The sequence below is a fragment of the Miscanthus floridulus genome, chromosome 3 (assembly GCF_019320115.1).
Source record: "Miscanthus floridulus cultivar M001 chromosome 3, ASM1932011v1, whole genome shotgun sequence".
Classification (NCBI taxonomy): domain Eukaryota; kingdom Viridiplantae; phylum Streptophyta; class Magnoliopsida; order Poales; family Poaceae; genus Miscanthus; species Miscanthus floridulus.
The window spans coordinates 10,117,785-10,253,755 of NC_089582.1; the positions used below are offsets into that span (position 1 = coordinate 10,117,785).

Here is a 135,971-nt window from a genome sequence, read left to right on the forward strand (position 1 = left end):
GACAGGAGAGTGATGGGTTGGTCCTGCTTGTGCCTGGGGTACAAGCGGGGCATGTGTTTTCGGGGTACCTAGCTAGGGGCATTGATTCATGAATCGCCGGGAAATCTGGTATGGCTTGTCTGCGGTTTAGCATCATAGTAAGAACTGAAAGATGAAAGAGGGAAGATGGAAAAAGGGGAAATCTGATTGCTTACCACCTGCTTGAAAGTAGCACAGGTGCTTACATAGAATGGTTAGTTAATGAACCAATGTGGGTTTTAATAAAAATTGAATATAAGGACGCACGCTTAGTAATGCTTCCTACAAATGCAATAAACCCACAAGCCAGATAGCCTTGCATATCCTTGGAGTCTTTTCTTTCCTCCTGTCGGGTAAGTCTTGCTGAGTACAATTGAGTACTTAGGGTTTTATTCCCCCTATTGCAGGTGATAGGTGGATGCTAAAGCTGACTCTTGTGTGTGGATTCCTCCTAGTGGGCTCAGCGAGGATTTCTTTACGTTGCGATTGTAGTTGTTATTTATAACTCTCACCAAATGCTTTTATAAATGAAAGTTTCATAATCTGTGTCATAGTTTATATATCAATACTTCATCATGTCATTAATAGATGTTATATTACGCTGTTTAATTAAATGATTCATAACTCTGATAATATGATTACATTCTGCTATTATAGATAATAAATGTTATTCTCTGATGTTGTATTAAAAGCGATGTAAGAAATGATTAAGAATGATGTAAGCTTTATTCTCTCATTTGTGATCCTGATGGCAAAAATGTGGATTTTTGGGTTCTCCCCTGGGGTGTGCCCGATGGAACCGAGTAATTTAGTGTTCTCCCTCAAGTGCTTAGTGTCTAATGGAAGACAAGCACTCCTGTGAGGCATTAGATTAGACGGTTCTGCCATAATAGCCGGCTCAAGCTCACTCTCTTGGCCATTTGCATTAACATAGCAACCTTGTGAGCTTAGCTAAAGCCCTTCCACTCATCTCCATCATTGATTCATCATCTTTGTGAGATTGGGAGAGAATCCAAGTGCATTGCTTGAGTGTTTGCATCTAGAGGCACTTGGTGTTCGTGTTTCGCTGTGGAATTCGCTTATTACTCTTGGTGGTTGCCGCCACCTAGACGGCTTGGAGTAGCGAGGATCATCGAGCGGAGGGTGGTGATTGTCTCTGGCTCCGATCATGGTGATTGTGAGGGGTTCTTGACCTTTCCCCGGTGCAGAGCCAAAAGGTACTCTAGTGGATTGCTCGTGGCTTGTGTGATCCTCATCTTGTGTTGGTTGTGCGGCACCCTATCGAGGGTTTGGCGTGTGATGCCAATTAGCGCGTGAACCTCCAAGTGAGTGAATCGCCACAACGAGGAGTAGCTTGCCGGCAAGCAAGTGAACCTCGGTAAAAAGATCATTGTGTTCATCATTTGATTCTAAGGTGATTGGTCTTCATTGTTATTCATTCTTGTGATTAATTGGCTCCTTTCTTGACACGGCGGTATAACCTTCTTGCTCACTCTCTTTATATTACCGCAAACTAGTTGCCAAGCTCTTTAGTGTAGCTAGTTGTGAGAGCTTGTTAGTTTGGTTAGTGTGACTCTTGAGTTAGCCTTTGAGAGCACATTAACTTAGTGTAGTGACATAGCTATTGTGTGGATAGAAACTATATCAACTAAAATTGTGGTAGGTGGCTTGCATTTTTAGTCGGCTAGCGCAACACTTGCTTCACCTTATAATTGTCTAACCAATTTGCTAAGTGTTGTTGTAGAAATTTTTATTAGGCTATTCACCCTCCTCTCTAGCCATTAGAACCTTTCAAGTGGTATCAGAGCTGAGGTCACCGTGATTTGAGGCTTAACAACCTTCGGTGTAAAAATGGCTCAAATCAACAACACCAAGAAGCCACCCCAATTTGATGGCTCAAATTATCCCTATTGGAAAGCTAAGATGACAACTTATATCAAGTCAATCAATAGGAAGGTTTGGAAGGTGGTAGAGACAAAGATTGAGATTGAAGATGAAGAGGCTCCCACCACCGCCGAAGAAATACTACTTCAAAATAATGGCATTGCTCTTAGTGCCATCCATGATGCTTTGGATGAGAGAACATTTGAGCAAATCAAGAACATTGAGAGAGCTCATGAGGCATGGAAGAAGTTGGAGGAATCATTTGAGGGCACTCAAGCCATGAAGGGTGCAAAGGCATACATTCTTAAAGAGAAGTTTGCAAGCTTCAAGATGAAGGAGGATGAGAGTGTGCCAGACATGTTCCATTAGATGGAAGTGCTTATTAATGATCTCAAAGCACTTGGTGAGAAGATAGAGGACAAGGACTTCTCTAATAAGTTATTGAGATGTTTACCCACAAGATTTGGAATGTTGGTCACCTTGCTAGTGAGGACCGGTTTGGACACAATGACACCAAACCAAATCTTGGGAGATATTATGACCAATGATGCTTATAGAGATGATGATGAGACGGAAGAAAAGAGGGAGAAGAAGAATGAGAAGAGGGATGACAAGAAGAAGAGCGTGGCATTCAAGGCCACATCATCCAAGGGCAAAGCTAAGCAAGAAACAACAAGTGAAGATGATGATTCATGGGATGATGATGATGATGAGAAGATGGCTCTCTTTGTCAAGAGATTTGGAAAGTTCATGGTAAAGAAGGGCTACCGTGCTAGAAGAAAGAAGTCTTCATCCAAGAACAAAGAAGAGTCAAGAAGGTGCTTCAAGTGTGGAAGCAAAGATCACCTTGTTGCTCAATGTCCATACAATAGCAACAATGATGATGATAACAAGAAAAACAAGAAGAAGGACAAGAAGGAAAAGAAATAGAAGAAGGACAAGATGACCTTCAAGAAGAAGAAGGGTGGTTCATATGTGGTCACTTGGGATAGTGATGCTTCCTTAAGTGATGATGATGATAGTGATGATGACAAGACCACTAAGAAGAAGGCACTTGCTAGCATTGCAATCAATGAAAAGCCTTCTCTCTTTGACACTCCATCATGCTTCATGGCTAAGGCCACTAAGGTACAAACTTGTGATGATGGAAGTGAAAATGAACATGATAGTGAAAATGATAGTGATGATTATGAACCTACTAAAGATGAATTATTTGACATGCTAGAAGATGCTAAAGAACATTTTGATATTAAGAGAAGGGAATGCAAGAGCTTGAATAAGGAGGTAAAAGCCCTTAAGCAAGCCCTTGATGAGCTTAAAGCAACTCATGAGAGGCTAGAGGAAGCCCATGAGAAGCTTGGCAAGGCTCACAAGAAGCTTGAAAAAGCTCATTCCTCTTTGCTTAATGAGCAAAATATAAAGAAACATGTTGAAACTTGCAATGTAGGCTTAACTTGTGATATAATTGATGAATCATTATCTATGCCTATCATTGTTGCTCCCATTAACCCTTCTTGTAGTACTTCTACTTCCACCTCATCTAGTAGTGATGGTCTCACTTGTGATGCCTCACTAATGGTTGAGAATGAGAACCTCAAGAAGGAGGTCTATAAGCTCACTTACACCTTAGCTAAAGCCTATGGTGGTGAGGACCGCTTGCTTATGTGCTTGGGTAGCCAAAGAGCTTCTCTCTACAAAGAGGGATTGGGCTATACCCCCAAGAAAGGCAAGGCGGCCTTTGCTCCTCACAAGACTAGTTTTGTGAAGAACAATGATCGGTTTTGCACTGTTGCAAGCAAGTTGGTCATAAAGAGCATGAGTGTAAGAACAAGAGCAAAAATGTTAATGTATCCTCAATTAAGATTAATTCTTTCTATGTGCTCACTAAGGGTATAAATGGTGTGAAGGCTAAGTTCATTGGTAAACCATGGATGGGCTCAAAGAAGAAAGCCATTTGGGTACCAAAGAGCTTAGTAACTAACCTTCAAGGACCCAAGTGTTAGTGCAGGACCCACGGGATACCCCGCAAGGAAGGAAGAAGACCTAGTCTAACTAGGACTCTTCCCCTATAATCTTAGTAGCAGTGTTACTCCGTAATCCTACTAGGAATTCTCATTGTAAATCGACTAGGACTCTGACCTCTTGACTATATAAAGGAGGGCAGGGCTCCTTAGATAGAGAGTTCAAGAGAACAATTGTACGACGCAACACTTCATAATCAATCCAACGCAAAGGCTAACACTGACTGGACGTAGGGTTATTACTCGATCTACGATCGAGGGCCTAAACCAGGATAAATCGACTGTCTCCTGTGTTAACCGTCGAGTTCTGCATACGTCGAAACCCAAACAATACTGCCCCAGGTACCCCCGTGGTAGGCTATTGGTGGTCAAACATCGACAGCTGGCGCGCCAGGTAGGGGCTTTCGGCGACTTTGCATCCGAGAGCTTGATGGACGACAACATGATCTTCTCAAAGGGATCGACCTTCATCTTTGGTTCATGGATCTACAAGGCAGGCGGCGATGGCAAGCTCCAAGGCCGTCTCCTTGAAGATTCAGATCATCATCAGGACCATCCTATTTCGATGATAATGACAGATCAGCTTGCTGGAAGATTCGCACAGCTCAATCCGACTCAGTTCTCGCAAATTCATGTGTCCAATTCAAACTCAAGTTCCGCTTCTGAAACGAAGTCTTATCTAAGTTCTTTCGGAAAATCAAATTCTTTTTTGACAAAGCTCTGGGACATGACGTCAACCTATCAAGAATACTACTCAGAGTACACCCAGAATACTTCAAAGAAGTCGGGTCTTTTTCTGTTCGGACTTCACAACCTGGCAACATCCTATCAGACATGGCACGAAGGATCCACTTATCCCATGCTTAGAATGCCACTAAAGGGAGCCCAAGAAGGTCTCGTTTTAACCATAACATCTCAAGATTGCATCATTCACTGGCCAGATACCGTTCCTGAGGATGATGACGCCCAACTAGTCGATGACACAACAACAGCAATTCTACCCTACCAAGAAGGAGATTCCATCTATGACTTTGAGACCTCTACTAAAGTCATCAACAACCCTACCAATATGGAAATCAATGATAGTGATAGAACAACTCACGCTAGAGAAGTACTCATGATTCACCGTCCTCGATCACCATTGATCCCCCCAGAAGCACTTGACGTAAGGTCTTCAGATGAATTCGAGTCCAATATATCACCATTTATCCAGGGATACGATGGTGAGACTGAGAGCCAGAGGCAAGCAAGAGAAAGAAAGAACAAATTGAAACAAGGACGACAACGTCGTGCGAAATAGCGGAAAGATACTTGGATCAAATATAAATCAAACCTAGCCGAGTACAATAGAAGAAAATTAGAATGAGAAATTGAAGAAGGACGAGCAGCGAGTACTCCCTACGATAAGATCTGGGAAGCACTAGAAGAACTCAGGGTGACCTCACATCCCAATGAGAAACAAGAACAGCTTTGAGATTTCCTTCAATCAACAATCTTTAAAACGAACGATGGAAAGGCAACATCTCATGAACAGGAAGATCAAAATCAAAGAAAGTCTGCTTTTGAAAGACTAGGACTAAGTGGAAGCCACAACAGAGGAAGTCGAAGAAATCATAGTCAAAATAACCGAGTCGAGCAACCAAGAAAGGACAAAAGCAGAGGACCTACTCAGACAGCCACACAAAACTACTCTTACCAAGACGACAGCTGGCAAGAAGGGGGCGCAGAATCAGAATGTACAAAAGCCAGAACACACAATAGATTTCCCTATTTTACAAACAAACTCGCTTCGATTCGACTACCTCACAAGTTCAAACCGTCCAACCACTCCAAATACGATGGCAAGACCGAACCGAAGCAATGGCTTAGGATTTACTCACAATCGATTGAATTAGCCGGAGGAGATGATGATATCAAAACCTTGTTCTTCCCCATGGCCCTAGAAACCATGCCACTTCAATGGTTTGACAAATTAAATCCCGAATCAATCAGAAATTGGGAAGACTTACAAAGAGCTTTCTATGAAAATTTTGTGGGAATTATTACACATCCAATCACCCACGCAGAATTAAAAGGACTCAAGTAGAAAGGAGGTGAAAGTCTCAGAAATTACTATCGACGATTTGGCGAACTACGAGCTCAAGTACATGACATCACACAATGAGAAGTAATCGAAGCTTTCTCTCACGGAATCATGGCTAGGTGGCAATTCCAAGACTTCTGCAAAGAAAACCCAAGAAATGACGAAGAATTCAGAAGAACAGTAGAAAAGATGATTACTGCAGAAGAAAAAACGAAAGAAAGATTCCTGGAAAGGAACAACAGAGACAACCCAGACTAGCAAAATCCTCAAAACAACAGACATCAGGAGAGAAAGCGAGGTCCAGACAACACGGTAGCAATGGCTGACAAATCAAAGAAATTTACCAAGCCTAGAAGATATGATGACATTGAAAACATGCGTTGTCCTTTGCACCCCAACAGGAGGCACACCATTGGAAATTGCTACACCTTCAATGAAGGGTACACTAGAAAAGATAGCAAGGGAAACAATAAAGAAGACAATCAGAAAAAAGAAGGAGACAACCATGATGACAAGGGATTCCAAAAATCCAGAGGGACAGTAGCAGTAATCTTTGCTAGGATCCTAGACTCTAGAAGCAAACATCAAGAAAAGCTAGCGCTACGAACAATTATGGCCACAGAACCCGCTACACCAAGATATCTCAACTGGTCAGAGTACCCAATCCAATTCTAAAGAGAAGACCAGTGGACCAGCATAGGAAACATAGGCCATTACCCATTGGTTCTAGATCCAACCATTGCCGGCATGACTGTCATGAAAGTACTAATTGACGGAGGAGCAGGACTCAACATCATCTTTTCAGAAACTCTAAGGAAGATGGGACTACAACTCACCGGGATGATCACACCAACAAGCACACCTTTTTATGGCATAGTACCTGGCAAGGCAGCAATGCCACTTGGACAAATCACTCTACCGGTTACCTTTGGGACTCCCTCAAACTACCGCATAGAGTTCATCAAATATGAAGTCGCAGATTTCGATTCCTCATATCATGCAATTTTTGGGTGCTCAGCACTAGCAAAATTCATAGCAATACCGCATTATCCATACCTGTTGCTTAAGATGTCAGGGCCTAATGGAGTTCTTTCTCTTCGGAGCGATTTAAAGCGCGCATTTGACTGTGATGTACAGGCGATCCAAATTGCAGCAAAGGCATAGGCAAACGATGGAAGAAAAGAAATAGCCACTATCGCCGCAGAAACAAGCCAAGAAGAACTAGAGATACTGGCTAAGAGACCAAGCATCCTAGCACCACCAAAAGAAGCCAACGTGAAACAAATCAACCTAGGCACCGGTGATCCCACAAAAACAGCAACCATCAGTGCCCACCTATCGGCAAAATAGGAACTCGCACTCACCAACTTTCTTTGGGATAACAAGGATATCTTTGCTTGGAAGCCGTCCTACATGCTAGGGGTCCCAAGAGAGTTGGCTGAGCACAGAATTGATATCAATGAAGGCTCCAAGCCTATGAAGCAACAACTACGATGATTCTCTCCTGACAAGAAGGCAACGATTAAAAAGGAAATTACAAAACTAATGGCAGCTGGATTCATCGGGGAAATTCTACACCCGGATTGGCTAGCAAATCCAGTTCTGGTATAGAAAAAGAACATAGACGAGTGGCGCATGTGTGTTGACTACATAGATCTCAACAAACACTGCCCAAAAGATCCATTTGGGCTACCACGCATTGATCAGATAGTTAATTCAACAGCAGGATCTGCCCTATTATCTTTTCTTGATTGTTATTCTAGGTATCACCAGATCGCATTAAAAGAACAGGACCAGAGCAAGACATCTTTCATCACTCTATTTGGCGCCTACTGCTGCAGGACCATGTCGTTTGGACTTAAGAATGCTGGAGCCACTTACCAAAGAGCCATCCAAACATGCCTCGGTGATCAGATCGGTGAAAACATAGAAGCATACGTAGATGACGTGGTTGTAAAAACAAAGAACCCAGATACACTGATTGAAGACTTAAAACAAACCTTCGAGAACCTAAAAAGGTGGAGGTGGAAATTGAACCCAAACAAGTGCGTATTCGGAGTTCCCTCAGGACAACTACTCAGATTCTTGGTCAGTCATTGTGGAATTGAAGCAAGCACCAAACAAATTCGAGCAATAACAGAGATGGGCCCTCCTCGAAACATCAAAGAAGTACAAAAACTAACAGGCTGCATGGTGGCACTCAACCGTTTCATATCAAGACTCGACGAAAAAGGGTTGCCTTTCTTTAAACTACTAAAGAAGATAGATAAGTTCGAGTGGACGAAAGAAGCCAATGAAGCTTTCAAGAAACTTAAGGCATACCTCACCTCCTCACCAGTACTCACACCTCCAAAGAAAGACGAAGACATGATGCTATACATTGTAGCAACTACTACTATAATCAGCACAGCAGTAGTAGTAGAAAGAGAAGAAGAAGGGCACGTGTATAAAGTACAATACCCAGTATACAACATCAGCGAAGTTCTATCAGAATCAAAAATCCGGTATCCGCATGTGCAAAAACTACTCTATGCCCTACTGATCACTTCACGCAAGCTTCGTCACTATTTTGAAAGCCACAAGATTACCATGGTAACAGATTTCCCACTAGGAGACATCTTACACAACAAAGATGCAATAGGACGCATATCCAAATGGGCGGTTGAACTCGGTGCTCTCAACATCGATTTCACCTCGTGGAAAGTAATTAAATCTCAAGCCCTTGCTGATTTTGTTGCCGAATGGACAGAAATTCAACAACCCGTATCAAGCGCCATCCTTGATCATTGGAAGATGTACTTTGATGGATCACTTAAGCTAGGCGGAGCTAGGGCAGGCGTCCTCCTAATTTCTCCAGATGGAAGACAACTAAAGTATGTCCTCCAGATATTATGGCAAGCCACAAACAATGAAGCAGAATATGAAGCTCTCATACACGGGCTAAGAGTGGCTATTACCCTCGGAATCAAGCGACTACTCGTATACGGCGATTCAGCAGTAGTCATCAACCAAGTCAACAAAGATTGGGATTGCACCAAAGAAAACATGGGTGCTTACTGTGCTGAAATCCGAAAACTCTAAAAACACTTCCAAGGACTAGAAATTCTACATGTCCTGTGGGATTCCAACATTGCAGCAGATGTCCTTGCCAAGCTTGGATCCAACAGGGCAAAGGTACCACCCAGCGTATTCATAGAGGAGTTATTAGCTCCTTCTATCAAACAACCCAATGAGATAACCACAGAACTCACAGCCGAAGGCAACCAGATTCTGGTGATCAACACTTCATGGACACAGGTTTTTATTGATTACATCAAAGAGAATAAGTTGCTGGTGGAAAAACAGCAAGCCACACAAGTCGTCCGTAGAAGCAAGAATTACATCCTAGTAGGAGACAAGCTATATAGAAGAGACGCATCATCAGGAGTACTCCTAAAATGCGTCTCATTTGAAGAAGGCAAACAAATCTTAGACGAAATACACTCAAGCTGCTCTGGAAATCACGCCGCTTCAAGAACACTAGTCGGCAAAGTATTCCACACTGGTTTCTACTGGCCAACCGCTTTGAAAGATGCAGAAGAACTCATCAGAAGATGCAAAAGTTGTCATATGTTCGCAAGACAAGCTCATGTGCCAGCCCACAACCTCACATGCATTCCACCCGCTTAGCCTTTCTCCTGCTGGGGGCTAGATCAAGTGGGACCTCTCAAGAAAGCAAAGGGCGGTTTTGAGTACATCTTTGTAGCAATCGACAAGTTCACCAAGTGGATCGAATACAAACCACTCACAAAATACAGCGCAGCCAAAGCGGTCGAGTTCATCCAAGATATTATGCACCGCTTCAGCATGCCCAATCGAATCATCACAGATTTGGGTTCTCCCTTCATAGCTATAGAATTCAAAAGTTGGGCACAGGATTGTGGCTTCAGTATAGATTACGCATCAGTCACACATCCAGAAGCCAACGGACAGGTAGAAAGGGCTAATGGACTCATACTAGCCGGATTAAAACCAAGATTGTATGAAGAACTAGTAGACTATGGGTCAAAATGGATCGAAGAATTACCCAAAGTTATATGGGGGCTATGGACTCAAATAAGCAGAGCCACCGAATACTCACCTTTCTTCCTGGTATACGGATCAGAAGCCATACTACCCGTAGACCTGATCTAGACATCACCAAGGATAGAACAATATGACGAAGGAGAAGCAGAACACACCCGAAGATTAGAACTCGATAGCATAGAAGAAGTCAGAGTAAACGCTACCCTACAATCAGCGAAATACCTCCAAGGACTAAGGCGCCACTACAACAAGAATACACAGTCTCGATCATTACAATTCAGAGACCTAGCACTAAGAAGAATACAAAAAACCAACGGACGACACAAACTATTCAGTCCATGGGAAGGTCCTTTTATCATCGCAAAAGTCATAGGACCAGGCACATACAAGCTCATAACTGAAGATGGAAAAGAAGTCACAATACATGGCACATCAGTCAGCTACAAAGATTCTACGCATAAAAACAACTCAAGGGAGAATATGTACACAAGACACAAGAGGTCAACGTTCATGATCAACAAGATACCGTAATGTATCATTGTAACACATCAATATTCATGATCAATAAAGATGATTATCTCTCGACAAACATATGTCTCATGGCTCTATCCAAGTTGTTTTCGAGAGCAAAATAGTTGAAAAGACACTTGAGCCCACCGATGAGGGTAGCTAACAAGCTAACACCCAAAATAAAATGCAAAATGGCTGAAAAGACACCTGAGCATCCCGGCTAAGAGCAAAATAGTTGAAAAGACACTTGAGCCTGCCGATGAGGGTAGCTAACAAGCTAACACCTGAAATAAAATGCAAAATGGCTGAAAAGACGCCTAAGCATCTCGGCCGAGAGCAAAATAGTTGAAAAGACACTTGAGCCCGCCGATGAGGGTAGCTAACATGCTAACACCCGAAATAAAATACAAAATGGCTGAAAAGACACCTGAGCATCCCGGCTGAGAGCAAAATAGTTGAAAAGACACTGGAGCCCACCGATGAGGGTAGCTAACAAGGTAACACCCAAAATAAAATATAAAATGGCTGAAAAGACACCTGAGCATCCCGGTCAAGAGCAAAATAGTTGAAAAGACACTTGAGCCCACCGATGAGGGTAGTTAACAAGCTAACACCCGAAATAAATTGCAAAATGGCTGAAAATACGCCTGAGCATCCCGGTCGAGAGCAAAATAGCTGAAAAGATGCTTGAGCCCGCTGATGAGGGTAGCTAACAAGCTAGAACCCAAAATAAAATCAAAATGACTGAAACTATGCCTGGGCATAGACCAGAGCAATATCAAAAGCAAGACCCTCCAGCTACTTGCACCAAATAGCAAGAGGCTCAGGGGCTACATTGGAGATACCCAAGAACGCAAAGATCTACATATAACGAGTTATTTACAACTTGATGGATCAAGAAAGGTCATCAACACAAAGGTCTACATATAACGAGTTATTTACAACTCGACAGATCAAGAAAGGTCGTCAACACAAAGGTCTACATATAACGAGTTATTTACAGGGCACAAGAGAAGGCCAGACAAGCACTCGACAGATCAAGAAAGGTCGTCAACACAAAGATCTATATATAATGAGTTGTTTACTCAAAAAGAAAAGTACTCGACAAATCATCCAAGGAATAGGCAGGGCATTCAGGCAAAGAAGACATCAACAAAAAAGACCTTCATTAAAAAAAAGAAGTATAATGTCATATTACAAGGCATGGGCATAAAAGTCAAATACATCAAGCCTCATCATTAGAAGGGAGAACGATATTGAGATTATCTACTATCCTACTAGCTAAGTCTTCAACTTCAGGCTCCATCCTCTCAACAGCATCGATGTATTCTTGACTATCAGCTTCCTCTGCTATCTTGGACAAAGGAGCCGCTGGAGCAAGAACCCAGACTTGGGCCAGAACATTCTTGGTACACAGTTGAGCGCACCTCTTCACAAACTCTTGGAAACGAGTCGGAATTTGAGGAATCAACTGAGCCCAAGATTGCCCGTCATCCACTGGAGTTTGAAGAACGTTGGCTACTGAACAAAAGGATTTCCACAAAGCCTTCCAGTTTTCAGTAGCCGTCGCCAACCTGCCAGACAAGTCTTCAATGGTTTTCTAGGCCTGCACAAGATCTCTATCAGCTCCACGCCTAATCAACTTAGCAAGCGCAAGTTCCTCTTCAGCATGAGTAATTACCTCCTCAGCCTTGTTATGACTTGTACGAACAAGAGTCTTCATTTCTTCAATGCCCTCCAAGAGTTTCTGCTTTTCAACTCGGAGAGCTAGACAAAGTAACAGACAACAAGTCAATAGAAAAGAGAGTTTCAATACAAAAGAAACAAAAATAACCCTCAATACCATTGCAATCCTTCTTCATGGCCTCCAAGTCCTTCACGGCCTCTGAGTTCTTTCGAGCCTCCTAAAGAGCGGCATCCCTCTGCTTCTCGATTTCAACAACCCGAGCACGTAGAGACTTTTCTTCATCCTAATGCGTTTGATGCTCAGCCTCCATCTCGGCCCGGAGGAGATCAAGATCAGCTTTCAAGGTGCTCACTTCTAAAGACAACTTTTTCTCGTTTTTAGATGAGAAAAAGAAGCTGGTATGATCATGAGAGAAGGACTGAGCAAAAAGATACAAAGAAAAACAAAGAATAAGGACCAAAGAAAAGCAAACATCCAAAGAAAAGCAAACATCCAAAGAAGGAGTAATGAAAAAGCTTACCTGGAGCTTTTCTCCAAAAGAAGTCGCAAGGGATGACAAGTTTCCCCAGGCAGCAGTTAATTCCGATAGCCGATGAGTGGCATCAAACTGCAGCACCACATCATCAGCAAAAGGCTGACCACCGGAGGCAAGAGAAGGAGAAGGAGAGGCCGGCTGAGGTGAAGAAGGAATGACCAAAGCGACCTCCTGGGAAGCCAAGGCCAATCCCTCAGAAGGACCCAACGCAATGGCCATGGTTACCTCTAGGGCGGCCAAGTCTGCAGCGGCACCATTGCTAGAAAGCTTCATAGCCCCCCACAGCCACTTCACCAATAGTACGCTATGAGTCTTGAGGCTCAGTACTCAGTGGCAAGGTGAAGGGCTGAGAAGAAGTCGACGAAGAAGCAAGAGAAGACGAAGGGCTGAAAATTGATAAAAGAAATCGTCGATGAGAACCAGAAAAAAGGAGAACAGAAGCAAAAAGATGAAGCCAGAATCTACTCACCCAGCCACCTTCTTCTTCGCAAAACCAAAAGAAGACCTCGCAGGGGGGACTACGGCAGCAAAAACGTCCCCGCCGCTTGGCGATGGGAGCGGTATAGCCAATACCGGAGCCCCGGAAGAAGCCGGGGCTGGAGCCTTGGAAGAACTCAGCACCGGAGCTGTGAAAGAACTCGGTACCAAAGCCACCAAGGAACTTAGCACTAGAGCTTCAAAAAAAGCCGACGCATGAGCCTCAGAAGGACCCATACCCGATGTCCGGTTACTCCAAAAAAGATCAAGACTAAAAGTCAAGACAAGGAGAAGAAATTCAATGGCAGGGGAATATGAAAACAACTCACTGCCGCATGATAAGGGGCAATTCATCATTTCTTCTCCCTCGGTCTTGACCAAGGCCACCAAGGCACCTGCTGAAAAAAGAATAAAAGCACTCGGTTCAAGATAAAAGCAAGAAAACAAAGGGACAAAGAGTATAAATATGCTCACCTAAGAGCATGCTAGCTACAACTGGAGTACCTAGAGGAGTACTTGGCTTGTGAGACTTCTTGGAAGCAGCAGGCTAGATGAAGACCCATCCGTTCGCCCCCTCTTCAAGACACTACGAGGACCGCGGGGGACTACACGAGGAACATATTCTTCATACACATCAACAAATCTAGAAGAAACTCCAGGAAACGTTGGTGGAGATTGGGAACTTACTGGTTGCGGAAGCTCCAGCGAGTTTCTTCCTAGTGTTCACCACGATAGGGGAACAGCAAGAGAAAGGATCAGGTCAACAAAGTTGCACCCAAATTCCTATGAATAAGAATAAAACAACAAGACAAGGAAAATTAAACAAAGAAGGATACAACAAAAATACATAAAAGTACCCGAACGAGGAGAAAACAACTTATAGCTGGAGGCAGGTTATTGGCAGAGAACTTAGAGACAGTAAGTGGGACAATGCTTGCTCCTTTTAGCATCTTCTAGAGATGCTCGAGTACCCTCCTCATCGGTTAGCTCAAGAGCTAGGACCATGCATGAAGGATCCTCAGCCCTAGAGTATTCGAAGCCAAGGTGCTCTCGCTCCTTCAAAGGCTGAACTCGGCGACAAAGAAAACTCAAGACAATGCCGAAGCCGGTTAAACCCTACTGTTTTAGCATACTAATCCTATCAAGGAATGGCTGGATTGCCTGAACCTCAGCAGACGACACAGGATTCTTATCCCAGCGGTCATTAACCATGGGACCAGATCCAGAGTGGACAGCAAGAGAAGGGATCAGATTAGCGGCATAAAACCAGTCAGCACGCCAATCTCTTACAGAATCAACCAGGTCATAATCAAAGAACTTGCTCTTAAGACCCTGGCGAAATTGATCCCACAACCACCAAGAATGCTGGTTTCTTCACGGCGGGGTTGGGGTTTCAGGCGAAAGAAGTAACGAAACAGAGAAAGAGAAGGGGGAATTCCAAGGAAAGCTTCGCAAAGATGAACAAAGACAGAAAGGTGAAGGACTGCATTAGGAGCAAGATGGTTCAAGCAAATCCCAAAATAACTAAAAATTTGATGAAGAAAAGCAGAGGCAGGAAGGCAAAGTCCAGCACGAATGAAAGAGACAAAAAGGACAATCTCACCAGGACCTAGAGCAAGGACCCGATGCTCGCCTAGAACTCTCCATTCAGCAATGGCCTTACTCTAGATCAAGCTGTCGCTGACAAGCTCGTGGAGCTACTCTTCGGTGGTTGTCGAAGTCGGCCAAGACTTCTAGGCGGCCCTCATAGCAACAAAACTCCTGATTCTCAATCAACGAAGAGTGATGACTCCTCGTCCATGAAGGAAGATTGGGACTTGCTTGCGGTTTTCTTCTTACCCATGTACTAACGGAGGAAAAAAGCAACTAGGGGAAGAGAAAGCTTAGACAGCGGCGCTAAAGATGGCAGCGGCAATGGCGATGGCGGAATGACTGAGAGCTAGGGTTTGAAGGCAAGAGAAGGCAGTAAAGAAGAAGAAGATGAAGGGTCTTTAAATAGATTTTACAGCGTTAAAAATGGCCCATCAGGCCCGTTAAAGCACCATGTGAGAACGCACCGGTCCATTTACTGACACAGCTAAAATGACGGAGGCATAAATCCACGCAACGGTACAATTCAATGGGCAGATTTCAGACTCATCCATCCAGCACTACTGCGGAGTTATCAGATAACCACAAGAACAACCTGTCAACAAAGAAGAAAAGAAGGGCAACTCAGTTGTTATGGAAAGAACTCGGGAATATCATGGACAATCGGAACTACAGCAGAAAAGTAAATAACAACTCAGAAGACAAGATTCTTTCCATTACAAGCGACTTCAAAAATAGAAGATTACAAATCTTACAAGACCCAACATACTCTAGTACCATGAAATGCAAAGTAGCAAAGAAGAACACGGACACGGCTGGGCTCTAGAATGACTACGTGTCCCAAATTGCTACTCGGAAGGACAAACCGCCATCGGCTACACTGTTTTCTTCAAAGGACGGACGCAGTGCATCCAAGGCGGAAATCAGCAGCATGGTAGGACAACATAGAGCAGAGAAGGCCGGTAGGCATCTGTCTACCCAAGACGGATGTGATGCTGGATATGGTGTTGATCTGCACTGGACAGTCTCAAGACAGGCGACGATGGATCAACCCAGAACTACCAGATGAAGGAACGAAGTCCACATCATAAGACTTCCTCCAACTACCGCCACGTACATCCTGGTACATTACTACTACGGGATTAGCCTACCTCTAATCCCTATCACAAGACTTCCTCCAACTATGACAAGACACACAGGAACTACAAAACACGCCCGAGGGCTGCTCTACTTCACAAACTACCATGTTAATGATCACAAAGGTTTCAACAGAATGTTCAAGGGATGAAAGCAAGCACTTCGGGAGGGTATTTATAGATCAAAGGAGCGGTGCACATGGACTAGGAGTACCAACAAAATAAGCCTAACAAAGGACACAGTGAAAAGATAGGACTCAATAATGAAAGACTCAGGCGAGAGGGAACTGTACTCGAAGACGGGCATATTCGGAAGAATATACCGACACAGTACAACCCGGTGAACAAAAGACATTCACACTCAACCACCATCATATAACTACATCTGACAATAGCAGACTACCAGAGAATATGCCAAAACCCTACTTCCGAGTTCTTCCTAAACAAAACAACCCGGATATATGCTCGGGGGCTGCAAAAGGAGAGGTATACAGTTCTATCAAACAACTCAGATTCAAGACCCTCCAACTTTTTGTTCCAAATAGCAAAAGGCTCGGGGACTACACTCAGTGAGTGCACTTTTTTCTCCAAAAAAAAGCGCACACCACTCAGAATGCTTCTTCAAGATAGACGGCGTCAGGGCCACAAGACAAAAAGAACCCGAACACAGCTAAATCAGAGCCCCTTTTTCAACAAAGAAGTCGAGGAGCCTTTCGATGAAGAATCAGGAAGGTTACAAGAAAAGACCCTCAAGCTCCTTGTGCCAAACAGCAAGAGGCTCGGGGGCTACATCCATATGGGAGTACTTTTTTTCAAAAAGGTACACACCATGCAAAGATCTCACGAAGCGCTATACGGTTTCAATCAAGAAAGCACTCGGACGACGCTTGTTCCTGCTCAACAAAACTTGAAGGAACAAGATGAGGCTTCCAGAACTCAACCATGAAGTGCTCGGGGGCTTGTCAGTGCGGGAGCCATGGGATACCCCGAAAGGAAGGAAGAAGACCTAGTCTAACTAGGACTCTTCCCCTGTAATCTTAGTAGCAGTGTTACTCCGTAATCCTACTAGGAATTCTCATTATAAACTGACTAGGACTCTGACCTCCTGACTATATAAAGGAGGGTAGGGCTCCTTAGATAGAGAGTTCAAGAGAACAATTGTACGACGCAACACTTCATAATCAATCCAACGCAAAGGCTAACACTGACTGGACATAGGGTTATTACTCGATCTATGATCGAGGGCTTGAACTAGGATAAATCGATTGTCTCCTGCGTTAACCGTCGAGTTCTGCATACGCTGAAACCCGAACAATACTGCCCTGGGTACCCCCGTGGCAGGCTATTGGTGGTCAAACATCGACACCAAGCAAGTTTGGGTACCTAAAAAGAATTGATCTTATTTTGTAGGTCAATTACAAAGCTAGAGGAAGGCATTGGGTTCTTGATAGTGGGTGCACTCAACACATGACTGGTGATGCAAGAATGTTCAACTCAATCAACACCAATGGCAATGATGGTTATGATAGTATCACATTTGGTAATAATGGCAAAGGCAAGGTCAAAGGGCTTGCTAAGATTGCAATATCCAATGACATGAGCATATCCAATGTGTTGCTAGTAGAGAGCTTGAACTTTAATTTGCTATCCATGGCTCAATTGTGTGATCTTAGATTCAAATGCATATTTGGGGTAGATGATGTAGAGATCATAAGTGTAGATGACTCTAACCTGATCTTCAAAGGCTTTAGATATGAGAATCTATACTTGGTTGATTTTAATGCTAGTGAAGCTAGATTATCTACATGCTTGTTCACTAAGTCTAGCATGGGTTGGTTATGGCATAGAAGGCTTGGTCATGTTGGAATGAAACAATTGAATAGATTGGTTAAGCATGACTTGGTTAGAGGCTTGAAAGATGTTGTGTTTGAAAAAAGATAAGCTTTGTAGCTCTTGTCAAGCTGGAAAACAAGTTGGAAACACCCATCCCAAGAAAAGCATGATGAGCACTAGTAAAGCATTTGAGTTATTGCACATGTATTTGTTTGGGACAACACAATACACTAGCATCGGTGGTAACAAATATGGCTTTGTGATAGTGGATGATTACACTAGATACACATGGGTATTCTTTCTAGTACATAAAAGTGATGTGTTTGCAACATTCAAATCATTTGTCAAGAGCATTCACAATGAGTTTGAGACAACCATCAAGAGAGTTAGAAGTGACAATGGTAGTGAGTTCAAGAACACTAGAATTGATGAGTTGTGTGATGAATTTGGAATTAGACATCAATTCTTGGCCAAGTACACTCCACAATCAAATGGCCTTGATGAGAGAAAGAATAGAACACTCATTGGTATGGCAAGGTCTATGCTTAGTGAGTACAATGTGAGTCAATCTTTTTGGGCCAAAGCTATCAACACAGCTTGTTATTGTAGCAACCACCTCTATTGTCACCCATTGAAAGAGAAGACACCATATGAGCTCTTAAATCATAGAAAGCCCAACATTATATATGTTCAGGTCTTTGGTTGCAAATGCTATATCTTGAAGAAAGGCACTAGATTGGGCAAGTTTGATAAGAAATGTGATGAAGGATTCCTACTTGGTTATTCCACTACAAGCAAAGCATATAGAGTTTGGAATTTAGATAGTGGTACCCTTGAGAAAGTTCATGATGTTGAATTTGATGAAACCAAGGGTTCACAAGTAGAGAATGAGAACTTGGAAGATGTTAGAGGCATTCAACTTTCAAATGCCACGAAGAACATGGATGTTGGTGAATTGAGGCCTAGGCAAGTGAATGATGATGAAGATGATCAAGTGCAAGTGCTCTCTAACTCAAATGTACAAGATGATACAACTCAAGCTAGTACAAGTGGTTCTCATGATAATGAACAAGATCAAGTGGCTAGTACATCATCTCAACCCAATGATCAAGCAAGTGTAAGCAATCAAGTTCCAATCCTCCAACCAACCAATATTGCAAGGGATCATCCATTGGACACTATTATTGGTGATATTTCAAGAGGTGTGCAAACTAGATCAAGATTGGCTTCATTTTGTGAGCATTTCTCATTTGTGTCATCCATTGAACCAAAGAAGATAGATGAAACATTGAAGGATGTTGATTGGGTGAATGCTATGCATGAAGAATTGAATAACTTCACAAGAAATCAAGTATAGGAATTAGTAGAGAGACCAAAAGGACACAATATGATTGGAACCAAATGGGTCTTTAGAAACAAGCAAGATCAAGATGGGATAGTGGTAAGGAACAAAGCAAGATTGGTAGCACAAGGCTATACACAAGTTGAAGGTCTTGACTTTCGAGAAACATATGCCTCGGTTGCTAGATTGGAAGCAATAAGAATCTTGCTAGCCTATGCTTGTGCCCACAACATCAAGCTCTATCAAATGGATGTTAAGAGTGCATTTCTCAATGGTTACATCAATGAAGAAGTATATGTTGAGCAACCTCCCGGTTTTGAAGTTGACAAGAAGCCCGACCATGTGTACAAGTTGAAGAAGGCATTGTATGGCTTGAAGCAAGCACCTAGAGCATGGTATGAGAGATTGAGGGACTTCCTACTCTCTAAAGGGTTCATGATGGGCAAGGTTGACACCACTCTTTTCATCAAGAAGATTGGAAAAGATTTATTTGTGTTGCAAATCTATGTTGATGACATCATATTTGGATCAACAAATCAAGACTTTTGTGATGAGTTTGGAAAGATGATGGCTAATGAGTTTGAGATGTCTATGATTGGAGAGTTAAGTTACTTCCTTGGTCTTCAAATCAAGCAATTAAAGAATGATACTTTTGTGAGTCAAGGCAAGTATATCAAGGACATGATCAAGAAGTTTGGTATGAGTGATAGTAAAGTCATTAGTACACCAATGGGAACCAATGGCAACTTGGATAGTGATGCAAGTGGAAATATGGTGGGTCAAAAATTGTATCAGTCTATGATTGGAAGCCTACTCCATGTGAACGCATCAAGGCCGAATGTCATGTTTAGTGTATGCATGTGTGCAAGATTTCAAGTCTCACCAAGAGAAAGTCATTTGAAGGCTACTAAGAGAATATTGAGGTACTTGAAGCATACACAAAATGTTGGTTTGTGGTATCTCAAAGGAGCAAAGTTTGAGCTAGTTGGTTACTCCGACTCAGATTATGTGGGATGCAAGGTTGAAAGAAAGAGCACATCGGGCACATGTCAATTGTTGGGAAGATCACTTGTCTCATGGTCATCAAAGAAGCAAAATAGTGTTGCATTATCAACCGCCAAAGCCAAATACATATCCATCGGTAGTTGTTGTGCACAAATACTTTGGATGAAGGCCACTTTGAGTGACTTTGGAATCAAGTTCAAGAAAGTGCCATTGCTATGTGACAATGAGAGTGCAATCAAGTTGACCAACAATCTGGTTCAACATGCAAGAACAAAGCACATTGATGTCCGCCACCATTTCATAAGAGATCACCAACAAAAAGGGGACATTTGTATTGAGAGTGTAGGCACCGAAGATCAACTTGCCGATATATTCACCAAGCCATTGGATGAGAAAATGTTTTGCAAGTTAAGGAATGAGTTAAACATATTGGATTTCTCAAATATGTGTTGATGCACCCCCCCCCCACTCATATGACATGCCTCTCCTTCGAGCAATCCAAGGTAAAAGTTGATTGGCATGGCATACATCCTTGCTAAGGACTTGTTTAGTGCATCTAGACATCTTTTACATTTAATAGGCTCATTCATGAAAATCAAATGAATTTGATGATTATATGGTACCACTATTGCTTCTATGCTTATTTTGATCTAGTGGTAGCATATGACATGTTTGTGGGCTTGTAAACCTAGTGTTTAATCTAGAAAATGAGCTCTAAGTGTTTAACTCAACATGGTACAAGATAGCCCTTATTTGGAGGTGTGAAGAAGCTTATCCTTGGATCAAACCGAGTTAAATATCTTTGACAAATAATCTAGATTGGACCAAATTTGAAAATATGATCCTCACACCATTGATTGACATTGATAATCTCAACCTATCTATAGTTTAAGCCTTTGTGGTCATTGATGACAAAGGGTGAGAAATAGTGCACAAAGATAGTGAAAAGACAACACAAAGGGGAGAGAAATAAAGATACAAGTGATAGGGGGAGAACTTGACATAAGGGGAGAGATATCATAAAGGAAAGGGATCAATTAAAATTTTGAGCACACAAGTAGGGGGAGCAAGCTCATGAACCTATATGATGCATTTCATATGTTTGCTTGCATGGCACAAGTTTTAAAAATTCAATATTCATGCTTGTGTGGTGTATGCTAGTTTTAGGATTGAATGATGAAATGAAAATCTAGCATGCATAAGTTTATCTAGTGATTTCATTTCCAAGTGTTTCCAAGTGGTATCAAACTAACCATGGTGCTAAGGATGGTATAATGGTGCACTCCGATTGGTATCACGCTTTAAAGGTCCATCTTTTATACCTTAGCATCATTTGGTAGACATTGTCTCCTATATTTCCTATCTAAGCATATGTGCAAGCTATAATCCAAACTCTTAGTACATATATAGGGGGAGCAATTGCTACCATATGGAGTCCATGAAACTTGTCCATATCCTTTTATACATAGTAAATATGCTTAGACAAGCAACATGGATTCAATTAAATTTAATTCATATCTTTGTGAAAGGGTTGTCATCAATTACCAAAAAGGGGGAGATTGAAAGCTCTAGTTTGGTTTTGGTAAATTGATGAAACCCTAAGTGCTAACCTAGTTTATTAAGTGATCATGACATAGGTAGCACATTCCAAGTAGTGAAGCAAATGAAGACCATGACATGATGGTGATGCCATGGTGATGATCAAGTGCTTGGACTTGAAAAGAAGAAAGAGAAAAACAAAAGGCTTAAGGCAAAGGTATAAATGGTAGGAGCCATTTTGTTTTAGTGATCTAGACACTTAGCGAGTGTGATCACATTTAGGTTTGATAGCCGTACTATTAAGAGGAGTGAAACTCGTATCGAAATGCGGTTATCAAAGTGCCACTAGATGCTCTAACTCATTGCATATGCATTTAGGATCTAGTGGAGTGCTAACACCCTTGAAAATGTTTGTGAAAATATGCTAACACATGTGCACAAGGTGATACACTTGGTGGTTGGCACATTTGAGCAAGGGTTAGGAACTTCACCGGTGGAGTATCCGCCCATAGAGTGCGGACAGTCCGATGGTGCCACCGGTGCCCTAGATAGAAAAGATGGAGGTCACACTGACATGGTCATGCACAGAGGAGTCACCGAGTGACTGGACGCTGGGTGTGTCCGGTCGGGCATGACCAGACGCGTCCGGGCATGAAAAGTCATCTCTGGATGCTTATTGGAAACGACTGGACGCTGGGGTTCAGCGTCCGGTCACTTTGTGCCACAGCGTCCGGTCGACTGTTGACCATTGAGATCGGGTGAATAGTATTCAAAGAGAGGGGACACATGGTGTGTATCATGTGACCAGACGCTGAGGGCCAGTGTCCGGTCGATCCAACCGGAGTGTCCGGTCACCTTGAGTTGTGCCCAGTGAAGGGGTACAACGGCTCTATTTCATAGGGGCTTCTATTTACGCCCCATAGCCTGCTCAAGCTCACTCTCTTGGCCATTTGCATTGACATAGCAACCTTGTGAGCTTAGCCAAAGCCCTCCCACTCATCTCCATCATTGATTCATCATCTTTATGAGATTGGGAGAGAATCCAAGTGCATTGCTTGAGTGTTTGCATCTAGAGACACTTGGTGTTCATGTTTCGCTGTGGGATTCACTTGTTACTCTTGGTGGTTGCTGCCACCTAGATGGCTTGGAACAGTGAGGATCGTCGAGCGGAGGGTGGTGATTGTCTCCGGCTCCGATCGTGGTGATTGTGAAGGGTTCTTGACCTTTCCCTGATGGAGAGCCAAAAGGTACTCTAGTGGATTGCTTGTGGCTTGTGTGATCCTCATCTTGTGTTGGTTGTGCGGCACCCTATCGAGGGTTTGGCGTGTGATGTCAATTAGCACGTGAATCTCCAAGTGAGTGAATCGCCACAACAAGGAGTAGCTTGCTGGCAAGCAAGTGAACCTCGGTAAAAAGATCATTGTGTTCATCATTTGATTCCGAGGTGATTGGTCTTTATTGTTATTCATTCTTGTGATTGATTGGCTCCTTTCTCGACACAGCGGTATAACCTTCTTGCTCACTCTCTTTATATTACTGCAAACTAGTTGCCAAGCTCTTTAGTGTAGCTAGTTGTGAGAGCTTGTTAGTTTGGTTAGTGTGGCTCTTTAGTTAGCCTTTAAGAGCACATTAACTTAGTGTAGTGATATAGCTATTGTGTGGATAGAAACTATATCAACTAAAATTGTGGTAGGTGGCTTGCATTTTTAGTAGGCTAGCGCAACACTTGCTTCGCCTTATAATTGTCTAACTGTGGGGGGTATGAAACCGGATACCCACGGCAGGCCACATGGGCTATGCCTCCAGGGGTGGTCCAGCCCACGAAAAGGAGCCTTGCGGGGCACGATTCTGCTCGACGCCTCCCGCAAGGCATGGGAAGGATATCCAAAAGATGTCACGTAGTCTGATAGGATATGCACGATCCCGTGTTTCTTGTAATCTGTTATTACTTTCCGGTTATCTCTTGGATCTAACCGACTTGTAACCTTGCCCCCTGGACTATATGAGGCGGGCAGGGACCCCCTACAAAATCACGACAAATCATACGATAGCTAATACAAACCAATAGACCATAGGAGTAAGGTATTACGTCATACTAATGGCCTGAACCTATATAACTCATGTGTCTCTGTTGCCTTCTTGTTCTTGATTACACGCTCCTCTGCCGATCAATCTACCATCGCGGGATACCCCTCGGTGGACTACCGACGATATTCTATCGACAGTTGGCGCGCCAGGTAGGGGTGTGCGGCTATTTCCTTGTCGAACAAGATGGCTTTTTCTGTAGGCTCTTCGTTCCTCCCATAGCCTGGCTAGATCTTCACAGTCGGATCCATCACATGGGTCATCAATGCTGACGGAGTTGGAGAGCTTCTCGAGCCGGTGCAGATCCGTTCTACGCCGACCACCCTCACACCTATGACTGTAGATCCAATCTCAGAGTCACTTTCGGGGTCGACTTCATCAGCCACTTGCCGCTTGCTTCCTTGCTATCGGAGGAGGCACGTCAACAATGACGATCTAAGCGAGTCTATTGATCGGGTCGGCCTGAAACTCGCCGATTGTCTCTCCATTGCTGAGTTGGCTCTGGACACCCTTGTTCAGCACCGACCACCTTCCGATTCTGATCTATCGGTGTTCAGTGCTCAAGAAACCTCAGGGCTCGCCAACACCACCACTACATATCAGGGCGCCCTGAGGGGCACATTCATCGATCGGCTCACCGACCCACTTCCACCAACCGTCAACATGCTGCACACCAGCTGGGGTCCCGGAGCTTCCCTCCAAACTATCCTTGAGGAAAATCCAGACTCCAAGTCTCTAGGCTCCACTGAGCCCCTTGCTGAGACCTTCACCAAGCAACCTCCTCTCCTGCCTTTCCGGGGGGGCGCAATCTTCAACGTCAGTATCGATAGCCCCCCTTGGAATGGCAAAACAGATGAGGAACGCGTCGCCCATGAAAACAGGAACGCCAACCGTGCGCAACGGCATGATAACGAACGCGCCATTGCGATGGCCGAGGCCGCTCGTGATAACCAGTTCGATTCACAAGGAAGGCCCCTCCATCGCAACCTTAATGAAGAATTCCTCCATGTTGACAGCCATGACATTTTCTAGACTCTGAGCGCCAATCTAGCCATGGCCGCCAACGAACTTGCTCACCTCCCATAGATGCCCGAGCTCGCTAAGGTCGCCGCTATGCTTAAAGTGGCACACTATCAAGTTAATGAGATCCAAGAAGTTCAGAGACCTTCATGCTCCACAAGCGTGATCCGCCGATCAGCTGATCCTAGATCTAATCGCCACCCCAGTCAAAGCCGCTTTGCTAACCAGTCACTACCTCCCCAGGGGGGGGTTGGAGGCCACCATGCCGAGCATCATCGCCAGCACGACCAAGAGGTCGAATAGGACGCCTGAGTGCACCTCAGTAACCTTCGGGATGCACGATGATGTATCGATCAATGATGTTTCGGGCGCCATGAAGATGAAGTACGACGTCACTAGGAGTACGAGCAAGAGTATGGCAACTCAGACTCAGCTCTGGAGCCAATCGTCGCCGGCAATACTACCGATGTTGGCCCCGATAGCCCAGAAGGGCCCCCAGCGTTCACCAGGGCGCTCCAAACGCTTCAGTGGCCCCATGGTTTCAAAATCACTGGGGTCGAGCCCTATGAAGGGAGGATGAATCCAACTCAGTGGCTACAGGCTTATGCCACCGCCATCCGCGCCACCGGAGGAGACACCAACATCATGGCAAATTATCTCCCCATCATGCTCACGCTAGCCGCCATGAGCTGGTTCACAAGCCTTGCCCCAGACTCCATCAGATCTTGGGAAGATCTAAAGAGAGTTTTCACCGACAACTACACAGCCACATGTAGGTGGCCGGGTACCAAGCACGATCTCAACCGCATCACCCAAAAGCCATCCGAACTACTCCGTAGCTATATCAGACGCTTCTCTGAGATGAGGAATTCTATTCCCAACATCACGGAAGCCGAAGTCATCACTGCCTTCATCCGAGGACTTCATCACCGAGAACTCTGTTCTAAGTTCAACAGGAAGCCACCTACCGACATCGGCGAGATGATCACAACTGCCAACCAGTACGCCGACACCGAGGAAGTGGAGGTGCGTTTTAATGAAGATACGAGCACTAATCGCCCGCCTCACTACCACGACGATCACAACGATGACCGACAGCACAATGGTCGCTGCTACGATGACCGCAGTTTCCATCAGGACAGCGGACGAGATCGGCCAGATGGATACAAATCTGGTCAGAATCACCGCTGTCGACCAGATCACTTTGTTGCCAACGTCAATGAGCCGCGTGCAAAGCGTAACTACGATGAGTAGTATAAGAAGATCCTTGATGGACCGTGCCCCCTGCACAAGAATGCCAAACACAAGATGAAGGATTGCCTTGGTTTGGCTAAGGAGTTCTAGGAGAAAAAGTACAACGATGACAATGGTGGGAACGAAGGACACCAACCACCTAGGGATAATAATAATGCCTTCTAGGACCACGACAAGGTGGTCGCCACCATCTTCAGGGGTTTCGCCTCCAATGAGAGCAGAAGGGAACGGAAGCTCACCGCCCAACGAGTGGTCACCGTCGTTTTAGAAGAAACTACCACCAACCCCAGCTATCACCCGTGGTCTAAAGTCTCCATCACCTTCAGCAGGGCCGACCAGTGGGTGGACATACCCTACATAGGGCGTTTTCCCCTCGTCCTTAACGCGACTGTCCAGAAGGTGCTCTTCAGAAAAGTCCTCGTGGTCGGTGGGAGCGCTTTGAATCTACTCTTCGCTGGGGCCCTAAGGGAGCTCGGCCTCGGGCCAATAGATCTCGTGCCTTTAGACTCCTCCTTTTGGGGCGTGGTACCTGGCAAGGCATCTAGACCTCTTGGGGAGATTACCCTGCCACTACAGTTTAGCATGGCAACCAACTACCAAGTGGAGCATATCAACTTCTACGTCGCAGACTTCGACACCGCCTATCATGCCATACTGGGGCGACCTGCTCTGGCCAAGTTCATGGCCATTCCACACTATGCGTATTTGGTGTTAAAGATGCCTTCGCCCGCAGGGGTCCTGTCTTTGCAGGCCAACCTCTCCGTCGCGTACGCCTGCGAGACAGAAAGTCTCGCCCTCGCCGAAGCCACCGACCTCTCCATCCAGATGGCTAGCATGATCGCCGAAGCCAAGATGCCATCTACTGATGACATCGAGATCCCAGAACCTCCTCGTGCCTCCACCAAGTCCAAGGAAGTCAAGGAGATCGGCCTCGGCCTCAACGACCCTTCCAAGATGATGAAAATTGGGGCTCACCTTGACCCCAAATAGGAAAGTGTGCTCGTCTCCTTCCTACATGCCAACGCCGATGTGTTTGCTTGGAAACCTGCAGACATGCCGGGGGTACCACGGGAGAAGATCGAGCACTCCTTGAATGTCTCGCCGACCGCTAGACCGATCAAGCAAAAACTTCACCGATTCACACCGGACAAAAAGGAGGCTATTAGGGTAGAAATAAAACGGCTCTTAGCTGCCAGATTTATAAAAGAAGTGTATCATCTAGATTGGTTAGCTAATCCTGTTCTTGTTAAGAAAAAGAATAAAGAATGGAGAATGTGTGTTGATTATACTGATCTTAACAAACACTGCCCTAAAGACCCCTTCGGCCTACCTCGGATAGACGAGGTTGTAGACTCCACCGCTGGCTACGAATTGCTCTCCTTTCTTGACTGTTACTCCGACTACCATCAGATCTCCCTCAAGAAGGAAGACTAGGTCAAAACGTCTTTCATTACGCCTTTCGGTGCATACTGCTACACCACTATGTCCTTCAGACTAAAGAATGCTGGAGCGACCTACCAAAGGGCTATCTAGACGTGCCTCAACCAATAGATCAGCCGTAACGTCGAGGCCTACATCGACGACATGGTCATCAAGACTAAAACCGCCGACAACCTCATCGCCGACCTTGAAGAAACTTTCACAAACTTGAGCAAATACCGATGGAAGCTGAACCCTTCAAAGTGCATCTTTGGAGTTCCATCCGGTATCCTGCTAGGCTACATCGTCAGCGCTCGAGGCATTGAACCGAACCCTGATAAGGTCTTTGCCATCACCAACATGAAACGGCCGACGTGCGTCAAGGATATACAAAAGCTTACAGGCTGCATGGCTGCATTAAGCCGATTTATCTCGCGCCTCGGTGAAAAAGGGCTACCTTTCTTCAAGCTCCTCAAGGCCTCCAAGCTTTTTTCTTGGTCAGAGGAGGCAGACACAGCTTTTGAGCAGCTCAAGTTGTTTTTAACAAAACCTCCAATCATGACAACACCACGACCAAATGAAACTCTACTGGTTTACATCACCGCCACTTCTTGAGTTGTCAGTACGGCTATTATCGTCGAACGTGAGGAAACTGGACACGCCTACAAGGTACAACATCTGGTCTATTTCATCAGCGAGGTACTTAATGAGCCCAAAACTTGTTATCCTTAGGTGCAAAAGCTGTTATATGCAATTTTGATCACCTCACGCAAGCTCCGACATTACTTCGAATACTACAAGATCGTCGTAGTCACTGAGTTCCCTCTGGGGGATATTCTCCGCAATAAAGAGGCCAATGGTCGTATCATCAAGTGGGCCATTGAGCTCGGCACCTACTCCATTGACTTCAGAAGCAGACCAACCGTCAAGTCATAGGCGCTTGCCGATTTCATCGCTAAGTGGACGAAAATCCAAGAACCCATCGCCGCCACTTGCCTCGAGCACTGGGTGATGTACTTTGACGGCGCCCTTAATATCAATGGTGCCGGTGCGGGCATTCTGTTCATCACACCGACAAAGGATAAACTACGATATGTTCTTCGCATACATTTTCCAGTCTCCAACAACGCCGTAGAATACGAAGCATGTCTCCACGGCCTCCGTATAGCCGTCGAGCTCGGCGTCAAACGCCTCATGGTATATAGGGATTCCGCGCTGGTTATCAATCAGCTCAATAAAGATTGGTCCTATTCCAGTGAGAAAATGGACACATACTGCGCCGAAATTAGGAAGCTTGATGGGAAATTCTATGGCATCGAGTACCACCATGTGGTACGGGACCAAAACCAACTAGCCGACCAGCTATCAAAAATAGGATCTTCTCACACCGCGGTTCCACCAGGGGTTTTTGTTCAGGACCTCTTGACACCATCCATTAAAGAAGACAAAGAAGTTGTAGAAGTACCCCCTGCCTAGCAGTTGGTGCTCACGATACATTCGCAGGACGCCGATTGGAGAGAACAGTTCATCAAATACCTCTCCAACGGCAAAGTACCCGCCGACAAAACCAAAACTGAGCGACTAATTCACCAAAGTAAGCACTACGTGTTGGTAGACGGTAGCCTAATGAGGAAAAGTGCCAAGGAAGGGATACTGCAGAAGTGCATCATCCAAGACGACGGTGTGAAGCTACTCTCTGAAATTCACTCTGGTTCCTGTGGCAATCATGCGGCTTCAAGAACACTGGTCGGCAAAGCTTTTCGAGCAGGTTTTTATGAGCCCACGGTCATCTCCAATGCGGAAAATCTCGTTCGACGATGTGAGGGTTGTTAGTTTTTTGCCAAGCAAATACATGTACCGGCACAGGAACTACAGACCATCCCAGCTTCCTGGCCATTCTCATGCTGGGGACTAGATATGATCGGACCTTTCAAACCAGCGCCAGGAGGTTTCCGGTATGTGTACGTCGCCATTGATAAGTTCTCCAAGTGGATTGAGTACAAACCACTTGTTGCAGCTACTGCTAAGAAAGCAGTCAAGCTCTTCGAAGACATCGTACACAGATTTGGTCTTCCGAACAGCATCATCACCGACCTTAGGACAACTTTTACCGGCCAACATTTTTGGGACTTCTACAAAGACTGGTGCATCTTTGTTAAATACATTTCTGTTGCTCATCCTAGAGCTAACGGCCAGGTCGAATGGGCCAATGGTATGATCCTCGACGCCCTTAAGAAAAGGCTCTATCAGAAAGAAGAAAAACATTCGGGCAGATGGCTCAAAGAACTACCAGCTGTGGTCTGGGGACTGCGCACTTAAGCTAGTCGCAGTACCGGTGTATCTCCATATTTTATGGTCTATGGGTCAGAGGCCATACTCCCAATGGATATTGCATTCCGAGCACCCAGAGTAGAAAATTATGATGAAGAGCAAGCTGTAGCTGTTCAGACAGAAGACATTGATCAGGCTAAGGAAGAACATTTGATTACTTGCGTCCGCACTTCCAAGTACCTCGAAGGTCTGCGGAGGTATTACAACCGTAACGTCAAAGGTCGTTCGTTCGCGATCGGCGACCTCGTCTTACGTCGGAAACAAAAAACCGAAGGGCTCCACAAGTTGTCTTCACCCTAGGAGGGCCCTTACGTCGTAAAAGGTGTTACTCGACCAGGGTCTTATCGCTTATGTGACTTAGATGGACTCAATGTTCCCAACTCCTAGCACATAGAGCACCTTATACGTTTCTACCCCTGAAATAACATAGATATGTATTCTTTACTTTCATATTAATAAAGTTCTGGTCTCCATAATTTTCCACCATTTTTCCTCCATTATAAGCTTCTCTTACCGTTATCGGGCTATACGCCACTCCGTGATGACCTCCAATATGCTAGCCAAGTACGCCCAAAATGCCGAGCACGATTTCTCCAACTCGCCGAACACGTTAACTCCAAAAATTGCCGAACATGATTTTTCCAACTCGCCGAACACGTTAACTCCAAAACTCGCCGAACATGATTTCTCCAACTCGCCGAACACGTTAACTCCAAAAATCACTGAACATGATTTCTCCAACTCACCGAACACGTTAACTCCAAAAATCGCCGAACATGATTTCTCCAATTCACCGAACACATTAACTCCAAAAATCGCCGAACACGATTTCTCCAATTCGCCGAGTACAATTTCTCTATAAATCGCCTACTATGTTTTCTCTGGTTCACACAGGTTTTTCTACCAAAAACGACGACGATTTTGCGCTCCAAATTTCAAAACATAGCTCGCCAATCTTCGAGCAGCACATGTTTTTTCCTTCTGTTTTCTACGGAGAAGACCCAGTCTCCGACTACATCCTACACGTGCTTAGGGGCTCTGCGCTCTGCGTTACGGTTGGTCAGCTACGGTTCCCTGGCCATGCCTGTTCATCTTACATGTGTCAGGGTCTCTGCGCTCGATGTTATGGACTATAGGCTAGTCAAGGCCTAGATTTCAGACACGAACTAACTGCTCGGACGCCACTTGAACTATTTTTCTTGCCAAGTTACTCTAGTTGGCTGCTGAGCAACATGTTTTTTGCAATGATAACTCCAGAGGACACCGAGGCTCTAGCATCCCACCAAACGTGCTATGAGCTCCATGCTCTGTGTGTTGGACAGCAGGCTACGGTCTTATGATAACGCTTGTTTTTCCAACATACCCATGAGCTCCACGTTACGCGTCACGGATTACGGCCTAGCTAAGGCGTCAAGTTTAGTGAAAACTAAATGATCAAACACTGCTTATATTATGCATAACTGCATCAGGTAGTTAATACAACCATTCTTCATCGCCAGATAAATCAAGTGTTACAGGTGATAACATCTGGGCAGTTTCTTAAGCTTCGCCAACAGTTTCTGTTTTGCCAAACAGGTCTATATCACCGATAAGAATTTTTGCTACATCCTCAACATCATCCTCCAGCTGCTGGGTTTGCGCATCGCTAAGCCCATCGGCGAACCCACCACCTATCAACTGGATGTCGACAGACGGATAATGGGACCGAACCACTGCAAGGGCATGAGTAGTGGCGGTCAAAACGGCATCGCGGTTTAAGTTTTTGAAGTTCTCCCATGCTGCCTTGCATCTCTGAATGATGGTGTCTGGCCCTTGCCGCCTGCTGTCAGGATGGGGTGGCGGTTCAACGTCGACGCAGTCGAGTACTGGTTTTATTGTGGTGGTTATAGTGTTGAAGTTGTCCTTCTAGACTTTGGCTTCCTGCACCAGCACATCGAACTACGCCTTGGTTTTATGACGATAATCTACAAGAATTACAACGGTTCGTCACGACAACAAAGTATTACGACATTACTTCCGGTCAGGGGGTACCTACCTTTCAATTCTTCGGCCAGCTATATGCTCGCTCCGACTCTTTCGTTTTCTCTTATCGGATTTGCTCGACAGTTTAGCGAAGCTAGTTGAGTTCTGCATCTTGCTCTGCAAAATCAACTGTTTAAAAAAACGAACGGCCAACTACTGCAAAATACATTATGTGAAAAGGAATACCGGATTTTAGCTTGGATACATCCTCGAACTGCTGGCACTTCCGGTCGAGTTGCTTGGTTTTATTTTTTAGTTCTCCATTTTTCTTGCCCAACTGCTCAGACATATTTTTTAGTTCTTCGGATACATTCGCCAGTTGTTCGGACATCTTCTTCAGCTGCTTGGATGCAGCCATTAGTTGCTCGGACAGAACACCCTTCTGATGTTCAAGGTCTCGCGAGTTCGACTCCGCGAGGTCCCGCTCGCACTGGGCCCTCTGAATACTTTTCTCCAAAAGACTTAACGCCTCTCGGAGTATCTTGTTCTCCTCGGTGAGGGGCTCCATCCTCTTCATCAGATGATGCCGCTGCTCGGCTGTTTGAGCTATCCCCTATGAATGTACAATGCTAGAGATAAGCCATGGTTTCCAACAACATATATTAGTGTTTCAGGTGCGGTACTCACCTCGATTTGAGTCATAACACCAGCGACAGCGGATTTCAACCTCTTTATCTCCCTGGTGGTGTCTTCTTCCTCGACAACTACCACCTCTTCCCCACGTTTTCGGAGAATACGGATGGACTAGGGCTTGGGCGCGGCACGCTCAATCTCCACAACCTCGTCCTCCTCCGCCGCCAATTGAGAAACCACTGGGGGACTCCGTGGTCGAACAGCTGCTCCAACCACTCCTAGCTTCGCTGCGGATGGTGAAGGTTGCTCCTCGGCCGATGGTGGAGTTGCATCCATTGCCTCTGGCGCATCAACAACAGCTATAGTTTCCGCTTCAAAAGTATCAACTTTTTTAGTCGTAGCCTCGGTTGCGGTCGCCGACGCGCCTATCGTGTGCGCCAATGATTCACCATCGCCAGGAATGCTGGCAGCAGTGGCTGGCCTATCCTCTGTTCGATGAGCACTCAGGGACTCTTGGACGGGAGCAGTTGTCATTTTTTCTTCCAAGGTCACGGGCCTCGGCATTGCTCTGAGTAATGTCGGCTTGTCAGTAACCAAGAGAAATCAAGGAACAATATTATTACTCCAAGGCAAACATACTTATGGTTTGGTCTTCCGATTGATTTTCTTGAATCGGCGATGCCTGCCTGATCCCCTAGGCGTGGCTGCCTGGTCAGCTTGATGGGAGGACTCCTGCGCCTCTGCAGCGGGCTGCTGCTCTTCTCAATGCCCGGGGGCTCCACCTTCTATGCGTGGTTCTGTGGTTATCCCCTCTTGTTGCTTGGGGACTCCGATAGTTTGCGTCGCCGGGATTTCTGTTGTTGCCCGAACATAGCTTTCCCTTGCTTGCTGCTTGAGAGCTTCAGCATCCGCCGATGCCCCCTTCGTGCTCGGTGGAAGCACTGACTAGTCCTCGTCATCGTCCAACCACTCCAGCACAGCGGTTCTTCATGGTAGAACTGTTTGGTCTTCACCAAGAGAGATGCTGCCTGGTTTGTGTGCATGAGAGCTTGCAGTTTTCCTCCTCTTTGGGACCAGCTCATCAACTGCCGATCTTTTGCCGTGGATCTTCTCCGATGCTTGGGATGGACTATCCGACGAGGTGCTCTACTCCTCCTCTTCAGACTGTAGCGGCCGTCGAATGTCCACCCCTTTCGGCCAATCCGCTCTCGGAACATTTGAAAAGTATATTGACCTATCCTGCGAATGGATCTTTACATAAGTAAGTCAGTTCTTTGCTCGGAAATTGATGCCTAAAAAATGCAAGGTGAAAGGGTTACCTGAGGAGGGGGATTGGTATAGTTGAAAGCCTTCATTCCTTTTAGCCAACTGAATGAGACATTGGAAGTAAATAGGTCCATGGCATGGTCTATTACTTCTTTCTTCGTCAGACGGTCTGTGTTTTCCTGGGTACCATCGTTGTCACCTTTATAGTCAAATGTCGGGTGGGCCCTCTCTTTGTAGGGCTGAACGCGCCGCACTATGAAGCTAGCCGCCACCAGTTCACCCCTAAGCTCCATGCCCTTAATCAAGTCCAGCAACTCCATTACCTGCTCCATGTCAGCATTGTTGGGTCTCTTCGACCAGTTACTATGATTAACCGGGATGTGGTGGACGTCGCATTGAATCATTGGGTGACTTTGTTTGATATAGAACCATCTGGCATTCCAACCTTTAAGGGAGGTATTTAGCGGTACACTGATATATTTGCTGGCCATCCCATCCCTGAGTTGTAGGTACATGCCGCCGACCACCTTGGAACTGATGCCCCCCTTCTTCTTCAGACAAAACAGGTGCCTAAAGAGGTTGAAGTGCGGAAGAACACCGAGAAACGCCTTGCAGAAATGGATAAAGATAGACACATGTAGAATGGTGTTGGGATGCAGATTATAGAGGCTAATCGCCCAAAACTCCATAAGATCCCTCAAAAAGGGGTGGATAGGAAACCCTAATCCTCGCCAGAAATAATCTTCAAATACTACAGCCTCATCAGTATGTGGTGTTGGGAAGGGCTCACCACTAGCTGGCCGCCATCCAGCAGTGAGGCGGTCTAGGAGAACGCCCGCTGCCACCATCCTATCAAGATCCACCGTCGACGTCTTCGACGGCACCCACTCCTCATCGCGGCTGGCTCCGGTGGCCACTTTCTTTGGCTTTGTGGCTCCTTTTTTCGGCGCCATTTTCTTTGGATTGGAACTGGGTTGGAGGCGAGTGCTCGTGATGGTGCAGAATGTGGAGCGTAGGGTTTGCGAAGGAAGGCGGAAAGGCAAGCTGAGTGAGGTAGGAGGCGATGTATGTGGTGGCGCGGTTATAAAGCACTTCCTCCAGTTTTCATTGCGCCTAAGGGTTTTTGGGAAACCGTTCTCACCATTAGCGCTATTTCGACTCCACCAAAGTAGTTTAATGGGCCACAAGTTGGGCTATCACGCAACAGTAGCCCACATCGCTCATTTATCGCCACCAAATATTCACCAATTTCTCCGCAAATTAATGAGGCTCAGCACCCGATGCTGCACAGCCATTACTCCGATTTTTTCTCCACGGTTTGATTTATCCGATATCTATGCCCAACATAAGGGGATTGGCTACTTGCTCGGATGGATTACCTTTTTCTGAGCTTGGCACCACGTGACTACGTCACCTACTGTCAGGCTCGGGGACTAAGTGGGCACACTTCACCTTGCGGTGAATGTGTTTGTTTTTCATCTCGAGGCTACGCTCGGGGACTGGTAACCTGCTCGGCTGGTTCAATATTTTCTAAGCCTGGCACCACCTGACTACGTCACCTACTGTCAGACTCAGGGACTAAATGGGCACACTTCACCTCACGGCGAATGTGTTTGTTTTTTCCGAAAGACTCCGAGCCTCTAAAAGTTAAGCCAAGGTTTCTTTAACCTTGTGGTCGGACTCTAAGTGGGCACACTTCATTTTACCATGCGGGAATTTTCAATTCTGAAATTGAGCTCCTTACACCCTTATGACAAGCCATGCTCGGAACACACTGGTCGGCGATGGTGCACGCTGCTCGGCAACTGCTCACAACTGATCGGTGATTTGTTATGGTGGTCGGACCATGATCTAGACTGCTCGGTTTTTGTTCGCACCTGCTCGGGAAAGTTCAAGATGGCGTTGCTCAACGGGTACAAGGCACTCGGGGACTAGCTGTGGGGGGTATGACCCCAGATACCCATGGTAGGCCACATGGGCTATGCCTCCAGGGGCGGTCCAGCCCATGAAAAGGAGCCTTGCAGGGCACGATTCTGCTCGGCGCCTCCCGCAAGGCATGGGAAGGATATCCGGAAGATGTCACGTAGTCTGATAGGATATGCACGATCTCGTGTTTCTTGTAATCTGTTATTACTTTCCGGTTATCTCTCGGATCTAACCGACTTGTAACCTTGCCCCCCGGACTATATAAGGTGGGCAGGGACCCCCTACAAAATCATAGCAAATCATACGATAGCTAATACAAACCAACAGACCACAGGAGTAAGGTATTACGTCATACTGACAGCCTGAACCTGTATAACTCATGTGTCTCTGTTGCCTTCTTGTTCTTGATTACACACTCCTCTGCTGATCAATCTACCATCGCGGGATACCCCTCGGTGGACCGCCGACGATATTCTGTCGACACTAACTGGTTTGCTAAGTGTTGTTGTAGAAATTTTTATTAGGCTATTCACCCCATCTAGCCATTAGGACCTTTCAAACGCACGGACAGACTAGCTAGTAGAATATAAAATACAAAGTTTCCTTTTCTTTTCTTTGCTTTTGGTTTGGCATCTTGGAAGTACTAGAAGTAGTTTTGCTGTTTTAGTTTTTATTTTATTTTAAAGGAGAATGGACTTGTGTCCGAGAAATGTAACTCAAGCAGGAGAATGACCCTAATGATATTTTGGTGTGTGTTCATGGACTTGGGGCACTGGCACCGGTAGTAGATGTCATGTCTTTTTGCACCGTATCTGTTTGATGATATTTTCTTTATAGGTGGCACTTTTTCCTGATCTCTCTTTTTATCTCTCAGTGCTTCAGTGCTTGCTTGCGTGCATTTTTTTAAGAAAAGAGAGAGAAGAGGGAGGGAGAGAGACGAAACTATAGTGTATGGCTGTTTTTTATTTAGTATACTTTGAATTCCTTACACACACACACACACACACACACACACACACACACATATATATATATATATATATATATATATATATATATATATATATATATATATATATATATATATATATATATATATATATATATATCACATTTCCTATTGTACAGTCGCCTGAAATCTGGTCTCTCTCTCAGGTGACGTTCGTGCGCTCTGTTGGGTATGATCTTTCTTATCGGGTCCAGGCACTGGAGGCCGCATCCGCTACTACCCAATGGACCGAGAACCCAATTCGGACACTATTCGTATTCCTCAATCCCCGCTCACAGACAGGAAAGGTATCGTGCTTTCTAGAGCTCGTCGCGGTGGCGATTGTTCTGCCCCTCTCTGTGGTTCTCCCCATCGAGGCTCGTCGGCGTCCCCTCCTTGGCGATTCGGAGGCTCGCTGCTCCACCATAGCTTGAGGTTAGCAGGTACCTTCTTACGCTGCGCTCTCTCCCCTGATTCGAGCTCTGTTTTTTGGGTCATCTCTGTTTATGGTTCAGTAGATGTACGATTTGATTGCATCTTTGATGTATTTGTGGTTCGATTTCATGGAGGATGAGTCTGCTTGCTTTCGCCTCACCTGGACGGGCGTTGTCTCGCCGAGGATTTGGCTTGTGTCGTCGCTTCAGCGGCAGCCGACGAGGAACCGAGCGGAAGCAAGGTGGGGTGGGGATGATGTCAGGTGAGGTGGAGGAGGGGTGATTTGCGCTTATTTAGCCCCTTAATTTTGCGCTTGTTTGATTTTGTTGTGGGTTTTCGAAAGTCCCCCTGCTCGAGGGGTAGCAGGACAAGCGCCAGGGCAGCTGCAGCTTGCCTCCATGCTAGGATAACGCCTCTTTGGTCTCCATGCTTTGGTCTAGTTCGATTTGCGGCTGGGATCGAGGGGGAGCTAGGATTTGTGGTTTGATTTGTTTGATCTGTTTGACTTTGATATAGTATGTGAATTTATATGTTGCTTGTGTCCTGTATGGACGTTTTTTTGACTGAACTGATATCATCACTTCCCTAAAATTCCAAATGGTGGTGAGAATGACTGGGCAACCCCCTTCTCTGCCGTACTGCACCAACGCTTATAGTTGAGGGCGTTTGGCTACAGAGAATGGTGGGGAGACATTTACGCTGCTTGCTACTTAAGTGCTTAATCTAGCCAAGCCAAACTTTAGTGTAGTTTGTGTTGTTCTGCTTTGCCTATGCTGCTACATGATGTGGTGTCGATTTGCTTGATTGGTAAAACCTTCTAGCGTGAGGAGGTCATAGGGTTAGAGATTGGTGGTGTTTATGTTTGTTGTGTTGGGTTGAGTGAGCTAGCTATGGCCCGTGCTATGCGCCATGGTGTAGCAGCCTAAGCATTAGGGTGATTTGTTATTGTTATTTGTGTGCAATGGTTTTTATGGTCAGCAATGGTGCTTGCTTTTTTTTGCTTGGGTTAGCTCAGCTATTGAATTTAATTGCTCTTGATCTATAGAACTGGTTTTTGCTTGGTATGCTTGTTCAATGGTTTATTTGATCTATAGTTGAAGAGAGGACTATACCATAACATATTGAAAAATCGAAAAGGGCTATTCTCTACATAAATGTGCTGCTTACTGATCTATTATTGGTTTTATCCTTAACAAAATGTTCTGCAACATAGATTATCATCATATATGTGTGAGGACATTTTTTACATTTACCAATGCTTGTGTTTTTAGTTCCATTTTTTCAACAGTCAGATTTCTTGCTTTTGGTTGGTGGTCTAGCCATGATTTATCCTTGTGCAGGTCCTCTACTGAACCTATTTCCTGATCTATCTAAATAAATTATTGGTGTTTCATGTACATGCACAGTTTATTTCAAAATTATTCCTGATCGTTGGTTTTGTATTGCTAGGCTATCTTGTGGCTGTTGTAGTAGAATAGTAGGAGCTCACATCTTTTAACTGTGTGTTGCATATACTGTACAATAAATATGTGTGTAGTATGCATTTCTTGATTGCACATTTATAAGTAGTAAATTGCACACTTAAATTACTGCAATTATGGTGTTCAACATGTGTAATATCTAGTCTTTTAACTATGTGTTCCATTCTTTTTTGTTCATTTCAGATTCAGATACTAGTTCTGATTTACAGTGAGTTGTTTGATAACTTGATTAGTTTTAATTTTTTTGTATGGTACTGAGCTTCCATCAGAGTACGGTTTTCTGTTGAATATATGCTATTGCTATTGCTAATGCTATGATATGATTTCAGATTTAGATACTATGTATGCTATATATGCTATTGCTAATGCTATGATATGATTTCGATCCTCCATGCATGTGCAGATGTGCTCGCTGATACACATGCTTAAATAGGACTGCCATTTAGCAGTTTTTGTTTATTTGGTTCTATCAGATACGTTATACACATGATTAAAGAGAACTGAACATATCAAGAACTTTATTTTCTGAACTACTATATGTCTGCTTGCAATCAAAACATCGCCTGGATTTTTCTGAACCTTTTGTATGTCTGAACTACTATATGTCTGAACCTTTTTCTAAACTACTATATCAGGGTTGGCATGTTGTGGTGGTAAGGACTGAATTGATTTGTGTTTGTGTCTACATGTGTCTGTGTTCTTCATGTGATTGGTTCTTGCATGCAGTAGGCCTCTTCTAAGATAACATAGCTGACAAAATTGCAATGGACCACATGGTGTTTGAGGTTGCACAATTGGATGGAGCAATATTGATTTGTTACAATAACATTTTTTAGTAATTGCATGGAGCTCATCCAGTTTTTACCGTCTCCTAACTTTGGCAAGTACTGCATATATTGGGATCTGTTTTTATAAGTTTGAGCTCACATGCATGGTTTATTTTAGAAATTTGTTTAAGCTCCCACAACTTACTGCATGTTTTGGAGTTTTATGGGCTCCTGGTATTTCAGTCAGTCGTTGTGCACCCTCTTGACATAGGTGATACAAATGTGGCACCTAATCATGGAAGGATTACATGGCTATGTCTTATTAAGACACAATTTGTTTCATTCTTTGTGGAATATGGGCATTGGGCAAGGTTGTTGCAACTCTGTCGCCCATTTGCCCCTATTCCTGCCAGATTGGAATCAGATTGTACTAATCGGCTCAACGACTTTATTTTAGGAGTTGATAGATCAATCAGGGATTTTGACCACCGGTTTGTTTGGTTGACATTGATTTGTTTCTTTGTTAGATCTAATCATGTAGAATGTCAGTGGTCCTAAAACTGATTTTGTGTGCCTTTGTTAAGTAATTTTGATAATTGAATTATGTGTTGTACTATACTATTGTACTATCTGCATATTAATAAGAAACCATGAGAGTGCTATGTATTCCGCATTTTAGGACTGAATTTCCTTTGCACAATATATGAAAATTCTATAGGGTGAGCAATACTGTCCACAAGCAGCATGTCAAGCATCTAGGTGTTCTGGTCAAAATCATGCTCCTGTTCTAGTAATTTCCTTCTTTATATAGAAGTCCTTGTACTAGTAATTTTAGCTTCTTATGCACTTGACATGCTAGTCCCTGGCCCCTCATCTGTAGAGAGCTTTGCTAAATTTCAATTCGATTGGTTTTTTACTGCAGCTAGCAATGAGATCATTAACCATTTTTTTGTTATGTAGCCATGGATGATGATGAGTTTCTTTCTGATGGTGAGTCTACAAATGGTGAGAGTGAGGATGATCTTCCTAACAACTCAGAAGAGGAAACCTCTGATCCTTTCAATGATGGTGAGGTACTAAGTTCATTTTGACTTTGTTTTTGTGTGTGCACTTGTGTATTATAATAATTTGATATTTCATATATCTTGTTGCCTTTTTTAGGATCCAAATCCTAAAGATGATAATATTGATACTAGTGAAATGCTGAAAACTTTGAAGCATGTTCAAAAAGCTATTTGTGGAGTATGTTCTAAAACCTGTCTATTAATATCTGATATATCGTGTTGTGGCTGTTTTAGTTTTGTATTACTCCTGTAGTAGCAGTAGTTTAGGGTCCATGCTAGTTTATTGTTCCTGTATATACTGTAGATGATTATTATACTGTAGATGATTGAGTGATACTGGTGGCATTGGTCCTTGCCTATTTTTCTTTTCTGTTCTTGAATGCTTGATCTCATCATGCACTTTTGTTCTTGTATAGTGCTATTTGCATTTGAACTGTACCTGATATTTTTGTTTCTATTATGTATTCTCAGTTTGCTAAGTTTGTTGAGAAGAAAGGGAAAGCAAGGGGTTCAGGTGTCCAGACTGGAAAGGTAAATTCAGTAGCATTACAATTGAGCGGATGCATGATGAGCATGATATTTCAAGGAATAGGTGTTGTTCAAAAAACATAGCCAACTAATCAAGTTTTTTGCTAAATTTGTCACCATGTTTAGTGATTCTAGTATCCTAACCAGATTTTCTTTTTTGTTGCATTGTTTTACAGAGTATCAGAACAGTTAGAGGTAGAGGTAAACGGAAATTGAGTGACGCTGCAGGTACATCAGAGAGACCAGGAAGTAGGTTTAATAGCAAGTACTTTGGAGAAAAGATAATAGCAAAGTTGGATGAGCGCAAAAAGAAAATTATTAGGCATCATGGCTTTGGAATTTTACTGGAGTACGATGGTTGCTCAGCACCCAGAGGCTTTGTGCAATGGATAGCAGATCAAGTAGATGTGAGTTGTAGTGACATAGTAGTTGGAGGGAAAGTGATTCCATTGGATCCATTGTCAGTCCATCTCTTTTTAGGGCTTCCAAATGATGGTAAAGATATTAAGGAGAATTATACTGAGTCTACGAAGAGCAACTTCCTTTCAGCAATCAAAGATCCCTCTTTGCCCATGATCAAGACATTTGGGGACAAGTTGGTAGGAGGCACGTTATCTGATGATGATGTGCTTTGATACTTCATGGTTGTAGCCTTGTCTACATTTATTTGTGCTAATTCTAGTACTTATCCGAGCCCGCAGTATCTAGGTGCATTGATTGATGTATCTAAGGTGAAAGAATGGAATTGGTCAAAGTTCATCTATGATTGGATGTTTTCTTCCATTACAAACTACAGAAAGAAGCATCGGAGTACAATTGGTGGTTGCAGATACTTTCTAGCTGTAAGTGTGCCTATATTTGTATTTTTTTCCCTTTATTCAGTTGTCTATTTTTTGGTTATGCAGCATGTTTTAGTGATGCCTTTGAAATCATATGTAGGGTTATTATCTTGATTATATCAACTTTGGAGTACGTAATCAGCTGCCCCTAGATCTGCCAAGAATCCATTGTTGGAAGGGCTCGATGATCAAGACCTTTGCTTCATATGATCGTGTGTCTGGTGACATTTATGGAAAGCGATCGGTGAGTAGTGAACCTGAAAATTCATATTTGTAGTTGTGATGTTGTGTATCCATGAGCTTTATTGATGTATCATGTATCCTTGCTACATGAGTTTAGATCTTTCTGGAGTTGTATAAATGTTTCTTAGTCTTAGTGTCCTAAGGATCTTCTGATTCTTACTGTCAGCAAAATGTTGACCTTATGCTTTCTTAGAAAAAAATTCTCTTCTGATTCTGCTAACATAACTTTTCATCTATTTATTGTGGTTTTGCTTGTCCAATATACATTGGTGTTGTATTGTCTAGTATGAAAAAAATCTACCAAAAATCTTGAGTGTTGATCTTAGGTTGCTTACTTGATCAAAGGCATTTATTGCAATCACCAATAATATAAATTACAAGTTACTACCATTGCAATTTTAGTTATAAGCATGTGCAATATGCATGTTAAATCTGTGCAAGTGTCATTCTTGTATTAAGTTCATAGCTCAAGATTGTGATTTCTGTAGCGATGTTGTTGGTCTGACTGTGATTAATTTTAGAGGCTGCCTGTTTAGTTTTTAGAACCAGTGGCTATCTATTTAGTGAAATTTGGTAATACATTGAAGAAGCATGTTTTAGCCAATTATCTTGATGGATTAATAATGTTTTGTAGTCATAGAAGAACAAATCTTTCTGTAACTTTTTCCTTTTTTATATCTTTGTAGCAGTTGCAGGCAGTGTTTTATTTTGTCCTGTGCAGTATTTATTAAGTTTTAGAAGTAATTTATCTGCTGTGTGATATCTCAAAACTTTCTACATCTACTTGTCCTATCCAAATAAAAGCTCTCCTTTACTTCTCTTAGCCAAATAAATGATCTGAACACCCTACTGAAAGAAAGTTGTGTTGAAATAGAAAATATCTTCCTCTAAATTTTATTCTAAAAATCATACATGCATGATGAATCCTGGGCCATTGGATGGTAATCTAATAGCCCCTAGTTCTCTATGAAGTTTGTGTGGCTGCCCATGCCTTGTTAACATTCTGTTATTGGGTTTTTGTTGACTTCTAATGCACATCTAGAGTTGTATTAGTTGTAAGGGTTTTTTGAGATCACTGGTTGAGTTGATTTTATGTAGGTGAAATCCATCAATGACACATGCTATGTTGAAGAGTATCTACCGGAAGAGGCTTGTGCTCTTTTTAGGAGAACTTTGGATAGACGTTGTGATTTCATCAGGACAAATGTATGTGTCTTTGTGCAATCCTTTGATTTGATCATTTCATTACTCTTGTATAATGAAATTTACATGATTCATATGTTACTATTAACTTGGCATTACAAGACATGGATAACATGTGCAATATTTTTGAAAACCACCATACAAGACTAGGCTTTAGGAGCCCAGGCACACTTGTTGCTAAGATGTTTATGTACATGCATAGGACTCATGTAATTAATCATGGTGGTGATGCTTCTAATGAGGCTGAGGGTTTTGCTACTAGAGTGCCCCCTCCAAGACATGATGATGGTGATGATGGAGTTATTGATGGTATCCCTGCTGAATATGAAGCTCCTCTTCCTTCTCCAGCACATCATAATGGTGATGATGATGCTGTCCGTGCTGAATATGAAGCCCCACTACTTTCTCTAGGACATTTTGTTGTGCAAGATGATGTCTTTGATGCGGGAATGGCTGGTGATACAAGTAAAACAGCTGTGAAAGAAGTGGATGGTGCTACTATTGCTACAAATAATACCATTATTGAAGATGTGCATCCTACAGTTGCTGCTCCTACTGAAACAAATGAAGAAGAATGCTCTGTGACTGATAAAATTGAATCTAATGGATTATACGATGGATCTGGTGGTGAGAATTGTTGTGCTTCTCAGTCAACTAAAATTATTCCTTCTAAAGACTCATTAGCTGAAGGTACATGGAATGTTGTGTAACATTTATTTCTGCATTTAGTTGATTTGTTTGTATGTGTGTTCATAATCTTATGATTATTTTCAGGTTCAGCTATAAGTAAAAGGAAGAGGAAAAGATGTGCATCACAATATTCGAGCGCCAATAGTGTAGCATCTAGGACTCGACTCTCTCAACGTCTTGGCAAGTCCCCTCTGAGTCACATAAAAGATCATAATGCTGAGGTGAATGTTCCTATTTATCATTTTATTTATCTTCAGTTGTGTATTTTCTAAATTGTTGGGTCACTTTTGTCTTTTTAGGCAACTATGTCGGATCAAACTAGAAATGGATGTAACAAGGATAATACTATAGTTATTGAGGAAGACCAAGTGTTAACTACTAATGTTGCAACTAAACGTCAAAAGCTCCATCTAAAAGTGAGTTTTGCATTATTTGGTTCTTGTTTTTATATGCTTTTGTAGCTGTTCTGCTATTCCATGATCAGATAGGCATAGGTTCCAGCATATTTTTGCTGTTAGTAATATACACTACTAGGTATTGATGTAGTAAATGAAATACCCTACTAAATAGACTTGTTTCATTCTGTTCTCTATTATTTAGGAAGGCGAAGCAACTATTGCATATACTGCTTCCCCCTTGGTTCCTACTATTCATGAAGGCGAGACAACTTATGCGGCCGCTGCTATCTCCTTGGTTGGTACAGTTGAGAGGGCCCCAGGTTTGTCCCGCTGATGAAAAAAATGCTTTATGAAATCTAAGATATATGAATTGGGCTCATGTTTGAGCATGGTCTCTATGTAGGACAAATAGGAGAAGCACCGAGTCTAAGGAATGCTATTGGTTCTCTAAGTGGTCTTGGTCCTTGTGGAGTGGAGAATGCTCAAGCTGATTCTAGAGCTGACTTGGATGAAAATGTAGTTTCTGCTCAAGATCTTAATGGTTAGTCCCTATTTTTTATGTTGCATTCTCTTTATCAGTAAATTGCACCTTTGTAATTCTGCAATTGTAGTATTTGAATTGTGCAATATGACTTTTTTTATTTCATTTAAGTTTCAGCCTTCTTTATTGTCTTATATTTTTTTGCTGGAAAAGCACTTGTTAAGGAACCTTGTCTGAAGACGAAGACTCCATTCTTTCATAGCCCTAGTGTACCTTCGTTCATAATGTTTGAAGAACTAGATGACTTAGGAAATTATGTTGCAGATCCTAACTTGAGGTGTCCTGTTGGTACAACTTGTGATACATCTTGTCCTCTTGATAGAGCGTTGTCTATGGTACATGTCCTCTTCCATCTTGTTTATTCTTCCCATGCCAAGTCATTATATATTATATATTATATATATGAAATTTTATTTATTCTTTGTTGCTGCAGTTGAGTAGAGTTTCTACTTTAGGTCAGAAAGTTGGTGCTAATATGTCCCATGGAGGTGTCCCTAGAAATGTATGTTGTTTTGTTTCTGTAGATGCCAAGTAGTTTTTGATGTATAAGGAATGTTTTCCCACCTGATTTAGTTTCATTTTTTCATAGGTTGAAACCAAAAGCAACTTGAACTTGAAATCTAGGTCTGCATCTAAAGAATAGGTTTTTGTTGATAAGCCGATGTCTCCTAGAGGTGGTAATGTGAGCAATGAGGAGACCATTGGCACTAGAAATGCTGGGACTAAGATAAATGGGAATGTTGAAAATGTAATCCTCCCTATTGCATTATATTGATTTTGTATTGTGATGTAACTTTTGATCTCTCTGGTCTTATTTCTATATTTATTGTTGTTTTAGGACGTTATCCGTATGGAGTCTTTACCTTTAACTGAATATTCTGAGATCGAAGAAGATCTAAGTCAACCTGTTCCTCTTGCTACAGTCAGTCCTTATGGAGATCCTATAAAAATTGTAAATAGGCGTACCTAATCTTATCATTCTGGAAAGTTTGTGGTGGGAGATAACGTGATGGTGCCTGCTTCCTTTTGCTTTATCTTTTTTGGAGACATGGTAGTAGAAGGGGAAGTAGTTAGTACAATGCTACATGGTAGCAGTTGGGGCTGCTTTTGGATCATGTAATAGCTTGTATAAGTAGTTGTAGTAATGTTCATACTCTTGCGAACCAGTACTAGTGTTGTATATATATTTGGAGTAAATGCCCCCTTCTTTTTTCTTTGTAAGTGTATCGTATTGTGTTTGTGTGATTTTTTGTGATGCAGTTTTAGGATATATTGAAATTATTAGATCCTTGCTCTAACACTATTAGTTTTTCCATTTTTCGAACAATTTTATGTGTTCCTTGTTGTATGTTTTGTAGACACCTATTCAATCACGTCTTCCATCCCATCGTGAAAAGTCTGTGGTTGGTGGGCCTTGCTTGTCTGCAAAGTCTGTTGGCAGCAATGGATTTGTATTGAACTCTGAGTCATCCAGTGAAGCTATTTGGTAGTCTTCGAGTTCAAAGGTTGCTATTCATCATCCTAGACGGCTTGCGAAGCCCAGCATGTACAAGATCAGCCCTTTTATCATCCCTCAATCCAAGATTAGTGTGTCCAAACTTGAATCTGATGTGTATGAAGCTGTTTTGAAGATGAGAGAAAGCAGCGAACACTTGAAGTAAGTTTGAAATTTACACAATTTTCCCATTCTTAGCCTTCTGCAGCACCATGTGTTAATACTTGTACCAATTCACTGTGAATTGTTTTGTTTTTGTGTTTGCAGTCTAAAAGTGGTGGATTATGGGTTTGTTGTTGTCTTGTTGAGTGCACTTTCATCTTCTCTTCGGCCTGGCGGAAAGGTCAACCATTTTGTAGTGAACGCATTTTGCAAGCTGTTGTTCCTTAGAAAACACCCCAGGGATTCTAGAAAGCATTACTTCTTCTCTAAAGTTGGGGTTAGTAGTCGTTGATGTATTCTTTGTAAACTATATGTTTGCGCTATATGGAAATAATATCGGTCAATTTATTATTGTAGGATTATCTTATTGGAAATCATGGTTTTGATGATGAGAAGGAGAAGGAGCTATTTGAGACTGTTGTGAGATGCTTTAAGGGTGCTCATCGTGCTAGGCCTTTAACATCCAACGACTATGTGCGTAACATATCTTCTCTATTGTTTGAAAAAGAGTACTAGCATAAATGTTGTGTTCTAGTCCTACTATGTGATGTTACTAATAATCACAATGTTTGTTATTTTGTCAGCTCTATTTTCCAATACTCTTCCATGATCAGTGGTATGTTGTTGTACTATATTTTAGCCTGAGATGGTGTATAATCTTGGATTCATGCACAGTGTGCTTTGGAGTAGACTCAGTTTTCCACAAAGCTGTGAAAGATGAATTTGTAAGTATCAGTTTGTATTTATATATGCACCATTTGTCTATTTTTAGTATTGCAGTGGTAGTTTTTTCCCATTATTTTTAGTGCTACAGTAGTTTACTATATCCTTCATCGAAACAAATATTATTTTGCATGGTGTAGTCATTTTCTTTTTGCCTGATTTGTAGCTAGAAAACTTGGCCACCGTCTGAAAACAAGTTGTTAATATTGACTATGGCTTACATGCATTCCATGTCTTCTTTGGAACTGTACCCCAGCAATCTGATAAGTATGTGATTGAAATGTAGTCCTTTGATTTATATAGATCATGTGGATTTTGTTTGTGCTTATAGTCCCATTGTTTCCTGTTTTCCCTTTTTGTTTTTCTTTTTTTAGCATAATCAATGATAGTGGTGTGTATTCTATAAAGAATCTAGAGCATTTTGAAGTCCATCTGAATATGTTGGAGAAGTACACCGAAGATGATATTAGTCAACTTCGCATCAAACTTGTTAATGACATGGTTTTCAATTAATACAATAGTGCATATGATGGTACATGCAAAGTGAAGAAGGTAATATTAGTTCCAATGTCACTTTGTTTATTATAACTTCACGTTTTTGAATCTGATTATTTGTTTCTATTTTTTCTTTCTCAGGTCTCTGGCAATTTGAATCAGGGAGCATGATTTGAGGCTTGTCTCTAGATCTTGCATTTAGGTCAATATAGGGTGTAGGTTCTTGCTATGAGTGCATGCGACTTTGTAAAGAAGTAGCTAGTTTGGTGAGAGCATTTGATGCTAAAGTGGTTGTAAATTTTAATATACATTGAAGAGGCTAAAGTAAACAAGATGATAATATTCTGTTAGATTGCTGATGTTAACTCTTTTGTACCCATTATTCTAGCTTTATGGTTTTCTCTATAAGTGTTTTTTGTTGTGTACTACTAACCTTTTATAGGGAAGACAAGGAGAAGTTTGAGGGTTGTGCATGTTTCTCTTGTCTTCTTGTTTATAGATAGTTTAATTGGGTCTTGTGTTATATTATTATGAGTTTGATTTTGTTCTTATAGACCAAGATGTTGAAGTATGACTTTTGTGCATGGATACTAGAAGCACCATGAGGGTACGTGGTCAGTTAAAGTCCAACCAGCATCTTATTGAGATCCTTTGTCCTCAGTACCATGGCAACAGGTGAGTTTTGCATTTTTTAAATTTAGTCTGTGTAGCACTTGCTTTTTTACTCATTGATAGTTGTTGAATTGATCATATGATGACAATATGAGTTGCCTTGTTATATGTTTCTTGTGATTTCTTTGTTATTTGTGATTGTGCTTACCCTCACCAAGTTTTTATCCTTGTCCTTCCATAGAAAGAAATTGTCCTTTGTGATTTGTGCTAACACACCTTGTCTTATGTTTATTGTGTTTGTGATTTCTTTGTTATTTGTGATTGTGCTAACCCTCACCAAGTTTTTATCCTTGTCCTTCCATAGAAATAAATTGTCCTTTGTGATTTGTGCTAACACACCTTGTCTTATGTTTGTTGTGTTTTGTGTCAGCCCACACCAAGTTTTTATCCTTGTCCTTCCATAGAAAGAAATTGTCCTTTGTGCTCTGTCCTATGTGATCTATGTTTGTGTTAGATGAAGGTTTGTGGAGGTAGGCCAAGATGTGGGGGCTGTTCCATCTGTGTTTTTCAACAAATTCTATGCTTGGTCTGAATATACTAGAGTATTTGTTACTGCATAGTTCACAGGAGGTTCGATGGCCTCATCAACAATTGTTATGTGTTTTTCTTGATCTAGAATGATTTCATCATTTAGTTGTCTTTCCTGTTCTGTATATTCTATGCAACCATTTCTTGCATATTGATTATGTATGCAACCATGCTTTTATTTAATTTGGTTGTTTTCTTTAGGGGTTTAAGAATTTTTCCAAGTCTGCAAGAGAACTAGTATACCAAATGCAGAAGATTGATAGTCCATGAGGAAGTAAGTTTATCCATTTGCCTTTGTCATTACAGTTGGATCTGATTTTCCCTTTACTTTTAGTCTTATAAACTACAGTTCTACTTGTGTTCGTGGTACCTTGCTGTTATTATACTATAACCATGCTGCCATGCTTGCTAATATTTGTGTCAACTTTTTCCTATGTATTGTGATTTGACTACATTGTCTTGTTTGTTGGGTTTGTCTGTACAGGAAGATGGGAAGGCCACCTAGCTCCAATTCTGCCGATATCAGGAGTGGGAGGCCACCTGAGCAAGTTAGAGCAGAACATGCCATTGCTCAAGCAGAGGGTCGCCTTTCTTGATATTGCTAGGATTTGTGAACTCTTTGTGTGAGTGATTGAAATATTTATGTGTTGATAATTTTAGTTGTGAAGCGTGATGGTAATTTTCATAACAAGGATGACTCAAAAGTTGTTATTTTTTGTAGCTTGCAACAAAAAAGAAAAATGACAATCCAATTGAAACCATGGATGAAGCATATGGCAGGTATGTATGTCTGCACCAAGTTCTCTTAGCAGTAGCAGTAGCTGTAGGCCACTACATATGTAAACCAAACAACTTAAATATTCAGTTATGTAATTGCAGTTTGATGTAATGTAAATTGCAAGTGTAGGGCACTACAATTTTAGTTATGAGCACGTGCAATCCATGTTTTATCAAGTTGTGGCCCAGTAGTCTCTTCCAGTAGCCTCAGATAGATACATTTCATTATAGGTCTAAAGATATAATAGTACTGAATTTACAATTGCTCTATTACTAATAAATTACATAAATTATTTGGCCACTGTAATTGCAGCTATTAGCATTCCATCTCTTGTTTTTGGTTTTCTCAATTCTTGACTTTCCCCTTCTTTGGTTTGGTTGCTGCACTTGCACTACTACTATTTATTAGTGTTGTCAACATCTCCTGCATGATAATATCAACAACATTAGATGAATATACATATGAAGAAGTGACATCTGTTGTTGTAGTGCTAACATTTACTTTTTGCCTATGTTTCTCTGTGTTATCTGATTTCCTTTTCTTTGTTTTTTTAGGCATAGGAGGAAGATGCTTTTTTTGGCATGTCTTGATGTTATGCCCTCCTTCACGACAGTGTGTACAGGTAAAGTTGCTTTTTGCTTTGCTTATGATGTCCTCAACTATTCCTATTTGCCTAGTCACTTTCTTGGGCCTTCCTCTTTTCTGAGCATTATTAGGGTCTTGCAAAAGCATTGTATCACTTTCTTGAGCTGATTCTGTTTGAGGTAGTCTGACTGCATCATTAGCATCTTGCAAAACATTAGTACCACTTTGTTGAACAGATTGTGATTGTTGTAGTCTGACTTCATCTGCTGGTTCATTGAGTTTTCTTTGCATTCGCTCAGCTTCTTCTAGAACATAGTTGAATGTTTCCATTGTTCTTGATCCATCTGAAGCAATATTGCTCAACTTGTTTGACAATATGTTGTGCCTCAATGGCCTGCTCTTCTCAATCTCTATTTCTGGTATAGTATTCTGCCTTGTCAACTGTTTCCTCTCTTTAGCCCTCCGTCTTTCAATGAAATAACTATCATCTAGCTAAGATATATTTAGGTTTGTGAGCACCTTGATGATATGGCAGCATATTATACCATCTTTTTCAAATTTGCAACACAGACATCTGTAGTTTTTCTGTGCCAAGTCTACTGTCATAATGTATCTCCTTGTTCTGAACTCAAACTGCCTATGGTACTCTGATTTTAACACTGCATAAACTTGATCTTTCTAGAGTTCTTGAGCCTCATACTTTGTTGCCAATATGAGCTCCTTTTGAAACTTGAAGAATATCTTTCTGTTGTATAGCCTTGCAGCCTGCCTTTCGAACTCATATGCCGTACTCAACCAAGGCATTGATCCGGTTTCAAAGTCCTGTTCTGCTTGATTCTTTTCTGTTGTATCTAAAATTCTTTAGAACTCATTCATAAATCTCATAATACTATACCTTGGTGTGACATCCAGTTTGAATAATGCATTTGTGCCTTCACTTCTTGCTGTAGAGTTGATGAAAGGGAAGAAATGCTTCTTGAAGTAACATGGAACAAAATTTTCCCTATTAAACCACATGTCATCAAGGTATCTGAAGCCACCGACATCATATGTTTGTGGCAACTTCTTGTACAAGTACTCAAACTCTGTTTCGGTCAATGAGTTCCTAAGAATGTCAAAGAGATCGTCATGCAACTTCTTGTTCCTTTCCAATGAAGATATCCTGCCACCTTTCTCCTGAGCTTTCTTCACAATGTGGAAGAAGCAGTTCCGATAAATAGTGTTCGGTAGAACATTTCTGATAGCAGCCTTCATTGCTAGGTCCTGGTCAGTGATTATAGTTTTAGGGTGCTTTCCTCCCATACAAGTCAGCATTGTCTGAAACAACCACTCAAAAGTTTCTGTAGTTTCATCCATTATGAAAGCGCAGCCAAATAGGCAATTGTCCCCATGACCTGTAATACCAACAATTGGTGCAAACTTAAGGGAGTACTTGTTTGTGTTGTAGGTTGTATCAAAACTGATGTGATCTCCAAATTCCTCATAGTACCTTCTGCTTGTACCATTGGACCAGAAAATGTTTTTCACTTTATTGTTTTCATCTATGGAAAACTTGTAGAAGAACATTGGGTCCTCAGCCTGTTTCTTAGAGAACCAGTCATACACTTGTTGCATGTCATTATCCGATGTTGCCTTATTTATCTTTGTCTTCTTGTTGCTGATATGTTTCTTGTTGTATGGATTGACATCCCCTCTTATATAAGATAGGACTGCCATAATCTTCCTATCTGGTAGGTTCACTTTGTTGAATGTTGCAATAAGTTCCTTCTCCATTTCAGTCATCCTAATCTGTGAAAACAGTTTATTCTTCTGATCCTTGCTTGCAAATGCATGATTATGCTCAAGATTCAACCTGGTTATTGTCCATTCTCCATTCTGTAGTGTGACAACAAGTTCAGCGGGGCACTCGGTTGGTACAAGCGTACTTGTTTTCCTTTTATTTGGCATAGGATTAGGTGTTGGCGATGTACCAGAAATCTTCTTTTTGTTATTTCTTGCGCTTTGGACTCCTGAAACAGAAATCTTCCTTTTGTCATTTCTTATGCTTCGTACTCCTAAAACATCAGTGCTATCATCCTCCTTTCTCTTACCAGACAAGTTACACTTGTGTGTGACCCTTGTTACCTAGCCATAGTTGTGATCTTTCTTGTCTTGGCACTTGTATGTGTGCCATTTGACCAATGAAAACCCGACTATAAATGCGTAGTCATTGTAGAAACTGTACGCATCTTCTGTTGTTTTGAATTTCATGCCTAGCTGAGGAACATGCCTGCTAGCATGTTCATGAGACAAACGCTCAGCTGCCATAATACTTTGGCTTTCAATCTAAATTGCCCTGAGCTCTTCTTCATCTTGTTCTTCACTTGCTACTAGATGTTGTTTTGTCATGTTGCCCTCTATATCTTGCTCCCCTTCACTGCCTTGTTCATTTTGTCTTTCCTCATGTACCATGTTTTCTTCATTTGCAAACTCTGGTACTACTTCTGATTCTTCATTTCGCAGGCCGTCTACATCATTTTGTGGTGGCTCATAGATTCTATTGGTAGTGATGAACATCCGGTTCTATTTTCACTGGTAAGGAAAAAGGTGTACTGTTAGATATTTCATCTTGTATTGTAGCAAACAAAGTAATTTAGCTGTATATGTAGAGAACAAGTAAATACCTCTAGTGGAAATGGCTCATTGAGTATGTCCATGAAACTTCCTGTCATTTCAGATGACAAAAATTCTTCATAATTCTGATTTGAAGATTTAGCCTGAGCTATGACTTGGTTCATAAGGCTTGTATAGCTTGATCCGCCCTGTGATAGTACATAACTTGTTCCTCCTGGTGACATGATCTCCTGCAAATTTTGGGGTTCACCATTACAATAAAATCTTAGTTCTTTTGTTAGTACCCATTTTTTTAAAAAAATTGTGAAATGCGAGTTTTAGGAATCTCACTTCTTGTCTCTGCATTTCTTTTTCTTGTCCATAGCTGCTATAGTTCACTGGTGGTATTGAGCTCTGCTGTTACAGCATGAGGTCAGTCAAATGCCAAGGAGATAGAGAGGAAGACAAAGTAGTGGAATAACACATTGAAGCAAGACAAAGTAAGTCAAACTTGTAGTGTCTGCTGCATTATTATTATTATATTTTTTGCACAGGGTTTGATGAACTTATATATGTCACACTGACAATATGTGTTATAAGTTGAATTCCTTTTTACCTCATGAGTATTGTTGGCATTTTCAATGTTTGTATGAAACATGTAGTAGCTCTCAGGATTGAATTCCACTTCTCTTTCGGACGCACCCTGCATATGAAGAAGACTATCCTGTCCATAACAGTTGTAGTCCAGTAGTGCCGATGAACTATCCTGTTCATTACAAACAAACAAAAAGAAACTCAAATATCAGTAGTTGCAATTAGGAATAGTCTAAATTACAAGTTTGTAGCATTGCAATTGTAGTTTTCTTAATATGTAATAACTGCAATTTTTATTTACCTCATTAGTATAATTGGGGTTTACAATGTTTGAATCAAAATTGTAGTAACTTTGAATATTGGCTTCTAAATCTCTTGCTAAAGCACTCTGCATATATTAAGATAAATCGATTAGTGAAAGCAACACTGCCAAAGCACTCTGCATATAATAAGATAAATCAATTTTTCAAACCTGTTCACAATGTATGTTAGCTGTTATCTCTAATAATTGTGTAAGTTCCAGTCCGGTGTCATCACATCCAATACCTATTTCCCTTAAGAAGTCTTCATCTCCTATTTGATGTAGTCCTTCATTGTGAACCTGCATAAACATGCAATAAACTATTATTTTTAGGTGTAAGAAGATCTTTTGCATTGCAGTCAGCCAGTGGACAGTGACATTTGTGGTGGTCATCTAAACTTACAACCAAAACAAACAAGCAAAAAAGAAGGGTGTCTGCCTCTGGCAATTCTGTCATGTGCAAGGAATTCCACAAGCTGATCAATTTGTGATCAAGTTGCCTCTTAGTTCTTTACAAGTTTCCCCAAAATCCTATACAAGTTACCTCTAAATCCTATACTAGTTGCCTCTGAATTCTATACAAGTTCCCCCTAAATCCTATACAAGTTGTCTCTGAATTCTATACAAGTTGCCCCTAAATCCTTTACAAGTTGCCTCTGAATTCTATACAAGTTGCCCCTAAATCCTACACAAGTTGCCTAGGTTCATAGCACATTGTTCTTGTAGTCATCAACCACCATGTAGGCATGGATCCCACTAGATTTGCTCTATGGTCACTGTTATGATTTGTAATTGTTGGAGACAGATAACTGGAAATCTAAATCAGTTTGACAAGTGTACTTTACTTTGGATAACTATAGAGCTATAGCAATAGCAACAAAGAAGACAGAAGCAAGATGGTTACGGTTCAGGTGTTTCAGTGAACTGATGTAATGAGAAAAAGGAGATGAAGACAAGAAATAGAATAATCTTGCTGGTTAGTACCTTTTTCCTAGGCAGATCATATCCTTTGCCCTTGTTCATCTTCTTGTGTTTTACCTGTGCATTTATTCTCTAATTTTCGCTCTTCTCTCCACTCTAATTCTCCTTCTAGATCTAGATTGATCGGGGGTGTTTCTTTCTTGCTGGAGGGTGTAGTGGCAGAGCTGTAATTTCTGTGTACTATTTTATTGGGCCGAATAGCTGCTTTGTGGGTCGAATGAGTAGTTATTTGATATAGTGGGTATCGGATCTTGCACCCGTTAAGGTTTGGCGGGCCCGGTAGCTGCTTTGGTTGGGTTTGCGGGTTCATTTGTGCACCCATTTTGTTGCCTGCTACAGAAAAACAACAGAGAACAGATCTGACCCTTGGATGCAGATCCAAGGGCCCTAGACGTCGCCTGAGATGGTTCATATATTTCAGGCGACTAAAATATATATATATATATATATATATATATATATATATATATATATATATATATATATATATATATATATATATATATATATAAGGGCCCGTTTAGATCCTTGAACTGAATTCATTTCATTAAGTAATTAAGCTAATATGATTGTATATAGATTATATTTGTATATTACTATTGGTTATATGAGAGATACTTATGTGTTGTATTTCGACCATAGGAGAGCGAGATGAAGAGCGTGTTATAAGTTGCAAAGTAGAAACATAGAATGTGATCTATAGAATGAATTTTCGTTTCCCACCCTATGAATTTGCGATAGGCTTATATATGAACTTTGAAAAGTGGTGGAATGTTAAATTTCAAGCCAAATAGTCTAATTTATTAAGTAGATTTCATTTTTCAATTCCTCCAAATGAAGGATCCAAACGACCCCAAGGAAAAAGTCCGAAGAACTTCCTCAAATTTGGATTATATCTAGATAACCCCTAAACTAAATTTTGGTTTGATTTACTCCCCCTAACTATTTCAATTGGTCCATTTTACCCATTAACAATGTATGCTTTCCTTTTTGCATATAAGTTGACTTTAATTTTGAATTTTATAAGATGACAAAGGACATCATACTTTATTGTAAAAAAAATACATATTATCTTTTTCAGCATTATTTCGGTAAGTTAGGAACTGAATAACACATTGACAAAAATGTATGCAATGTAATGATGGAGAACTCAAAAATATATTCGTTCAAACACAAAATATGATGTCCTCTGTGGCTCTATTATATCATAAAATTTGAAATAAAAATTCACCTTGTATGTGGAGGGAAAAAAGATAAATCTAATTAAAGGGGGAAAATTAGGTCAACTAAAATAATTGGAGGAGGAAATTGAATCAAACATCAGACTAGATGGTTTATCAGTTCATAGGCCACCGTTGGAAGAGTATTTTGGGGTTTGTTAATTATTAATGTATGTGGCCACGGTGAGGGCATGTTTAGATGAGATTCTATAATCCATATTCTAAGTAAAAATGAATATCAGTTAAGAAAGTTTCGGATTGCCTAGTATTCCACCAATTCTTAATCCAAAGTTTCAGACATTTGTTAAAAGAGAAAGAGACTCCCTAGGGCAAAAGTACAATAAATACAAGATATAAGAAAGAAGGCAATGCTTTCTTTTTTTATTTTTGATATGTAAATTGAGTTGTTAATGAATCCGATTCATTCACAGACTCTATTTCATTTGTTGAATATATATGATATTTCTTTTCTTTGAAGCAAAAATTCTATAACAAGGCTTGAGACCTTGTGCAAGCGGTAGAGTCTTACCGCCTGTGACCGGAAGGTCCTGGGTTCGAGTCGCGGTCTCCTCGCATTACACAGACGAGGGTAAGGCTTGCCACTGACACCCTTTCCCAGACCCCACATAGAGAGGGAGCTCTCTACACTGGGTTCGTCCTTTAAGGTTTGAGACCTTGTGTTTGTATCTATTCCTCTTTTTTATACTAGTGGAATTTTATTGTATTGGTTTCTTTCTTAGATCTAAATGGAGTGGAATAGAGAAATAAAAAGGCCTTTCATATAAAAAAAATGGAAGAATAGTATGCCATATATCTCACTTGGACAAAACAAATTCGAAGCAATTTTCTCTTATCCTCGTTTGTTCCTTCCTTTAGATAAATACTCGAAAATCCCCTTACAATTGCAAAAAAAATTACAATTGGTACTCAAAATACTTCAATTGATATACGCAAGAAATAGGCCAATTCGGCAGCTTTTTATTCAATTTCTCGTGGAGTAAAAAACTTCTCATAAGTATGAGTCAAGGGAATGACCCCCTGGCCCTGGATTTCCATATAAAAGATACGACGAGGATAAAGACCCTCTTTAACTTGAATTCTAATTGATTGGATATCCCGCATAAGAAATTTAAGGAAGATGCGATGTTTTATTCCAGGGGATCCCAAACGAAAAATGCACACTATTTCCTCTTTTCTATCGAATTGGTCATAACCACTGCCTACATTTCATAAAATAGTGCACCACAAATAGGAGCTAACGAATAGGGCCGTGATTCTGTAGAAAGACATCATGACCCTCCGTGGAAAAAAAGAATTTATTGATATGGAAGCACATATATCATATTCTTACCAAGATAACTGGAAAGCCCCAACCGCTAAAAATCGTAATGAACCTAGAAAAAGATTACAAGCCCAAAAAATACCTCTTTTTTTAGAACCTTTTAGAAGTACTATCCATATGTGTTCTGATCGCCAATTCATATTAGATATACTAAATCTAGTAGTGGTCAATTGAAATTGAGAGAATAAGCTAAATGATTTTTACTTTACTTTTTTTTTATTTTGAAATAGTCTTTAGTAGCTAGTACTCCTGTGAAATAATTGGTTAGATACATTGACTTTCTATTAAAAAAATAGTGGATCCACTTAAAAAAACTCGCTATAGTCGGCTACGCATATGCATGCATTTATGCTGGTAGTTTATATCTGCATCCATAGACTTTTTCATTTGTGTGTAGAAAGAGCTACATACCCTATCATATTATACTACTTATACAACAAAATATATGTATTATGATCCTGATAATACATTGAGAAAATTTGTCCCCGTCGTTTCTAGATAATCTTATTTTTCTGCACATAAAGAAATAAGGAGGTCATTGCAATTGCTGGAAATACTAAGCTTACTAAAGGTAAAAAAAAAAGAGGGTAAGTTAAGATCTGTCGTAGAATATGTGTCTTAATTTAAATTTACTATTTCTATCTATTTGAAATATATTTTAAGATTCTTATGATATAATTAAGGATATCTATTATAAGGAATATTGACTATTGTATTTTTTTAGTTTACAAAATAAAGAATTTTTTATAGAATATTATTTTTTATAGAATACTATTCTTTTATATCTGGTATTTCTTAAATTTTGTGCACGTGAAAATTCTAAGGTGTTTGGATGGAATTCTAGGACTGAGATTTTTTCTATCCAGATTCTTAGAATCCGTCCAAAGGTTACCTGAGTAGCGGAGGAGAGAAGAAAACAAATGTGTTGCGTGTGTGCGTGGTTGGGGATTTTCGCAAGCAAACAGTGCAATATGATATAAAAAAAGTAAAATAAAAAATTGAGGAAGCAACGGAATGCGAGAAATCGAGGGGAGGGGAGGCAAACGGAGGCGTCGCTCTCCACCTGTGTGTGTGAGAGAGAGAGACGGGTAGAGGTGGGCGAGAGCCCGCGAGATCTCCTCCTCCTCCTCCTCCTCCTCCGTAGGCAAGGCAGTTGGTTGCTTGGCTGCAACAAACTACTCTAACGGAGTTCTCCACGGCCCTTGGATGGATTTTCCTCCCTATTCATCTCATCATCGTCTTGTTCCGCCTTTCCTGTTTCTGTTTTGTAGTCTCCCAATCGAATCACCTGCCCCCATGTCTATATATATTAATAACAAACCAAAAAAAAAAAATCCCCGCCGCGCCGCCATTAGCTAGCTCTTGTCTTCTTCATCCTCCTCGTTGCCGCAATCTGTTCCTCTTCCCCACCCACAGCCTGCTTGTTTTAGCAAAAGTAGGCAGAAAGAGGGGAGAGGAACGACGAGGGCGACGCGATTGACCAATCAAATCGATTGGTCTAAGCCTGCCTGGTGGCTGGTGGCTGGTGCCCAGGAGAGGAGAGGGACGGAGGCGGCCAGTGCTGCTCGTCGTGGTCAGCGGCGACGAACGAACGAACGAGCAAAAAGCCTTCCTTTCCTTTTGCTGATTTGCTCTCTGCCCTGCCCTGCTAGTGGCGTCCAGTCGCCACGGAATCAATCAATTTCAATCGGAAAGTTGGAATTTTGATTGAGTTTCGAGGTGCTCCATAAACTCAATTCGTCGTCCACACGACATTATTTGGATTGGAATCGGACCACCACCACAAAGCAAGCAAGCAGAGGAAGGCAGTCCAGTCCAGATTGGATTAGATTCCCTCTCTTATTAGCTTCGCTTCCTGACTAGACTCTCTCGAGAGAGAAAGAAAGGCAAGCAGCAGCAGCAGCCCAAGAAGAGAAGAGAAGCAAAGCAATGGATGTAAGTCGTCTTCCTTCCTCGTCTTTCCTTTCCTGCCCGCTTTGCTTTCCCTCCTTTCCCTATCAATTCTATTCTATCACACCACTTGCTGACCTTCTTCTTCTTTTTTTCTATTCTAATTTTATTCTCCTCCATCCACGCACTACTCACCTATATAGTATGCTCTGCAGTGCCGTTCGGCTGACCTTTTTCTCTAGCACCGATTCAGCCGGAACAGTGTTGCTGATTGCCCATGCCGCATGATTGCTTTGCTTGCGTGAACCATCGTCTTTAGTTTGCTCGCTCTGCCTGTTCCTGTTGTGCTAAACCTGCCATTCAGTCAATCTTTTTCAAGATTCTTTTTCTTGTCTTGTGTTCCACATGGCACGTAAGTAGATCACTACTACTGGTTACTACTGCATTATCAGGCACCGCACTAAATACACCCCCACTGTCACTCACTCACTCACTCTTCCGTTCCGTCCCACTCCATCTTGTATCTGTATGTATCACGAGGATAGGAGGAGCTGCAGCATTCAGCTACCAAATCGCATTAGATTTTCTAATTGATTGATACATGCAACCCTCCCTCCATCAGTATTGAATGCCCTCAGTATTCCCACCACTTTAGTTTGGCGATAACAAAAAACGTGTCCATCATTGTTTCTCGCTGGACGGCATCCATCCATCCATGATTCTTATGAAAATGAAAATGGAAATGGAAATGATGCGAGCTACTTTTGGTCTTGGGGGAAGCCACGGCATCACCATGCTGTGCTGCGGCGGCCTCCTCCTCGTTCCTGCCCTTTTTATAGGCCGGCTCCGCCTCCGCTTCCTCGTCCTTCACCTGCGACGCAGAGGACCTTCCCCTGCGCCTGCAATTTTACGACGACGACCACCACCAAGACCATCAGGCTCCTCCCGACACGGTGCCCCTCCTCCTGCCTATCAAGATCATGGACGCCGCCGACGAGAAGGGAGAGACGCCCCAAATCTCCGAGGATACCGCCCACCAGATTAGCGTTGGTATGTATTACGCCATTCCTCCTCCTCCTTTCTTTTCTCCTCTATCTACTGCGACTGTGTATCTCTGCATGCGCACTCCTGCTTCTTCTCACAAACAACTGAACAACAAACTCTCATGATGTATTTATGTATATAAACCTCCTTATTTAGAATCCTTCTTCAGCCATCCACCGCTTTGCTCTTCCATGGATGAAATTTCTTCTGCTACATAAATATATCTGTATATAATAATCAAATAATAGTATTAATCTTTTATTTATTATTCAATTTACAAAGTGGAGGAAACAACCATGTATGTAGTATGTACACGTGGCCAAAACCACAGTAATAATTACTAAATTTGTTTATGTCTGCATTTTATATTTTAATAATTAATAAAGCATACATTATGTATGGTTGAATCCTAAAACCATTCTGTCTGCCTGCTGTTTTCTTTCAGATCCTTGGTATCAAGTTGGCTTCATCCTCACAACCGGGGTCAACAGCGCATATGTTCTAGGATACTCTGGATCGATTATGGTCCCTTTAGGCTGGATCGGCGGCACATGTGGCCTCCTCCTAGCTGCTGCCATTTCCATGTATGCTAATGCTCTTCTTGCACGGCTTCATGAAGTCGGTGGCAAACGCCATATAAGATACAGAGATCTTGCTGGACACATATATGGTCAGTAACTATGTAGTCAGAATAAGCTAGTAGTACGATTCATTTTCTTTATTGATTTGATTTGACTAAACGAAAAATTTATGGGATTACATGGATCATTTCCTTTATTCTTTTGATTTGGTTTGACTACAGGACGGAAAATTTACGGACTTACATGGGCTCTGCAGTACATTAACCTTTTCATGATCAACACTGGCTTTATCATCTTAGCTGGACAAGCTCTCAAGGTATGATCCAGGGAAAAAAGGAAATCGCCTCAGATTGATACATACTGTTTCTTTTCTACATCAAACTCTCTTCTCCCCATGACTCCCTCTATCATATTTCTTGGCCCTACTGTTTATCGATCCTCCTGTATGTAAATTAGAGTTTTTTCTGAAATTCCGTTTCTTGCTTTTCCTTCCATTAGATCGATGAATTTGTCGATAGCATGCTGTACACAGGTTAGATTATAGTTGCATTTACTCTTGATGTAAATCTAAATTACGAAATATTTTCCTTGCAAACTTATTTTGTCACCTTCCATTTGCAGGCAACATATGTACTCTTTAGTGATGCTGGAGTTCTGAAACTCCCTTACTGCATTGCAATATCAGGATTCGTCTGTGCTCTTTTTGCGTTTGGAATCCCTTATTTATCTGCCCTCAGGATTTGGTTGGGATTCTCCACACTTTTTAGCCTCATCTATATTGTGATAGCATTTGTGCTGTCATTGAGAGATGGTATTATCCTTTGGCTCCGTCTTTATTGATACCATGACTTCATATGCATTTCTGTGTTTAATATAACATTTTTGTTTCGTCGCTGATGTTTCATACTAGGGATAACCTCGCCTGCGAGGGATTATAGTATTCCAAAATCATCACATTCAACTCATGTCTTCACTACAATAGGTGCCGTAGCAGACCTTGTGTTTGCTTACAACACAGGTATGCTGCCAGAAATTCAGGTGAGTCCAGAGATCATTTTCTGATATTAGTTAATTTAGTAGCAGCAAGGAAATCGCATTATTATATGGTAAATATATAATAATATTTCAGGCAACCATAAGGCCTCCTGTGGTCAAGAACATGGAGAAAGCTCTATGGTTCCAGTTCACCGTTGGCTCCTTGCCTCTCTATGCTGTAATCTTTATGGGTTACTGGGCTTATGGTTCCTCAACATCAGGTTATCTGCTAAACAGTGTCACAGGCCCAGTTTGGGTAAAAGCCGTTGCAAATCTGTCAGCATTTTTTCAGACCGTCATAGCGCTGCATGTAAGTCACCACCTTGGTTTTGTTCTTCTGGTCCAAACTGCAATATTTTTTTGTAGTAAACAAACTACCATATATAGTCCTATATACATGAATCTAGCAGTGTGCATGGCTGATTTACTTTTGATGTAGCCATTGATCTACTAAACTTGAGTTTGATGTATTCTCCAGATATTTGCTAGCCCAATGTATGAATTCTTGGACACAAAATATGGAAGTGGGCGTGGTGGTCCTTTTGAAATCCACAACGTAATGTTCAGAGTAGTAGTGAGAGGAGGCTACCTGACGGTGAACACGCTGGTGGCGGCGGTGCTCCCATTCCTTGGTGACTTCATGAGCCTGACGGGCGCCCTGAGCACCTTCCCACTGACGTTTGTGCTCGCAAATCACATGTACCTGATGGTGAAGGGGCCTAAGCTGTCTGCCATCCAGAAATCATGGCACTGGCTGAATGTTGTTGGGTTCACTGCATTGGCTGCTGCTGCGGCGGTCTCAGCAATAAGGCTCATCATGCTTGATTCCAGCACCTACCACTTTTTCGCTGATCTTTGAGCTTGAGGCCCCGATCAGTGAAATATTCAACTCTAGCTTGTTTCCTTTTTGTTTTTGGAAGGGAGGCAGATAGGGTGGTTAGCTACCAGCAGTAGTTGATTTGTGATGGAAACGGTTAATTCGAGCAATAAAATCAAGGTCAAATGTGCTTGCATTGCCTCTTCTCTTCTCTTCTCTTTGGTTACCTTGCCTGTTCAAATTCATCAGTATGATAGTATATGCTGAACCAGAGCTAGTATTTCAGAGAAATATTTATTGATGTACATATATGTTTGGGGTGCATTGCGCTTGCGCAGCACGGAGAAGTGGATAATTGTGCTGTGCTGCTTGCAGCCGAGGACCTGAGGTTTTATGAATCGACGAACAAAAACAACTGCAACTGCTAGTAGCCATGCAGGAGTATAAGGGTGCATATTGCATAGATGATATAAGAGCAGGGCAGAGCAGAGCACTAGCAGCAGGCCGAAGCGGGGATGGTGTCGATGCAGGACTTGTAGAGGATGCGGAGGTAGTCGAGCAGGGCGTCCTGGTTGGCGCCGTCCACCGGCTCCATCTCGAAGCTCCACACCACCAGCGTTGCGCCGCCATCGCCGCCGTAGTCGAAGAGGCTGATGGTGTTGCGAGAGCCGGCGAGGCCGACGTTGCTGTCCTCCATGAGGTAGGTGTAGGAGCGGGAGGCGTGGTCCATGGCCACCAGCCTCTCCCTGACCCACGACGACGACGCCTGCTGCTGCAGCTGCTGGGGGAACATGAGGCCGCCGCGCACTAGGCGCACGTAGCCCGGCACGCCCTCATCGCCGGCCACCGCGGTGCACGACTCCACCATGGGCATCCACTCGCGCAGCCGAGACGTGGCGGACACCAGCTCCCACACGCGGTCCACGGGCGCGCTCACCACCCCGCTCGCCGTGCCGCGCCACTTGCCAGTAGCCTGCCCATCCATGGCTCGAGAACTGTCAGCTCCTGCTCCTGTAAATGACTAGTCTGCTCCAGCACAAAGAACGAAGAATAGGAAGGGGAGAACAAGGACAGTCCTGTCCGGGACTCCCAAGGTGATGTGCTAGTCCAAGCTACACGGCTGCAAAACCAAAGCTCGCCGCGCAAGCGCTCTATTAAGCCCTATTTGATCTCCCAAGGATAATATATAAGATAGAAAAAAAATAAGAATGAGATTTTAGAATCCAACTATCTACCCAAATTTATTATTTAAAAACTTTTATTTTGTAAAAGTAATAATTACTATGATAATGAGATCTAAACACCTCTCGTTATTGAGAATTCAAATTCTGAATTCACTATAAGAATCCCAATTCTCACTATAAAAATAAGATCCAAACCGACCCATAACCAGGCGAGTTAAATGCATCAGAGGTCCATTAACATGTGAGGAGGTTTTGGTTAGGTCCATTAACTTCCAAAGTGGCTTTTTGGGTCCATAAACTTTGTATGACGTATCACTTAGGTCCATATCCCGCCACGCGGGCTTCTCATGCTGACGTGGCCTGCTGACATGTCCTTCTGAAGCAGCTCTTGACAATGCATTTTGTCAAACAGCTTGTGGGTGACGGCGACAGCGTCCCGGCGCGCCAAGCAGCGAGCTCGACAGCGCGTTGCCGCTCACGTCGAGGTGGGCCAACAAGCGCATTGCGCCCAGCCTCAGCAAGGGTCCGGCGCCGCGTCTAGCATGATCCTCGGCTCGCGCCTAGTGTCGTGGCCCTCAGCGGCGGCCGTCGTCAGCAGGCGGAGGGGCGGCGGCGTGTCCTCCTCCTCCCAGTCTCGGTCGTCCCGGCGGCACATGCGGCTGCCGAGGATCAGCTGCAGCGCCACCGAGGAGGTCAGCGGCGCCATGGCGTCCGTCACCATGGAGCAGATGCTGACGGTGTCGTCCACGGTGGAGGCGTCGTCGGCCATCGGCACTACTACAAAAGTTAACTGTAGGGGCGGCTCTAGAGCCTCTGTAGGGGCGGCTACGCCAGCCGCCCTTCCTAGGGTGTTCCAACAGAGGGTGCCTCTGTAGGGGCGGTTTCCTGACCGCCCCTGCAGTGCCCTCTGTAGGGGCGGCTGGTGTTTTCAGCCGCCCCTACAGTGCCCTCTATAGGGGTGGCCGGTAATATCAGCCGCCCCTGTAGTGGACTTCTGTAAGGGCAGCTGTATCACCAGCCGCCCCTGTTGTGTGTATTTGTAAGGGCGGTTCAATCAAGAACCGCCCCTACAGTGGATTTCCAGCAAAAAAAATAAATATTTCAAATTCAAATCCGACCACACACACACACACACACACATATATATATATATATATATATATATATATATATATATATATATATATATATATATATATATATATAATTCAAATTGTCAGGTATTTAGAAGTGATGATATGCCATAATAACAGAAGCATCATAATGTATTTGAGTATCTCAAGTTAAATCCATCTTTCAAACAGCAACTAGAAACTAAGCGCGGCAACGCCGCGCAGCTGCCAGTGTTAGGCTACCCCCTGATGTCAACGTGGAGTAGAAAGGACTGTATTCATATTAATGTATCTATTTACTTATCTAGTGGCGCAAAATATAAAAGAAGCATTGTTAATTGCAAGACTAATAAATTTTTAAGACATATCTTTTATTTTTGAAAAGGAGGAAGTGGGAACACCATTTATATATCACTCTCAGAGAAAAGAACTGCGTTTGATGAAGCTTTATATACAACCAAATGCATTTTATGCTTGAACGTAAAGTTAGTGGAAACCAAATGGACGATGAACCTTGTATGTGCACATCGTGCAATAAAAGTATGTTATACGTAAAGAGGCAGCATTGCAATACTTAGATTTATTGGTACTGGCAAATGTACAAAAGTATGTTGTATACGTAGAGAGGGAGCATTGCAACACTTATAATTATTGGTATTGTCAAATGCAAGCACAAAGGACATGCAAAATATGAATATTACATTTTAGCTGATGAGAAGGGTAGACTTATAATACCCTGCAATAAGCTTGATACATCATGGAACAAAAGGGGCTTCTAGTGCACAAAAGGAACTTACGTCGGTGATGATTATACAGGGGCAGTGCCGAATTTTCTGCCAAGTTATAAATACGTGTAAGGAAATAATAATAATAGATGAAATAGGGAGCACGCGGGAGAACATTAATGATGTAACATGTAGAACTCTTGTTTGTTTGCTAAAATATGAGAACATACCTTCTCTTCCAGAAGGTATAACTGTCCAACATCTCCTGCAGTTTGAGTGGTAATGAGCGGCCCAGGTCGTGGCATATCTATTGCAGACAAAGAATAGAGACTCGTGAATAAGATGACAAACATAGTTTGAGCAAGCATACATGAATGAATTTTACTGATCATAGAAAAAGCATCATACTGATTAAGGAAGCGGGTTTTTTGTCTTTTTTTGCGGCCGCTGAACTGCAGAGATTCACCAGCATGTATAGAAGCAGGGAAAACATTGACAGGAACAGCTGACAATCTGTGAGAGCCAATGGGTATGAAAACAAACTATTTCAGTTATAGAACAGTAGTATTTTTTTTTGTAGGTTACACATATAAAATACAAAAAAATACTAACAATATGAACGTACAGAACTTAAAATCTTTAATTGTTTTCATGCAATGCGCATATGAACTAATTTGAGATTTACCAGCATGTATAGAAGCAGGGAAAACATTGACAGGAACATTGGGCACGAAAACAAACCATTTGTTTTTCTAGGCTACACATAAGATGCAAAAAATACTAACAATAATTCCAACCATCAGGAACTATGAATGAAATGTGCATATTGTTGTTGACAGTAGTAGCAACATTATCAGGTGGCCGTAAAAAAGTTAGAGGAGTAGAGTTGCATACTTCCAATGTATTTTTTTTAAATTGCATACATGTATTTTGAGGTAGGAATGAACGTTGTCTGGGAAGAATTAGAAATTTGTGTCACCTGCACTCAGAGGAAGAATGCAATTTTAGCATCATCTAACTTGGCATAACTAAAATGAAGCCTTCCCTATGCTGGAAATAGACATTGAAGAAATCTGTCGGCTCTCATACTTGCTGTGGAAAGTGCATCCTGGAATGATCATATAAGTAGCTGTTAGTATGAAACTCATCTAGTGAGAAATACAATGTGGAGTAGGAATATGAAATCAGAACGACAGCAGTAGTTAACAACAGTTTGATACATTGACAGTGTCTTTGATTCATAGGAGGTTCATTTCATATAACCAATGAAGAGACTGTTAAGAGACTAATAAGTGCCACCTAATAAGACCTTTAAAATAAATCATAGGACAAAGCATGAACCTTTTTGGTATATTACTTTGAAACAAAGTGATGCAAGTAAAACCATGCATCGCTGGACCACTCGTTCAGGGTTTTTGAAATTGGCATCTGTAAATGCGAAACCGAAAGTAGATGAATCAACACTACCTATCTGGGTTTCTGAAATCAGCATTGATAAATGCAAAGCCGAAGTAGAGGACCGAACATTGTTTGGTTATTTATTGGTAACATTACCTACGCCAGAAAGCAAAAGCAATGGATGTTTATGTACATGCATGTCATGCATACTGAAGGAAGACATGGAGACAGTAATTAAACTTGATGAGCTACGCTGATATGGCAAAATTACCTCCGTGTGACTGATTTACATGAGTAGGTGTCCGCTCGCAAAATCAGCAAGCAGGGCCCATTGGGCATTTCATCGAGCACTTGAAGGGCAGGACCAGCAAGAGCAAAGGAAACAGCAGATGGGGGCCACACGGTGCTCGAAGATGAAGGGGATCGGAGGCCATTGAAGACACAGCAGCATCCCATGTATGCTGAGATTGAAACATCGTTCTATTTATTAATGGACTTTATTTTATTTATAAGAGTTGCTTTTCATACTTAATTTAACAGAACAACCTTTCGCTAGCATCGTCGTCGACAAATCCTAAATATCTTTACGCACTGAGTATTTTAACGTGGCCGTTTATTTGAGTCCGTAAAATTAAGTCGCATAGGATTCACTCATCATGTCAAGTATGCTTTAAATCAAAAATCCGAGAAACTCGTTTCGAAAATTTTACTTAGGCCTAAATCGTGGTGCTAAACGAGTTCGTAACACCAGGGGTGTTACAGTTACCTCTGTGTATACCTAACGCTAACCGGGTAAAAGAAGAAAGAAAAACCACCGCCACCGCACGGGGGGGGGGGGGGGGGATGGCCGCACCGCTGTTCTACACCAGCGCACGGCAAGAACAGAAAAGATCCGTGTTCGGATCAGAGAAAAGAAAGGGGAAAAGGATCTCAAGAACCCTAACCCGTGCAGTAAGCTCGGGGAAAGAAGCAAAGTGGGTTCGGTTTTGGCCGAACCCTAAGACCTAACCCTAATTTTAACCCCATCCCAAATCGGTTCAAAAGAACTCTAACCCTAACTCGCGACTAGGAAGGGGAAAAGAGGGATTTAGTACAAATCAAAGAAAAGAAAGGAAATCCAAAGAAGGGAACAAAGAAAAGGGGTCGGCACACGAACCCTAACCCCAATCGGTCAAACAAAGAGAAGCAGACAAGATCTAGATCCGATTGGGGAAGAAGAAGAGAAAAAGAAGGGTCAGAACCCTAACCCTAGTTTCCCATTCGGATGAACTCGAAAAGAAAAAGAAGAAGAACAATACAAATCCGAAGGGGGAAGGGGTGGATCTACCTCGCCGTGCGTCGGGATGTCCCTTCGCCGGCGCAGGAGAAGAAGAGCCGAGCCAGCCCTTCGCCGGCGCGGGAGAAGAAGACCGAGCCGGGCTCGGCAAAGGGGTCACCGCGGCCAAGCCGCTTGACGGCGACGCACTCACCCGCTGGGGAGCGCGCACGCCGGCGAGGGGGCCAGCGGCGGTGCCATGGACGCCTTCGCTCGCTCTCGCTCGCTCGGTTGTGCTCGGCTGAGAAGAGAGAGCAAGGTAGAGAGAGGAGAAAGCGGCGAAGAAGAGAGAGAGAAAGCAAACGGTGAAATGAGCTAGGGTTTCAGGCACCAGCGCGGCGTCGGTTTTTATACCGCCCGAAACAAACGCGCAGCCATCGGATGCAGAACGAACGATGCAGATCAACCGGGCCGCCTTTCGGCCCAGGCGGGCAAGGGCGTGAGGCCACTTTCCTGGCCTAGGCCCAGGTTGCGGCCTAGCGCGCGGGTGAGCGCGCGGGAAGGGCGCGTGCGGCTGTGGGCCGTGGGCCGTTTCAGGCCGAAACAGTAAAGAGCAAGAGCCCAGTTTCGTTTTTTTATTTTTTCTGGAAAATTGAATATGCAAATTGGCTCAAAAGAAAAATAGAAAAGTAATTTTTCCCTGTGGGTAAAATTCAAGAAATTGAGTAAGTACATTCTCCAGTGATTTTGAATAGACGTGATATTTAACTGGAGAAAAGGAAAGTTTTTACAGTAAATATTTATTTCCTGGAAATTGATTAATGGATTAAAGGAAATAGAAAAAGCCATTTTCCCCGTGGGTAAAATTCAAGGAAAAGAGTGTTTTTCCACAGCCAAAGAAATTGTTCATTCTCCAGTTAATTTATACCAACGTGATATTTAATTGGAGAAAAGAAAGTTTTTCCGCTGCTAAAGAAATTGTTCATTCTCCAGTTATTTTGAACCAATGTGGTATTTAATTGGAGAAAAGAGTTTTGATATGATTATGATGTTGTTATTTTCTGACCAACGTTGTTAATAACAATGTCGTAATTTTAATGATTTATGCATTGGTTCTACTTCTGCTCAACGGTGATGTAGAATTAGTGTATAAGAACATATGTTAATTTTAATAATTTATGCATTAATTCTACTTCTGTTCAACGGTGATGTAGAATTAGTGTGTACGAACAGTTGTAAAAGTTAAACATTTATGCATTAATTCTATTTCTGCCCAATGGTGATATAGAATTAGTGTATAAGAATAATTGTATGTTTTGATTTTGACCAACATTCAAATCAAGACATGCAAATGGTGTTATTTTTATGTTAAGAAAAGTTTTGACCTGGTTTTTCATCTTGTCTGGGGTGGACTAGGTAGTCACCTCATCATGTTCCACTGAGTTTGTGGCACCGGTGAGGGAGACAAAACAGAATGATGTCACTTGGGCAACTAAAGAGAGGGATTTTGAATCCCAAAAGATATCCTATAACTCCTTGGGCATAGGAAATGAATCACTACCAACAAGAAAAAGTTTAGCTATGATAAAGAACATGATTGAGCTTGCAATTGTGGGCTCAATCTCAGAGTATGACACGGTCACCGAGTATCTCGATAGAATAAAGAGTCAGTTCACTGGCTCTTCAAAGATATGTGCTATCCAGCTGATAAAGCAGCTGATGACAGATAGTCACTCTGATAATGATGGCATAAGAGAGCTCACAATGCGTCGTCGAAATCATGGCACTATCGTTCAGGCCATATTTCGAGGGGGAGAATAGAAAGACTAGTTAAGAATGACATTCTTCCTCCATTAGAGCTCTTAGATTAAGAACAATGCAGAGAATACATAAAAGGAAAGTATGTAAAGAAAGATGACAAACGAAGCATAGGAATTTTACAGATTATCCACACAGATATCTGTGGTCAACTTTCCTGTAAAGAGTGTGGATGGTTATGATCCATTCATAACATTCACAGATGATTACTCCTATTATGGCTATATTTATCCAATCAAAGAAAGAAAAGATGTATTGGATAAATTCAAGATATTAAAGATTAAGATAGTCAGGTATGACCGTGGGGGAGTACTACGGTCGACATACCCTAAAAGAATAGCATAGTAGCCCAGTATTCTACACCGGGCAAACCTCAGTAGAATAGAGTAGCTAAAAGAATCAATCGCACCCTGATGGATATGATGGACAGTATGATAAGTTACTCCACCTTATAGTTGAGCCTATGGATGGAGGCATTGAAAACAACCATTCATATTCTCTATAAAGTATCAAGAAAGTCGGTGCCTAAAACACCGTATGAGTTGTGGACAGAAAGAGTACCCTCACTAAACACTTGAGTGTGTGGGGGAGCCCTGCTGAGGCTAAAGTATTTAACCCAAACATTGGGAAACTAGATCCCAAAATAGTAAGTTGCCATTTCATTGGCTATAAAGAAAAGTCAAAATGTTTTTGTTTCTATTGTCCAGAGTGACATACAAAGTTTGTGGAAACGAGACACGCTGTTTTCCTAGAGGATGAAAAGATGAGGGGGAGCATGGTAGCTTAAGAAATTGTCCTTGAAGTGAAGCGGGTGTATGCGTCCACTCCAATAATTCATGAGCCATTTTTCTCACTACCTGCTATAGCTACACCAACAATGCTAGATACTGTGGTACCAGCACCTGTTGTTATCCCACCTATGGCAACAATGAATGACGATGAGGAACTTGTTCCTCAGGATCCTATAGAACCTATTGCCACACATGAGGGGGAGCAACAATAGCCTCAAACAAAAGTTGTGCCAAATGTGGAGGCCCCTAGAAGGTCTCAAAGAGTTAGAAAATCAACTATTTCTACTGATTATGAAGTGTATAACACTAAGGAATTTCAAATGGAGGATGATCCCACCTCATTTGAAGAAGCCATGAGAAGTGATCATTCATCAAAGTGGCTTGAGGCCATGGAAGATGAAATGAAATCGATGAATGTTAATAAAATTTGGGATTTGGAAATAATTCCTAAAAGAGTCAAAACAGTAGGCTATAAATGGGTCTACAAGACTAAACATGACTCTCAAGGGAATATAGAGACATATAAAGCGTGACTTGTGGCAAAAGGCTTTATGCAAAGAGAATGGATTGATTACAATGAGACATTTTCTCCAGTCTCATGTAAAGTTTCCTTCAGAATTATAATAGCATTAGTGGCACATTACGATTAAGAATTACATCATATGGATGTAAAGACGGCATTTCTCAATAGAGACTTGGAGGAAAATATTCACATGGCACAACCGAAAGGTTTTGTCATGGAAGGAAAAGAACGAATGGGATGCTGCCTAAAGAAATCAATTTATGAATTAAAGCAAGCTTCAAGACAGTGGTACTTGAAGTTTGATCAGTCAATAAAGAATTTTGGGTTTTTTAAAAGAGAATGTAGAGGACAATTGTGTCTATGCAAAGTTTAAGAATGGGAAGTTTATCTTCCTTGTCCTGTATATAGATGATATCTTACTTGCTAGTAGTAATGTCAGTCTACTACTGGAGACAAAGAAGTTTTGTCCTCAAAACTTGATATGAAAGATCTTGACGAAGCCTCGTTCATTCTAAGGATCGAGATTGACCGAGATAGAAGAAAAAGGGTATAAGGACTGTCACAAAAGACATACATGGAAAAGATCTTAAAGAAATTCAGTATGCACAAATGTAGTCCATCACCTGCTCCTATAGTCAAGGGCGACAGATATGAGGATTTTCAATGCCCCAAGAACCAATATGAGCTCAATCGATAAAGTGAAAGTGGTTCCATATGCTTTAGCTGTCGAAAGCTTGCAACATGCTCAAGTATGTACGTGCCCTGACTTGGCATTTGTTACCGGGTTTTACTTGACAGATTCCAGAGCAATTCTGGAATAGAAAACTGAAATTAGTAAAGAAAGTCTTGCATTATTTGCAAGAAATGAAAGGCCTCATGATGACATATAGAAGATCTGATTCACTCCACATGGTGGGATATTCAGATTCTGATTATACGAGAGTGAATACATATCCAGACGTGGATTTTCTATCATCTCGCAAAGGGGAGCTATTTCATGGAAAAGTTCTAAGCAAACTGTCACTACATCGTCCACAATGTATGACGGTTTGTAGCATGTTATGAGGCAACGGGCAGGTGAACTGACTAAAGAAGTTCATACCCGGTTTGAAAGTGGTTGACGACATCTATAGACCACTTAAGTTATACTGCGATTATAATCTGGTAGTATAGTATGCTCACAACATAAGTCAGGTGGTGCTGCCAAACACATTGACATAGAGTATTATGTTGTGAAAGATAAAGTCCGGGTTCAAGTCATAAATCTTGAGCATATAAGTACAGAAAAGATGCTCGTGGATCCGCTTACAAAAGGCTTACCACCCAACATGTTCAGAGGACATGGTGTTCAGAGAACATGTAGCTAGCATGGGTTTAAGGGAAAGCCTATAAAATTCCTGGACAAAAGAAGGCCCAAAGATAAGTATCTATTTCAGAACAGAGTAGTGAGTTGTAGCTGTTAAGTCTATCGGCAATGGACAGTGACGATGAGACATGCTCTATGAGCTAATCTGTAATGGAATGAACAAAAGTAAATGATATGAAAGTAAAAGATGGAATGAGATCAAGGGGGGGAATGTTAGTTGATCTCCACCAATAGGCCCAACGGCCTATTAGGCCCTTGCCTCTGCTCCCTGATCGGGGGAGCCCAACCCTAACTAGTTGGTAGGCCCCTATCGCACAACACATACAAATAGAGAAGGTGGGGATCGGGGCTCGTTTCACGAGGTTTACCGGAGCCGCCACACCCACCTAAAGATAACCCAAAACCGATCTAAAGGCTGTGCTGCCAGCGACAGGATGTGCCCCACCGACTCTGCATCGTCCCTGTAGGTCACCGTCGGCGCCACTGGACTACATCTCCACCGCGCTGGACGACTACAATGCCGCGGCACCAGCGTCTACGCTTACCGATGCGCTGCAACAGAGAAAGGCAAAGGAGTCTACCCGGATCTACGGGTTACACAGAGAGGTACACACAATCGATCCTAACACAGCGGAGTCCGCCATCACCAAGGAGATCCTGGAGAAGCAGATGAACTGCGCCATGACCGTGGAGCAGGCGCTGGCGGCGACGGCATGGTGAAGAAGAGCCCCGCGGCGACGCAACCGACGAGCTTGCCCAACACGCAGAGCGCCACGAACAGCTCCAGCGCGCACCACTTCTCCGACGCCTCGGACCACTTCCCTACGGTGTCGTTGCTGGTGTCGACGGCCAGGAGCAGCTGCGGCGGTGGCGTGCCGAGGCGGGCACGCACCACGTACTTGGGCATCTGCAGCAGTTGCCGCCCCGACGCGATGGGCGCGTACGCGCGGGTGCGGCCACACGCCGCCAGCGAGTCTAGGTACAGCAGCCGCGACACGTCACGCGACGCTTGGTCCGCCAGGAACCCCGCCCACGGCGCCGCTGTCCCGGGGCCCAGCGGCGAGCAGGGACCGAACGCGTGCGACACCTGCAGCATGTTCCCGGCGTCCAGCGGCGTCGCGGGGCACGACGAGCTCGAGCTCGAGTGCGACGCGGCCGCGCCGCCCGCGTGCACCAGCAGCAGAAGCATCGATAGCATCCTAGCACCGCGCAGGTCGAGGCCGCGATCGGACCTCCACGGCGTCCAGCGGCCGCAGCCGGAGCTCCATGGCGTCGAGCAGCTGCGCGGGGCGCGCCGGGGGCGCTGTCGCCGTCGCCCACGAGCTGTTTGACAAAATGCATTGCCAAGAACTGCTTCAGAAAAACATGTCAGCAGGCCACGTCAGCATGAGAAGCCCGCGTAGCGGGATATGGACTTAAGTGATACGGCATACAAAGTTTATGGACCAAAAAAGTCACTTTGAAAATTGATGAACCTAACCGAAACCTCCTCACAAGTTAATGAATCTTTGGTGCATTTAATTCTAACCAGGCATATGTGTCACGTTTTGACCTTTTACAAATTTTAATCTTTTATTACACATTTCTTCCATTATTAGGAACTTGTGGTTGAACATCTGTCAAACACCTCAAGTTTTTCTTAAATTTTAAGCTTTCTTTCAGAAGAGTTGCATATTCACTTGATCGTTTCTATTTTTTTAATTTAATTATTTGACTTCACTAAAGAGTTTCAGTGAAGCTATAACTTTGAACTTAGTTTGTATTTTTGTAATTCATACTCGCAACTTTACTTTACTTTCCCTAGCTGGTTGCTTGTAAAAAGTTGATCAGTGAGTAAGGAAGATTTCGGTTGACTGAAGAGAGAGAGAGAGAGAGAGAGAGAGAGAGAGAGAGAGAGAGAGAGAGAGAGAGAGAAACTGATTTTATAAAGCCGTTTGTTTACCCTGCATAAACAATCAAGATGGAAAATGGACGTCGCAATGCAAACTGAGGTCTCATTGTCACATATAAGCATCTCCAATGCTGAAGCAATAAAACCTGCGCTGACAGTTGTCTCATTGACAGCGGGTACATCACCTCCCACCAAGCCCTCCTATGGAATGCAAGACTTTTTTTGTGTGTTTTTCCAATTGAAAATGAATCGTTTTCTATGAAATTCATGTACGATTCTTGTAAAGTTTGTGTTCGAATGGAGGCCTAAAAATATTAACATAGCTTTCTGGAATAAATGCAGGAAATAGAGTATTCGTACAAGGATGGAGCCTAAAGTTTGCCACTTGGGATCAGCCGGACCTCGACAAATTTTGAGAATTTCAATGGAAAATCACTATATATATAGTCGTTAAGTATTCTTAATGCTGCCTTTTGAAATAAATACATGGAAATACAAACACCCATGAGGATGGAGCTAAGGATTGCCATTGAGATTAGTTGGACCTCAACAAATTTTGTGAATTTCAATGAAAAAGTCACTGTATATAGTCGTTAATTATTCTCGATGACCATCATACAAGACCTGATGGTCTCTTTATGGTCTGATGATTGCACCCCTGATGCAGGGGTGGAGCTTCGTTATTGCCACCCCTGTCAATGCAATTTTTGCACTAGTTAAACTGTAGAATTAGTAGTATTCATTATTGTTTATTTAATTCACAAATCTGTGAACGGCCCCCTCCCCCTCTATTTCTATGTCAAGCTCCGCCAATGTCCCAATGAGTTGAGGGCTGAATTCGAGTAGGAGTCAGCAAGTCTTGTTCATTTCATTTCCAAACTAAAGGGATTGGAAAGGATTGGAGGGGATTGTGGAGGATTTTGACTTGTAGGGAATTATATCCCTCTTAGGTCTTCTTTGGATGCACATATGTTGAAGTAGATTAGAGTGAAATTAAACTAAGTTCAGTTCCATTTCATTCTACTCCACTCCACACATATGATGATTGGAGTGGATACACATGCATCCAAACAAGACCTCGATCTCTTTTCAACTGCCTTGTTTAGGGATGAAACCGACGCGTGTTGCAAATTAGGTGCCCTCCTCAAGAGAAGCGTGAAGCTAGGGAGAGTAAAGGAATACTACTAATTTAATTCAAAAATACTATACAACACATATATATTTTAGCACTAGAAACACATGCATTTTTTTATCCCTCTTTCTTCGACCACCGAGGCACCAAACCCATTTCGAACTCGAACGGACCGGGCGGCCGCCCCGCACGCACGCACGCATGTAGCCTGCCAGCGCTGCGCGTCCATGCGCGCGCGCTACCTGTACAGAGAGGGGAGGGACACCGTGCAAGTGGAGCAGTTCGTTCGCTGGCCATGCCGTCACGGTTCAGAAGAAGGGCCATCGGATCGGTGGCGCGAATCGTCGCCTCTAGCGTCCGTCCGTCCGTCCTGCGTCGTATGCAATGCGTGCATGCTCTTGTGATTTGTGAGTCAGGCGACCCATTCTGTTATCAGTCATTTCATAGAAAAAAAATTGTTTTATGTGATCTATAATTTGTAGATCTGTGATCTTGTGATTTATGATTGTCTGAAGGTAAAAGGAGGCCGGAGGTAGAAGAAAACTAGAGGTAGAAGAAGGATGCAGGCTGTTGGATCTTAATCCTATGGTGTAAAAAAAATTCATGTATTGAAACTGTATAAAATACATGGTTGTATAGTAGACAGACTCAATTTAATTACATTACAACCGTGAAAAATACTTACTACTGTAGAGTAGTAGTACAAAACACATGGTGAACTTGAATGAAGTAAATAAAGAAAAACATATGCGAGAGTGGCAGGCTCATCATCTTCAGTAGCTTGCATCTATACACTGCTAAGTTCATAACTTGTGGTTGCCTGCTTGTACCTGTACCACTTTGCAATCCAGAGGTAGATGACGAAGTTGATGACGCTGAGCACGGAGAGCAGCCAGAAGTAGTCGAGGTGGCCCCGGTTGAGGTTGTCGGGGATCCAGCCGAGGCCGCCGTTCCTGGTGGTGACGGCGGTGACGACGGACACCAGCAGCGCGCTGAGGTAGCTGCCGAGCGCGGACGAGGTGAGCGAGAGCGCGGTGCCCATGCTCCTCATGGCGTCAGGCACCTGGTCGTAGAAGAACTCGATCTGGCCGATGAAGGTGAACACCTCGGCGGCTCCGATGATGAAGTACTGCGGCACCTGCCAGAAGATGGAGATGGGCAGGTAGCTGGTGGCGTCGTCGAGCATGCCGTGCGAGGCGGCGACGCGGAGCCTGGCCACCTCCAGCGCCCCCGCGGCGAGCATGGACAGGACGGAGACGGCGAGGCCGATGCCCATGCGCTGGAGCTGCGTGAAGCCGCGCGGGTGCCCCGTCCAGCGGCGCGCGGCGGGGACGACGAGGCGGTCGTAGGCGGGCGCCCAGGCGATGACGCTGAGGGTGTCGAAGATGGAGAGCGAGGCGGAGGGGATCTTGAAGGCGCCGGCGCCGGAGCCCATGCGCGGGTCCAGCGTGTTGCCCTGCAGCACGAACATGGTGCTCATCTGGCTGTACACCGCCGACATGACGATGCCGCTCTCCCACACCGGCAGCAGACGGATGACACTCTTGAGCTCCTCCACCTGCGTCACCGTGCACAGCCGCCACGGGTTGGGGTTCTTGCCGTCCTTGTCCTCCTCATCAGTGTCCACCACCGCCGCCCTGTCCAGCCACCGGAACTGCTCCGTGTGCTCCAGCTTCGTGCTGCCCTGGATGGCGGACGCGGATGACACCGCCGGCGCCTCGTGGAGCAGGGACGCGTCCGCCGGCACCGGCTGCTTTCCCTTCTTCCTCCAGGCGGCGACCACCACCTGCAGCATCCGCGTGAGCGGGCTGCCCCCCGGCTTCTGGTGCCTGTAGAGCTTGCTCCCCATCAGGAAGCTGGCAATGGCGATGGCCATGGCGGCGGCGGGGATGCCAAAGCCCCAGCCCCAGCCGACGTTCATCTGGACCCAGACGAGCACGGAGGAGGCAACGAGGGCGCCCACGTTGATGGACAGGTAGAACCAGTTGAAGAAGGAGCTCTTGCTCTGGCGCTCGCGCGGGTCGGCGTCGTCGAATTGGTCGGCGCCGAAGGATGAGACGCAGGGCTTGATGCCTCCCGTGCCCACCGCGATGAGGTAGAGCGCCACGAAGAAGGCGGCGCTCTGGCCCGCGGTCACGGCGCCTGCTCCGTCGGGCGGCGGCCTGAGGCCCGGGACGGCGGCGCTCATGGTGAGCAGCGTGAGGCCGACGATGTAGAGCGCCATGAAGGCGGCGATGGTGCGGTACCTTCCGAGGTAGGCGTCGGCGAGGAAGGCGCCGACGAGGGGCATGACGTAGCAGGTGCCGGACCAGTTGCTGACGTTGTTGGCGGCGGCGGCGTTCCCCTGGTGGAGGCGGTCGATCATGTAGTTGACGAGGTTGGAGCTCATGCCGTAGTAGGCCAGGCGCTCGCAGCACTCGTTGCCCAGGATGAAAGGGCACGCGCGCCACGTCCCCGTCTTGCTCCGCACCGCTGGCTTGCCGGAGCGGTCCGTCGTCCCGTCAAGCGTCGTCGTCGTCGTCTCATCTCCTTCACCGGCCATGGCCGCCATTGACGATGGATTCGTTCGTTCCACTTCCGCAACGGTCGGGAAAATGCGTTAACTATTCCTACTCCTGTATTTTTTTTTTTTGCCGGGAACGGAAACAGGAACAGGAAGGCCGGATGGAAAAACGAAACCGGTATTATGGGATATCGAGAACGGAATATTTCGAATGAAAACGTGTCGACTACGATCGAGAAGCGGTAACACAAAACGGCTAAACAACCGAAGTAGCAGGCTAAGGGGTGTTTGGTTTCTACATGCCCTTCTAAAATTTCTGTAACATCGAATGTCTAGACACATGCATGGAGTATTAAATATAGACTAATTACGAAACTAATTACATAACTTGTGACTAATTTGCGAGACAAATCTTTTAAGCCTAATTAGCCCATGATTTGACAACGTATTGCTACAGTAAACATGTGCTAATGATAGATTAATTAGGCTTAAAAACCGTCTCGTAAATTAATCTCTATCTATATAATTAGTTTTATAATTAATCTATATTTAATACTCTTTATTAGTATCAAACATTCGATGCACCCCTAAACAACCGAAGTAGCAGGCTGTCAAGATCACGAGTTGACTAGAAGCAACTTACCATGTACTTAGGCCCCGTTTAGATCCAAAAATTTTTGGATTTTGGTTCACTGTAGTATTTCGTTTGTATTTGGTAATTAGTATTTAATTATGGACTAATTAGGTTTAAAAGTTTCGTCTCGTGATTTCTCGACCAACTGTGTAATTAGTTTTTTTTTTCATCTACATTTAGTACTCCATGCATGTGCCGCAAGATTCGATGTGACGGGTACTACGCAAAATTTTTTGGATTCTAAACAGGCCCTTAATAGCGTGTGATAAATTCAGGATAAACGGAAACACGACGGCCATTCAGTTTTCAGCCTGACACAGAGTACTGCTAGCTGCTTTGTGTTTGGGACCAGTCACAACTCCATTCAAGCCCTTGTTTAGTTGGGCAGAGTTGGCGCCGCTGGATTTTCTGCTGCTTACTGTAGTGCACTGTAGTATTCGTTTGTATTTGATAATAATTGTCCAATCGTTGACTAATTAAGCTTAAAACGTTCGTCTCGTAAAGTACAACCAAACTGTACAATTAGTTTTTGATTTCATCAACATTTAATACTCCATATATGTACCGTAAGTTTGATGTAACGAAGAATCTTCTTTTTGCATAGTCCTAAAATTTGAATTTTGGTGGAACTAAACACCCCAATAATGATCACACCACCCAGTCAAGCAGCAGGTTGCACGCACGTACACGCTACACCAGACATGTCTCAATCTTATCTTTGCCAGCCGATCTTAACGTACGCTAGGGGCAGCCGGGCAGTAGCCAGGGCCAGGGGCGCTGGGCCGCTCGCAGTCGCCAGGGGCTCCGGGAGGGAGTAGCGGACGGGAGTGGGCTGGGCACGTGGCGCGGAGGAGCGGGAGGTTTTCGTGGGCTGCATCAATTAGTGGGCTCAATATGAGGTTTAAGTGTACAAAATACGGAAATTTTCTGTCCGAATACGGAACCGTGAGTACGGTTGGCAAAATTCCTTAATTGATGCCGTTCCTGTTCCTGCCTAAAATACGGTGTCGATTTTCCGTTTTCTATTTTTGCTAAAAAAACGGTATGCGATCAGTTTTCCTATTTTTCCTACAAAAACGATATGAGATCAATTAATACAATATACGGTGTCGATCGGTACGGAAATTCCGCGTCCCATTTTCATCCATACTTCCATCGTCCACGATCCACGCCCTACCTATAGTAGACTGCAGATCGATAGGCCGCCGATATATCGTACCGAATCGACTACGATCGCAGCTAACAAGGCAAGGCCCCCGCTCGCATCGCATCAATGCAAACCGGATTTCGTATATATATGAATACTGGGAGTGCATGGGCTTCGGTTATATGTTCGTATTCGTATGGTACCCGAGATCCAAGTCGTTCACGGCAAAGAGAAGAATGGCGAAAAAGACTCCGGAGATCCCTGCATCTGCATGCATGCAACCGGCAACCGGCCAGATTCATCCTTTTCTATAGACCAGACCGAGTAACAAATTAACCACCTTTCAATGCACGTGCCAACTGTTTCAAGCGCAAAGATTTTTTTTTAATTACTTACCATTTTTTTTTTTGCATTCAAAATTGCTATGATTACCCATCAAATTGCAGTCAAATTTATTATGACCGTCTCATTTTGTCTTTTCCTTCCCCTATTTGCATTAAAAATTGTCTAATATTAATGTACATTGGTTGTATTATAATTAAGCCATTAAAAATTTTTAAGAACTTTTTTCCATATAAAAGACAGGTTGCTTCTGTACCAACACTCGTGGTTGCACGAAAGGCAACACAACAGCCTCGCTTTGCTCCGCTGCAGCTCCGGCGTACGAGCTCTAAAACACGAAGTATATATATTTTACGAGGCTAAAGTTCATCATAAACATATAAACCAAACTAAGCATGAGGCTCGCAGCAAGTTTGCCAAAACAAAACACAGTACAAACTACTAATTACATTTGCCAACCAGATAGAGATAGGCCTGCTGGCTGGGCACAGAAACAAAAGGCTGCATAGAGCATCAAATCCCGAATCCTTAAAACCCTATTTACCATGGTGATGCAACTGCCAATCAAACTAAAACGACATCCCCATAGCGACATGCAGCACGCCTTCATGTACATCACGAACTATATTTTCTAGCAGTGCTGTACATATCACATTCATTGCTGGTACCATCATATTCGGCAAACTGCTCTTGTGAATCATCTCTGCTTGGAACTTCATCCTCAGCTTGTGCAGTCCCACTTCCAAACACAGCTGCAACACAAGACGTGCCAAATGCTTTGTCATTGGGGCCCACATCAACATGCTTGTTCACCTACCAATCAAATAAAGTAATAAGCCACAAGACTAAAAGGTTAAATCTAGTTGAACAACAGCAACAATTATCTTACATTATTGGCCCGGTATATAGGCATATCAGGAATGACCACAGGTAGCACGCTGGCCAGCTGAGGATTGCTTGCAGGAGGTGTCGAAGCTATGAGCCTCATCAGTGTTTCCCTTGCGCTTCTCTCAACTAACGATTCTGCTTCTGGCAGCAGAGGCTTCAAGCTCGGGAGCAGGGGAACTGCTGAAGTTATAGAAGGCCCACAACTCACTAGATATGACTGCCCCGCCGAACACACATCAATGACTGGGACATGCACAATGGGATCAGACATCAATGGCGTGAATGTTGGAACCTGTGAACCATGTAGGGGAATAAGTGGTGAAGTGGGGAGTGGAAGGTGAATTAATGGGTCACGCAGTATGGAGGGAAGATTAAGGGAAGGGAGATCAGTTGTATCCAGCTTTACAGAAACTGTTGAAGACGGTGGCTGTTCACTTGCTAGCAGCGAACTCAAAGGTGGTAGGGGCAGCGGATCTACAGATGTAGCTGGCAGATGCAAAGGGGTGACAGTGTATTGCAGTGATGATGGGCATGGTGGGCACCAGCAATAGTAAGGCTTAAACTGTTTCTCCAAAGAAACCTCAGGAGCTGGACAACTGCCAAGGGAGTAAATAGGCGGCAACAAGGGAAATGAAAGAGTCATGTCCAACGGAACTGAGCTAACATTGTTCTTTGAACAATCTGCATCGCACTTCTCACTGGTAGAATCAGGGTTGATTGTCAAAGGATTTGTATCAAGCGGAGCAGTTAACGGGGCCGACCATTCCGCACGGCGCTTCAGTTTGTCCCTCCCAACAACCCTTGCACATGAAGCCCTTGGTACCCCATCTTTAAAAGTGCCAGATCTCGGACTTAGGCTGGCTTGATAGACAGAGCTTGACTTAGTTGCACTAGTAGCCGAGGCACGGAACCTGGAAGTTTTGGAAACAGCTGATTGGAGCTGTAAATATTGATCAAGTGACCTTGAAGTACTCAGAAAGCCATTAAGTGATCCCAACGATTTAACATCACCAATACTTGATGCAAGGAGATAAGCATGTAAATGAGTGGCAAAAGCGTCAAGTCGTGAATTGGAGATGCCAGTGAGATCAGAGAGTGTTGGCCTCCCGTCCAAAAGGTTTTTCATCTATGCACACAAAAACAAGAATAAGAATCCTTATCAGTACGTGGATTGCTATAGATAACACCATTTTATGTTTTGTTTTTATTTCCATGTAGATAGCAATTTAGCATAACGCAGTTAAGATAAAGGCAATGTATATTTATACAAACCTTTGTAAGAAGTTCCATTCCATGTTCCTTGGACTTCTCAGCACACCAGTAGTAAAATACTTTAGATTCTGATATTCTGATTAGGAAAGAGCGTCCAGAATTATCAGCTGATATTTCTTCAACCACAACCTCTGAAAATTCAAAGCCGTTGCTCAAGAGAGCTAGTTGCTCTGAATAACCATCATCACAAACAAAGGTAAGCCGCATGCTAGATGATGGCAGAAGAACAAGGTTCAGCTTCCCTCTGCACATAGGAAATGCACATACATGAGATCCCTGAACATATTATCATCAGAAATAACATGACTACATTTTTTCACCAAAGGACCAAATGGCATAAGACAACACGGCTACTAGAGTAAGAAAAGAAAAAAAAAGCAATGAAATGAAAACCATATATCAAAATAGATAATTCAATAAAAAGAAAAATGAAGTTACTAAACAAGGGGTGCCAATGCTAACAAAATGCAAGCATTAGCATACAGCACACTACTAGCAAAGAAAAGGAAGCAGACTAATTTTGACATCCATGAAACTCACTGTCTCATATCAGGAAATTTAATAGAAAGAAACTAAGCCTCTTAGAGTTTTAGTCACTTAAAAAGGTACATGCATCAATGTGAGAAAACAGTAGCCTTGTTAAGAACCTAATAAGATGGTAAAACATTCCACTGAGACATAAGCTTATTAAATTTACAAAAAAAAGAGAGCACAGGCTAGTGTAAAAGCTTCATAGCTTGGCCCAACTACATAGGAAAATCATACATCTCTGTTCCTACAAAATACGTACGTGTAACTCACTTAAGCAACAATCCCTTTGAATTAATAAAAAGGGACTTAAGAACCTGGTTTGATTATTTGAACCACAGCAGCAGCACTGCCTTTCCATAGGAAGAAGTCAGAGTGTAAAAGTCTAGGAACCAAATGTTCAACAACTTGTTCAGCTTTTAATTTTTCAGGTGAACTCATAAGAACCAAAAATATCAAAATGATCTTTTCCTCAGACGATAAAATACCTTCCATACAAGGTCTTGTTTAGATTCCAAATTTTTTCACTCTCTCTCCATCACATCAAATCTTTGGACACATGCATGGAGTATTAAATGTAGATAAAAAAAATAACTAATTACACAGTTTGATTGTAAATTACGAGACGAATCTTTTGAGCCTAGTTAGACCATAATTGGACAATAATTGTCAAATACAAACGAAAGTGCTACAGTGTCAAATAATGATTCCTAACACTCATCTAAACAAGGCCCAAGTAAACAAGATCCATAAAAAAGAGTACACAAAAAATATCCAGAGTAGTTAGCACCAATGATCCCCATTAGGACAAAAAAAAAACGAAAGATGGAACAAAAGAAAAAGTGGTGTTCATAACCATTACATATTTAAGTAAAAACCATAAGGACTCCCACAAGAGAGAGTTAAAAAAAGCACAGTTATTAATCACAAAATTATTTAAGGATGAAGAACTTGGAAAGCCAAGTAATTGGTTACAGACCGAGCACAAGTGTGGGCATATATACATCTGTTCAAGGTAAACCAAGAAGTAGAATATTGCACAAATTAGTTATGCTAGGGCATGCCCAGCAACAGCAGAACATTCGGATGATAACTAAAGAATTTCGCAGATGATCATTACAATATAGCAAGCATAAGTAGGAGTCCTATTCATCAGTCTCACCAAATATTGCAATACGAGATTATTCATTATCAATGCAGATAACTGATATTGCAAGGCCATGAAAGAAACTACCTTCTCTTCCCTCATATATCAGAGATTATGACAAACGCCCAAATTACCTACAAGTGAGAAGATAAATTCATTTGGCAGGGTGAACAGTGCCATCACTAATAAGATGAATTATGTAACCCTAGAATCAACATGAACACTCGCTGATGCACATCATTCTAAATTAGGTGCAATGATTCAGCAAACATCTCTTCTAACAAGTAATTATGTGTCGTGAAGTAAAGATGGGCACACTTATATACTCGCATAGAAAGCACAGAGGATAAAAGAAACAACAATTTTAATTAATTAGAAACTAAAGAGTGCTGCATCACAGGGCAGCAACTGCATGATCGGCACTTCAACAGGTCTAAGTGGATTAGGATACTGGTATAAAAAGCATGAAAGGACATGAGACCAAATAATGAGCAGAGAAGAATGAAAATTGTCGTTGATGACTGTAGATGGCAGCCCCCCAACAATGTATTGAATCATGTCACTTGTATAATACAAACTCACTCCATATGCAGTTAATATAGAATTAGTCAGGTCAGTACTTACAGCCTGATATGCCTAAATGAATTATTGTATCATGAGCTCTAGTGGTATGGTTACTTCAGATGCACCAATACACTCCCATGGAATATACAAGAAAAAAGCAATTACATAGACTCTGCATTATTATCACATCATATAGATACAGTGGCATGCCTTTTTTCCTGGAAGCAGAGACATAGAGAAAGCTACAGGATCACTTCTTCATCATTCCAATAGCATCTATGTAAGGACATATTGGTCAATAACATGTTGTTTATACATGTAAAACTTACAAGATTTGAAGTACCAGATTCTATAATCAACACATTGCAGTGCCTTCACATGAAATGAGAAGCTAAGTTGAGCATAGAGGCGCAGTACACTATTTTTTTTAGAAGGACAAGTTAGCCCTGTCAACCAATGGTAAAATATGAGAGTTTAGGATCCTATGAGACCGCAACACAAGTTCCTGGTTGCAAGTATACAAAGTATATGAGGCTGATTCATGCTCAACTGGTGGGGAAAAAAAACATGCTTCCAAGGAAGCAATCTAATTATCACAAGCGTACTACTTAAATGTGGCGAGAAGAGGCTAAGTGCGTGTAATGAGCACATAGAGTTATAGAAACATCAGATCAACTGGCTAACCTGTACAATATTAACAGGTAAAGGCTAGCTGCAAGCGAGAAGAATATACAAGTTGAGAAGGAGGAAAGCTGGTAGATCATGTGAGATGCGAAATAATCACGAAAGAGACAGTGCAACAAGCGAAATGATAATGGTCAAGCCGGCGCTGCTATGCTATTCTTAATGAAGCATATCAGTGTCATATATGATGATGAAGCGAAGTAAAGGATTTGAGTGAGTACCAACCTAATGTGTGTTGGGCAGAGGAGGGGCCCTTCCCTCTGAACCTTGCCAACGCGCAGGGAGACGAGGGGTACGCAGAGGCAACGCGCGAGCATGCCCACCTCCGACACCTCGAAGTGCTGCAAGGGAGGGAGGAAGGGAGCGAGCAGAATGAATGAACAGATCCGTAAACCCTAGGCAACCGAGGAGGAGGAGGAGGAGGAGGCAAGGCACCTGCGCGAGGTGTGCGATGAATCGGTCGTCCGCTGCGGCGCAGGAGACGTTGAGCGTGAGCAGCGGCCTGAGGCGCTCGTCGGCGCGGCAAGCCCCCATGAGCTGCTGGCGCAGAGCAGGCGGCGGCGGCGGTGGAGGGATACCCTCGTCGCTTTGCGATCGAGAGGTCTCCGGGTCGTCGGCGTCGGGGAAGGCGCGGGTTTCGGGCTCCAGCACCTCCCTGTCCCTGGTGGGCGGCGGATCCATCGGGGAGGGGAGGGGAGGGGAGGGGAGGGGAAGCTAGGGTTGGCCGGGAGGACGACGGGGGGTTGATTGGATTGGATTCCCTTTTTGATGATGGGTGGTTGGCGAATGGCGAATGGCGAATGGCGAATGCACTACTAGTCGTCTCTTCTCGTCCAGTCAGCGCCTCCCTCCCTCTGTCTGTGTCAGGTCTCACGTCTCCGCGCAGGCGCAGCGCGAGCACGAGATGAGCCACCACCACATCAGCCGGTAGATATTTTGTCTTCAGAGATATATTATGAACTGGCCACTGGGCCTGCGTTGCGTTGCGTGGGCTTCCCCACGCATACTACAGTACTACTTAGACTGTAGTCCAGTTCAGCACATTGGCCCGACTCCATTCTCGAGGACAGCACCTTATACAATTTAAACATTTCTAAAAAAAAACTTGTACAATTTAAACTGATTTTTAAAAAAACTAGTAGGGATGCACGTGCGTGCCGCACGTGTCTATAAAAAAAATCTTTCATAAGAAAAATAACAATTAAATTCCTAAAACCAATTATTTTAACTACAAAATCCTATTTTCATACGAAAAAATTATTTTTCAAATGCACGGACCTTAACCATAAAGCCTGATTTTTCTAATGCATAGAAGCAACCTCAAACTCATGTGCATAGACCTTAACCATAAAGCCTTTTTTTTTTGTAATGCATAGAAGCAGTCTCGTCTTCATATCACCATTGTCCTAGTCACAAACTCATAAAAATTTACACAATCACTTGTAATGTCATATGGAAGAATATTATTTCTAATGCATAGAAGCATAATGAACTGATTTTTCTAATGTGTGCCGTCACAAACTCAAATCAATATTATTCTAGACCCAAAAAAATAAACAATTACCATCACCTCTATCCCAACTAAAAATCAAGAATATTGATCTAGACATACATATATATTCAGGTGATTTTACTAACTGATATGGCATCCATGGTGATCTCAGTTGACACGTCGTTTATCCAGAATTTGTAGCTATGGTGGTCCATTGTCTAAACTTTTTTTGGTCCATTGTCGAAAATTGTTTTAGTAGAAAAATCCTTTTAAGCTCTTTGAACTATCTATTTTTTCCTTAAACTTAAAGATCATGTATCCAATCCCTTCAATTCTCAAACCGTGAAAATTACCACCTGCTCTGGTTTGAAATGGCTCTTAAGGTGGGTTCATCCTTTTTTATTTTAAAAAAGATATGTTTTTTAGACCATGATAAATCTTGAGAAAAATCCTAAATATAGATCAAGGCATGATAAATGGAAATAAAATATTTAGAGTTCATGGAAATATCTCTAGAAGCTTCCAAAAATAGATTAAGTTTATAAAAATGAGAAAAATATCTAGAAAAAACCCGAAACATCAAAATTTTCCTTTAAACTTTCCTCGTAAAAAAAAGAGGAAATTTATTTTGCAATCACTCTTCGAGTACAAGTTTGAAACACTTTAATTGCAGCTCGTTTCACCTTCTTTGCTACTAGAAAGAGAAAGCAAGCTGACTGAATGAATACAAAAAACTATTTATTATTCAAGATATATTATTATCATTGTCGACTGCAGACCAATTTCCTACTAAAGGATCAATACTACTGCTATATTGTGTAGCAAGCCAAGAAGAAGCATTACATAGACACGGACGATTTACAATCTAACAATCCTAAACTGTTCATTATATTCTTCAGTGAATCGGAATGCTGAAGCTTGAGCTTCCTCCCCTAATCCTGAAACATATCCAATCATCTGCCATAGCGTCCTTCGCCCATTTTATACAAGGAAAGGGAAAAAAAAGGGACCATCAACCATAATAGCCTCCTCCTATGATTGCTTTGCTACGACATCGGCATTGGCAGCCCCAGGTGTTGTCGGCCTCAGCAGCCGCAACACCCACTGGAGAGGTCGCAGCAGCTGTGCCCTCTTCTTGCGCCAGAACCAGATCGCAGCAGTGTACTGCTCGTTCCGGATCTTCCTCGTCGCTGCTCGCCAGTCAAACTTCTCCGTCTCCTTCCTGGCAGCCCTCCCCATGGCCTCCCTCAGCTCCTCGCTCGACAGGAGCTGCTCGATCTTGCCAACACAGTTATCCACACCCTGGTGTGTACAGAAAGCTGGTCTTCCCTCCTGATCCTCAGGTATGATATCAGGTATTCCTCCGGCGCGAGCCCCCACTACCGGAACTCCCGATGACATGGCCTCCAGTACCACAAACCCCAGCGTCTCTGACTCGGAAGGCATCACAAACACATCCCCGCTGGCATAGGCCTGTGATAGATCTTCACCTTGCAGCGTGCCCGTGAACACCGCCAGCATACCTGAGAACATCTGCTCAAGCTCAGCCCTGCACAGAAAGACAGAATCACATTCCCCCCTTTTTCAAATCTTCACCCACTAATCTACAAGGAAACTAATTCACTTCTTGGTTCAATACTAAGGGCCAGGGATAACAATGCTAACCTGAATGGGCCATCTCCAATAAATGTGATCCTTGCTCCTGGAAGTCGGTCCATGACTCTGCAAAATAGCAAACCTACGATCCAGCATCAACCTTGTACATACCATAGTCCATAGCATTCAAAATACCAGGCACATAAAGGGCTCACCTCTTAAGAAAATCCAAGCTTTTTTCAACTCCTAAGCGCCCAACATAAAATATAAGTGGCTTTTCTGGTTCGCCATTTCTGCTCCAACGAAAACCAGAACACATTAGCACCACAGTTAGGCATGTGTATCTAAGAAAATATTTTCTCATCACCGTAACCACACTCAGACATTGAAATGGACAAATACAAAACTGTGCGAGGGGAAGAAGAATATACATATGTTAGCCTTGAACGCATTTCCATATTGCGAAAACGAGGATGGAAGCTTTCTGAGTCAACACCCTTGTTTCAAAGGCATATTTTATTGGCTGGAAACATGCACCATTTGAGAGACGGTACAATTAACAAGAACAAGAAACTACAGATAGATTAGTTAAGTAAACCTGCTGTAACACGGGTAAGCCTGGACGAAAAACTCGAAACTCGCTCGTTAATGGCTCGGCTCGAGCTCGACTCGTTTTATAATGACCCAGCTCGTTTTATAACGAGCTAGCTCGATTTATAATGAGCCAGCTCGAGCTGGCTCACGAGCTGCTCGTGAGCCATAACAAGCCAGTCAATTCACAAGCCAACAACTAAAATTAGCTCGGCCCATATGGCCATACATCCCTCGGTGGCCTTGGCCCAGGCCAATCCTGAAACCCTAAGCATATACACCACACGTCCACACCACCAGCACCAGCCACCAGGCAGTCGACACCAGGCCACGGTCTTTTCCCTTTCCCCTCACGTCGCCGCACGCACTGGATACATGAGCCGCCGCATGCCGCTGTTCCTCACCCCGCGCAGGCACGTCGCATGCAGCTCCTCTCCGGTCTCCCATCTCCGCACGCAGGACGCAGCTCGCCAGCTTGCGGGCATCTAGTTCGCCCCATCCCATTCCCATCTCGAGCTAGTCATGGAGGATGAGGAAGAGTCCCCAGGGATGCTTCCTCCGGTGGCACCCAGTCTTGAATCGAGGAGCAACCACAAGAAGATGCCGTCTTCAACAGGCAATCGCGGTGGCCACGACCGAGGTCGAGGATCCGTAGTCGCGACGTCCATTGCTCCATCACCATTGGCCTCCATATCAACAGACACGGACACGGTATGTATTTTTTTTTTGTTCATGCTTTGATATGTAGGATGCAGCCTAGAATTTGTGTGATTCGTGTGAATATGTACAGGAATACAGGATAATTGATTTTGATCTGTAGACTGTACGTAGTCCAGTTGTGTAGCATAATTGATTTTTGACTACCTGTTCTGTGTAGCACTTGGAACCTTTAGCGAAGGATGAAGACCATAGAGAGAACTTTGACATGAATGCTGATATATCAGTAAGTCTACAAACCTGATCAGTCCACCACTCAAGCTGCTGCTCATTTATTTTGCTTCGTTCTTGAGATGTCTAAACTGTATGAGTATGACTATCGTGGACTCATGGTCATGGTCATGGTCGTGGTGGGCTGCCTTTAAACTTTGACGAATTGTGGATCAATCGATGGATGGATTATATTCTCCTTTGTTAAATTTATAAGTACTTTATGTTTGTTGCTCACTTGCTTTTATAATCTCCCTGTAATGTGTTTGGATGATTTGGCTCGCGAGCCAAACGAGCTAGCTCGAGTTTTTTAGTGAACCGAGCCGAGCTGCTCTTCTAGCTCGTTTGTATAACGAGCCAAGTCGAGCCAGTATGTTAACGAGCCAAGCTATAACGAGCCGAGCTGGCTCGATATCCAGGCCTAAACACGGGCAGCTTGAAGATCCCTGCCCATAGCAACGGATGGTACCAGTGTGAGGTCCGCAGCTCGGTGCAAGAATTCTATATCAAGTGGGAAACATATCAGTCACTTAATCACGCAAAGGAAATGTATTCCTGCGATAGATGATTGAAACTTACTTATAATTAGCCACATGGGCTTGACAAGCCAGCTGAATGTATATCTAGGTATATAACTGCCATAATCATAAGGATCAGTTGTCCATGCAGCCCTGCAGGTAAAAAGTATGTGCTATAGGATATGATTCGAATAAGAGTCCTCTACAGAATGCTGACAAGTCCGAACAATGATTTTTAAGGACCCTCTGATTAGGTTGAGGTGGTTTTAAGCATTCAGCCAAGCTAAGAGAAGACAACTCTGTTTTGTTCCAGTTGCCATTCTCTTGGTGAAGTGAACATTCAAATTGTCTCGGTTATGAAATACAAGAAATACTCACAGGTCTTGTTTTTGTTTTCACTTTTGAAATTTGAGGTTCGACAATGAGTAAAGGCAATAAGACAATTTCTTTTGCCCATTTCTTGTGCAGAACAGCAGAAGTGCTACATGTATGCTGGTGAAAAGCAGTATGTGAATGTGAGAGCAGCAGTATGCCACTGGCAGTGGAGAGCGGTGAATAAATCTGATTCAGTTGTTTGACAATTGAGACACATACCTGCCAAGAAGAAAAGAAGCAGTTTTAGCAGAATATGAAGAGGGGAGGGGATACAGTAGTGAGTAAGTGTAGTGGAAATGACCATTATCCCAGGGGAAGAGGCATGAATAATGTCAGGCTTGAATCTAGCAACTTCTCCGATGATTCGAGGACTGAGGGCCAGCGACAGCGGAACCTTTTGATACCAGGGGCAAGGGAAGCTGGGATCAAATCAAAGAGGGTAGGGCATTGTTATTATTATTGGTGGTATTAGCATTCAGCATAGTGGCGGACCCAGCCCGAGAATGGACTTAGGGCGAACTGAGGCTACAAAAATTTGGCTAAAAAAAGCAACATATATATATATATATATATATATATATATATATATATATATATATATATATATATATATATATATATATATATATATATATATCTTCAATAAAAGTTGTAAAACAACAAACAAAAAATTGGAATCCACAACATGCTTCAGTTTGATAGTTATAGTACCATTTACAAAACCTGTCAATTTTAAAGACAAATCAATAGGAAATGACATTATTTAATCACAAAAGAATGAGTTCATCTCCTCACCAACCATGAACCATGAGCAAAAACTCTTAAATCGTTCAGCCACCTCAGGGACGACCTCGAGGTCGAGCAAAGGAGAGCCACAGAGGTGTCGGCCGATGGGCACAGCAGCTGAGCAGCGCACATCTACACAGGGGCCGCCGGGCACAGCCGCAGCCGCAGCCGCTGAGCCACCGGGTGCCGGCTGCACACGCGCGAGAGGCTAGCTAGGGGCATCGGGCCAGGTCACCAGTAGGCGGGAGGCGGGACCGAGAGGCCGGGGAAGCCAGCGACTCGCCGCCGAGGCGCCGAGCCTGGGAGCGCCGCCGCCTCGTCGTTCTGCGCTTGACCTTGCCGAATGTCGAGTGGGAGAGGCCAAGCCACCAGGGAGAGCGGCTGTAAGGCCGCTGGCCACGTGATGGGCCAATCCGCCCCAGCCCAAGAACTCAAGCTTGCGTCGACTGCTCTGCCTCTCCTCCGCTCAGGGCTCAGATCTCGTCTTCAACCTCCGCTTCGGGCAGTCGGGCGGCGATTGTCAGCACTCAAGTCTCCGAGGGTGGGGGACAGGGGCAGTAGGTAGGGCGGCCGCCCTATGGGTCGGTCCGCCTCTTCAGCAGCAGAGAACGATAGGGAGCAGATAGAAGGGGGGAAAGCTAGCAAGCTCACCTCCATGAGCCAATTAGCTTGGCCCCGTGGAATTCCTGAGGCACGCCCTCGTGCGTGGTGACCACAATCACCTCGTCGCCCATCTCCCGGAGGGACTTGATGAAGTTCTGGAAGCGGTTCTTGTAGCCGGAGACGTAGGCGAAGGGCGAGGGCTCGACGAAGAGGGCGATGCGGCGAGGCCTGGACTCCGGCGCCTTGTGTTGGGCTCATCTCCGTCTCTATCGTGGGCAGGCTCAGGCTCGAGGTCCGGGTTCCGGCGTCAAGACGGAGGAGGACGGCGATGAGGCGCACGGAATGGGGCGGAGAAGCAACCTTCTCATCTTCTCAGGGGATGCCGCGGGGAGATGCAGGCAGATGCGAACCGCGAGGTGGGTGTGGGGGGGGGGGGGGGGGGGGGGGGGGGGGGGGGGGAGGAGAGGAAGGAAAGGCCCTTGTAGGCAGCGAAGGAGGCGGTTTGGGCGCTAGGATGGCCGCCGCCATGCTGGCCGGCCCTGCCTCTCCCTCTCGTGTGCTCACTGCTAAGACTGACAGAGCGGCACAGCACAATTTGACTATCCGATACTGTATCGTACTATATCGGATGATATGATCCAGCAAAGCAATGAAAGAAAGAGAATGATTTCGTGCTGACTGAGCTAGGCTTGCTGCTATTCAGCACCAGAGACGAATGAATGAATGAATGAATGATGAGGAGAAGGGAGGACGAAGATGATGGTACAGACAGTAATCCTGGGTGTTTGCTCGCTGTCGTTGATATAGGATAGCACGCCCCAGGCATGTTCGGTTTGCTTGATGGATTAGCAGATAGATGCTCTCTCTCTCAGCTCTGCTGCTGCCTAGGATGCAACTCAAAACCTATAAATAGATTTAATTTTCTCATAAATCCACTTAATTTTGATCAGCTTATGTTTACGGATAAGTCACCTTGCATTCTACTACTGCCCTTGCACACCACATCACAGGTGAAGCCTCGTTTGGCACAGCTCAACTTCACCATTCAAGCTTCACGAGCAGCTTTCTCGGTGAAGATGAGCTGTTTTTGAAAAAAAAAACTGTTTGGCAATATAGTTTCACCAACAGCTTCATGCATGTCCAAGAGAGGAAAATGAGAAAAAGAGCCATGAAAAGCTATTTTTTTTAGCTTCACCTATCTCCAGTCCTCTATGAGAGCATAGAAAAAAAAGAGCTTCACCAATAAAGTTGTTTTTGAAAAAAAATGTTTGGCAAAAAAAATAGCTCATGAAGCTAGGCCAAACAAGGCCTAAGTAAACGATATTAAATACTTAACTCGTTTCAGAGTAATATAAGCGTATTTTTATCAGAAAAATCAAATAAAACATATTTTGATCGTTACTTATCTTACTATACATACTGTTTGTTGGTACAGAATTAATACTATCTTAGAGGTACTTTCAATATAAATCTTAATTCAAATAATTATTGCTTAATGTTTGTTAAATTTGAAATATATTTATCATTTCACGATGGCTAGTACAGTACCTAGCTATCGTAGACCACTATTTGAGCCTTTCTTTTGAGCGCAGGTTTTTCTTTTCTGGAGATTGACTTTTATATTCAAATCAAATTGGTTCATGTGAAACTCTGCGTTGAAATACATCCTCAAGCCAAATTGCACTTTTCGCAGTGCTGTGGATGTGTCTAGTGATCCAATGGCTGAAGATGTCACGAAAAAACAGTCAAAACTAACATGGGCTCAAGATATAGTAATTTTCTCGTAAAAAGGAACTTCTCAATAATCCATTTTTTCCTTCTTGATGTTGTTGACCAACGGCTGTTCAGTTTTGTGAAAATCTGAACGTTGCATCCATTACTGGCTGGCAGTATCTTTTGCAAACGCTAAAAGAACAAAGTTGGCTTGACAATATACTCTGAAAAGAGAGAGAGAGAGAGAGAAAGCAAATAACTGACGGAGATGCTTGCATACATGAGTAGGTTATTGAAGTTCAAATTTGTCCAGAACCAAGGGAGCAAATGCAAGAGTATGTGTGAAAGAAAAAGTTGTAATGGACACTGCCTGCATGCATCCATCAGTAGGTCATCTTATGTTGGATCTGGATGAGGGGTGGGTGATAAAAATTTCTAAACCTCGAGGTGTAGATTTAGCGAGTAATGTCTTAATTTAGATGGAGAAACTTAGTCAGTGTACCTCACCCTAGGTCATCGTTACCTAGAGTGAATCCTGTCCGAGTCCCATCGCGTCGGTGTAGGCGCGGTGCAGTCACTGCAGAGGCGATGATGAAGTCTGTAGGGCTTCCCATCGCTGGTAGCACCCTTCTCTTTAGATCGGATAGGGTTAGAACCTAGGTGGGGCGTCTGGCGGCTCAGAAGAACCTCATAGCTTGTGCCCGGCCCCCACCTCTCTTTTATGGTGCTATGCGCCGGGGGCCCACCAACCAAGGAGCGGTTGGGCGCCCCCGATCAAGGCGCGGATCCAAGGGTTGGTGGAGATTAAACTAACATTCTCCCCCTTGATCTCACCTTATTCCTTAAACTTAACTTACTTACTTTATCTCGTTCCCATTTCATCACAGATCAGTGCATAGAGCGTGCCTCATCGTCACGGTCTATTGCCATTAGATTAAACAACTACAACATACCTCTCTATTTTGAAACAGATACTCAACTAGGCCTTTAATATCCAGAAATCATAGGCTTTCTCATAAACCCATGTCGACTGTGTGTTCTCTGAACGCACTGAGTGGTTAGCCTTTGATAAGTGGATCCGTAAATACTTGCTCGGTACTTATGCGCTCAATGCTTTCAAAATGATTCTGGATTTTCTCTTTTACAACATATACCTTAGTGTCAATGTGTTTGGTAGCACACTTAACTTGTTGTCTTAGGAGTTAACTTACTTTAAATGGTTATTGTTGTTGTCTACCATTATTAAATCCAGGTACAAATTCCCTTAACCTCCTTTTGCCTGTTCCTTAAGCCTCATGTCAAGCTATACTATGGTATGCATCACTGATGGCACCACAACTGTTTCTTTGGAGCTTTTCCATAATAATACTCCAACTACGAGTGTTAGCAACTATTGTGAATTTCACTACACATCTCATCAAAACTTAACATTTGTACCCATAATTATTTGAGAGTACTTGCCCTTTCTTACTCAGCATGAGGCCTATGATACTTTACAAAATTGAAAGATATTTTTAACTCTATTCCAGTGATCTATATCTGGAATGGGCTTCTATCAAAATATCCTAGATACATAAACTACGTCAGGGTAAGATCTTACTTGTACTTGTACACTTATCAAGCTTCCAACAGCTGAAGCATATGAAACTATATTCTTTTGATCGATCTTATATTGGTTCTAGGAACACTTAAAGTTCTCAAATCTATTACCCTTGACTATAGGAGCAGGCGTAGGTTTACTCGCATGCATACTTTACTTCTTTAGAATCTTTTCTAAGTATGCCTTTGCGACAGTCATAATACCCTATTTTCTTCTATCTTGGTGAATTTTGATTCCTAGAACCAATGACGCTTCACCAAGATCATTCACATTGAAACTTGAGGACAAAATTTCTTCTTCTCCAATGACAGATTAACATCACTACTAGTGAGTAGAATGTTATCTGTTCATAGGATGTGGAAAAAGAATTTTCCATTCTTGAACTTCACATAAACGCTATTATCCTTCTCATTTTTCTTAAAACCCAAACTTTCTTATTGTTTCATCAACTTCAAATACTACTGTCTAGTGACTTACTTTTAACCCATAAATGGATTTTTACAGGCGGCATCCCTTATGTTCTTTTCTTTCATGACAAAACCTTTTGGGTTGTGCCATGTAAACGTTTTTCATACAAATTCCCGTTGAGGAATGTCATCTTTACATCCATCTGATATAACTGTAAATCGTAATGTGCCATGAATACCATTATGATTCTAAAAGATTCCTTGCATAAGACTAGAGAGAAAACTCTCATTATAATCTATTCATTTTTCTTTGCATAAAGCATATTGCTACAAGTCGTGCTTTCTATCTTTCTACATTCCATTTGGAGTCATATTTTGTCTTGTAGACCCATTATGAGTCTATTATTTTGACTCCATTAGAAATTACTTCTGAATCCCAAACATCATTGGTATTCATCGAATTCATTTCAACTTTTATAGCTTCTTGCCATTTAAACAAGTAAACATTTCTCATGGCTTCTTCAAATGAGGTGGGATCACCCTCCATTTGAATTTCTTTACTAACATAGACTTCATAGTCATTGAAAAAACTAGTTTACTAATTTTTTGAGACCTTCTAGGGCCTTAGCTACTGGCACTTTTCATATGGGGCTGTTGTTGCTCTTCATTGCCAAGAGGCAATTGATTCTACAGGCTCCTGTATCACAAGATCCTTGTTTACATTATTCATCTTCTTCAAAGAGCCAACAACAGGTGTTGTATTAGTCATACAACATCAACAGGTATTGAGTCTTCAAGTCTTAGGTCTCTATATACCTCTACATACCATACCCCTAGATCTTTCCATCTTTTCTAAAGATAGTGTATCTTCCAATTTCTTATTTGGGTTCAATCTGTTAAAAACTTTATAGAACGCTTTAAGCACCTCTTTAACATCTTTGAGGCTGACTACGCTATCTTCGTGTCGGAACTTTAAAAGATATAGGAATTTAGCTACTTCTCTGCTTAGGGGTATCATCGTTGTAACAGTTGTACTCCTCCGACGGTCACATTCATCTTAATTAATTTTTATCTCACTCTTAATGAAGAGTATCTTTCTTAATTGATCTTTATATTCCCCCCTCGAAATATGGTATGAACTTTACTACCATAATTTCGATAACTATTCAGAAAGCCTGTAAACGAGGAGACACTTATAACTTACTTCAATCACATGATTGTGTCATGTAAACAAAGTTATTTCTTGATCCGTTTAGGAGTACACTTTCCTTAATTCATTTTAAGAACTCAACGAGGTCTTTCATTAGCAGTTTTTTTGCAAGTCACGCTTGCATCTTTTTCTTATCATTTGGTTAGTATTGACCATGACAATGTATTTCTATTTTGCCATGGTCAATACTAGGATAGCATAAGAGCTACCAAACTTCTCTCGCTATACGAGATACAAAACATTTGAATCATCAGAAAACTTCTCTTGTCATGCATGATTGACTAGCATAAGTACTATGCTAAAACTTCTCCCTATGCGGGATACATCTATACAAAAACTTAGTCATGACGACTAAAACTTCACTTATGCTTTATTTTCTAATTAAATCTTTCCGTTAGTTCTAATTTAATCAGAAAATTAGTAAACTAACAAAAAACTGTCCTGAACTGGCTTGACTCAAGCCTTTTTATTCACATACCCCAGCATTATAGCCCGTTGGCATATAGCCGAGTGATCTTGTCAGTTAAAAATAAAATATACAATATGCTTCTGCATCAATTCTACATCACCGTTGGGCAGAAAATAGAATTGATGCATTAAAACTCATAAATTAACTTGAAATATATATAACTACTCTTCAAAATTAAATTCTCCCGTTGGTTCGAATTTAATTAGAAGATAATCAACTTCATAGCAGCGGAAACTTAATAGTGAAACACATCCTTTTAGTTCAGGAGCATTTCTTGGTCCTTATCTACTCTCTGAAAAATTCACCATATTGGTGTAAAATTTATCAGAGATTTAATCTTCATACTTAAATTCGTTATAATATTATCATCATCAATGTTGGTCAGAAAATGATAATACCATAATATTACATAAACAAAAAAACTGACTACTCCTCTAATTAAATTTTCCTGTTGGTTCCAATTTAATTAGAGTATCAACATAATCATAATTTTCTAAATATAGCTGCTCTTCAAATTAAATTCTCCCGTTGGTTCGAATTTAATTAGAAGATAATCAATATTAAACTTTGCAGCAGAAACATGAAAAATTCTTTATCTACTTCTCAGAAGCATTTTACTTTACTCATCTACTCTCTGAAAAAATTATCCTGTTGGTTCAAATTTTGACAGAGATTCAAAACTTGATAAAAATTCATCGAAATTTGCTTCTGAAATTGTCAAAACTGCTTCGGAAAATTAAATAAAAGCTTAAAACATTAGCAACTGTTCATTTGGCCTGGCCTCTGGAAAAACAGTACACGGCCTAGCTCTACAGCGTAGCAGCGCGCGGCCCAGTCCAGCAAAATCGGCCCACGCCGCCCTCCCCCGCGCCCAGGCCACAACCTAGGCCTAGGCAGGGAATTTGGCCTCCCGCGCGCGTCCGCCTGGGCATGAATCTAGCTCGGCTACTGTCCGCCGTCCATCTTGATCCGACGGCCACGCACACATTTCGCTTGAACAAAACCGACGACCTTAGCTGCTCCTGTGAAACCCTAACTCACATTTCCCCTTCCCCATCTTTCTCATCCCTCAGCGCCGCAGCCAAGCAAGCGAGAGAGAAGAGCAACAGCGGCTCGCATGGCGTCCGAAGAAGGTACGACGCCGCTGTGGGGCCCCTCGCCAGCGCGCATGCTCACCCATGGCTGAGCGCACTGTCGTCGAGCGGCCTTGGGGCGACGCCCTGAGCCCTGAGCCCACACATCGGAGACCACTCGGTGGCCCGGCGAGATCTCAGTGAACATCCCACGCGGTGGCGGTGGTGACAGCAGTGAGGTCTAGGTAGGTCCATCTCTTCATGTCGTCCTCTTGTCGGTTAGGGTTAGGGTTTTAGGGTTCGGGTTTGGCTGGACCCACTGTTGATTTGCCTTGCCTTTTGAGCCTACACGTCGATGTCTCATCGGCGAGCGGTGGCTCGACTACCCACGCGACGTTGGAACTTTCTTTTCGCGTAGCGGCGGTGCGATGGTGGTGGAGAAGCCCTAGTAGGTCCTCCCATTTCTGTCCTTGGTTTTCTAGAGTTAGGTTTCGTTTAGGGTTCGATCCTCTAGGGCGGGTGCGCATGCTGGCTAGAGGACTGGTGTCAGCGCCTAGGGCATCCACCACAGGTCCTGCTTCTTCTTCCTAGATGGATCCGGTGAGCTCCTTCCTTTCCTCTAGGGTTCTTCCCCTTCTTAGGGTTTCACTTTTCTACCAGCGACCGTTAGTCCTTAGATCCAGCGGCGGTCATCTCGGTCTTGTGGCTTGGCGCCGCCGACGGTAGTCGGTAGATCCGGCGGCCGTCGCTTTTTCACTCAAAATCAAAAATCCTCTCCTTCTAATTGCTTCTACTCCTAGACTTAGATCTACACCCTAACCTGGCTCTAGTACCATTGATTAAATTTTCTAAACCTCTAGGTGTAGATCTAGCGGGTAATGTCTTAATTTAGATGGAGAAGCTTTGGTCAGTGTACCTCGCCCTAGGTCATCGTTACCTAGAGTGAATCCTATCCGAGTCCAATCGTGTCGGTGTAGGCGCGGTGTAGTCACTGTAGCGGTGACGGTGAAGTCGGTGGGGCTTTCCATCGCTGGCAGCACCCTTCTCTTTAGATTGGATAGGGTTACACCTAGGTGGGGCATCTAGCACTACTACATAATCAATTTTTAGGGGCGGCTCGTAACCCCGGGCAGTACCCACTTGTCATCGACCCCATCATCGGCAACACCAGACTCACTAAGGTATTGATGGATGGAGACAGCGGCCTCAACATCCTCTACGCCAACACCCTAGAGCTCCTAAAGCTCGACCAGTCGCAGCTCCGGGGTGACACCGCGCCTTTCCACGGCATTGTGCCAGGGAAACGCACGCGGCCCCTCGGGCGCATCGACCTGTCCGTCTGCTTCGGTTTTCCCTCCAACTACCATAAGGAGGTCCTCACCTTCGAGGTGGTTGGGTTTAAGGGAACGTACCACGCCATCCTAGGGCGGTTGTGCTACGCCAAGTTCATGGCGGTCCCCAACTACACGTACCATAAGCTCAAGATGCCAGGCCCCAACGGCGTCATCACTGTCGAGTCCACGTACGAGCATGCATACGACTACGACGTTGAGTGCATTGAGTATGCCAAGGCTATCGTAGAGGTCGAGACCCTCATCGTCAACCTCGACCAACTCAGTAGCGAGGCGTCTGACTCCAAGCGTCGCACCGGGACTTTTGAGCCCACGGAGGCCGTCAAGTTCGTCCCGGTTGACCCCACCTGCCGTGACTACCAGGCGCTAAGGATCAGTGCCGCCCTCAACATCAAATAGGAAGCCGTGCTCATCGACTTTCTTCGCGCGAATGCCGATATGTTCGCGTGGAGTCCCTCGGACATGCCGGGCATACCGAGGGAGGTCGCTGAGCACGCCTTGGACATCTAGGCTAGCTCCAGTCCAGTGAAACAGTGCCTACGCCGATTCGACGAGCAAAAGCGCAGGGCCATCGGTGAGGAGGTGCAGAAGCTTTTGGCGGCTGGATTCATCAAAGAAGTGTCCCATCCGGAGTGGTTAGCTAATCCTGTATTAGTTAAGAAGAAAAATGGGAAGTGGAGAATGTGTGTAGACTACACCGGTCTAAACAAAGCATGTCTAAAAGTCCCTTTCCCATTACCTCGAATCGACCAAATCATTGACTCCATTACGGGATGTGAAACCCTATCCTTCCTTGATGCGTATTTCGGTTACCATCAGATCAAGATGAAATAGTCTGACCAGCTCATGACTTCTTTCATCACACCATTTGGCATGTACTGCTATGTGACTATGCCATTCAGCCTTAGAAATGTAGGGGCCACATACCAGCGGTGCATGACCCATGTCTTTAGCGAGCACATTGGGCGAACTGTCGAGGCCTACGTGGACAACATCGTGGTCAAGTCTAGGAAGGCCAGTGATCTCATCAGTGACTTGGAAATAGCCTTCAGATGCCTCAAGGAAAAGGGCATCAAGCTCAACCCTGAGAAGTGTGTCTTCGGGGTCCTCCGAGGCATGCTCTTGGGGTTCATAGTCTTGGAACGAGGCATCGAGGCCAACTCGAAGAAGGTCTCAGCCGTAACCAACATGGGACCAATCCGAGACCTCAAGGGAGTACAGAGGGTCATGGGATGCCTCGCGGCCCTTAGCCGCTTCATCTCGTGCCTTGGCGAAAAAGGCTTGCCTCTGTACCGCCTCTTGAGGAAATCAGAACGCTTTACTTGGACCCCTGAGGCCGAAGAAGCCCTTGCCAAACTCAAGGCATTGCTCACCAATCCTCCCGTCCTAGTACCACCGGCCAAGGGTGAGGCCCTCTTACTCTACGTCGCCGCAATGACCCAAGTGGTCAGCGTGGCTATGGTGGTCGAGAGGTAGGAAGAGGGGCACACTCTACCCATCCAACGACCTATTTACTTCATCAGCAAAGTGCTTTCCAAGACCAAAACACGCTACCCCACATCCAGAAACTGATCTACGCCGTGGTCTTGGCTCGACGCAAACTGTGTCACTACTTCGAGTCCCACCAGGTGACTATGGTATCGTCTTTCCCCCTAGGAGAGATAATCTATAACCGGGAGGCCTCGGGTAGGATAGCCAAGTGGGCCGTCGAACTCATGGGCGAGGCTCTGTCCTTTGCACCTCAGAAAGCAATTAAATCTTAGGTCTTGGCCGATTTTGTGGCAGAGTGGACTGACACCCAACTGCCACCTGCTCAAGTCCAGGCGGAATGCTAGACCATGTACTTTGATGGGTCCCTGATGAAGACCGGGGCAGGCGCAAGTCTGCTCTTCATCTCACCCCTCGGAGTACATATGTGCTACATGATTTGGCTCCACTTCACCGCCTCCAACAACGTAGCCGAGTACGAAGCCCTCGTCAACGGCTTGCAGATCGCCATTGAACTTGGAGTACGATGTCTCGATGTACGGGGCGATTCGCAGCTCGTTGTTGATCAAGTGATGAAGGAGTCAAACTACCATGACCTTAAAAATGGAGGTGTACTGCAAGCTAGTACGTCGCCTTGAAGACAAGTTCGACGGTCTTGAACTCAACCACATCGCACGTAAATTCAATGAGGCCATGGACGAACTAGCAAAGATGGCATCGGTGCAGGCCCCGGTCCCCCTGAATGTCTTCGCCAGAGACCTCCACAAACCTTCCATCGACTGCGCCTCGGCGGCGGAAGAGGGCCCAGTGGTCGAGCCCCCATAGGGCTCGAGCCCCCCTCTATCGCCGAGACTCCTTCGGCTGAGCCCGAGGTCATGGAAGTCAACACGGAGCCTCCTGAGGCCAACCAAGGCATGGACTAGCGAGTCCCGTTCCTTAACTGCCTCGTCTGAGGAGAGCTTCCCGCTGACAGGACTAAAGCCCGATGGCTTGCTCGGTGAGCCAAGACTTACGTTCTCAGTGACGGTGAATTGTATAGGTGAAGCCCATCTAGCATCCTCCAATGATGCATCACTACCGAGGCAGGTTGAGCCCTACTTTGGGACTTGCATGCGGGAGCCTACGGGCACCATGCAGCACCTCAGACGCTCGTCAGAAATGCTTTTCGCCAAGGGTTCTACTGGCCAATGGCTGTTGCTGATGCCACCAAGCTAGTACGCTCCTGCGAGGCATGCCAGTACTACATGTGGTAGACGCATCTCCTGGCCCAAGCTCTCCAAACCATCCCCATCACATGGCCATTTGCCATGTGGGGGCTTGACATGGTTGGGCCTCTACAGAAGGCCCTCGAGGGCTTCACCCATCTACTGGTAGCAATCGATAAGTTCTTTAAGTGGATCGAGGCTTGTCCGATCAATCAAATCAAGTCTGAGCAAGCGGTGTTGTTCTTCATCGATATCATCCACAGGTTCGGGGTTCCAAACACCATCATCACCGACAATAGGACGTAGTTCATCGGCCACAAGTTCCTAATGTTCTGTGATGACCACCACATCCGTGTGGCCTGGTTGGCCGTAGGACATCCTAGGACAAATGGCCAAGTAGAGCGTGCCAACAGCATGATCCTACAAGGCCTTAAGCCAAGAATATACAACCGGTTAAAGAAATTTGGCAAGAAATGGCTTGCCGAACTCCCATCGGTCATCTAGAGCCTGAGGAACACCCCTAGCCGAGCCACGGGGTTCACACCGTTCTTCTTGGTCTACGAAGCTGAGGCCATCCTCCCCACTGACTTGGAATATGGTTCCCCAAGGCTATAGGCCTACAACGAGCAAAGTAACTGCATCGCCCGCGAGGACGCCCTCGACCAACTAGAGGAAGCCCGAGACGTTGCGCTGCTACATTCGGCCAAGTACCAGCAAGCCCTATGACGCTATCAAGCCTGGCGCATTCGAAGCCGAGACCTAAAAGTGGGCGACCTAGTACTGAGGCTAAGGCAGAGCAACAAGGGCTGCCACAAGTTGACCCCGCCATGGGAAGGACCGTATATCATCGCCCAAGTGCTGAAGCCTAGGACCTATAAGCTAGCCAACGAGAAGGGCGAAACCCTCACCAATGCTTGGAACATAGAACAGCTACGTCACTTTTACCCTTAAATTTCCAAAGCATTGTATATATTGTTTCTCAAAATACAATTAAGAAATGTTCTTTAGTTGTTCTAATCTTTCGAGAAACCCCTAGGCCCATCAAGGGCCTTAGTGATACGATAACTCCATTAGGGAGACACGGCTCTGCCTCTGTAGAACCGAGCCTCCCTCGGGGGCTAGAAGGGGGGACTCCCCCTAAGTCCCACGCACCATTTTTAGTCATTTTTTGAAAAAAATTCTACGCCAAACTCTCTATCACGCTCTGACAAATCAATTATAAAAGACCTAAGGACCGAAAGTCTGTCTCAAGGCCAAAAGGCCGGCCGAGTCGCGAGATGGCCTATGCCTCTGGGCTACGGCACTCCCTCACCACCTTTTCGCCCTAGGGACACTTAGGCTCCGAGGAAGTTGTTTGCAAGTGATATGCTCAGAAACAAGACAGAGGGCAGAGGCTTGGAAATACAATAAAAAATGATTAAGAAGCGTAGACGCATAAGTACTTTAAAAAGGCCTCGACGACCACCAGTGTTATAATACGGTAATGTAATCCCTAATTTATTTACATGGCCTCTTGGGCCCAGGTCAGGGATCAGGGTCTCCAGCATTGATGGACGGTGGGGGAGGGACCACCTCCTCTTCAAACAGCTCGGCCAGCGTCGTGCTAGGGCCCTCAGCTGCCTCCATCAGCTTTGCGACATCCTCCTTGGCCTCCTCGTCATCCTTGGGCAAGATGTAGCCGTCACTGATGGCCTCGAGGTCGACGCCGGCGTAGTGCGAGGAGACAACGGCCAGGGCGTGCTTGACGGCCATGTGCAGCGCCTCCTGGAGTCGCTCGTGCACTTGGCCGCTCAACGCGACCAAGTGGCTCCTAAGGGAGTTGCCCAACTGGGCCCCCTCAACCTCCAAGGCCTCGCACATGGTATGGGCGCCACTCTGTAGCGCGTTGTGCTCCTCGATCTTGGCCTCGAGCACCGCCTGCACTGCGACAGAAGCCTCGGCTGCCCGGGTGACCTCCTTCTCCAACTCTGCACCAAAACAAACGGAATGGGGTTAAGCGCAAAGGAAAATGAGCCAAATAGGGGGCAGAGGCCTACGGGACTCACCCTCGGCTTTCTCCTCCCAGCGCTAGGCCTCAACCTGAGAGGCCTCGGCTTTCTCCTTCCAGCGCTGGGCCTTGACCCGAGAGGCCTCGGCTTTCTCTTTCTAGCCCTAGACCTCGACCCGAGAAGCCTCGGGCGCCCTGGAAGCTCTTTCTCTAGCTCTGCATCACACCAGGGAGTTAGGGGTCGAACACAAGAAAAACGAATAAAACAAGGGGAATAGGACTCACCCTCAACCTTTCCCTTCTAGACCACAGCCTCGGTCCGGGAGGCCTCGGCCACCTTGGGGGCCTCTGCTAGGGCGCCTTTCATCAGCAGGTGCACACCCTGCTCCGCCCCCAGCTGCCCAGCGAGGGCCTTAGCAGAGGCCGTCGCTTCTTTAGCCCGAGACCTAAAGGCGTCTCGATCACCGGCCACCCAGGTCAGCTCCTCCTCTAGCTCCTTGACCCGTGCCACCAAAGGGGTGACCTGCTCCTGAGATGTGGCCGCCTCAGCCTTTGTATTGGCACAGCGAAGGTGGAGGTCCTCCACCTCTATGCTCCACACCGACAGAAGCTCGTTGGCATTAGCGAGCAAGCCCTTCTATCACTGGAGCTAGTCCTAGACGTCCCTCTCTCGTCAGAGGAACAATGACTTCCCGAGGGACCAGGTCTCGAGCTCCTAGATAGGCAAAACAGGGGTCATTCATTGCGAAAAAACTTGGAAAAGATGACTCCATATGAGAAAAGAAGGCGTGAACCTGGGCGACCCTGGGCAAATCGTCAGCCACGATGGACAGCGCTGTCCGCAGCGACCGCTTCGCCAGCTGGCGGTATTGTTCGAAGGTGTCCCAGCGCCCCCCTCGGCCGCATCCTCGAGGGCGAATAGAGGCTCCCCCTCAGGGTCGTCCTGGCTCTACCACAAGACATGCGGGTGATCCCACTGAAAGGTCCTAATGGCTAGAGGGGGGGGGTGAATAGCCTAATAAAAATTTCTACAACAACACTTAACCAAATGGTTAGACAATTATGAGGCGAAGCAAGTGTTGCGCTAGCCTACTCAAAATGCAAGCCACCTACCACAATTCTAGTTTAGATAGTGTCAATTCACACAAGAGCAATGACACTACCCTATGTTAGTGTACTCTCAAAGGCTAACTAAAGAGCCACACCAACCAAGCATGCAAGCTCTCACAACTAGCTACACTAAAGAGCTTGTCAACTAGTTTGCGGTAAAGTAAAGAGAGTGATCAAGAGGGTTATACCGCCGTGTAGATGAATGAACCAATCAATCATGAAGATGAATAACAATGATGACCAATCACCTCGGAATCAATGATGAAGACAATGATTTTTTACCGAGGTTCACTTGCTTGCCGGCAGGCTAGTCCTCGTTGTGGCGATTCACTCACTTGGAGGTTCACGTGCTAATTGGCTTCACACGCCAAACCCTCAATAGGGTGCCGCACAACCAACACAAGATGAGGATCACACAAGCCACGAGCAATCCACTAGAGTACCTTTTGGCGCTCCGCCGGGGAAAGGTCAAGAACCCCTCACAATCACCACGATCAGAGCCGGAGACAATCACCACCTCCGCTCGACGATCCTCGCTGCTCCAAGCCGTCTAGGTGGCGGCAACCACCAAGAGTAACAAGCGAAATCCGCAGCGAAACACGATCACTAAGTGCCTCTAGATGCAATCACTCAAGCAATGCACTTGGATCACTCCCCATCTCACTATGATGATGAATCAATGACGTAGATGAGTGGGAGTCCTTTGGCTAGGCTCACAAGGTTGCTATGTCAATGAAAATGTGCAAGAAGACTACCCTTGAGCCGGCCATGGGGCTATAAATAGAGCCCCCATCAAATAGAGCCGTTATACCCCTTCACTGGGCAAAACGCGCTCTGACCGGACGCTCCGGTCAAACTGACCGGACGCTGGCCCTCAGCGTCCGGTCGCCCGATGGACGCCACGTGTCATCGCCTTCAAATGCTGTTCGTCAGATTCCAACGGCTACGAAGCTGACCGGACGCTCCGGTCAAAACTGACCGGACACTGAAGCCCCAGCGTCCGGTCGTTTCCAGTAAGCTCCCCGAGACATGTTTTTTCGACCGGACGTGTCCGGTCCACCTTGACCGGACGCAGCCAGCGTCCGGTGCTCAACCCTAGCCTAATGTGCCGTCTGACAGCTTGACCGGACGCAGCCTTTCAGCGTCCGGTCGCTGAGTGACCCAACGTCCGGTCAGTAGACCGACGCCAGCATCATTTCGATCAACTCTATTTCAACTCTAACTTCTTCACCCTTGCTCAAATGTGCCAATCACCAAGAATTTTGCATCCGGCGCAATAGAAAATAGACATTTCATTTTCCCGAAAGCGCCGAATAAAAAATAGACATTTCATTTTGCCAATCACCAATAAAAAATATGCTAACACATGTGCACAAGGTGGTTGTAGGGTTGAGAGGGACCCAAACCCATCTCAACCCTACAACCACCTTGTGCACATGTGTTAGCATATTTTCACAAATATTATCAAGGGTGTTAGCACACCACTAGATCCTAAATGCATGTGCAATAAGTTAGAGCATCTAGTGGCACTTTGATAACCGCATTCCGATATGAGTTTCACCCCTCTTAATAGTACGGCTATTAAACCTAAATGTGATTACACTCTCTAAGTGTCTTGATCACCAAAACAAAATAGCTCCTATGGTTAATACCTTTGCCTTGAGCTTTTTGTTTTTCTCTTTCTTCTCTTCAAGTGTAAGCCCTTGATCATCTCCATGCTATCACCATTGTCATGTTATGATCTTCATTTGCTTCTCTACTTGAAGTGTGCTACCTATCTCATGATCACTTGATGAACTAGGTTAGCACTTAGGGTTTCATCAATTCACCAAAACCAAACTAGAGCTTTCACCCACCCATGGGGCTCAGGTCATACCCGCACGAGGGCCGAGCTTCCCTCACCCGAGGTCAGAGCCGGCTGCTCCATAGTGCCGGCTGCCTCGGCATCGACCACCTCCTTCACCCAAGAAGTATCATCAGAGGAGATCAAATGGACCTCTTCTTCCCGGGCGCTCTCCTACAACAGCGGCAGGCCTTGGACTGGTGGCGGTATTGAGGCCTGCCCAGCCTCTGCCTCCACTTCCTGGGCCGCCAGCTTTGCCGCGCTCACGCCGGCTCCCGCCACCCCGGCCTCAGTGGTCTCGGGGGCTCTGGTCCCCACCACCTCGGCCTCGGTGGTCTCGGGGGCTCCGGTCCCTGCCACTTCGGCCTCAGTGGTCCTAGGCACCCCGGCCTCCATCGCCTCAGCCTCGGAAGTCTAGGGGGCCTCTGTCTCACCCTTAGTGGCCCTGACAACTAAGGGCGCCTCGGCCCCATCTGACTCGTGGGCCTTGGCCTCGTAGGGCGTAGGCGTTTCCTCCCCCGCATGCTCTGTGGCTGCCCCGGTAGCCTCCCCCTGGGCGACCAGCTCCTTTGGGTCAGCCCTCACCGATGCCACGCCACACTGTACGGCGGCCTGCGCCTCCACCACCTATTGAGTAGTGGAGCACATGCTCACCTTGAGCGACTTACGTGGCGCCAGGGCAGGCACCTCTGCCTAACGCTTCCGGCTAAAGGCAAAACACCCACTTGGTCAGCATATGACCATAAAGCGAGCGGGAGACGATACAAACTCTGCTGAAAAAACACTCACCTCGAGTGGGGATGCAACCGCTTTGGCACTGCGACCCTCCTCTACAATGGCAGTGGCGGCGGTGGTGGCATGGCCTCTGTATCTGCTAGTGCCGGCCAGCCCTCACCGGACTCCGGTGCCCCCTCGATCCTTTGCGGGGGCAGTTCCGTCGCCCCCGATGCCACCTGCTCCACCTCTGCCATCGAGCCCACTGGGCTGATGGCGCGTTTTCCCAATGCCCGTGCCTCGGGCATGTTGGCCTCAGCCTCGAGGCCGGCGGTCGCCAGCCCCAAGGCATCCTCTCCTCCTCCTAGAAGCACCAGGCTGCTCACCGATGTCCCGAGTGTTGTCTCCCTGACATGAGGGAGATGGTCCAGGGGACCCCGCCCCATCTCGCTCTCATCATCATCGCCCGAAGAGTCCTTCGATAGTGATGGTGATGGAGACGCCTCCACCGAGAGACCATCCTGCCTCTGCTGTCGGCGATGCTTCTCTAGTCCCTCACGCTCAAGGATCTTCCTTGTGCGCTTTGCCTCCTCGGCATCATTTTGCTTCTTCTATGCCTCGGCGTGCGCCCGGTTCGCCGCCCGCCGCGCTGTGTCCTCAGGAACAGGCGGTGGAGAGGCTCGCACATCTCTCATCCCCTGTAGGAATGGCGAACACAAATAAGGGACCAGAAAATAGTGTGGAATAAGGAGGCCTCGGGGGCCGCAGCAGCATGTGACTTACCAAAGAAAGGTACCCCTGCGATGGGCGCATCACGAACGGGGTCAGACCACCGATCTTCAGCCACCGCTCCACTGTCTCTCTCACCCAACGAAGAATCTCCTCATCAGAGAGGGCAGAGGCAGACATCTGGATGCCCTCAATCGGCTCATCTGGTCTCATCTCGAACAGGCGCCGCCGCTGAGCCATCAATGGCAGCACCCTCCGATGGTGGAAGGCCGCCACAACCACAACGGTCGTGAGGCCACGGCCGCGCAGCCTCTCTAGTCCCTCTAGGAGTGGCTGCAACTTGGGCTGATCCTCCTTCGGGACGCCATACCTCCACTTCTCTGGCTGGCTCTCCACGACCTGCCCGATGTGGGGGGGAAGTCCACCGTTGTCGTTGTAGAGGTAGAACCAGCTAGTGTACCAGCGGCGATTGGTTGACACGAGCTGGGCCGAGATGTAAAGGTGCTACCGGTCCTGGTGCACTTGGAGAGTGTAGCCATCGGCCCTCACCGCCTTCCTCGTGCTTATCGTGCCCGTCGGCTTGGTGGTATGCCCCACCCGGAAGAGGTGGAGCCACAGCTCCCAATGGGGGACAATCCCCAGGTACCCCTCGCAGACGGCGATGAAGATGGCCGCCTGCGCGATGGAGTTGTGGTTGAAGTTGTGGATCTCCATACTGTAGTAGTGCGGTAGCGCCCACATGAACTGGTCCGCCTGTAGGTTGAGACCATGCTCGTGGAAGGACATGAAGCTCATGACGTAGCCATCACGCGGCCTTGGCTCTGGCTCGCCCGATGGAGCAATCCACTCTGGCCTGTTGGGGTCGGTAACTGGATAGAGAAGGCCATCGTCGACAAGTGACTAGAGTGTCTCCATGGATATGTCGGACCGACCCCAAGCATCCACCTCAATGACAATAGTGCTGGCCATGAGTGTGGTGGAGAATGCAACTACGGCGGTAAGCCTCTCTGTCTCTGCCTCGCCCTTCTCCCTTCTTCTCCCCAGTGCTCTCTGTTCCTAGCAATGGCTCAAGGGCAGCAAAGGCGAATGCAGGCAAGGTAAGGAGGGGAGGGGCGAGGCTCGTCATGTATTTATGCAGGAAGGAGGCGAAACAGGCAGGCGATGAAATCGGGCAAGTTTCCCTCAGATCCGGCATAGTTAATCCAGATCTAATTTAACCACCCACGCACCCACCTTTTCCTTATTAATCGAGTGAACAGTGGTGTCCCATCCACTGATAGAGTGTCGCGTTCGACCGTAGCAGCGACCGGCGTCATTCCGTCTCGTCGAGAAAATCACCTCAAAAGGCGCGCCTACTGTTGTCAAGCCGATGGGGGGGGGGAATATCCCCCACCTGATTCCTTTCAGACGAAGGAACTGGGCATCGAGCCAATTACGGTCTAGGGGTTTGAAGGCTGGGCCCCGAGGGTTTCGACAGCTACCCTAGGGCAACAGAGTCAGGGATGACTATGGGTGATCCCATATGGGGCCGAGGCCCAAGCAAGCGAAATGCTTGGGATGCCCTAAGTTGTGTCTGAGATCGACAGGGAGGTCTTCAAATGGGATCCCACCATAGGGAGGCACCGAGCCACCAGGGCCCATTGAATGGCCCCGGCACCCACTAGAGAAGCCCTCTGGTACTCTTGGAGTGCGTCTCTAGACCGCTAGCCGACCCCTATCGAATGGGACATAGGCCTCCACTCAAACTTACCCGATAACAGCTCACCGGAAGTGTCACCGCTCGCGCCCATCGAGGGTAGCTTGGCATATTCCACCCCTCCTTCTAAAAGAAAAGGATGTGTGAGGGTCGCACAAAAAGCCAGGGGAACCCCTAACGGCACTCTCGCTCCGTGCAGAGGCTAAGGGTCTCTTCCTACAAACTTGCCGAGACCCAGTGACCTAGGCTCGCATGCGAGAGCTCGTCAAACAACCCCTCCTTCCAAACGAAAAGGATGCGCGAGGGTCGCACAAAAAGCCAGGGGAACCCCTGACGGCACTCTCGCTCTGTGCAGAGGTTTGGGGGCTCTTCTTGCAAACTTGCCAAGACCAGCGACCTAGGATCATACGCGAGGGCTCGGCAAACAACCCCTCTGTCCGAATGAAAAGGACGCACGAGGGTCACATGAAAAGCCAGGGGAACCCCTGATCGCTCTCTCGCTTCGTGCAGAGGCTTGGGGGCTCTTCCTACAACCAGGTCGAAGACAAGCAACCTAAACTCGTAGGAAAAAACGCGATAAAGGGCACCGAGCCTATTACGGTCCAAGAGTTCAAGGCTAGGCCCCTGAGGGTTTCGACAGCCACCCCAGGGTAGCAAAGTTAGGGACAACTATGGGCAAGCCCATATAGGGCCGAGGCCCAAGCAAGCGAAATGCTTGGGATGCCCTAAGTCGTGTCTGAGACTGGTAGGGAGGTCTCCGAATGGGATCCCACCGTAGGGAGGCACTGAGCCACCGGGGCCCATCAAACGACCCTAACACCCACTAGAGAAGCCCTCTAGTACTCTTGGAGTGTGTCTCTGGACCGCTAGCTGACCCCTATCAAATGGGGCATGGGCCTCCACTTGGACTTACCCGATAACAGCTCATCAGAAGTGTCACCGCTTGCGCCCACCGAGGGTAGCCTAGCATATTCCACCCCTCCTTCTAAATAAAAAGGATGCGCGAGGGTCGCACAAAAAGCCAGGGGAACCCCTGACGGCCCTCTCGCTCTATGCAGAGGCTAGGGGGCTCTTCCTATAAACTTGCCGAGACCTAGCAACCTAGGCTCGCACGCGAGGGCTCAGCAAACAACCCCTCCTTCCAAATGAAAAGGATGCGCGAGGGTTGCACAAAAAGCCAGGGGAATCCCTGACAGCACTCTCGCTCCGTGCAGAGGCTAGGGGGCTCTTCCTGCAAACTTGCCGAGACCCAGCAACCCAGGCTCGCACACGAGGGCTCAGCAAACAACCCCTCCTTCCAAACGAAAAGGATGCGTGAGGGTCACATAAAAAGCTAGGGGAACCCTTGACAGCACTCTCGCTCCGTGCAAAGGCTAGGGGGCTCTTCTTGCAAACTTGCCAAGACCCAGCGACCCAGGCTCGCACGCGAGGGCTTGGCAAACAACCCCTCCATCTGAACGAAAAGGACACGCGAGGGTTGCACGAAAAGCCAAGGGAACCCCTGATCACTCTCTCGCTCCATGCAGAGGCTCGAGGGCTCTTCCTGCAACCAGGTCAAAGACAAGCAACCTGAACTCATAGGGAAAAACACGATAAAGGGCACCAAGCCCATTACGGTCCAGGGGTTTGAAGGCTGGGCCCCCGAGGGTTTCTATAGTCGCCCTAGGATAGTAGAGTCAGGGACAACTATGGGTGAGCCCGTGCATGGCCAAGGCCCGAGCAAACGATCGCTTAGGACGCCCTAGGTCGTGTCCAAGACCGGCAGGGAGGTCTCCGAATGGGAAACCACCATTGGGAGGCACCGAGCCATTAGGGCCCATCAAACGGCCCTGGCACCCACTAGAGAAGCCCTCTGGTACTCTTGGAGTGCGTCTCTGGACCGCTAGCTGACTCCTACCAAATGGGGCATGGGCCTCCACTCGGACTTACCTGATAATAGCTCACTGGAGGTGTCACTGCTCGCGCCCACCGAGGGTAGCATGGCACCCTCCACCCCTCCTTTCGAACAAAAAGGATGCGTGAGGACCATACAAAAAAGATAGGGAAACTCCTGATCGACCTCTTGCTCCGCGTAGAGGCTCGAGGGCTCTTGCTGCAATTGAACCGAGGCCCAGCGACTCGAACTCGCACTCATAGGCTCGGCAAACACAATAAACCCCTCGCACGACGTAGGAAAAGCCCCTGGAGGAATAAATCCACTCCTCTAGGGCCTTAAGGGCTACACCCGGCGGGTGAGCTCGCGCACACTCACTGAGGCCTCGAGTATGAAACACCATCCCGCCAGGAGCTGCTGCGAGCCGAGTCTCATCAAAACCTCAAGAAGAGCACTCACACTCTCCCTGAGGCTCGGGGGCTACTATCAGGTACCATAAGAAGGGGTCCCCTAAGCAAAAACCAAAAAAATTGCTTAGACTCCGTCAAAATCAAAGCCAAGAGACAACTATTGGCTAACCCCCAGCCTTGTCCGAGGCCACCGACTCTTCGCCTTGTTCGAGGCCTCGCACGAAAGGCCTCAATGGCCTACCGAATCTCTACCTCGCTCGAGGCCTCACACGAGGGGCCTCGGACGGTCTACCAATTTTCCGCCTCGCTCGAGGCCTCGCACGAAAGGCCTCGAACGAGGAACCGATTCTCCGTCTCACACGAGGCCCCGCGTGTACAGCCTTGGACGAGATGCTGATTCTCTGTCTCACTCGAAGCCGTATTGGCAATAACCCCATCGCCTCTGCCTCGACCGATCTGCACAACAGAGCATCGTGTCTGATTAATGTGACCAACCACTCCCGCAACATCAGATGGACGATAGCTCGACACAGCAGAGCAGCCAACGAGATGGGAAGTAGCATCAGCACCATACCATTCGGGATAGGATAGGACAGGGCAAGGGTTACTGGCTGCTGTGCTCGATACTGTGCCCACGACCGGTGCCTGCACTGCACTGTGCTACCTAACCCCTACTCCAGGAACAACATGGCGTGGGGAGTCTAGTCCGGGTCACTATAGCCTTGGGATCAGTGTATAGGACCAACTGCTCCCTCCATGCCTCGGCAATCTACTTCAGGGTCTTGGCAACCTTAGGATTCATGCCTGCCGAGCCCCACACGATGGCTCGGCCTCGGCACCAACTGAGCTTCGGCTCTTCATGCGGTCAACATACAGCGACTGACACATCGCTCGCCAGGCCCTGCGTCAAGCTATCACTAGAGCTCCCACGTCGCACAGGATCAGACATGACCGGCACGTTGCTCCAGCACTCCAAGGGCCGGACCACTCCATCGACCATGCCACCACAGTAACAGGCTACAGGGCTCAGACACGCTGCCTCTATTTGCACGACGCCACATAGCTAACACATGTATCACCCCTGTCCCCCCTTCAACTATAAAAGGGAGGGATCAGGGCCATTTCTAGGGGAGGACAGACTGACCCTGATGCTCATAGACACTCAGGTATAGATGAGCTCACGAGATAGACAAACACGCATAGGAAGAAGAACAGACGAACTCACTCACTCACACGCAAGCAACACTCTATAACACGCACGCTTCCCCGCAGCCTAAGATCAACATCTCAAGCAAGTCACATCGCTCCACGCAGAGACCTAGGACTAATTCCCTCTCTCGTCCTGCTTGTAATCCCCTACTACAAGCACCTTGGTGCAAGGAATACAAGATCGATCTCTCAGACTAGACGTAGGGCACCTATCGCCTGAACCAGTATAAACCTTGTGTCTCTTTGCATCACCATCTAGGATTAGGGGCATGCAATACATTTTCACTAGTTGGTTGAGGGCCCACCGATCCAAAACACCGACACCTCACATATATCCAATTCCTTGAGCGTACTTTCAAATTCATCACATCGATATTCCTAGTAGCTGTGGCCTCTTCGTCCATCTTCCTAAACTGCTCTTCCTTTGCATAGTAGCCACCTGGGCCTAGATGATGGTGGTGTTTGTTCCTCTTCTCCAGCTCGGTGTTATGGGCACTGAGCTCCAATGCCTCCGATGAAGTCTTTTAAGACACGAGCTCCTCCCATTGACTAGGAGTTAACAAGTTTTTCTAGGTTATCTTCGGCATGGTTAATAAGTTTTTCTAGGCTATCTTGGGCAATTATCAGGAATTCAGAAAACAAAGAAGAATATGATATTGTTTGTGATTACTACTGCAACCAAAGCATCCATCAAGACATACCAAATTTCCCTATGGCTGTCTATATGCTAAAAAATAGAATTTCTCCTACCCACATGGACTAGTAATAATAATACAATTCAATAGTACATGGCTACATGTATTCCAAGACCTATTCCATGTTGGCATGCATTGTATTTGGACCAAAGTAAGGATAGAATAATATAAGAGGGTAATCTTCAAGTCACACGAGTTCAGCATGCTAGAAAGCAAATTTTAAGTGACAGAAAACTACGTGTATACAATGGAATTATGCCAATGAGACATGCCAGAAAACACAACTCAAATATATCAACTTTAAATTGCTTGCTCAGTTTTTAGGTGACTAACACACATATCACTCCCACACTGTTGACAATAATGCAAAGTCAAACCTTCAAAATAAGTTTTAAGGCAATAGCCTTGGAGGACCAGACGAATAATGTCATCAATCAAAGAGTTAAGTATACTAAGACATCTTATTTCTTAGTTATAATCTAGGAGGCTTCCACTTGTAAAGCATTTCATAGTTCTACAGAAGTAGTACACAAGAACGATGCAAGGACATTGCAGGCCTATACTATGGACGTTTTGCTTCTAGGTATCATCCTTTATGCAGTGCAAAGAAACAACGGATAATAGATTTCTTTTCCTAACATATTCCAATGAGCATAGAGTACGTTTGGCTTTCAACACAATGTATGTAGTAACTATCAGAGATAAGACAGATAGACTGTCTGGGAAAGCCAATGTTTGTTGATCGACGTCGATGGAGGTGCGCGGATGCTGGTGGAGGAGCGCGGACGCCGGTGGAGGTGCGTGGATGCCGGAGAGCATGGGAAGGAGTGCGGACACCGGTGGAGGTGCGCGGAGGCCGGTGGAGAGGGTGCGGACGCCGGTGGAGGGGGCATGGGTGCGAGTGAGGGGGCGCGGATGCCGGTGGAGGTGCGTGGATGTTGGTGGAGGAGCGCGGACATTGGTGGAGGGGGCGCGGATGCCGGTGGAGGTACATGGATGCCGTTGGAGGAGCACGGACGCCGGTGGAGGGGGCACGGGTGCGGGGAGGGGTTGCACGGGTGCAGAGATGGGGCGCACGGGTGCGCCGCTGGCCGGGTGCACCGCGGCACCTTAAGGTCGAAAACCCTAGCGCCGCCGGCCGGTCAGAAACCCTAGGGCGGGGAGTAGGCGCGCGGGTGCGGGGAGGGGGCGCGAGTGCGGGGAGGGGGTGCGCGGGTGCGGAGAAGAGGCACGCGGGTGCGGGGAGGGGGGCGCGGGCGTCGGGACAGGTCTAGGAGGCGACGTCGGCGGGGCAGCCTGACGGCGTCGGAGGAAGAAGACAACGCCCAATAGGCTAACACCCGTGCACCCTTGTATTTATACTCGGGATGATTTCTAGAGGCGGTTCCTGATCCAGCCGCCCCTACAAATACATTTGTAGGGGCGGTTTCTGATCCAACCGCCCCTACAAATATTTTCTATTTTTTAAATTATTAATTCTATATTTTTTATATCATAAAAACACAAAGTAATATAAAAACAATTATGTACATGCACAATTATAATATTTTGTATTATTCTATATATGAAGAAATATATATCTAAACAATTATAGTCAAAACAATATAGAAAACAAAAAAAAACAAAAATTAAAAATTTGAATTTTAAAACTTTGACTACAATTTTATGACATTAAATGAAACAAAATGAAAATGTTGTAAACATAAAAGTTGTATAACTCATCAACATGTATAACTTTTATTTTGATCATCTTGTCATGTGACTTTGTTTGGACGATTCAAAATTTGAAATTTAAGCAATTTCAACTTGAAACAATATTTTGAAAGAGTAAATTATTTCAGATGAAAAACTAATGATACCAAAGTTGTAGAACTCATCAATATCTACAACTTTTATTTTGATCATATTTTCATTTGACCAAATTTGAATAGTTGAAAATTTGAATTTCAATAAATAACAACTTCAAACAAGCCCTGGTAAAGGAGGAGGGTTGTGTTAGGCGTGGCGAGCCAATGTAAAAACTTAGCCACTTAAATGGAGATGAAACCCGAAAGAAAATCGTTGGGGCGTAACCCTCTTAGCGACGCGCCATATCGGAACCCGGGTATGGTGTTAAATGGGCAAGGGCCGGGTCGTCACCCCCGTGACGCGCCGTGTCGTGATCTGGGCATGGTGTCAAGTAACCAAGGATCGGGTCGTCGCTTCCTTAGTGGCGCGCTACATCGGCGCCCGGGTGTAGTGAAAAATGAGCAAGGGTCTTCGCATCAGAGTCGACGGGTGTGAAGGGTAAGGAAGCTAGTCGAACCAACTAGGATCCGTTTAGGTAGTTGGAATGTAGGGTCACTTACAGGTAAGTTAAGAGAATTAGTTGATACCGCGACTAGGAGGCGTGTAAATATATTATGCGTTCAAGAGACTAAATGGAAGGGTCAGAAGGCGAAGGAGGTGGACAATACAGGTTTCAAGCTTTGGTATACAGGGACAGTCGCGAATAGAAATGGAGTAGGAGTTTTGATTGATAAGAGCCTCAAGAATGGTGTGGTGGGAGTGAGAAGGCAAGGAGATAGGATTATCTTAGTCAAGCTTGTCGTTGGTGATATGGTCTTGAACGTAATTAGTGCGTATGCCCCCCAAGTAGGCCTCGACGAGAGTGCTAAGAGACAGTTCTGGGAAGACTTAGATGGCCTGGTTAGAGCTATACCTAGTAGTGAGAAGCTTTTTATAGGAGGAGATCTTAATGGGCATGTAGGTACTACAAGCGCAGGTTTCGAGGCAGTTCATGGAGGTTTTGGGTATGGTAGTAGGAATCAGGAGGGGGAGGAAGCTCTAGACTTCGCGGTAGCTTTTGACCTGATGATAGCCAACACTTTCTTTAGAAAGAGAGAATCTCATCTAGTGACCTTCAGTAGCGGACAACACTGTAGTCAGATTGACTTTGTCCTCGCAAGAAGAAAGGACAAACGAGCATGCTTGGATTGCAAGGTGATACCAGGGGAGTGTGTTGTTTCTCAACATAAGCTTTTGGTGGCAGATTTTCGTTTTCAGATACGTGCCCGTAGGGATAAACAAGCTAAGATTGAAAGAACAAAGTGGTGGAAACTGAAAGGGGAGACGTCAGAGGTATTTAGGGAAAGGGTTATCAAAGGGGGCTCTTGGAAGGAAGAAGACGACATAAACAATATGTGGGACAAGATGGCAACCAACATTCGGAAGGTAGCCTCAGAGGTGTGTGGAGTAACCAAAGGAAGGGGACGTGAGGCTAAAGATACTTGGTGGTGGAATGAGGAAGTCCAAAGGGCTATTAAGGAGAAGAAAGAATGCTATAGACGCTTGTACCATGACAGGAGTGTGGACAATATAGAGAAGTATAAGGTGGCAAAGAAGACTGCAAAGCGAGCTGTAAGTGTGGCAAAGGGTAGAGCGTACGAGGATCTTTACCAACATTTGAGTACGAAGGAAGGAGAGAAGGACATTTATAGGATGGCTAGGGTTCGTGAGAGAAAGACACGGGACTTCAACCAAGTTAAGTGCATTAAGGATGAAAGGGAGCATCTCTTGGTAAAGGAGGATGAAATCCGACATCGATGGCAAGAGTATTTTGACAAATTGTTCAATGGTGAGAATATGGACACAACCTTTCAGTTGGATGACTCTTTTGATGACACCAATAGGCGCTTTGTGCGGAGAATCCAAGAATCTGAGGTCAGAGAGGCGTTGAAAAGGATGAAAGGAGGTAAGGCGATGGGACCGGATGGTATCCCAATCGAGGTGTGGAGATGCCTCGGGGACATAGCTGTAGTATGGTTAACCAAGCTGTTCAACCATATTTTTCGATCGAACAAGATGCCTGATGAGTGGAGAAGTATATTGGTACCGATCTACAAGAATAAAGGGGATATTCAAAGTTGTACAAATTACCGAGGAATTAAGTTGATGAGCCATACTATGAAGCTATGGGAGAGAGTTATCGAGCATCGCTTGAGAGCAATAACGCGGGTCTCTATGAACCAATTTGGTTTCATGCCCGGAAGGTCAACCATGGAAGCCATTTTCTTAATAAGACAAGTTATGGAGCGGTATAGGGAGAAGAAGAAGGACCTACACATGGTTTTTATTGACTTGGAGAAGGCTTATGATAAAATACCAAGGAATGTTATGTGGTGGGCGTTGGACAAACATAAAGTCCCAACGAAGTACGTCGGGCTCATTAAGGACATGTACAACAATGTTGTGACTAGAATTCGAACAAGTGATGGAGACACGGATGACTTCCCGATTAGGATAGGACTACATCAAGGGTCAGCTTTGAGCCCTTATTTGTTTGCTTTAGTGATGGATGAGGTCACAAGGGACATACAAGGGGACATCCCTTGGTGTATGCTTTTCGCGGACGATGTAGTGCTAGTTGATGAAAGCCGGACAGGAGTGAATCAGAAACTGGAGTTATGGCGGGAGACTTTGGAGTCCAAAGGTTTTAGACTTAGTAGAACTAAGACTGAGTATATGAGATGTGACTTCGGCACTACTACTCGGGAGGAGGAAGATGTTAGTTTGGAAGGTCAAGTAGTGCCTAGGAAGGATACCTTTCGATATTTAGGATCAATGCTACGGAGGGACGGGGATATTGATGAAGATGTTAGCCATAGAATCAAAGCAGGGTGGATGAAGTGGCGGCAAGCGTCTGGTGTCCTATGTGACAAAAGGGTACCACAGAAGCTAAAAGGCAAGTTTTATAGGACGGCGATTAGACCTGCTATGTTGTATGGTGCAGAATGTTGGCCTATGAAAAGACGACATATTCAACAGCTAAGTGTCGCAGAAATGCGTATGTTGCGTTGGATTTGCGGTCATACAAGAAGGGATCGAGTTCGGAACGATGATATACGTGAGAGATTAGGGGTAGCGCCAATTGAAGAAAAGCTTGTCCAACACCGGTTGAGATGGTTTGGACATGTGCAACGGAGACCTCCAGATGCACCGGTGCGTAGTGGAATCCTAAGTCAGGACAGTAACGTGAAGAGAGGCAGAGGAAGACCGAAGTTGACTTGGGTAGAGGCAATAAAAGGAGACTTGAAAGGATGGAATATACCCAAAGACTTAGCCTTAGATAGGAGTGCTTGGAAGACAGCTATTCACGTGCCTGAACCTTGATTGCTTCTGTTGGGTTTCAACTCTAGCCTACCCCAACTTGTTTGGGACTTAAAGGCTTTGTTGTTGTTGTTGTTGTTGTTGTAACAACTTCAAACAAGATTTTAAAACCTTAAATGATTTCAATAATAAAAGTCGTGAACATAAAAGTTGTTGAACTCATCACTATCTACAACTTTTATTTTGGTCACTTCTTCATGCGATAAAGTATTAGTAAACATTATTCATAAATTCATATATGACTCATAGTTTCATGAACTATACGAGAAACATGTTGATTTGTGAACAATGTTTACTATTACTTTGTCAGATGAAGAAATAATCAAAATAAAAGTTATAGATCTTGATGAGTTATACAACTTTGGTATTTATCACTTTTTCAGCTAAAATCATTTAATGGTTGAAAATCTCGTTCAAACTTATTATTTTTTAAATTTGAAAATTTGAAGTGCTCAAACTTTGTCAAATGAAAATATTGATCAAATCAACACACTAACTTGATAGGGCAAGATTTTAGAAAATTTTAGAAAAAAATCATCACATTTGAAGTTAGTATGAGGGAGAAAGGCTAGTTACAAATTTTACCTAGAGATCAAAAAGAAAAATCACAACTGTTCATGATGATCAATGATAAACAAGTGTGATTTCTCTTTTTAATCTGTGGCTGAAACTTACAACTAGTTTTTCTCCCTCATACTAACTCCAAATGTGATGGTTTTTTCTAAATTTTTCTAAAATCATGCTCTATCATTTCAGTCTAGTCATCTATCTTTGTCACTAATTTTGAACAATTCAAATTTTAAATTTCAGAAAATGATAGCTTCAAACCTGATTTTCAAACACTAAATGATTTTAGCTGTAAAGGTGATGAATATAAAAGTTGTATAACTCGTCAAGATCTCCTACTTTTATTTTGGTCATTTCTTCATTTCATAAAGTGTTAAGTGATTTCATAAAGTTTTAGTAGTAATAGAGTGAATGTTCAAATAGAGTCATCTGGATGTTGCAAAGGGTAGTCTCACACACATGCATAAATGTAGTCTCATACATATACAAAATATGTAGTCTTACACACGTACATAAATATATAGTCTCACACGCATGCATAAATGAAGTCTTATAAACATACACTTACACAAACACTCTACGTTCAACAACTAGCTAGCCCACTGTAACAACTTTTTCCTTGACACCTTTTCGTTCCCATGATAATATATCTTTGGGGAGGTTCTTTTCCACAAAACTAATCTTCTTAGGAAAGTCTGTGAATAGCGGTATCTCATCGTAGTTATTGTAAGCATCAACATCGTCCACGCCATCAACTCTAATAATGTGCTGTTTCTCAGAGGTCGACACACTTTTTTGCACGCCCGGTGGGACCACAATCGTCATGGTGGTTCACAACAATAAGGACATTCTTATGGTACCCTATGAAGACTTACCTGATGAGGATAAAGATGTCATTCAAATATCCACTGCTGAGAGTTTTGATGCATGGACAGTCAGATACAGACAAAGCTGATGATAGGGTTTCTTTATAGAAGCTGTCAACAAATCTGTTCATGATGCAATGCTAAATCATAATATAGCTTTCTTGAATACATTCCACAATACCATGAAGGAGGTGTTTCATGGATTTCCACTTGATCAGGTTGGACCCGCTTATTACAATATTCCGCATCTGTCGACTCAGGGGACTAATCAAACCAGTATTAGCCATTAAGAAGCAGCTCTAGCTAAGAGTGATGATGCCCAGGCAATTAGCAGTCATCTAAGCAAATTTAGGGTGCTACTACTAATCAAATGCAATATAATTCTAGATCATCAGTGCAGCATGCGCAATGGCTGATAGGGCAAGTTCATAATCAGATGGTTAATTTTGGTACACTAGGCCAAATACCACTGTTGGCTCAAAAAATAGCATGATTGGTTCAAGGATTAATAGAGATACAGATCCTAATGTTTTCAAACCAGAGATTTCAATAGTAAATCAGTAAGGGGCCCAACAGATCGATATTCCACAAGGATATCATTATGGTTCAGATTATAATACCCTCAATATGATTCCAAATCTAGGGTATCAAGGCACTCAGAATTCCAATCTGCAGATGGGTCAGCAGTTGCCAAGAAATCCAAACTCAAATGCTAATGAATTGTTGCTCAGAGTAACGAAATGATGATGAAAATCAGTTTAGTTTAAAACCAAAAGGGCAAACCTTTTCATATAAACGTCCATATCCAGAGTGGTATGTTGGTGGCCCTTCCTATGAATGACAGGCTTCTAGAATTTCTAGGTTCACTGGTCAAGATAGTACAAGTACAATAGAACATGTCAGTCGATATCTTACTAGTTGGGTGAAGCCTCTGTTGAAGAAGCGCATCAAGTTCGCTTCTTTTCTTTGTCCCAGTCAGGACCAGCTTTCACTTGGTTTTTATCACTAGCGGTTAATTCTTTCCAATTGGAGTGATCTTGAAAAGAAATTTATACATATTTCTACACGGGACAGGGGAAAGAAAGATCATAGATTTGACAACTATAAAGCAAAGAGCTAATGAATCGGGTGCTGAGTTCCTTTAGAGTTCTGGGAAATAAGAAACTTATGCTTTTCGTTGAATTTGACTGATGATCAGCTAGCTATGTTGGCCGTTCAAGGAATGTTGCCAACATGGAGAGAAAAGCTGCTTGGGCAAGAACTTGATAATTTAGGTTAATTGGCTCAATGGGTGGTAGCACTTAATAACCAATTCTAGAATATACATAGAGATACCTGATTTCAGAAGAGTGCTGCAATCGCTGAAGCATATATAATCATTATTTAGTCAATGATGATGATAAAGAAGAGGAAATTGCCATAGTTGAATGGAATTGGGGTAAAAAGATAGTAACGGTTCCAAATCCTTGGGGAAAAGAAGTTGAAGAAAGTTATGAGTTTGATGTTACAAAAGCAGAGAAACTTTTTGATTTCTTGCTTTAGAAGGGACAAATTAAACTGTCTACCAATCATGTTATATTACTTCCCAATCAGTTGAAGAATAAGAAGTTCTACAAGTACCATAACACTACTTCTCATACTACTAATGATGTTGCAGGATTTTTAGCAGCATATTCAGAGGGCTATTCAACAAGAGAAGCTTAAATTTGATACAGCTCGGAAAATGAAAGTTGATAATAATCCTTTCCCAAAGGATTAGAACATGGTTGATGCTAAGTTGTTCAAAGGGAAAACTAAAGTTTTGACATCAGCTAGGGCAAGAGAAACTAGAACAGTTAATCCAGAGATACAAATATTGGCTGATGAATATAGAGAAATTAAAAGGCGTTGTGACCAACAAAAGAGCCGATATGAGCAGGGAGAAACGTCGAGAGATGGTGCGATGAGACCACATGTTACATCTCAAATCTATTGAACAAATGGCAACGATAGAAGGAGAAAGATTATCAGCACTGGTTAGAAGAGAAGGAATATCAACGTCAATAAGAAGAAGAGAGATATGAAAGAGACAAGTTGAGTCACATTGGAATTGCCTTTTCTTCAGACATTGTTGGAATGAAGGTTTGAGATTGCCTACTAGAAATAATTGCCCAGAATGTACAGAATATAGAGAACAATATTGGGAGTTTAGGCAATCTCAAGTCAACCGTAGGTCTATCCATGATCGAATTGAATATCAACATAATGATGTGGATCGGCGCTTAAAAATAGAAGCATTCATGATCAGCTTGGAAAGCGAGTTGTTGATCAGAACTGGGCCGATTATGAAGAAGAAGATGATGAAGAATATGTTTGGCAGAAAGGACAGTGGTGTCTAGGAGGTTTAACAAGAAGTTAGACGAGAAGAGTACAATGCCTAAGGAGCAGAGAATTAGAACAGGCTCAGAAATCTGGTAAACCGCAAGTATGATGTGCTAAACAAACACCGATAAGGGTTAGCCATCGACTAATATTCAAATGGCTTTTTTTACCATCTGAATTTAAAGCTCCAACAGATCAAGAAGTCTATTCAGATTTTGATGAATCAGAGTATGAAGAGATGGCAGCCTAGTTGACATTGATATAGCAACCTATATTTGATAAACTAGTTAAGCATAGGCATTTGAAGGCTTTATATGTGAAAGGTTTTGTCAATGGGAAGCCGATGAGTAAAATATTGGTTGATGGAGGTGCCTCTATTAATCTGATGCCTTATACTACTTTTCGCAAGCTTGGTTAAGGACCAGAAGATCTGATCGAGACTGACATGATGCTTAAGGATTTTAGGGGTAATGCGTCCAAGACTAGGGGGCAATAAATGTTGAATTGATAATTGAAAGTAAGACTTTGCTCACTACATTCTTTGTCATTGATAGAACTCCTTGGTCATGATTGGATTCATGCCAATTGTTGTGTACCATCGACTATGCATCAATGCTTGATTTAGTGGCATGGAGACAATGTTGAGCTAGTTCATGCTAATGATTCTGTGAGCATAGCGACAACTGATCCAATGTATTGGGAACTAGAAGATTTTGAGTGTTTTTGTGGAAAAGCAATGGGAAGGAGGCTTCATTAGAATCAATAATGAAGGCTAACAGCCGATCCGAGTAGTCGGCTCCTAAAGTTTGTTTTAATGGATAATCCACTCATCAACATGTACATTAAATAAAACAAAATGAAAATGTTGTAAACATAAAAGTTGTATAACTCATCAACATGTACAACTTTTATTTTGGTAATCTTGTCATGTGACTTTGTTTGGACGATTCAAATTTTGAAATTCAAATAATTTCAACTTGAAACAATATTTTGAAAGAGTAAATGATTTCAGATGAAAAACTAATGAATACCAAAGTTGTAGAACTCATCAATATCTACAACTTTTATGTTGATCAAATTTTCATTTGACCAAATTTGAACAGTTAAAATTTAAATTTCAATAAATGGCAACTTCAAACAAGATTTTTGAACCTTCAATGATGTCAAACAATAAAAGTCGTGAACATAAAAGTTATTGAACTCATCACTATCTACAACTTTTATTTTGGTCACTTCTTCATGCGAAAAGTATTAGTAAACATTATTCATAAATTCATATATGACTCATAGTTTATGAACTATACGAGAAACATGTTGATTGTGAACAATGTTTACTATTACTTTGTCAGATGAAGAAATGAATCAAAATAAAAGTTCTAGATCTTGATGAGTTATACAACTTTGGTATTCATCACTTTTTCAGCTGAAATCATTTAATGGTTTTGAAAATCTCGTTCAAACTTCTTCATTTTTTAAATTTGACAAATTTGAAGTGCCTCAAACTTTGTCAAATGAAAATATTGATCAAATCAACAACCTAACTTGATAGGGCAAGATTTTAGAAAATTTTAGGAAAAAAATCATCACATTTGAAGTTAGTATGAGGAGAAAGACTAGTTACAAATTTTACCTAGAGATCAAAAAGAAAAATCACAACTGTTCATGATGATCAATGATAAACTAAGTGTGATTTCTCTTTTTAATCTGTGGCTGAAACTTATCAACTAGTTTTTCTCCCTCATACTAACTCCCAATGTGATGGTTTTTTCTAAATTTTCTAAATCATGCTCTATCATTTCAGTCTAGTCATCTATCTTTGTCACTAATTTTGAACAATTCAAATTTTAAATTTCAGAAAATAACAGCTTCAAACCTGATTTTCAAACACTAAATGATTTCAGCTGTAAAGGTGATGAATATAAGAGTTGTATAACTCATCAAGATCTCCTACTTTTATTTTGGTCATTTCTTCATTTCATAAAGTGTTAAGTGATTTCATAAAGTTTTAGTAGTAATAGAGTGGATGTTCAAATAGAGTCATCTGGATGTTGCAAAGGGTAGTCTCACACACATGCATAAAATGTAGTCTCACACACATACAAAAATGTAGTCTTACACACGTACATAAATATATAGTCTCATACATATGCATAAATGAAGTCTTAAACACGTGCTTTGTCTTCTTCTTGGGGGGAGGTTACTTTGTGGGTCAGACATATAGAAAACTTATGTGACATGTGAAGCGAGCACCCAATGGTCATCTTGGTAGCCTAGATTCTCGAGGTCCAGGACTCTCAATCCGATCTCGTTCAGTTGGTGTTGTTTGATCCAGCAGCATCGAAACAGGGCCACCGTTATATCCCTTCTATAGTCAAGTTCCCATATCTCTTCAATGATGCCAAAGTATTGGATCTTTCCCCTATCCATCGAAAGCCTCTATTCGAACGCCACTATTTTGGTTCACATATTTACTATCCTTTGCGTGGGTATAGTACGTATACCCATTGATGTCATAAGCATTCCAAGATATCACTTGTCTCGATGGCCCCTCCGTCAACCTAATGATGGTAATAGAGTCTATGGTTTCTCCAGGCGGTATGTTTTGGTCCTTCAACCATGTAGTTAGTCATTGCTTTGTTGTTTCATGACCCAATCATTCGAACAATCATTTCTCCGCCATAATGATAGCCAAGTGTTCATCAATGTACGGTTGCATCAGTTGTGTACTCTACAAGACACTGTAATGCACCTGACTCACCTCTTTGTAATCATGGTCGATGAACACTTTTCTACCACTGGTGCCCTTCCCAGCCAGCCTACCCTTGTAATGAGAATCGGGTTTACCAATCCCTTTCTGTACTTTAGGTACTCTTGACAGCACTCGATGACTTCTTTAGTACTGTAACCCTCTATCATGGAGCCCTCTGGGTATGCTCGATTATGCACGTATCAACTTAGAATCGACATGAACCGCTCGTAGGACCACATTCTTCTGCACATATCGACCATCCTTTGACTTGCCTATGTCCATCAAGGTAGCAATGAGACTCTCAAAGACATTCTTTTGCACGTGCATAGCATCATGGCATGGGGGACCTCCAAGTCTGGCCAATAAGGCAGATACTAAAAGAAGATCGATTGTTTCTTGAAAGGTACGCCTTCGACAGGAGGTGTGCTTCTATCTCTGTTAGTCCCATCTGGATTATTCTTTCCATAGACGACGCGTATGTTTTTCACCATTCTGTACACGTGTTCTCCGTTATGACGTCTCTCTGGAGGGGGTTCAATCTTCAGGGCATTGTCATAAAATCTAAAGAATAATGTACGGTACTTGTGACTTGTCTTTAAGAAGCGTCGGTTCCTTAGGTAAACTATTTTCTTGGATGCATCCAGGTACACCCATGTAGTACCATCCAAGCAAACCAAGCATCCTATGTTTCCTTTGATCTATCTAGATAAAGCAAACAGCGTGGGGTAATCATTGGTAGTAACAAATATTATTGCTCTACATATGAAGTCCTCCTTTCGAAACGCATCGGACATCTGCTCCCCATGCCTCCATAGCCTCTCCATTTCTTGCATCAAAGGCTCGAGGAACACGTCTATATCAATGTCTGGTTGTTTAGGGTCAGAAATAAGAATAGTGAGGAGAATGTACTTTCTCTTCTGACACAACCATATTGGGATGTTGTACATGGTCAAGATCACTGGCCAAGTGCTATGGTCGCTCATCCTCTCATTGAAGGGATTCATTCCATCGGTGCTCAAGCCAAACCGTACATTCCTTGGGTCATCGTTGAATTCTTTGTGCTTCTCATCAAACCTTTGCCACTGACTACAATTAGCCAGATGTGCAATCTTATCATCATCCACCTTGCGCTCATCATCCCACCATGTCATGAGTGTGGCTTCTTTAGGGTTTAGGAAGATACATCTCAAGCGGTCGGTCACTGGCAGGCACCGCATTACCAAGGCAAGAATTCTTCTTTGCTTTGCATCTTTGCCTAATGGAGTGTTCTCTGGGGGCTGAGATTCTTGTACCACCTTTTTTGTACCTCCTCTTATTCCTCTTTTTCCCTGTGGAGGCTTCATCCCCACCGTAAAGGTCATTGTTCTTGTACCGGCTGGCCCCACACCAGGGACATTTATCCAGTGACTTGAACGTTTTGCCATGAAAAAGTATACAGTGGTTGGGGCATGCATGGATTTTTTCAAACCCCATTGTCAATGGACTTATGACCTTCTTCGCTTGGTATGTGTTGGTGGGAACTGAGTTTGGTTGTGGCAGCACTCATGATAGGAGATGCAATAGATCATTGAACTCACAGTCTGACTAGCCGTACTTAGCCTTCAGGATGAGCTGCTCAAGCACAAAATGTAGCAATGTCCAATGTGTCGGACAACCCTTTTCAAACACCATACACAGTCTTCTTCGATGCTTTTGTCATCCTTTCCTAATTTTCTAGATCTTTTGGGCTATTTAGTAAAATCTCTGGTCCAAGGGCTCGAATCATGTCCTCCAAATCTATCTTCATCCCCGATACGTGCTCCACCATCATTATTGGCACCAGCTTCGTCGTTACTATCCAACCACCAGCATCACCACCTTGTTCATTGTCAAACTCGAAATCCATTCGTGCATCAAGCTCTGCTGAATATTGGGACAGGGATGCTATGGTTTCGTCGTCGTATTCCTCCTTATCCTCGTCGTTAACAATAACCGTTTTACCATGATGAATTCCACTACTATGTAGTCCTCAACAAATCCTCGTATAATCAAATGTGATCTGATGATAGTCACATCTGTCCATGCCATACGGTTCTTGCAATCTTTACAGGGGTAAATAATTATATCCTTATTCTCTTTCAATGTCGTTGCATGCTTCTTTGCGGCTTTCAATAAATTTATCCACCTCTTCACGGAAACCTGCCTTGAACCTTAATGAACCATACATCTAAGAGTTCATGTACTCCATCTTTTACAACAACAACAAAATAAACATTAAAGGACTACTTATTCAGATATATATAAAAATGAAAGTAATTAATAATTACTTGAGAATAATTGTATATATTTCAGATATATACGAATATAAATCTAATATAATTACATGAAGCATACAAACATACCATGGTAGAGGAAAATTAATTAATGAATCATTATCCTATAAATAATTAAAATACATATTTATTGATTACAATAAACAATTTCAAAGACAACAATTAGCAACAATTATACTTTACCCAATATCTTTCATACAAACCCTAGTCCAATTTTATCAAACATAAATTTATAAAAATAAAATTAATAAAAAAAACCAAACCCTAGATCTAGATCTACATGCCCATGAAACATACATAAAACTAACTAATTGTTCACTAAAATCAAAAAACATGGACCAAATAAGGGTATGATCTTGTTCCCCACCCTAATTTATCCTAGTACATTTAAAACTTAGGTCTAATTTGCTTCATAAGTAGCTCAAGCCACCATAGAAGAGAGAGAAAAACAAACTCTAATTACTCACTAACCAACCATTAAAACTTCAAAAAAAGTGTAGAATAACATTTTTATTACCTTCTACAACCTCTTCACCAAAGAATTTAAGACCAAAACCTTCTCCCTTAGTAGAGTAATTTTTGGGAGGTGCCCAAGACCTCTCCATCTTTCTTTCACGGGTTGAAGTGAGTGACCCGAGGAGGAGAAGATGCTGCAGTTATTTATATATGGGTCATTTGTAGGGGCGGCTGGTGATGATGAGCCGTCCCTACAAATCGGAGCTATATATACAGGGGTATTTGTAGAGGCGGCTCAATCACCGGCTGCCCCTACAAATAGCAACTTCAGGGGCGGCTGGTGATTGAGCCGCCCCTACAAATCAGACCCTATTTATAGGGGCGGCTCGTATCACCAAACCACCCCTGCTGTTCTATTTGTAGGGGCGGCTGGTGTCTGGGCACCCGAGCACGTCACTGTAGGGGCGGCTCCATCACCAGCCGTCCCTATAAAAAATTCGAACCATTGCTAAAAATCATTTTTTACATAGTGTGGCGGCTCAGAAAAACCTCATAGCTTTTGCCTGATCCTACCTCTTTTTTATGATGCTGTGCGACGGAGGCTACCAACCAAGAAGGTAGTTGGGCACCCCTGATCAGGACGCGGATCAGCTCAACTAATAGGGGATCCCACGCTATCCCGAGTGTGGACAGGGCAGCGCCACGTGGGAAAAAGGATGCGGTAGGCAGAGGCAACAGAGTGACTAGTGGATCGCCTGCTGAAGCTGAAGCTGGTGGGAGCGGCCGGGCATGGACACCATCGTCTTCCTCTCGCCTCCTCTGCTGCTCATGAGCCACCGCCCCACGCATCATCATCAGCTTACACTACTGCTAGTCGTCACCTGCCTCCTCTGGCTGCTGCTTGCTGCATTCATCCAGTTCAGCCCTCGGCTGCTCATCAAGCCAGCAGATGAGCAGCAGCATTATTGGTAATAATCATTCAACCGGCAAAGATCACTATTACTGTCGTCTCGTGCATCTGCTGCTTGCTTCTGCGTCAACGGCGACGGCGGCCGCAGCACTGGCACCGGCGCAGAAAGAGAGAGAGAAGACGTCGTGTTCGTGGCTGGCGCCACCGGCAGAGTTGGGTCCCGGGCCGTGAGGGAGCTCATCAAGCTTGGCTTCCGTGTGCGCGCTGCCGTCAGGAACGCCCGGAGGGCCACGTCCCCTGGTGCAGGTATCATATTCATCATGTATATAAGTATATTGTTTGGGAATGAATGAATTTGATTGACTTCATCATCATATCATATAATGCATGCATGGTGAATGAATTGTTTGCATTGATTTGCAGAGCGTCCAGCAACTGAAACTAGAGGCGCAGCTGGAGCTTGTGGAGTGTGACCTGGAGAAGCAGGCGCAGGAAGGCATCGTTTCAGCCATAGGCCATGCTTCCCTGGTGGTGTGCTCCATCGGTGCCAGCGAGAAGGAGATCCTGGATGTCACCGGCCCATACCGCATCGACTACATGGCCACCAACAAACTTGTACAGGCTGGTACGGTTAAGCTGCTAGTAGTTGCCGTAGGTTAATTCATTGTTTTAATAATAATAATAATAACTATATATATTCGTACTACATACTAACACTGTAGTATGGCCGCATGCAGCATCTGCTGCCAAGGTGGAGCACTTCATCCTGGTTACATCCCTGGGCACCAACAAGATCGGCTTCCCTGCATTCCTCTTGAAGTAAGTAAATAAACAGTAATTAATATGAAGTAATTTTAATTAATTGGTTGTGCTACCTACCTTGGGCACGCTTATTATACTATTGGGCTGGGTAATTAAATTAATAATAACTCCTGCATGCTCGTGCTGGGCATATATATATATATATATATATATATATATATATATATAAACAAGCAGCTTGTTTCTGGGGGGTTCTGTACTGGAAAAGACGAGCTGAAGAAGCACTCATGGCAAGCGGCATTCCCTACACGGTATGTACCTGTACGTAGGCATGCATTCATCGATAGATCTATCTTGGTTCATCACAATGCATGCGGCATTGCTTTCAATGGTTGTACATGTACGTAGATCATAAGGCCCGGAGGCATGGAGAGGCCGACGGATGCTTTCAAGGAGACGCACAAACCTGGTGTTGGCACCAGAGGACACCTACGTGGGTGGCCAGGTATCCAACCTGCAGGTGGCGGAGCTCATCGGATGCATCATGGCCACAACAGCAACAGGAGGGCGGCCTACTGCAAGATCGTGGAAGCGGTGGCCGAGACCACCGCGCCGTTGCTGCCCATGGACGAGCTCCTCTCCACAATTCCTTCCAAGAGGGAGAGGGAACCCCCTGCAGCTGACGATGAGCCGCCTGAGGACGAAACGGAGGCTGCAGAGGTGAAGCCATCAGATCCAAGCAGCCAGAACCCCCAGCACCTGTAGCAGAGCCATCAGAGACAAGGACCGGAGGAAAAGCAGCAGTGCCAACACTCTCACCCTACACGGCGTAAGTAGAGGCACACACTTATATATGCAGAAGATTGTATGTACTATATATGTCATATATCATACATGCCATGCAAGCATATATACATACATACATACATGATACATATGCAGGTATGAGGCGCTGAAGCCACCTTCGTCCCCGTCCCCCCAAACAGAGCAGCAGCAAGGCCTCCCAAGCCCAAGCGCAACAAATGCAAGAAACAGCGTCCTAGCTCAAGCCGGTCCCTCTCCCCATACCCCGCGTATAAGCAACTTATAATTATATATATTATAAGAGATACATCTATCTTAAATTCTTACTTGCATTATGTAATCGATTGCTTGATTGATTCGTGTACACTAGTACGTACGTTTTGTTTTGTTTCAGATTCCTGGACTTGAAGAAGCCTCCAAGCTCGCCGCCTTCGCCTCCGTCTTCTTCCTAATTAGTACCGATGTTCATCAGCATGTGCATCTGCAATACGTTTTTAATTATATTGGGCTCCAATCCAATGGCATCTTCCCCGCAGCCAGCACCAGACCAATATTGAATCATATCATCGCCCCATCACAAGAAGCAACAGCGCCCACTTTCACCCTACACAAGGTATAGTACATACGCTGCGTATATACTAGCACATGCACACTTATATAAATTCAATGTCTTAAATTTAATTGTGTTTATTTCACACCGATCAATAATATAATTCATTCATCTACATGCATGTATGTAGGCACGAGGACCTGAAGCCTCCAGAGCAAGCTCACCAACTCCGGCTGCGCCCAAACCATAGATAACACGTTACTCCCTTCGCCATTCGTCCTAAATTATAAGATATTTTAACATTTTTTAGATTTATAGTTTTTATTATGTATCTGGAATATAACATATATATTTAGATGTTATAACAAAAGCTATGAACTCTTAAAAAAACAATAAAACATTTCATAATTTAAAACAAAGAGTGTACGGAGACATAATACTTCTAGCACTTCTCTCCGTGCATGTCGTGAGTTTTGGCGGAGCAATATTAATGTGGCTCCGTACGAACGTACATGTCTCTCTGAGTGATACATGTGTGTATGTACTTTTTTTTTTGAGGTGAGGTGGGGGGGGGGGGGGGGTTGTTTGAGGGAGTTATCCCCACCTTTTCATTGCATTGGAGATACATTCATTTTAGGCTTACATTATGGAACAGCTAAATTACACCAATGCTCAACCACTCGGTGTCTGCGACCGGGAACCGGTGCGACCACAGATGAGCTGCATCTCTGAAGTTTGTAGCAAGTTGACTGGTAGATGGCGGTAGATTGTGAAGACCACGTCATTGCGGTGTTTCCACAGCATCCAGCAGACAAGATGTGTAAGAGTGAGTCGAAAGTGCAGGGCGGCAACGTGGTTAGGCTTGGTTATAAGATCGTGTAAGATGTGGCCCTTGTTCGCTTGATCGTTTTTGTGACTTATAAGCCGGCTGATGCTGTTTTGTTGATAAGCATGGCGTGTACGCCGATTTTGTTCCAAAGCTGCTCCACAAAAGGACAGGTAAGGATCAGGTGTGTCGTTGTTTCTTGAGCACCGGCGCAGATGGGGCCAAGGTGTCGTCTTCCACAGGGTTTTTCTTCTTCAAATTTGCTCTGCACTTGATACGAAAAGTTGAACTTTTTTTGGGGGGAGGGGGGTGCGGTTATTCCAGACGAAACCTGGCATAGTCGGCGGGTTTGTACATGATTCTGATGGCTCGTATATCGCGACGTGCTGAGCTTATGATAACGAGCTGCTTCCATCAGGGGGCACAGTTGGTTATCCGAGGAGTTGCTCAGTTGCAGGTTGGCCAAGGATTCCTCCACTTGTGCCAATTCTCTGCGCAGCCTACTGCGACAGCCTGGGCACCAGCAGCCTGCGGACACCAAGCGGCATGGCGTCCCTCACCGTCGATCCCCGATGGACACATGGCAGGCGAGGCTTGGAAAGGCAGCTGCAAGCAGTCGCAGAGCCATGCCATGATCCATCCCAGAAAGCTTGCCCATCTCCAACAATTTATGAGGGGTGATACATCGGTAGAAAGGCAGAAGGCTGCGGAGAGGTATCTAGTGCGCGCCAACCGCCTCACTACCAGTGAGGTTGTCCAAGTCAAGACCATTTCTAGCCCACTGAGCCCAGGTGGAGTCCTATGATGGGTGATGCAATCTGTGAATGAGTTTTAGGAGCAAGCACTGATTTTGCAGGCTCAGTTCACGGACGCCGAGGCCCCCCCCATCTCCTTAGTCTGACACACCACTATCCACGCAACAAGGCATTGGGAGCCTGTGGTTTTTTCCGGTCCCTGTCCATAAGAATGGACGCCGTCTGGAGTCCAGGGCATCCAAGACGCCCTTAGGCATTTGATTGGCAGCCATCAGGTACGCCGCAGAGCCATCCAGAAACCGAGTTAATCAAGATCACCCCACCCGGCCTCTGGCGTTCAAGAATTGATTTTGCCACCCCGCCAAGCTCTTATCCGCTCTTTCCAATTAGCAGGCTGAACGCAGTAAAGGTTCAGCTTAGTGTCCGACAGAGGCAAGCCTAGATATGTTTGCGGGAATGTTTCCAACTTGCAGTCCAGCAATCCGTGAAGTTCAGTGCACACTGTGGGGGAGACATTCATTGGGACCATAGCACTTTTGTTGTAGTTGATCTTCAAGCAGTTGCATCTGCAAAATCATCGAGTAGTTGCCGCAATCGTCTCACCTAGGTTGTGTCAGTTGGCAGCAGAATGAGCGTGTCATCCGCATACTGTAACACCAGGCAGGGGAGGTCTGCAGCAATAGGATGCTTAATTGAGCCATCATGTTTAATTAGAGCTGGCAAGACATCAGACACGATCAGGAAAATATAAAGCGAGATGGGGTCACCCTGTCGCAAACCATGCTTGCACTTGATCCAGTTTCCAGGAATTCATTAACCATAACCGCTGACATTGATGTCTGCAGGATCGCCTGAGCCCACTTGCACCACTTATTAGAAAAGCCACGAGTCTAAAGAATCCTGATCAGGCTGTCCCAATGACTGAATCGAAGGCCTTGGCAAAGTCCAATTTGAGCACAATTGTCGGGATCTTCCTTTTGTAACAACACTGCACAAGTTCAGTCGCAAGGACAAAGTTTTCAGTGATCGACCCTCCCCCGAATGAAACCGGTTTGATTCCAACGCGACAATCTTGGTGATTTCACGCTGTAACCGAGCCGTCATGACCTTGGTGAGCAGCTTCACTGAAAGATTCTGTAGCGAGATCGGCCTATATGCATATGGGGTGATAACTCAGGTTCTTGGCGAGAAGGACAAACGTAGGCTCTGTTGATTCTAGCCAGGTCAGCTGCAGGTTTGTAGAAGTCAGTGAGGAGACAACGAAGTTGGGGCAGAATTTCAGACCGTTCGTTTGGTCGTATTTGGCTTATAAGCCATGATTTATCGGTCAACGAACGTATTTTTCTCTCACACCAAACCAGCCAATAATACTTTCAGCCATGCTTGTAGGCCAACCAGCCCAAACGAACGGGGCGTTCCAGACTGCACAATAAGAATGCTGAGCCAAACCCCATCCAGTCTGGGAGCACTGTTTTTGTTCATGACTGGACAGCGACTTGGCTTCAGCTAGAGTGAAAGGGCTGGTAAGCATATCTGAATCAACTGAGCGAGCCCCTGATAGAGTGACTGAAGATCGAATGCCCAGGATGCAAGTATCTCTGACCCTAACAGAGCAGTTATAGTAATCTGTGAAGGTAGCCGATTCCCCCGTCTGATCCATGATCATCATACCGTTGCACTCAACCACATGTATCTGG

At 44.2% G+C, this 135,971-nt stretch overlaps 6 protein-coding genes and 1 pseudogene across 12 annotated transcripts; 2 read left to right on the forward strand and 5 right to left on the reverse strand.

The window, feature by feature from the left end:
* Positions 1-49,996: 49,996 nt before the first annotated feature.
* Positions 49,997-52,183, reverse strand: LOC136543120 (protein FAR1-RELATED SEQUENCE 5-like). Its single transcript, XM_066535668.1, has 3 exons — positions 51,132-52,183; positions 50,333-50,702; positions 49,997-50,074 (listed from the first exon to the last, which is right to left on the reverse strand). Exons 1-3 carry the CDS (start codon positions 52,181-52,183, stop codon positions 49,997-49,999), a joined length of 1,500 nt encoding a protein of 499 aa, XP_066391765.1.
* Positions 52,184-58,389: 6,206 nt separating this feature from the next.
* LOC136541349 (probable proline transporter 2) lies at positions 58,390-62,844 on the forward strand. 2 transcript variants are annotated; one of them, XM_066533185.1, is made up of 8 exons: positions 58,390-59,201; positions 59,996-60,206; positions 60,646-60,870; positions 61,003-61,097; positions 61,403-61,592; positions 61,692-61,819; positions 61,911-62,126; positions 62,295-62,844. In XM_066533185.1, the coding sequence occupies exons 1-8, from the start codon at positions 59,196-59,198 to the stop codon at positions 62,673-62,675; spliced, it is 1,452 nt and encodes a 483-aa protein (XP_066389282.1). In that variant the 5' UTR covers positions 58,390-59,195; the 3' UTR covers positions 62,676-62,844. The 2 variants fall into 2 exon arrangements, with proteins under 2 accessions (XP_066389282.1, XP_066389284.1); XM_066533187.1 differs by having other exon boundaries at positions 58,394-59,201; positions 59,937-60,206.
* A 134-nt stretch (positions 62,845-62,978) lies between these two features.
* Positions 62,979-63,731, reverse strand: LOC136541350 (lachrymatory-factor synthase-like). The gene has a single exon (XM_066533188.1). It carries the CDS (start codon positions 63,616-63,618, stop codon positions 63,127-63,129), a length of 492 nt encoding a protein of 163 aa, XP_066389285.1. The 5' UTR covers positions 63,619-63,731; the 3' UTR covers positions 62,979-63,126.
* A 12,805-nt stretch (positions 63,732-76,536) lies between these two features.
* LOC136544955 (protein NRT1/ PTR FAMILY 8.2-like) lies at positions 76,537-78,431 on the reverse strand. The gene has a single exon (XM_066537013.1). It carries the CDS (start codon positions 78,377-78,379, stop codon positions 76,616-76,618), a length of 1,764 nt encoding a protein of 587 aa, XP_066393110.1. The 5' UTR covers positions 78,380-78,431; the 3' UTR covers positions 76,537-76,615.
* A 2,372-nt stretch (positions 78,432-80,803) lies between these two features.
* On the reverse strand, positions 80,804-86,326 carry LOC136541351 (uncharacterized). 2 transcript variants are annotated; one of them, XM_066533190.1, is made up of 5 exons: positions 85,973-86,326; positions 85,763-85,878; positions 82,615-82,858; positions 81,344-82,468; positions 80,804-81,206 (listed from the first exon to the last, which is right to left on the reverse strand). In XM_066533190.1, the coding sequence occupies exons 1-5, from the start codon at positions 86,216-86,218 to the stop codon at positions 81,024-81,026; spliced, it is 1,914 nt and encodes a 637-aa protein (XP_066389287.1). In that variant the 5' UTR covers positions 86,219-86,326; the 3' UTR covers positions 80,804-81,023. The 2 variants fall into 2 exon arrangements, with proteins under 2 accessions (XP_066389287.1, XP_066389286.1); XM_066533189.1 differs by having other exon boundaries at positions 80,804-81,267; positions 85,973-86,323.
* Positions 86,327-87,679: 1,353 nt separating this feature from the next.
* Positions 87,680-92,867, reverse strand: LOC136541352 (sulfoquinovosyl transferase SQD2-like). 5 transcript variants are annotated; one of them, XM_066533195.1, is made up of 8 exons: positions 91,338-91,457; positions 91,040-91,153; positions 90,723-90,814; positions 90,174-90,644; positions 89,060-89,148; positions 88,841-88,917; positions 88,695-88,751; positions 87,681-88,578 (listed from the first exon to the last, which is right to left on the reverse strand). In XM_066533195.1, the coding sequence occupies exons 5-8, from the start codon at positions 89,081-89,083 to the stop codon at positions 88,062-88,064; spliced, it is 675 nt and encodes a 224-aa protein (XP_066389292.1). In that variant the 5' UTR covers positions 89,084-89,148; positions 90,174-90,644; positions 90,723-90,814; positions 91,040-91,153; positions 91,338-91,457; the 3' UTR covers positions 87,681-88,061. The 5 variants fall into 5 exon arrangements, with proteins under 5 accessions (XP_066389288.1, XP_066389292.1, XP_066389291.1 ...); XM_066533194.1 differs by having other exon boundaries at positions 89,224-90,644; XM_066533193.1 differs by lacking the exon at positions 91,040-91,153 and adding an exon at positions 92,474-92,491 and having other exon boundaries at positions 89,060-90,644; positions 91,338-91,455.
* A 37,589-nt stretch (positions 92,868-130,456) lies between these two features.
* Positions 130,457-132,682, forward strand: LOC136543121 (protein TIC 62, chloroplastic-like; annotated as a pseudogene).
* The last annotated feature ends 3,289 nt before the right edge of the window (positions 132,683-135,971 follow it).

Excerpts from the sequence above, each read along its gene's own strand:
- LOC136541349 (XM_066533185.1), top strand. Across the intron at positions 60,871-61,002 it reads TCTTGCTGGACACATATATG|GACGGAAAATTTACGGACTT; the intron begins GTCAGTAACTAT and ends GTTTGACTACAG. Across the intron at positions 61,098-61,402 it reads TAGCTGGACAAGCTCTCAAG|GCAACATATGTACTCTTTAG; the intron begins GTATGATCCAGG and ends TTCCATTTGCAG.
- LOC136541351 (XM_066533189.1), bottom strand. The coding sequence starts at position 86,218 with ATGGATCCGCCGCCCACCAGGGACAGGGAGGTGCTGGAGCCCGAAACC. Across the intron at positions 85,879-85,972 it reads TCATCGCACACCTCGCGCAG|CACTTCGAGGTGTCGGAGGT; the intron begins GTGCCTTGCCTC and ends CCTCCCTTGCAG. Across the intron at positions 81,268-81,343 it reads CTATATACCGGGCCAATAAT|GTGAACAAGCATGTTGATGT; the intron begins GTAAGATAATTG and ends TTTGATTGGTAG.
- LOC136541352 (XM_066533191.1), bottom strand. The coding sequence starts at position 92,556 with ATGGGCGACGAGGTGATTGTGGTCACCACGCACGAGGGCGTGCCTCAG. Across the intron at positions 88,919-92,473 it reads AAGCTAATTGGCTCATGGAG|AAATGGCGAACCAGAAAAGC; the intron begins GTGAGCTTGCTA and ends TCGTTGGAGCAG. Across the intron at positions 88,752-88,840 it reads AGCTTGGATTTTCTTAAGAG|AGTCATGGACCGACTTCCAG; the intron begins GTGAGCCCTTTA and ends GCTATTTTGCAG.
- LOC136543120 (XM_066535668.1), bottom strand. The coding sequence starts at position 52,183 with ATGCCAAATAAAAGGAAAACAAGTACGCTTGTACCAACCGAGTGCCCC. Across the intron at positions 50,703-51,131 it reads AAACTGGATGTCACACCAAG|ACGGAGGGCTAAAGAGAGGA; the intron begins GTATAGTATTAT and ends TTTCATTGAAAG. Across the intron at positions 50,075-50,332 it reads AAAGAGGAAGGCCCAAGAAA|GAGATGTTGACAACACTAAT; the intron begins GTGACTAGGCAA and ends ATTATCATGCAG.
- LOC136541350 (XM_066533188.1), bottom strand. The coding sequence starts at position 63,618 with ATGGATGGGCAGGCTACTGGCAAGTGGCGCGGCACGGCGAGCGGGGTG.
- LOC136544955 (XM_066537013.1), bottom strand. The coding sequence starts at position 78,379 with ATGGCGGCCATGGCCGGTGAAGGAGATGAGACGACGACGACGACGCTT.